The sequence below is a fragment of the Aquarana catesbeiana genome, linkage group LG01 (assembly GCF_042186555.1).
Source record: "Aquarana catesbeiana isolate 2022-GZ linkage group LG01, ASM4218655v1, whole genome shotgun sequence".
In the NCBI taxonomy this organism is placed as follows: Eukaryota; Metazoa; Chordata; class Amphibia; order Anura; family Ranidae; genus Aquarana; species Aquarana catesbeiana.
The window spans coordinates 128,218,809-128,362,987 of record NC_133324.1 but is presented as its reverse complement, the minus strand read 5'-3'; the positions used below and the strand labels follow the sequence as shown (position 1 = coordinate 128,362,987).

The 144,179-nt window shown below is 44.2% G+C and overlaps 1 protein-coding gene across 1 annotated transcript; it reads left to right on the top strand.

Moving 5' to 3' along the window:
• The first annotated feature begins 50,083 nt into the window (after positions 1-50,083).
• TENT2 (terminal nucleotidyltransferase 2) lies at positions 50,084-122,286 on the top strand. Its single transcript, XM_073623737.1, has 14 exons — positions 50,084-50,460; positions 68,405-68,530; positions 76,871-77,123; positions 83,630-83,744; positions 83,821-83,912; positions 87,571-87,637; positions 91,561-91,627; positions 96,748-96,824; positions 99,606-99,734; positions 111,529-111,572; positions 113,392-113,528; positions 116,889-116,980; positions 117,583-117,662; positions 121,717-122,286. The coding sequence occupies exons 1-14, from the start codon at positions 50,351-50,353 to the stop codon at positions 121,795-121,797; spliced, it is 1,470 nt and encodes a 489-aa protein (XP_073479838.1). The 5' UTR covers positions 50,084-50,350; the 3' UTR covers positions 121,798-122,286.
• Positions 122,287-144,179: the final 21,893 nt, after the last annotated feature.

The following is a 144,179-nucleotide window of genomic DNA, read 5'->3' as shown; positions in this document are numbered from 1 at the left end:
CCGAGCCTCTTTCTGACATTTGGTGTTTACAAGTTAAAAACTGTTTTTTTTGCTAGAAAATTAGTTAGAACCCCCAAACATATTTTTTTTCTTATTTATTTTACTTTTTATTTTTACACTGTTCTTTTTAAAAAAAGAAAAAAAGACCACAGATCTCATATTTACACTATAATGCAATAAATAAATAAATAAATACTGTATTTATTGGCGTATAACACGCACTTTTTTCCCCTTAAAATCAGGGGAAAATCGCGGGTGCGTGTTATACGCCGATCCCGCCGATCTCCACTGATTTGGAGCGGAGCAAGCGCGGCCGACATACACAAAGCCGAGTGTATTCGGCTAGTCTCGGCTTCTCTCATAGTCCCACCCAGTCCCGCCCCTATGATGGACATAACACAGGTTCAATGGCAGGACTGGGCGTGACTGTGAGCGGAGCCGAGTATACTCGGCTTTGTGTATGTCGGCGGTGCTCGGTCCGCTCCGCTCATAGTCACGCCCAGTCCCGCCATTGGACCTGTGTTATGTCCATCATAGGGGCGGGACTGGGCGGGACTGCGAGAGGAGCCGAGACTAGCCGAATACACTCGGCTTTGTTTATGTCGTCGGCGCTCGCTCTGCTCCCAATCAGCGGAGATCAGCGCCATATTTAAATTCCTGCAAAGAGACACAGGGCTGCAAAGAGACACAGGACAGCTGCAAAGAGACACGGGACTGCAAAGAGACACAGGGCTGCAAAGAGACACAGGGCTGCAAAGAGACACAAGGCTGCAAAAAGAACACAGGGCTGCAAAGAGACAAGGCTGCAAAGAGACACAGGGCTGCAAAGAGACACAGGGCTGCAAAGAGACACAAGGCTGCAAAGACACTGGGCTGCAGATGGACACTGGACAAGGCTGCATTGATGGGCATTTAAATGTAAGTTTTTTTTCCTTAAACTTCCCTCCTAAAAGTTTTTTTCCTTAAATTTCCCTCCTAAACTTGGGGTGCGTGTTATACGCCGGCGTGTTATACGCCGATAAATACGGTAAATAAATGTTGTCGTATGAAAAAAAAAAGTCCCTTTAAGAGTTATGGGCGAAAGTGACGTTTTGACGTCGCTTCCGCCCTGAAACGATATGGAGATCGGTGGGGACCATCTTCCCCTCACTCATCTCCATACCTAACAGGGAGAAGGATCCAATCGCCTCCACCGCTGTCGGTGGCTCCGGTAAGTGGTAGAGGGCACCGGAGAGCAGCGGGAGGGCCACCAATAAAACTGATCTTGCAGCGATTCCACCACTGAGACCACTTTTATCTGAAACTGGACCACTCATTGAAGAAGATGATACCGGGGTTATGGCAACTAGTTGCTGCCATAACAACGATATCCCTCTTCAAAATGCCAACGTATATCATTGTGAGCCGGTCTGGAAGTGGTTAAGGGGTAAAATCTTCCGGGGCTGAAGTGGTTAAGGTAATTATCCTATCTCCAAAGCCTATAACACCCATAGAACATATGGGATGTTTACCACTGTCTTTAATATGTGCTATTTGTATACTTACATATTCTATTATTCTTTTCAGTGTTTAGTTCTCCGGTTCTCCTATTTTACTTTCCTGAAGAAGCGCGGAACTTGTGAAACATGTTGAGTGTTTGATCTTAAATGTTTATATGGTGAATGGAGACATTTATCATTCTTAGTGGGACTCCAACAGAGGTGGTATGACCACTTATGCCGCGTACACACGATCGCACATTCTGACAACAAAATCCATGTTTTTTTTCCAACGGATGTTGGCTCAAACTTGTCTTGCATACACATGGTCACACAAAGTTGGTCGAAAATTGCGAACGTCAAGAACGCGGTGACGTACAACACGTATGACGGCTCTATAAAAGTGAATTTTCAAATCAAGTGCGCCACCCTTTGGACCCCTTCTGCTAATCTCGTGTTTATCTCGTGTTAGTAGAAGTTTGGTGAGAGATGATTCGCGCTTTTCAGCCTCGTGTTTTTCAGATCGTTACTGCTCTTCAGTTTGTGCTTGTGGGTTCGTATCTGTTTTTCAGTGCGTGTAGTCAGTTTGCATTTATTTGTCAGTGCGTATTATTATAGTACGTATTTGATTTTCAGTGCATTCTTGTCCGCTCGTTTCTGATTTTCCGCTCTCTCTTCTCAGGCCTTTCTATTTTACAGTGCTTTCTGTTAGTTCGTTCTGACCAGCCGACCGTTTTGAAGCCATGTTGCGGTTACATACTCGTCGTAGAGTTCGTGCTGTGCAGGGGCTTGGTGTTGGGGTTCTTGCTTTGACCCAAGCCCAGTCCATGAATAGGGTGGGGAGGAGTTCATGGACGAAGAATTGGTTACTCCAGCGTGACCAATTCTCTCATATGCCTTTGTTGCGGGAGATCCGTGAGAATAATCCTGATGATTTCAGGAATTATCTCCGGATGACGGACCACGTTTTTCACCGTTTGTTGGCTTTGCTGTCCCCTTATATTAGCAAGCAGGACACCTGCATGCGGCAAGCCATCACTCCAGAACAAAGGCTAGTCGCCACGTTGTGGTACTTGACCACGGGGAGAAGTCTGCAGTACATCAAGTTCTCGACTGGCATCTCCCCCCATGCTCTGGGAATCATTATTCCAGAGACCTGTTCTGCCATCATTCAGGTCCTGCAGAAGGACTATATTAAGGTAAGATTTCTCCTTTAACATCACATTATATGTATTTAATGTTTGCTAATGTATTGTATTTATTTCATCATTCCCTAATTACCATGATTGGAATATGCTGTGAATGTCCCCTTTGTCCTTCATGCATATTTGCCTTCACTAACCTCCCCAGCATGGGCCCATACACACCTAGTCTAGTAACTTAATGTATTTTGTCAACTCCATAGTAGTGCTTTACCCTGAACACCCCCTAAAATGTGTACAAATATTATTTGTGTCCTTAAATTCATGCAGAGTGCCAGAGGCTTTTTTGGGGGGTCCCAAAATCATTTTAAACCCTCCCCTCCAACTGCTAAGTCACCGATACCAATACTCTATCTGCTGACTTTGCCAAACCGATACACACTATACCCACCTCTTTTGTGGTCAGATTTCTGTATAAATTCCCCAAAGCATGTAGTGAAAGGGCCTGCCTGAATACTTTCTAATGGTACTGTTTAAAGATTTGTTCTCCTATTATCTTAATAGGTAATTGCAGAATGTAAAAAAGTGCTTCAATTTGTACAGTGTGTATTTATATTTTTGCATTATGACACTTCTTACCTGTCCAGTGGGCTGCCAATAGTGTAAGTAAGGAGGGGCTGGCCAAAGCAACACAAATTATGTATGCATTCAGCTCTCAATGAAGTGGAGAGGGTTACCTGTCCAAAACATCCCCCCCCCCCTAAAATTTTTACAATGGGCCATCAGAGGGGGTGAGGAATCTGATAAGTGGACCTTCTCTTTTTGTCTTTAAATACTCCTTCAAATAAATGTTAATCCTGATTTTGGCCAAGAATGTTTGTGTCTAATCTTATCAGGAAAGAGGCAAGTACCAGTCTCGCCAATATTGCTGCCTTCCTTCACACATGTGCGGTAGAGCGGCACTCCGGCGCATCCCTGGGCACAATACAGCAAAACGGCTAATGCGCGTGCGCAATTTGGCGAAACGGCTAATGTTTGTGTGCAATTCAGCGAAACGGCTAATGCGCGTGCGCGATTCAGCGTAACGGCAATAGCGCGCACAACATGAGCCTCCCACTGGCCTATAAAAGCCACTCTGTGCCATGACCAGATTGCTGGTTTTTTCAGCTCCCCGTGTGTTTCCTGCTTTGTATCCTGATTCTTGATTACCTGTTGTGACCCGGATTGACCTTGATCTGCTCTGATCTCTACCTGCATCTGACCCTCGGCTTGCCTCTCGGACTTCTCCACTTGCTTACTGTGCTTGACCCTCGGCCTGTCTACGGATTTTGCTTCCTTTCTCCAGTGATTGACCCGCAGCCTGCTCCTGGACTTTGCTATTGTCTTCAGTGCTCGACCCCTGGCTTGCTCACAGACTTTGCTTCCAGTCACCTGTGTTTGACCCTCGGCCTGTCTACGAACTTTTGTTATCAATCTTCAGTACTAAGTCATCAGCCTGCCGACAGACCTGCTAACAGTCCTTTGCATTAGACTGTTTTTGCCTATGTAGAGACTCTCACTAGTCAACGGTGTTTGACCCCCGGCCTGTTGTTGGACCAGCTGTTCATCCTCCTTCTTGAGCTTCAGCATCTTCCAGTCCTGCACAGCTGTCTCCCTGCTGGTGACCTTCACGCAAGACCTGCCCAGCCTGCTGGTGACTCGTGCCTCTTTGTGCCCTTCACCCCCTGTACCATCTCCAGGAGTGGAGTGTGCTTAGTCGCAAGAGGTTACCGCTCTCAGCATCTCGGCCTCAGTGAGTACCCTTATCTGACAAATCTGCTTCTGCTTATGTGCAAAATGACTATTTTTTTTTCGTTTGACTCCATAGTTTCCTTCAACGCCACAGAAATGGCAGACTGTGGCTTCCCAGTTTGCCCAGCAGTGGGACTTAACTGCGGAGGGGCAATAGATGGGAAACACGTCCACATCGTCCCACCCTCCAACTTGGGGTCATACTATTATAACTATAAGGGGTTTAATAGTATCGTGATGCTGGTGACATATGAGTTCGTGTATGTGGACGTGGGGAAGAATGGCCGATGTCGGATGGTGGAGTCATCGCCCAGACCGAATTTTACAGACAGCTCCAGAATGGTGGCTTGGGATTGCCACCTGCTGAAGAGAACATGGAAGGACTCCCGTTCGTCTTTGTCACTGATGAAGCATTTGGTCTGGGGGGTGAACACCTGATGCGGCCATTCCCGATGAGGACCCTCACCCCAGAGCAGAGGGTTTTTAACTACCGGCTGGCCAGAGCCAGAAGAGTGGTGGAAAATGCCTATGGAATAATGGCAAGCCGGTTCCGCCTATTCCTCACTGCAATAAACATGGTGGAATATAAAATCAATCATATTGTTATGGCAAGCTGCATATTGCATAACTTTATAAGAAAAAATGCATTGAACTACGTGGCCTCAGTTGGGAGTGAGGCCGGCTTATTACCAGATACAACAACCCTGACAGCTCTTGAAGCTGACTGTCCTGGCTTGCCCCCCCAAAGCGCCTGTGAAGTTCGTGAAAAGTATCTAGAGTACTTTGCGGGTAGGGGGGCCTTTGATATGCCACAAAATGTTTAACAAACATATGAAAAATACATTTTTTATTTAAACGGAACTAATATTTACTTTGATTTACTGCTTGCGTTTCTGTTAGCTGGCTCCTAGGTTATCCAATGGGCTTTTCTTTTTTTCCCTTTTTGTTCAATATTGCAAACGTAATTTATTTGATACATGGGTTGACATCTCTTCTTCTGCTAACTATTATGTTGTGGGTCTGCTACACACACACACCTTGTTTTTGTTGGTAATGTATGTAATGCATTACTGATAAAAAATATTCATCATTTTCAGCACCATGACTGAAATTTGTGGAGTCACGAAAATGGCATGATTGTGGCAAATTATAAAGCACTGTGGGAGTTATTTACTAAAGGAAATTCGAATTTGCACTCCAAGTGCACTGCAATAGTGCACTTGAAACTGCACTGAAAGTGCACTCGTAGTGAAAAGTGGATTTGCCTTTAGTAAATAACTCCCATTGTCACTGTAAACACCAACCAAAAACTGCTTTTAAGCATTGAAATAAGAAGCCACACATTGTTGAGTATTAAACATTTTACTCAAAGCACATTCACATGTGCATTAGAAAAAGGTTTTTGAACAAACCAACATCTTTGGTGTATAACTATCACGTACCTGGTAGAAGAGCCTGAATGGACGAGCAAGGCCTCTCTTACCACTCTGACTTAGGGCCCCTGATAGGGCAAACAGGAGGCACCAAAGTACAGAGTCGCACGAGTGCCAGAAAGTCTTTGGTGGTAGCAGGGTAGCGGGTCCGGTCGTGCTGAAGAGACACAGGAAAGCTTCCGCAGGAGACTAGCAGATGGCAGCAGGTGCAGACGACAACGACAAGCAGCAGGGTCAGGCAGGCAGGGTCATACACGGTAGATCAAATCGGGTACTAGGTGCAGGCAGGATCGTAGTCAGGAACAAGCCGGGTCAAACCAGATCAGCAGTGCGGTAGCCAGGGAGAAAGCAGAAGATTAGTCACAGGACAAGCCGGGGTCGGTACAGGCAGAGTTCAAGGAAAGGTAACAGGCCGGGCCAGGAGTCAGGATGCAGGTTCACAGGTTACTGGACACTCAGAAGCTGAAGACAAGGCAGCACCAGGCCAAGCACCAGCTGGACTTAAATAGGACGTTTGGCGCCAACGTGAACGAGCGCTAGTGCGCGCGATAGATACGTACGGAAGTGTACGGGTGCCGATCGTATCTCAGGAATGCGTGACGGCCACTGTTTGCGCTCTTGTTCGCGCATGCGCACGTCTAAATGTCAAAGCCCGGTTTCTGTGTGCAACAGGAATATGTCTTCCTCTGAGCCTTAGACATCTTCGAGGCTGTCTGCTGATGGGTGTATCCTGACATTGCCCCCCTCCAATGGGCAGCCTCCGGATGCCCAACTGAGCTAGTCTCTCCGGATGGTTTTGACAGAATGCTTGGATAAGTCTGTTGGCATGGATATTGCCCTCTGGTTCCCAGGAATTCTCCTCAGGTCCGTACCCTTTCCATTTGACCAAGTACTGGACCTGATTCTGTCTCTTCCTGCAATCCATGATCGCCTCGACCTCGTATTCCTCTTCCCCATCTATCATTACAGGTGCAGGAGGATTACTACTTCGTTCGGGAAATGGATCTGGACTAGCAAGTTTCAGTAGAGAGATATGGAAGACTGGGTGGATTCTGAAGGAATCCGGGAGTGCCAACTCATAAGCCACGTTATTGATCCTTTTCTTCACCCTGAAGGGTCCCACAAACCTAGGGCCCAGTTTTCTGGATGGGCAGGCTAATTTCAGATTAGTCGTAGCTAACCAGACCGGATCACCAGGTTCCAGAATCAACTCTCCCCGCTTCTTCTTGTCAAAGGATTTTTTATAGTCTTCCTGGGCCTTGGTCATCGTCTTCTGTAATAACTGATTGTTGGTCCTGAAAAAGTTTATTGTGTCCTGAACTGCCGGAACAGGGCATTCTGGGGCGGAGGCAGTCAAGAATGAGGGATGGAACCCATAGTTGGCGAAGAATGGGGCTTGTTTGATGGCAGAATGCTCTGAATTATTATACGCAAACTCCGCCAGAGGTAATAGTGCCAACCAGTCATCCTGTGAGAAGGAAGAGAAACAACGTAAGTATTGCTCTAACGTCTGGTTGGTCCTTTCCGTTTGACCATTGGTCTGGGGATGGTAAGCTGAGGAAAAGGATAGTTCGATTTTCAAGGATTTACACAAGGCTCTCCAAAATCTAGATGTGAATTGTACCCCGCGGTCCGACACGATATTGGCAGGAAGTCCATGAAGTCTCACGATTTCTTTAATAAAGACCTGCGCTGTCTCAGAGGCAGACGGGGTACCCTTCATGGGTAGGAAATGTGCCATCTTCGACAACCGATCTATGACTACAAAGATGGTAGAGTAACCTTCGGAAGGAGGGAGCTCAGTGATAAAATCCATAGAGATCATCTGCCAGGGTCTATCTGGAACTGGTAAGGGTCTCAACAAACCCCAGGATTTTGTTCGGCTATATTTATTTCTGGCGCAGGTAGGGCAGGTTTCAATGTACTTCTTGCAGTCTTCTTTTAAACAAGGCCACCAAAAGGTACGCTGTAAGAGCTCAGTTGTCTTGTGGACTCCAAAGTGTCCTGCAAGGGCATGGTCATGGCAGAGACCCAAGGTGGGGACTCGTAGACCTTCAGGCACAAAGATCTTGTTGTTGTGCCATAACAGGCCATCTTTAGCTTGTAACGTCATCTCAGGAGATGGTGAGACATCAATAGTGGCTTGTCTAATCTGTGACAACAAATCTTCCTGTAATAAAAGGAAATTTCCGGGAGGAAGAATGGTATCCGGAGAAACCGGTTCTTCTGTCGTGCCAAACATTCGGGATAGAGCATCCGACTTAATGTTCTTAGATCCTGGCCTGTAGGTAATATGAAAGGTGAATCTTGTAAAAAAGAGTGCCCACCTGGCCTGCCGGGGTTTTAAGCGCTTTGCGACTCGCAGATACTCTAAGTTTCGATGGTCGGTGTAGATCAGGATCGGATGAGCTGCACCTTCCAGTAGGTATCTCCACTCTTCGAGAGCAGCTTTAATTGCCAGAAGCTCACGGTCTCCTACGTCATAGTTTTTCTCTGCCGGGGACAACTTGCGGGAAAAAAATGCCACAGGATGTAGTAGGGACTTGGCCCCTTGGCGTTGAGACAGAACTGCCCCTACTGCCGTCTCTGATGCGTCTACCTCTAGGACGAACGGCAGAGCAGGATCTGGATGACGTAATATAGGTGCAGCTGTGAAAAGACCTTTCAGAGTTTCAAATGCGGTTTGCGCCTCGGAAGACCACTGGAACCGTTGGGACTGTCTTGTCAGTTGAGTTATGGGAGAAATTATTGCGGAAAACCCCTTGATAAATCTTCTATAGAAGTTCGCAAATCCTACGAACCGTTGCACCCCTTTCTTGTCCGTAGGAGCCGGCCAATCCAGGATTGCCGAGACCTTCTGGGGGTCCATCTTAATGCCACCTGTGGAAAGAACAAGGCCCAGGAACTGGATGCTTGGGCATTCAAATTCGCATTTTTCTATTTTTGCAAATAAGCTGTGCTGTCTGAGTCGAGCCAAAACTTTTCTGACATGTTCTCGATGGGCTTCTAAAGAAGGAGAGAAAATCAAGATATCGTCAAGATATACAATAACAAATAAGTCTAAATAGTCCCGGAAAACATCATTAATGAAGTGCTGGAACGTTGCTGGGGCATTGCATAGCCCAAAGGGCATCACCAAGTATTCGAAATGTCCAAACCTGGTACGAAAGGCCGTCTTCCATTCGTCACCTTCACGAATACGTACCAGGTTATATGCCCCTCGCAAGTCTAACTTTGTGAAGATGACAGCAGAACGGAGTCTCTGAAACAACTCTGGTACTAGAGGCAAGGGGTATCGGTTTTTGATCGTGATTTTATTTAAGTCCCGGTAATCCACGCACGGGCGAAGGGAAAGATCTTTTTTCTCAACAAAGAAAATCCCCGCTCCGGCTGGGGATGTAGAGGGACGGATAAATCCCTTTCTCAGGCTGTCATCAATATAGATTTTTAAGGCGGCAAGTTCAGGTTCAGTCAAGGGAAAGATTCGCCCAAAAGGTATCTCGGCCCCAGGGAGGAGCTCGATGGGGCAGTCGTATGGTCTATGTGGAGGTAGAATCTCAGCTCCCTTCTTACTGAACACATCGGCAAAGTCTTGGTAGGGTGCTGGAATGGAAGAACGGGTTTCATCATCTGAGTCCATGCACAGCAAGGGGGATGGATAACAGAAGGGTCTGGAGAAGCAATGTTGCTGGCAGTAGAGAGAGGGAAACTCGACTTTTCCGACATCCCAATGGATACAGGGATTATGTGCCTGGAGCCATGGCATACCCAGAATGATAGGGAACAGTGGTGAAGCTATGGCATCCAGGCGTAACAGTTCTCTGTGGTCACCAGAAATAGTAGCTAATAACGGAATAGTCTCCTGGGTAACCGGACCGGATTTAATATGTGACCCGTCTGCCAGGTGGATAGATAGTCCATGAGTTTTGGGTTGCAGAGGAATCTTATGTTGAAGAGCAAAAGTCAAGTCAATGAAGCAACTGCAAGCCCCTGAATCTACAATAGCAGGTACTTGGATCACTCTTCCTGAAAGTTGTAGTGAGATCTGTACGGCCAGGTGAGAAGACTTGGTAGGCCGGAAGGACTGGCTGGCAGGGAGAAAGGTCAGACATTTCCGAATCTTGGCAGGACAGGAACTCACATAATGGCCATCCCTTCCACAATACAGACACAAGTGGTTCTGACGACGGTACAGACGTTCCTCTGGAGAGAGGGAGGGATGGAACCTGCTGGGTTGAGATGGACTAGATGGACCAGACTCTTGTGGTAGCAGCCCTAGAGGCTGGAATCGTTCAGTTGATCTCTCTGCACTGCGTTCTCTCAGACGTCTGTCAATTTGAATTGTCAGGTCGATGAGTGCTTCTAAGGATTCAGGTACTCCAACACGAGCTAGTTCATCTTTTAGGGGTTCGGATAGTCCTAGTCGAAATTGGTAACAGAGAGCAGCACTGTTCCATTCGACGTCTGCGCTCCAGCATCTAAAGTCCGTTACATAGTCCTCAGCGGCTCGATGGCCTTGCTGGAGCGCATGCAGAGCAGACTCGGCCGTGGCCGTTCGCAGAGGGTCCTCGTAGATTTGAGCCATGGATGCAAAGAAAGTGGTCAGGCTTGACAGACAGGGATTGCCTTGTTCCATTAAACGGTGAGCCCAGGACTGAGGTTCACCCTGCAGGAGGGAGATAACAAACCCTACTTTGGTGATCTCCTGAGAGAAGGTCTGGGGCTGTAATGAAAAATACAGGATACAGGCATTCTGAAAAGTCCTGAACTTGCCACGGTTGCCAGAAAACTTCTCTGGAATCGGAACCCGGGGTTCCGGTGACTGCATTACTAGAGTAGGTGTTGGAGAGAGTTCATGAATCCGTTCTTCCAGCTGGCTGTAACTTGCTTGCAGGCTCTTGACTGTTTGAGTAAATGCAGTTAGGTGATGACACAGCTGCTCTACGGAGGAGGTTGCTCGTTCAGGCTCAGTCATGGCTGCCTTGTACTATCACGTACCTGGTAGAAGAGCCTGAATGGACGAGCAAGGCCTCTCTTACCACTCTGACTTAGGGCCCCTGATAGGGCAAACAGGAGGCACCAAAGTACAGAGTCGCACGAGTGCCAGAAAGTCTTTGGTGGTAGCAGGGTAGCGGGTCCGGTCGTGCTGAAGAGACACAGGAAAGCTTCCGCAGGAGACTAGCAGATGGCAGCAGGTGCAGACGACAACGACAAGCAGCAGGGTCAGGCAGGCAGGGTCATACACGGTAGATCAAATCGGGTACTAGGTGCAGGCAGGATCGTAGTCAGGAACAAGCCGGGTCAAACCAGATCAGCAGTGCGGTAGCCAGGGAGAAAGCAGAAGATTAGTCACAGGACAAGCCGGGGTCGGTACAGGCAGAGTTCAAGGAAAGGTAACAGGCCGGGCCAGGAGTCAGGATGCAGGTTCACAGGTTACTGGACACTCAGAAGCTGAAGACAAGGCAGCACCAGGCCAAGCACCAGCTGGACTTAAATAGGACGTTTGGCGCCAACGTGAACGAGCGCTAGTGCACGCGATAGATACGTACGGAAGTGTACGGGTGCCGATCGTATCTCAGGAATGCGTGACGGCCACTGTTTGCGCTCTTGTTCGCGCATGCGCACGTCTAAATGTCAAAGCCCGGTTTCTGTGTGCAACAGGAATATGTCTTCCTCTGAGCCTTAGACATCTTCGAGGCTGTCTGCTGATGGGTGTATCCTGACAATAACATTTTTTTTGTCACATTAGAAATAGCCCTTTTTTGGTTAAACAGGCGTGTTTCAAAACATAACATACACAACTCAGGAACTTACAAAGTTCAACTTTGATAAAGTGAAGGCAATATCAGACATTAGTATGTCTAAACTGTGTTGATCTTGCCTTTATCAGACAGGGTGATGTCACCCCTGTGAAAGCCAAATTTTGAAGATGCACACAAATTGGGATTCAAAATGTGGATTTCCCTCCTGATCCCATGCCTAATGTCAACATGTGCTAGCTTCCATCATGGGGGATCAATATACGTGTTTTGGGAGTGCAACCCCTTCCTCTCACCTACTTGAGTTGCGAGGAAGGGGTTGCACCCACAAAACGCGTACCTTGATATCCCGTGATGGCAGATGCACACCGTGTGCAACTTCAAAATTTGGCATTTAAAATAATTTAAAACTTTTTTTTAAAAGCAAAAATACACGATAAAACAGTACAATTTTTGTGTGTTTTATATTCTGTCTAAAACATCTATGATGTTCTTCATTTTTTTGTTGAACATCATTGATGTTTTCCTTTATATTTTCTAAATCACGATTGCACCCCATTATCTCCCTGGAGAGGATCTGGGCACTTTCACTTGTGAAATGAGATTCTTCTTCCGCAACATCCACATCACCTAAAAATAAATTAAAAAAACACACCATGTATTGTAAATATGCAGGCATCCATCTATTACCTGAAGCTGTGGTCTCAGACACTCACCTGTTGTGGTGACTATTTCGCCCACTTCATGAACGTCTCCCTCCTCATCCTCTGCTTGTGGTTTTGGGATTTCCCCTTCTTTAGGAGGTGGGGGGTCCCTGGTGTCCTCACATGTCCCGAGTCTTTTCCCCTATGTGAATAAAAAAAAGGTATACTTAGCACACAGATATTTGATGGCAGAAATAGGAATATGAAACATTGCTTGTAAGTGTCGTCCAGTCATCTGTTTTGGCAGAGTTCCAAGCTGAAGAAATTTTTAGTTCCTTTCTAAAGCTGGAATACTTCCCTTTTTTGTACAAGTTTCACACATGGAGACAACCCTAGTATCCACTGGAGCACCTACGTGGGACACCCTAAAAAGTTTTTTCTGGTGTCCCACACTAGTGCTCCTGCATCCAGATGCGTAAACAGCTGCTGAGTGTCCTCTCCTTACACTGAATCAATTTTCCATTTCATTCTAGTTACAAACCCATCTAGACAACAAACTTCTTTTTATACAAATAGACCTGAACAAATGTAGTTAAGCTGTATCTGCCCAAAACATCTTATAAGTGGGCGAACGAACAATGTTTCCTACGACCGATTACTGTGCTCATGAACCTGAAAGTTGCCATTTTAAACTGTACAACAGTAAAGAAAAGCACATGGAGCAGCATGCAAGTAATAATAATAATAAGAACACACGACAAATACTTACTTTTTCAAAGCAGTTTCCTGATCTTTCTGTACTGATCGTGCTCCCTCAATTTCAGGTCTGACCATCGTTTCCTCAATTGATCCTTGGATCGTCGTACCTCAAAATTCCTGTGCAGTCTTTTCACAACTTTAGCCATGATCCTGGGCTTTCTGACATTTGGGTTTGGGTAAGGTCCATACTTCCCATCATAGCCGGCCCTCTTCAAGATGTCCACCATCTCCACCATCTCTACAAAGGACATATTTAAGGCCTTAAATCTCCTCCGGGTTTCGTCGTTGCTGCTCTCCTCTGCATGCACCTGCTGTGTCTCCGTCATGTTCTCTACACACTGCGCCAAAAGAGAAGGGGCGGGGAATATACTAGAAAGAACATATTAAAGTAAAAAATGGGGTGAATGGCGCTTCCTTAAGGGGGGGATATATGAAGTAAGTTTGAGTTACCAATGTGAATGTGAAACTTATAAAGTGAATAATCTAGATCCACCCCCTACATACATAAACCTGTGTGAATACTGTTATTACTGTTAATGACGTGCAAAACTCCCATTAAACCACACAGTAAATGGTACCATTAGTAAAAATACAATAAAACATCCCATCCGCATATAAACTGGGGTAATATACAGTGCTGACCAAAAACGTGCCAACAATAAATTATATATTGTAGTAAATGTCCAACGCGCTCATACTTACTTCATATATCCCCCCTTAAGGAAGCGCCATTCACCCCATTTTTTACTTTAATATATACTTTAGCCCCTTGTGGGTCTAATAGGGGAGGCTGCATACCTTTTTTCTTTTTCTCCCCTTTCTTCTCTCTTTTTCTTCTTCTTTGTTTTTTTCGCTTTTTCTCTTTTTTTCCTTCAGTCCTAAGCGCGGAGCCTTTGTGTCTTTTGATACTAGAAAGAACGTCAGGGGCTGGCGGAATTTCACGCATGCGCAGTGTATATAAAGCGTAACACGTGTGCGTCGTACGTACAATCTGTGAGCGGAGGACGAAGTAGCGGAAGCAACGATCGTTATAACGAAGGTACAATTTTAAGTTGGTGCATCAGTGATAACAAAGAAATACAGTAAAATAGATCCCCTGCAGTGAGCAATAATAGACCTTACCCCAGCAACAGTAGACCCCCCCAGCAATGATAGACCTCACCCCAGCAAAAATAGAGCCCGCACAACAAAATACCACCCCAGCAACAATAGACCCCCGGCAGCAACAGATGTCCCAGCAGACTGCATCAATAGACCCTCCAGGAGGCTGCAACGAAAGACCTCTCCCTCAACAGTAGATCCCTCCCAGCAACATAAGACCAGCAACAATAGACCTCCACACAAAAATAGATCCCCAGTGACAATAGATCCCCCAGCAGCAAGCATCAATAGACCCTCCAGCACACCCCAGCACTCCTTGCATACATTCATTTTTAGAGGTGCTGGAACTGCGTTCCCCCACGTTCCCACTGAAAAAAAGCCCTGGTCTTTTCTGTTTATTAACATTCAATTTGCAACAGTGAGGAGCTGAAAATTGTGTGTGATTGATGAACAATAAACTAGAACTATGTCCCTTTTTCAGACACAGGAAAGCCTCAGCCAGGAGGAGGCTGTGGAATGTGGCAGGCAGGAGGAGGCTGGGGAATGTGACAGCCTGGAGGTGGCGGGGGTAAGTGGCAGCCAGGAGGTGGCCAGGCCCAGTAAGAGCCTGACAGAATCCCAGGTCCCTCTCCTCCGCCTTTCAACCAAAAGGGCCAGGAAGGGGAGTAACATGGAGGAGGCAGCACTCAGGCTGATTAGGAGGCTAATGAGGCCCTCAAAGCCAACCCCACTCTCCAAGAGGACTTTGCATGCATGACTGCATACAAAATGCAGCAAATGGAGGAGGGCCAAAGCCTCTTGTGAGATGAACTTATGGTGATCACCCAAAATAAGGGGTTGAGGGGCCAACTGACAACAAAAACCCAACTGTGTGAGTTGGGCCATCCTCCTCCTCCACCTCCTGCCACACCTCCAACACCACAGCCACAGCCTGGAAGGAAGTGTGTAAGGAAGACAAAAAATGATGGCCTGGGTTCAGTCTGGTCTGGCAAAAGATGCAGGCTGTTGTATGACCACAGTCTGGGGACATAGATGTCATCTGCTGCTGTTCCTGATCTCTTGGAGTCCTGAACCGGATTGTGCTCACTATTATATGGACTCTTTAAGCCACCAATTTTGGCTGGCAAATAGTTGATGTGTGCCCTGGGGTACAAAGGCTTCGCTAATTTCAGCAGTTTCTCCAGAGTTGCCTTCCTCTTTATTTTGTTATGACCCAGAATAAAGGGCAATTTTATTTTCACAAATACTTGGCTATGTGTTTTACTTCAAAAAGGACAGTTTGTTTATGAGTAGGCAGGTACATTTCCAAAATACAAGGTCAAATTAACAAAGGACACCAACACCAACCTCCTTGAGATTAAAAAATACAAGCTCATAATGGTGTTGTGGTAACTTGACACACAAAATGTTATGGAGATCACTATAAAAAAAATAGGACATTTTGATATTTTGATTTAAAAAAAAAAAAAAAAAAATATATATATATATATATATATATATATATGTATATATATAAATATAAATAAAAATTAGAAACATTATTATGGAGATCTGACAAAAAAATAATATTATTCAGGAGACCATGAGAAATAATAAAGAAACCAGTTTGTCAGAACTGTGTGAATATGAGCAGCAAAACAACTTCATTATTCTAGCATTATAAAGAAGAAGAGAATGCACTGCATTAAACTATTTTAAAAATTGCAGCGTGACGAATTTGCTATCTCCATTACGAACACTAGATTTACCAGACCAAGCGCTTCCGTCTCGTAATTTATTCTGATTCGGAATTTCCGACAACAAGTTCCGATCGTACATTTGCCGTTGGAAAATCCGACCGTGTTTACGGGACATTAGAATGAAATTAATATGCATTACCCAGTGTTTTAAAATGAATGTTGATTGTATGTAAAAATGAACTTTATTGATTTTAAACAATGTTGTTGTAATGTCTTGTAACGGTACAGGGAAAATCCTACTTGCCCCACCCTTTTCTTCTAGACTTCAATAATCTGCAGATGGTGTGACTGTGGGTTGACTTTATGCAGAAAGTCCAGATTATCTCACCTGCAGTGAATGATTCCCCAAAGAGCTCAGGATTTAGGCTGGGTTCACACATGTGCAGCTGCGGGTTCGTGCCTGGGGTCCGGTGCATTCCTGTACACCAGTTTAGGCACAATTCAGGTCTGAATTTTAGCTAAATTCATACCTGAACCAGACCCAAAGACACACCGGACCCTTTTTCAATCCAGACCACGGCCACCCCGGACATGTTTGAACCGGCTCCATTGAGAGGCGGTCACACATGCATGTCATGTGAATTGGATGCGGTGAATGCCGCATCAAATTCGCATACGAGTGAACCCAGCCTGAGCATTTTTCATGTTCAAGTTCAGTTTTGTAGCACTGTGATCCTACTGAGGAGGGGATGGAAACTCTTGTTTAAAGCAATATACCTTGCTTGTTGTAATACACAGCAATGCACAGCTTTGCCATTTTTTTAGCAGCCTTAACTCTAATCACCATTTTTCTGCTGACAAAATCCAAAAAATTAGCACAGAAGGCATGTAAACATGGATAAAAAAATGTGCAGTGGGTTACAGTACCTTGCAGTAGTCTGCAAGACAGGTGCACTGGAAAGGTGCATTAGGGTACAATTCCATCCCACCCACATGCAGTTTTGTGAATGGGCCCTAAATGTACCTTTCAAGTGTCCGTGGGGTGAGAGGGCACCTGCATATTGCAAGATGGAAGGAGGTGGGAGAGAAACTAACCTTTCTGGTTTCATAATAAGATGGATGATGGTCTTCTGATCAATCTATAGGGGTCCATGTACATTTAAAAGACACTTAGGTACATCAGCACATTGGCCAGGGCTTTTTTTCAGGGGGAACTTGGTGGAACTCAGTTCCACCACCTCTGGCTCAGACCCTTTTGGTGCCTACTCACCACAATCACTTGTAAACACAGAAGTCTGATTTCTGTGTTTACAAGTGACAGCTCTGCACTCTGTATGTAATGCAATCCTGGTATTTAATGCTCCTTTAAGACCCTCCTACTGTTTTTGTGAAATTTGACTGAACACACCCACTAATTGATGTGATTTGGAGGGTGTGTGTAGGGGAGGGGTTTTGGGGGGCCATGGTTAAGTTCCAGCACCTATTGTTTGAAAAAAAAAGCCCTGACATTGGCACAAAACAGCAGATCATGTGGCTTTGACTCAATGCATAAAATCTGCAGTCAAGATGATTAGTTGATTAGTTGTTCAATCAGATTTTAGAATGAGGAGGATATGCCATCTAAGGCTTAGTTCACACTAGTGCGGGCTGTGCCTCCCACGTTTGCTCGGGCACAGATTTAAATGAATGGGCTGCTGTGCTGCGTGAAACTCCCAAAAAAAAGGTGCATGCACCATTTTAAAATGTGGCCACAGGGAAACCAACTGGAACGCACTAGTGTGAACCGAGCCTAGGGCCGTGCTTCCCATGTTTTCTCGGGCACAGTAGCCTAGGGGTTTTGGGGGGCCATGGTTAAGTTCCAGCACCTATTTATTTATTTGAATGGGCTGCTGTGCCACATGAAACACACAAAAAAAAGGTGCATGCACCTCTTTAATAACGCGGCCGGTTTTGACTCAATGCTTAAAATCTGCAGTCAAGAGAATCAGTTGTCCAATCAAATTTTAGAATGAGGAGACTCTGCCATCTAAGGCTTGGTTCACACTAGTGCGGGCTGTGTGTACCGCGTTTGCTCGAGGGCGGCAGCCCATTCATTTGAATGGGCTGCTATGCCACATGAAACTCACAAAAATGGTGCATGCACCATTTTAAAATGTGGTCGCAGTTCCCGCGTTTGAGCTACAGGCTGAGATGCGTGTGGGTGCCATTCAGAATTAGTGGCAGCCCCGCACATCTCGCAATTTAGCGGCGGGTGGTTGCAGGTGCTGGAATCCATGTGATTCCCGCACCCACGATGCACGGCCCACACTAGTGTGAACCCAGCCTAAACTTTTTTTACTGTGAAAATATTCTTGGTGGCAGACAAAAGAAACTTATGTTAGCCATACATGGATTGGATTTCATCTATATCTTGCTGAATTGTCTGAATTTTGACCCATGGGTGGCCCTGTCAGCACCACATGGCTCAAGCATGCAAGCACTGTTTGGGTATTTTGACAGTCGCTGGTGCTACTGAAAGACTTCACTGCCGGTTTCCCTTACAAGAATTGGCGGGTGGCAGAACACGAGAGCTGATATAAAAATTGGCTGGGGTGCCGACATTGCGAGATCACGGGATAGGTAAGTGTCCTAATAACTAAAGTCAGCAAGCTACATTATTTGTAGCTGCTAACTAAATTTTTTGGTGGGGGGGGGGCTGGAGCTCCGCTTTAACTCATTCCTGTAAATCGGGGGTCAGCAACCTGTTGTTAGTGATCTACCAGTAGATTGCGGACAGGTGACTGGTAGATCGCGGCCTGGGCTTCCCAGAGCTTCAGAGTGCAATGCAGAGGGACTACTTGTAAAGTTGGGAGTTGTAGTAGGAAGCAAGAGCCGCATAAGCCAATGCCTCCTCTGTAGTGCTGGCGCCTGTCCCATGCGAAGTGAAGAAGGAAAGGATGGCTGCACACCAAAGTGATAGAAAAGTCTCCTTATTGTAAAATCCATAAACATGAATGACACCACAGGGCGGTAAAAGCAGGTACAGGTAGACGCATTTCACACAGCAACGCTGTGTATAGTAATGAATAAGCACAGCGTTGCTATGTGAACCGCGTCTACCTGTACCTGCTTTTACCATCCTGTGGTGTCATTCATGTTTATGGATTTTGCAATAAAGATGATTTTTATCACTTTGGTGTGCAGCCAATCATTCCTTCTTGTATCCATTGCACGGCCGGCGAGCCGAGGCTAGCACCCGTGGGAGGAGTCCATTCCCCAGCTCACCTGTTTTCCCTTACTCACCTAAAGCGGAGTTTTTCTTTCCCTACTCCATGTGGAGTGATACCAACTGCACTCCACCTCTTACCCCGGCTAGAGGTCTCCAGAGTGGTGTCAGCAGCAGGAAAGAGCAGATCTTCAGGTCAGAGTGAAGCAATACACTGGACATAATAGTATAAGACTGCTTTCACACTGATGCGCTGTGGTTTACCCACACCTCGGGTGCAGTACAGTGTACCTGCAGCTTTCCTGCGCGTTTGCTGTGCCATAGACTTCTATTATAACCTGCACGATTGCGACACGGTAGAACGGCAATTAGAGGTTTAAGTCGGGTGTGAGGAGGCGACACTGTGCTCGGTGATCTTTGACTTCTCCCATGTTGTTCAGGCAAATTGCCACCTCTTTAAGGTTGCCTACCTCGTTGTAAACATTGGAAGTTCAGGGAGGCAGCACTGAGAGAGCAGGAGCCAGCAGCATTGAAAACTGTAAACTTCAAGTGCTTGGTGTAAGAATTTTAACAGTTTACTGAGGAATGTTTATTTTGTTGTGCTCAACCCTTCTCATGGGCCAAGGATATGTCTTTAGGCTGAGACCAGCAATTCCTCAATATGTGCCTTTAAACTGAGCCCAGCAAATCTTCAATGTGTAGCTTTAAGCTGAGACCAGCATCTGGCTGCACAAGCTTTCTGAAAGTGCTCTCCTTTTCTATCCACCTTCCTATTTCCCAGGTCCTAACATAGGCCCATTTCTTATTGGATTCTGAAGCTGATGAAGCCTCCCCAGGTAGCAGGCCTGAAAGACAAAAAAGGTTCCTCACAATGGATCTCCTATGCAGGAGCCTGGGTGGCAAAGACTGGGTCCCTGGACTCACATCCTCTTCAGGCAAAGCTGCGGAGGCAAAGGGCCCTTCTGGAAGGGCTTCCTGAATGTTTATCTCCTTCCCCAGCCCACACCACTGGCAATAAACCTCCTAGTGATTAACATTTGTCTTTTCTTGTTCTATTCACTAGAGCAGCCTTTTTCAACCAGGGTGCCCAGGCACTCTGGGGTTCCTTTATGCTTCTTCTGGGGTGCCTTGGCAAAATGCATAAAAATTGTATAAAATCAGTGGGTTGATCAAGCCTGCCTTTTAGTTACACAAAGCCACAAGTTTTCATTGTGCACCCTAACAACCCATAATGTCATTGATTAATACGGGGAACATCGGGCCTTTCTTCGCCCTTTCCCTGCATCTCTCCATCAGCACTGGGCTAAGGGAAGGAGAGAAACTGAGGGAGAAGAGAAATACTGGAATATGGTGGGTAGCACAGTGGCTAAGTGATAACTGCTTCCGCCTAACAGTACTAGGGTGGTCGGTTCGACTCCCAACTACAGCACTATAAGCCTGGAGTTTGCATGTTCTACTTGTGCTTGCATGGGTTTGCTATTAATCAGAGCTTAGGCTGGCTACAACCTCACTGCCTTCCTGGTTTAGACTAGTGTCACTCCAGCCTTGGCAGGGCTACTACACACAGATAACACAGGGCACGTACTGCCTGAGAACACACACAGTACATACAGGAAACACAAATCAGAAAAGGGTAGGATGGCTTTGCAAAGATGGAAGATGGTGCGCTCAAAAATTGTTTAGCAAAAGGCTACAGTAAATGTGAATTCCTCTATAGCAAGATAACAAGTTAAAACAATTTCAATGGTTTCATGAGTGCTGTATGGAAACAAGGAAGCAGCTAACATCAGTATCTTTCAGTAAAATACTTTTATAAAGATTGTCTATTAAAGCAATTCTGTCACTGAAATAAAATTGCTAATAAGGCACCATTCACAACTATGCATAGCAGAGAAGTGGGCAGAAATATGCATTTCTGTGCACGAAAATGTGTAATGCTTGTGTGGTGCTATTATTTCCCCAAACGTGGGTAGCAGTAGTGCATTTTTCACACAACAAAATGGCAGAAAAATGTGCAAAATGTGCTTGGCTTAATGTCAAACTTTGGTGCATGAAACAATCATACAAAACGCTCCCCATGCTGCCCATATGGATCTCCATCACTTTTTCCTGGCAACCTGTTCTCCATGCTGGTTTTAAAGTTCCATCAGGCATTTGACAATGCTTGACTTGGCCATGTGGCAGCCAAACATAGTTCTCCTGGCCCTGGTGGCTAATCACATTCATACCTGTCCCAGAGTTGCTAGGGTGGGCTTGTTCAGACTATAATAGTACCCAGTTAGAGTTATCAAAGTCATGCTCTCTCCCTGGGCTATCTATCACAGCAGAAAAGAAAGGAAAAAAAGTCAGTGCAGTTGAGGGAAAGCATTCTGCTGTGCAGCTTAACATCCCCGCCAAACATTATTTGGCCCTCCAATGAACAAGCTTTGCACACACAAATTTAACTGAAACATTTTACAAAGTATCAAATAACAGTTTCAGAAATGTAACAATTATTGTTGTTGGAAACTAGACTGATTTTCTGAAATCTTCTTACACAAGATACAGGTAGGGGTATTCCCCACCAAGGTGTGTTGGGTAGATGGCAAGGGTGTCTCTCACTGGCACAGTAGTTAGAGGCTCTTCAGTGCTGATATATTCTTCAGAATTTCACTCTTGAATTACCCAGTAGGCCAGATCCATTGCTTCACCCTTTGCTCTCTGGGCTCTATAAAGGTAAGGTGGGGGGTTACAGGCACAGAGAAGGGACAGAGAGCTGTGAAGATTGAACAGAGGCATGGAGAGATATTCTGGAGGTTTGTGGACATTTTTCTCTTGAACTGTGATGCTCAATGCCAAAGGAGCCTTGTCTTTTTGTTTCTTTGGAAAATCAAGTGCAGCTCATCTTGAAGGATCAGGCTTCAACCTTGCGCCATGTCTTGAATGGAAGCTAACTGAGGTGGTCTTGCACCCATCTGGAGATTTCACCTGGGACCCTCCAAAAGCTGATCTAGTCTGTCACTTGATGAAAGCTTTCAACCAGGGCCCTCGCAATTTCTTTGGTGACTTCTGCAAGCTTTTCAACTTCTCAGACTTGGGCATTTTCACTTGAAGTACGCTACATACCCACAATTGTAACAAATCAAAGAAGCTGGTGACTTCTTAGGTAGATTGGCTTGTGGCATCTCTCCAGGTTGTGCCTTGACCCTTGTAGATAGCCGGGTTACCATTTCTATCTCTTAAGACACCTTAAGTGTGGCTATTTCAGAATAGATTACAACTGCTCTCACTTGTCTAACACTGACCAGTAGTTCCTGTTCTTTGCACAACCTGGCAGTAGTGACTAAATCCATGTAGACTGTTTGGCTTGTTGACTTGGTCATTATACTGAGAAAGGGGCAAGAAGGAATCCTGGACAACTGTCTGGCTCATTTGCATATCAGTAGGGGTGGCCTACCTTTTAAAACAACACAAGGTTCTTAAAATCTAACAATTCAATCATCTAAGCTATAAAAATTATCAAAAAATAGCCATAGCAACACAACTCCCCAAAAGTAGCACCACCCCTAAAGGAGCCACTGGTTGTTTCAGGTGCTTCTGTGCTCCAGTGATGACCTCTTCTTACATTGATCTGAATTACACAGACATACCTGGAATTATTTTAGGTTGAGCTTTATTAAAGCAAGTAAACCCCTTTGAGGAGAAAGTGGTGAGTTAGACAAATACAATTAGGGCTGAAACAATGAATTGACATAATCGATTATGAAAATAGTTGTCTACTATTTTCATAATTGATTAGTTGGTCAGCCAATTAGTTGGCATGCATACAGAATGCATTATTTTTTACATATCAGAAAATGCAGTGTAGCACACATACAGCTCAGTGCACAATTCATACATGTTAGTAAGTGTCTAAGAACTTGTGAATGTGAATGTGTGATGCGTAATGTCTTGTGGGACATGTAGTCCTGGACAGGAGAAGGAAGTTATTCTAAAGGCAAACGTTTTTTTTTTTTACCTTGATATAGGAGCTCTTTATACTATACTTTGCAGCTTGCTATGAGGGCACTCTGAAGGCAGGAGGAGCCAGAAGTGCCGGTGGGAGACTCCAGAAGAGGAGAATCAAGGCTGCTCTGTGCAAAACCATTACTCAGAGCAGCTAAGTATACCATGTTTGTTATTTTTTTAAATATCCAATGTTTACAATAACTTTAAGGGCTCTTTGCAGGGAAGATCAGCATTGGAACCCAGAGAAGCTGGAGGCTGATAAACAGGAGGAAATATAAGAAATTCCAATTTAAAGTAAAGGTTTACCAGTATTGTGCATTATATTTAAAATTATTATATTCATGAAAAAAGTCTCAGCCTTTAGTATTACTTTAATATAAAAGATTTATATATAGACATGGAAGTCGACCACAAACTTGACCCCACTATCGATTAGAAAATCGAAAGAACGCTCTGAAAAATATTTTCGAAGGAAACATTTTGTTCATGTATGGCCAGCATAAGTGACAACAGGCGCATGTAGCTTGTAACAAGCTACCTGCTTATGATAATGGAGTCTGTCATGCAAAATATTATTTTACAATCCCGTTTGAGAATCCGCATGTAGTAGGTGCTCTGCGTATCCTGCAGCCTGGCCAAGCTGGCCAAGGTTCTTTTGTGAGGGAGAAAGTGCCTGCCAGCAGCTGCGGTGGAATTTACCCCCTCCCAGTCTCACTGACTCACACAGACACACAGAGCTGCTCAATCTGCATCCTCCCATGTGTCCCTATTGGTAGGATGAGGAGAGCCAATGACAGGAGCAATTACAGGAGCAAATCAGAAGGACTTTAACAAGCAGCAGCTGCAGAAGATATGTAATCCCCATCTAAAACAGCCCCATAGCTTTCTATGGAGACTGAACTACAATAGCCAGCCTGCTCTGGGGGCAAAGGAACTAGAGACACCATCTTGCTGATCTGTGGAGATTTCTCATACTCCATGAGGCAGAGATTAGACTTAGGGGAGAGGTGCTGCCTCCCAGGTCAGTCCACCGCATTGTTTCAGGCATCCACAGCTGGTCGGGGACATCCAGCCTGTGAGAGGGGGATCCCAGGTGCATGTCCAGATGCACCTGCATCAACGGTGTGAGGCATTCTGGTGTGACTGGACCAGTTGGGTCACTAGAAGAGCCTGCCTCTTCCAGGACATTTGTTTGGGCCTTGACTGCAGGATTGGGTGAGAGGGCATTTTGCCCATTTGCAGAAGCAAGGACACTGAACACAGAGTTGAATAGACACTGTATACAGACATTGCTGTTAGTCACCTTTCTGACACTTGTAGTGCCACAGTACATCAGACCATCCAGATACAGAGACACTGTATACAGACACCATTGCCCTTATTCACCTTCCTAAGGAAGATCCTGCATTCTTTGTTTGGTAATCTGTGCCAATTGTATTGATTTGCTCTGCCATTCAGGAGTTTAAGGGCACCAACAAAAGTGGCTAGCTGAAGACACAAGGCCTCCTCCTTCTCTAAGGGACTGAAGTTACTGGTGCTATATGGGAACGCACACGCATGTTCAGGGCTCTGTATATGAAGGGGATGTGCGGGGTTGTTTGCCTTGAGGGTTAATTAATTAAACATTGATCTGGGTACAGTGTTTGTAGTTGGGCCTGTGGTGTCAGGAGACAGAAGAGAGAGGTCTGACATAAAGAAGGTCAGTCTTCTGCTATCCTCCTGCCTGGGCTCATAGAGCCAAGATTGAGTAGAAGTAACCAAGTGTCATATTGTGATTTATTTGCCATTTAAGTGTGCCTTTGCTCTTGGGGACATTCTCAGGTTTGGAATCCCCTGAAAGCAGTCTGAATATTGAGTTATATTGCTCTTAGTGCCGGTTCACACTGATGCGCTGTGAATTTGTTCCGTTTTTTTGTCCTGTGAGGTGCGATTTTACCGCAAATTTACCGCGATTTTAACGCAAATTTCAGGAGCTGGACATAGCTGCGATTGATGTACTAGCCAATGGAATCATAATGTAAAAAAAAAAAAAAAGGTGTTAACTTCCTGTGTACTTCCTGGTTTTTGTGGAGAGTAGTGTGGTGGAATTCGCACATATCTGAACCAACAATGCAATTCCAGAACGATTTACATTGATGTCTATGGAGACTAAATTCACAACACATCACCTTCGTAGAGGAATCGCAACGCATGTATGCGAACGACCATCATTGAAAACAATGACTTTATGGATGACATGCGAATTTAGAATGTTTTTGACGCATCACATTCGTTATGAACTCGCATCAGTGTTCAGGGGCAGAGACTGTTATTGGGGTTGAGAGGCAGAGTACGCAACAAACATACTTAAGCAGCTCCTGCGGGGTAGTGCTACACGCAAAACAGCGTTTTAGGTCTTTTTAAAGTGTTTTTTCTTTACATAAAAATGCTCTATGAGTCTGATGATATGTACCAGATTCAACCTCTAATACATCTCTTCTGCCTGTTATTCTCAGAGTGCATTAGATGTTTTGTTCCCCAACCTTATAGCTAATTATTTATATTTACCACTGCATATAGATATTCAAAAATAAATAGTCTTTTTTTTTTTTTTTTTTTAAACTTTACAAATTAACTAAATTATACAAAAACAGATGGTATAAAGGTGATCCGCCCGCCCCTATAATACCAACACCACTCTCCTGGAAAACTCAAACCTGGATACCTAAAGCATCCACTTAGTATGAGCAAATGTGTGGACAGAAATTAATTCTCTGTTAAATCGACAACCCCCAAAAGCAGTGAAAAAAATAGTGGCGCTAAACGAATAAATTCCTCAACAAAGAAAAAACAACAAATCAAAGTGCAACCAACAAATATCTACAACATTGTGAAATGTAGTGATATCAAAGTAAGTAGCACCTGATGTAAAATAAACAAATGATGGTGAATAACCTTATGGGTATATACTGTAAACAGTGAAATGGTGTTCAGATGAATTGTTGTGACAAGTGATCCAAAAGAAATAATTAAATTCTTTTAAGGTGAACAACCAAAAAGTGTAAATAAATACAAAAAGTCCATAGTAAATCTCCAAAAAATGTGTAGAATAGTCCGTGACGTGATATAATGAAGAAGTTCTGCTTAATGAATCTTCCACCACACCTCCGTGTCCGTGATTCCACTCCCCTTTAAGAAACGCACTCACCAGCTATCTCTGCCTCACACTCTCGTGTTCGGCTTCAAAAGCTTTAACTCACACAAAGCGCACTCACATAATATAAATTCACATCAAGCAGAGAAAATTCCACAGCAAGAACACTCCAAGCAGTATAAACCAGTGTATTGCGGTCGCGGCAGACCCAATGGTGTGCAGTAGTTGATGACAGCCTCACCCACTCCTCGGAGCCAATTCCCCACTTCCTGGTGCAGCGTATCATGTCACAGCGCATCGCGTCACACGTAGTTGATTGCCGTACAGCCACGCCCCGACATGTTTCATCACACAGACTTAATCATGGGATTGGCTGTACGGCTAGGTAATCTATCCATTTATACTCTCCGCTCCCATTATGGGCGGAAGTGGCTCTATTGCGCCTGCGCACTCCCTGTGTCCCTGCTCGCGCAATACACAGACATTACACCCTACTGCAGAGCACATATGGACACAAGAATGGAAACCAATTTAAATAAAATTCAAACAATGGCGCAAAGCTGACTGTTTAGCATATGCTAAATGACATGTAGACTAATCTGTAAAAATGTCATATATAGCACAATGTCAACCTACATTGATTACTGTTCAGTAAGGCAGACTCTAATTAAAAATGAGTATTCCTCACTCACTAGACCAATTGTTGGAACCCTGAATAAAAACCAAACAAGAAAATGACCTAGATCTCATAATAAACATTATGCACATCTATATATGTGTATTAGAAACTAGGAAAATGGGTGCATTAGTAAAGATAGTAAAGATAAGTGCATAAATTTAAATAAAAAGAAATAAACTAAATGTCATCAAGTGACATGTGATAAAGGGGAGGGGGGTATATGGTGCTACGAGAGGCATCTCTAAGTGTCCAGAAGTCGATACCCCATATAGCATCCATCACCCTCCTTTTTCCCCTAATATCAATGCACCCAAACAAGGATACTGAGCATAGTATAGGTGGATGCATTATTCCCACCGGCAAGAACAAGTACAACCTAGTCACACCATCTGAATGTACCCATCCATTAACCCCCGCTAATGATGAAGAGAAAAATAATAAAGGCCTCTAAATGGTCAATGGAGCAAAATCTGCAGCAAATGCATTTCCTGCATGGAAAAAATCCCTATATTGACAATGGAAGCTCGATATAAATCCCCACTGGTGTGTCACATCCAATGATCAACACCAGTGGGGATTTATATCGAGCTTCCATTGTCAATATAGAGAAATAGAAATGATCTTTAAAAAATATTGGTACATTTTATGTAGAGATAGGCATCTAGAGGATGTTTTACCAGAACAACCCAAATCCATCTATAGACGAGCTCCAAATTTTGGAGACAGGGTAGTGAGAAAGATCTTGGATCCACTAAGTCAACCTTCAATAAAAATAGATTTAAAGGGATTTTTTCTGTGCAGGAAATGTATTTGCTGCAGAACGGTAAGAGTAGCCAACAGGGGCATGACTGAGATTACCAACAATGGAAATGAAACTCTTGAAATAAGGGAATTCATTACTTGCAACTCTTCATATGTTGTGTATCTTTTGTGGTGCCCCTGTGGGTTATTCTACGTGGGGCGCACAAAGAGGCTTTTAAAAGTATGAATTTCTGAACATTTAACTAATATAAAAAATGGCTTCAAACATCACAGTGTGTCCCCTCACTTTAAGGAAAAACACAATCAGGACCCTAGTTTGCGGCGGTTTTGTGGGATTGATGTTGTTTACCCAGCTTGGAGAGGGTCGAACCAGGTAAGGGATTTATCCCAACGAGAAACTTGGTGGATCTTTCTTTTAAAATGTCTTTTCCCTAGAGGTTTAAACATAGAAGTAGATCTCAACTGCTTCATCAACAATTTTTGATTTTGCTCCATTGACCATTTAGAGGCCTTTATTATTCTTCTCTTCAGTCATCATTAGCGGGGGTTAATAGATGGGTATATTCAGATGGTGTGACTAGGTTGTACTTGTTCTTGCCGGTGGGAATAATGCATCCCCCTATACTATGCTCAGTATCCTTGTTTGGGTGTATTGATATTAAGCGAAAAAGCGGGGTGATGGATGCTTTATTGGGTATTGACTTCTGGACACTTATGCCCCGTACACACGGTTGGACTTTGTTCGGACATTCCGACAACAAAATCCTAGGATTTTTTCCGACGGATGTTGGCTCAAACTTGTCTTGCATACACACGGTCACACAAAGTTGTCGGAAAATCCGATCGTTCTAAACGCGGTGACGTAAAACACGTACATCGGGACTATAAACGGGGCAGTGGCCAATAGCTTTCATCTCTTTATTTATTCTGAGCATGCGTGGCACTTTGTCCGTCGGATTTGTGTACACACGATCGGAATTTCCGACAACGGATTTTGTTGTCGGAAAATTTTATAGCCTGCTCTCAAACTTTGTGTGTCGGAAAATCCGATGGAAAATGTGTGATGGAGCCTACACACAGTCAGAATTTCCGACAACAAGGTCCTATCACACATTTTCCATCGGAGAATCCGACCGTGTGTACGGGGCATTAGAGATGCCTCTCGTAGCCCCATACACCCCCCTCCCCTTGTTTATCACATGCCACTTGATGACATTTAGTTTATTTCTTTTTATTTAAATTTATGCACTTATCTTTACTAATGCACCCATTTTCCTAGTTTCTAATACACATATATAGATTTGCATAATGTTTATTATGAGATCTAGGTCATTTTCTTTTTTGGGTTTTTATTCAGGGTTCAAACCATTGGTCTAGTGAGTGAGGAGTACTCATTTTTAATTAGAGTCTGCCTTACTGAGCAGTAATCAATGTAGGTTGACATTGTGCTACATATGACATTTTTACAGATTAGTCTACATGTCATTTAGCATATGATAAACAGTCAGCTTTGCGCCATTGTTTGAATTTTATTTAGATTGGTTTCCATTCTTGTGTCCATATGTGCGCTGCAATAGGGTGTAATGTCTGTGTATTACGCGAGCAGGGACACAGGGAGTGCGCAAGCGCAATGGAGCCACTTCCGCCCATAATGAGAGCGGAGAGTATAAAGGGATAGATTGCCTATGTCACGTACCTGGTGATGGAGCCTGATATGCAGAGGACAGCCTCTCTTACAACTCTGACTTGGAGCCCCTGATAGAGCTGACAGGAAGCACCGAGATGCAGAGTCGCACGAGTGCCTGGCGGGATTGCTGAATCTGGAGCTGGATCAGAGCACTCGGCCGGGCTGTAGAGGTGTCTGTAGGAATCCCAGGGCAGTGGTAGACAGGTAGCTGGAACAAGTAGACAACCGGTCCCCACAGGCAGAAGTGCAGGTGCAGCAGCAGGGATGGTGGCACCCTCGAGGCTGAAGAGAAGGCAGGTACAGGCAGGCCGGGTCATACACAAACGGGCACGTCAGGAACAGAGGCTGAAGCGGAATCAGATTACAGGCCGGGTCTTCAGCAGACTGGCAGCGAAGTGGAAGGAGGAGCAGGCAGGTGCAAAGTAGAGGACAAGCCGGGGTCGGATGCAGGCAGGAAACAGGAACGTCAGGAAGCAAGTCGGGTCACAACAGGAACGGAAGTCAGGTAGGTAATTGCAGGATACACAGGGAGCGCTGAAGAGCAGACAGCACTGAGTCTGGAAACTGACTGAGTTTAAGTAGCCTGTTTGGGTGTCAAAAGCTGTCACAGGGTGAGTGTGCACCAATGGCATTCTGACAGGGGCAGGGGTAACAGGTCATCTTCTTTGGCAGCCATCTTGGGTGCTGGCATGCCCTTCCTGACAGGCAGAGGTAACAGGTCGTCTTCTTCGGCAGCCATCTTGGGTGCTGGCATGCCCTTCCTGACACTGCCCCCCCCCAAAAGGCAGCCTCCGGATGCCCAACTTGTCAGGATGGGAGTTCTTAAAAGCTTGAAACAAATTTCGGGCATGGATATTACCTTCAGGTTCCCAGGAGTTGTCCTCTGGCCCATACCCTTTTCATTTTATCAGGAACTGGATCTGATTTTTTCTCTTCCTGCAGTCTAAGATTGTTTCCACCTCAAACTCTTCCTCCCCGTCAATAATTACAGGTTCAGACAGGCCGGAACTTCGTCCTGGGAAGGGGTCAGGAATGGCAGATTTCAACAAGGTTATGTGGAACACAGGGTGGATTCTAAATGACTCAGGCAACTCTAATTCATACGCAACCTCATTGATCCGTCCCTTCACCGGAAATGGTCCTATAAATTTAGGGCCCAGTTTCTTTGAGGGACAGGCCAGTTTCAAATTAGTAGTTGCTAGCCACACTTGCTCACCAGGGTTCAAGATCAATTTTCCCCTTCTTTTCCTGTCAAAAACTTCCTTATTGTATGCCTGTGTCTTGGCCATTGTTTCCTGTAGTGGTTTGTTATTGGCGTTGAAGAAATTTATAGTTTCGGAAACAGCTGATACAGGAGAATCTGGAATTGTATTAGACAAAAAAGAAGGGTGGAAACCGTAGTTTGCAAAAAATGGAGATTGCTTTGTAGCAGAGTATACTGAATTGTTTTAAGAAAACTCGGCCAAGGGAAGCAGAGAAGCCCAATCATCTTGAGAAAATGAGGAGAAACATCTCAGGTACTGTTCGAGGGTTTGATTAGTCCTCTCTGTCTGCCCATTCGTTTGTGGGTGATATGCAGAAGAAAATGAAAGTTCAATCCCGAGTGAATCACATAAGACTCTCCAGAATCTGGATGTAAACTGCACCCCACGGTTGGACACAATATTGGCCAGAATCCCGTGAAGCCTTTTGCCGCGTACACACGATTGGACTTTACGGCATACTTGGTCCGGCGTACTGGATTTCGTCGGACAATTCGATCGTGTGTGGGCTCCAGCGGACTTTGTTTACTCAAAAGTTGGACGGACTTAGATTTGAAACATGTTTTAAATCTATCCGACGGACTCTTCTTTCTAGCGGACAAACCGGTCGTCTGTGTGCTAGTCCGACGAACTCAAACTGACGCATGCTCTGAAGCAATTAGAAGACGGAAACGCTCGGTCTGGTAAAACTAGCCTTCGTATTGAAGCTAGCACATTCCTCTTCTGTGATCTTTTAATACAGCGCTTTTTTTTCCTTTATAATGCGAGAGGAATGAAGTTGTTTTGGTGCTTTTTATTCACACAGGTACTTTCTTCATGATTTATTCTCATGCCATGACTAATATGATATTTTTTAAAAAGCCAGATCTCCATAACTAAAGTATTAAATTAGATTTTGGACTCTTTTTTTTTTTTTTTTTTTAGATTTAAACACTATCTATTTTACAATGTGTGCTAAATTATACAAAATGTTTTTTTTAATTTTATTTTTGTAGTTTCAAGTTACCACAATAACCTTAATATTTTGTGTTGTTTTAATGAACCTTAATGAGGTTGGTGTCCCTTGTTAATTAGACATAGGGGGTTTTATTTTCCAAAGGCAAATTCATTTTTCACTACAAGTGCAAATTGTACTTGGATTTGCACAGAAAGAGCATTTTGAAGTGCCTTCGCTGTGGATCCGAGGGGCACATGCAAGGAACCACAAAAAAAATTTAAACCTTTTTCTTGCACATGATTGTATGATAAAATCAGCAGAGCTTCCCCTCATTTCAGCTCTTCCCCTCAGATTTACAGCGACTGCACTTCCAACAAGTGCACTTGCAGTGCAATTTCTAAAGTGCACTTTTCACTAGTACTTTGCACTTGATTTTCTAAATGATTTAGCCTTTTGGAACAAACACACATAGGGGTTGATTTACCAAAGGGGGAAAAGACTGTGCACTTTGCAAAGTGCAGTTGCCCTCTGCAAGAGCAGTTGCTCCAGAGCTTAGTAAATGAGCAGAAGCTCTGCTGACTTCCATCATCCAATCATCCAATCATGTGGAAGCAAAAATGCTGATTTTTTAATTTTCCTTGCACAGGATTGGGTACTCTTTGCAAAGTCAAGCCTTACCTCGTTTCCTAAGCTCTGGAGCAATTGCACTTGCAGAGGGCAACTGCCCTCTGCAAAGTGCACAGTCTATTTGCTTTTATTAAATCAACCCCATAGTCTTTTTGACCTGTACCTGCCTACTCCCCAACAAAATGTCGTTTTGGAATCAAAACACATAGTCATTAATGTAAGGTATCTAAAAAATCCATTAATTTTGGTTAACAAAAAATTAGGAAGGCAACACTGGAGACACTTTTGGAATCTGTGAAGGCTTCCGTCCCCCAGGACACACATCAAGTTTTAGGACCAGAAAATTGGTATCTTGCGACTAGGGAGCAAAGGGAGCACAGTCAGACCAGACAGAAACCAGGCAATCACTTTCGACTCTTCCGTGGAGCCTTCCCTGCACGCTTCTCTGCAGCCTTCCCTCCACGCTTCGCTGCAGCCTTCCTTGGAGGCTGGGCCTCTGGTGGTGTACTTGGGGCAGGAGGAGGAGGAGTGGCTTCATCTGCTAGATAGGTTGTAGCAGTAAGCTCCCCTCTCAAGCCCTTCTGATAGGCCTGAAAAATCAAACCCTCACAGAGGAGGCGTTGCCCCTTTTCCAGTTCCAGCAATCTGGTGGCCATATATGTCCCATACGCCTCCTCTGCATTGGGTGGTATGCTGAGGATTTGGCTGGCTTCACGAATGAGGGCTAGGGATTCCTCCTCAGTTTGTGTCATTCTTCTGGGCCTTTTGGTGATAATGTGGAGGGGAGGCACCTGACACTCCGTGCAGCTTCTACTGGGCTTAGCCACAGCCTCCTCCTCTCTCCTACTGGGCAAGGCCTCCTCCTCTCTCCCACTGGGCAAGGCCTCCTCCTCTCTCCCACTGGTCAAGGTCTCCTCCTGGCTGAGGTCATCCTGTGTCAAAAAAAGGGACATAGTTGTAATTTTGTGTTACGCAATCACACACAATTTTCAGCTCATGACTTGCAAATATAATTATAAACAAATAGTAAAGGCTATCTATTTGACCCCACCATTATTCCAGCTCATCAACAATATCTGAAGTACATAGGCGTGCGCACAGGGTGAGCCAGGTGTGCCTGGGCACACCCTAATCGCCTTGTGTGGTGCATATTCCCCCCGCTTAGACCACTGATATTTCATCCCCCCAAAAAATGTTACAAAATACATTAATTGATTTAAAAATAAAATAGAACTAATGACACTGTCCACTGCCCTACTGACACCATCAGTACATATACACATGCATTTGTATTTGAGCTTTGGGGTGCACACCCTAATGCAAGAGGCTGCGCGCACCTATGCAGAAGTATATTTTGGGCCACTACTGTCTAGTGATATGTCTACATATTAATATTTGTGATGAAGTCATTTGTTATGAAGCACTTAAAAATTTTAGACGTTAACATCATTAATAATATTTACACAATCACAAATTCCACAAAAAAGGATACCTGGATGATGCTGGGCGCATCCGCTTCATCAAGGCTGAAAAGGCCCAGTTCTTCCTGGGACTCCTCAGCTGGGGTGGAGGTGGATGGAAGGCTGGAGGGAAGAGTGGGGGGAAGGCTGGAGGGAAGGGTGGGGGGAAGGGTGGGGGGAAGGGTCAAAAGTGATTGCCTGGCTTCTGTTTGGTCATCCAGGAATCACATTTTGTGGTAGAACAACAACTTGGGTACATAAACTTGGTCGGCTGCTGCTCCGGATCTGAGCGACTCCTGGATTTTATTGTGTTCCCGCTTATACATGTTTCACAAGATACCAATTTTCTTGTCCACAAACTTGAGGTCTGCCTGGGGGACTTGAGTCTTCACAAATTCTAAAAGTGTGCCCAGTGTTGCCTTCCTTACAGCTCTATAGAAATATAGTGGGTGTTTGACCTCCCACAGGTTTTTGTTTTCCTGATATAAATCGATAAATCTGGACAAAAAATCAGCCTCTTTAAAGGGATTCATTTTTGCTGAAAGACAAGACACAAGATCAAAACTGGAATGTCAGTCAGAACTCCCAGGATTATTTTGTGAAGAATCTAGGGGACACATATACACACACACACACACACACACCCACGTTTAATCTTACCTTCGTTTCTGATGCTCGCTACTTCCACACGGACATACGTAGGCCATCGTTTATATACAGTGCGCATGTGTCATGCTCCGCCTGCGTCGCCCGCCCCTGACGTTCTTTAGTACGATTTGTCCCCGCCCCTTCACTCTTCATTGCGCAGTGGGAGTATATCGAGAAAGATGGCGGAGATATTCAGTGGAAGTAGCGTGGAGGAAAGCCCGGAGCCACAACCATCCACATCCCGGAGGAGATATAAAACCACCAACATGGCTTTTGAAGAGATGGTGGAGATGGTGTCCATATTGAGAAGGGAGGACTACGATGGGAAAAAAGGACCGTACACACGACCAAATATGCGTAAGGACAAAATAATGTCCTCAGTTGTCACCGCTCTAGAAGCTAAATTTGGCACTAAACGTTCGAAAGAACAATTGAGGAAGCGGTGGTCTGACATCAAAAGTAGGGAGCCAGAACAATATTGGCGAATAAAGAAGCTGCTTAAAAAAAGTAAGTACTTGTTGTGTTTTCCTATTGAGATACTTAACTTGCATGCTGATCCATATTTTTTACATTTATACAGCATCGTTCGTAAAGACCGTTCTTTGTAAAATACATATGATACGAAAGAAAAAGACGTTATTTTTTCGCCAAATACGATGGTACAGGGTTGGACATACATTTAGGTCTTGATAATTTTTTGTATTCCCAAAATGTGGTGATGTGGTGTAGATGTGTTTGAAAATATAATGCTTCTTCAAAAATGATTCAGTGTAATGTAACGACAGGACACAGCAGCTGATTCCACATCTGGACTCACGAGCACTAGTGTACTTTGTGACCATAACTAAATTTTTGAGGAGTAATACACATAGGAGATCATTGAGGTGTCTGCATCTGTGAAACTTGCATGAAAATGTGTATTGTTTAGAATTGTTGTTCAGAGGTAATGTTCATCCTGTGTTCTAAATTTTTGAGGACAAAAAAAGGCAATTGTCCACAACTCATAACCAACGTTTCATATTAATTCGAAAAATCTAAAATATCACTGTGTTTTAACTATACCTTTTGCTGAATTATCATAGGGGAGAAAAGACTCAGACAACAGTCCAAAGATCCCAGGACCCCCCCCAAGTCACCAGCCTGAGGCTGAAGATACCCCAAGCCCCAGCCCAAGACCACGCCCACCCGACAAGCTGGAGGAAGGAGAGGTGGAGGAAGTGTGCGAGCTTTCAACCCCATCAAGTGAGTGACTGACACCCCAGCTTAAGGTAATGTATTTAGGCGTGCATATTTTAACCCATTTTTTTCACACACATTTTAAGTGAGCTTCTGGTTGTGGAAGGCCAAGCGGCAGAGCCATTCAGCACAGACAGTGCCCAAAGACTTATTGGCCAGATAATGTTGTGGAATGGCCAAATTGATCAAATGCGTGACCAAATTCACAGCATGAAAATTCGCCTGGACTCCATGCAACAGGAAATGAAAAACATGATTGATGTTTTGGGCAGAATATAATAACGTTTTGCCTAAAAACATCAATCATGTTCTTCATTTCCTTGTCAAGTTTGTTTCTTCTTCCAATTTTGTTGTGGTTTTTTCCTTCAAAAATATTTTTGCTGATGCACACGGTGTGTCATCATGTGCTATCTTCCATCAGGGGATATCAATGTACTTGTTTTGTGTTTGCAACCCCTTCATCCTCAAATTTTTTTTGTGGTGAGAGGAACAAAGGGATTGCACACACAAAACACGTACATTGCTCCCCCATGATGGGAGATGTTGACTTGACCCTTTTTTAATACACAATTTTGAGCATTTGAAAAATTTAGGATTTACAAGGGTGACATCACCAGCACCATTATTATGTTGAACTTTGTAAGTTCTTTTATTTTTTGTATGTTTTTCAAAACACTGTTGTGAATTGTAATTTTTTAAACAAGGTCTATTTTTGTTTAAATATGCCTCTAATGACCTTCAAAAAAAATATTTAAAAAAAAAAACCAAAAAAACAAAAAAAAAACAAAAAAACAAAATAAAAAAAAAAGGTTCCAAAAAATGCACCTTTCAATGTACACACAGTAAAATGTTTTTACTACTACAATGTGTGTGGCTGATTATTTATCAATAAGATGTTTTGCTAATTTTGGTGTGGTTGCAGTGACAAAGGGCCTTATTAACTAAAGGTAAATGCACTTGCCACTACTACAAGTGCACTAGGAGACAGACAAAACTAAATGCAAACAAGAAGAAAAACAAGATATTTGAGCCAAAATTTATTTATTTATTTTTTTTTGGAAAAATTATAGCTCTTGTTGAATAGCAATAGCCCCTCAACCATTAAAATAATTCACATATCGGTCACGCACTTGACGTGCGGTTTGGGGGGCCAAGCCAATACAGCCAATTTCCAGGCCTGTCAGTGGCTGATCAAGTACAAGTCCGGCCTCAGGCCCAACAGAGGTCATATATGTAGCTGAATGTCTTCTTAAGAAATTATGGAGTATGCAGCAAGCTAGTATGACATGATTAATTTTATAGTCCGCCAGATTTATGGCTGAGAGGAACAAACAGAACCGGCTGGCCAGAATCCCAAAGGCATTCTCCACAACTCTTCTTGCTCTGGCCAGCCGGTAATTAAATACCCTCCTCTCAGGGGTGAGTGTCCTTTGGGGGAACGGCCTCATCGCCGAGAGCAAACTCTTCATCAGCGATAAAAACTGAGGGGAGTCCATCCACACTCTAGTCATCAGGTGGCAATCCCAGGCCACCAGTCTGGAGACGCTGGCACAGCTCGGTCTGTGCAAAGACTCCTCCATCAGACATCCGGCCGTTCTTCCCCACGTCCACAAACAGAAAGTCCAAATGTGCTGAGACCACCGCCATCAAAACTACACTATGGAACCCCTTGTAGTTATAGAAATAAGACCCCGAATGGGGTGGTGGCACAATGCGGACATGCTTCCCATCAATCGCCCGACACAGTTGGGAAAGTCCCAATGGTCAGCGAACTGGGACGCCACAGTCTGCCATTCCTGTGTACTGGAAGGAAACTGTGGAGTGAAAAAAAAAAATTAAGATAAGTACTTTTAAACATAACTTGGATATCAGATTACACAAAAACATTATTGAACAAAAACACACCTGACAGTTTCAAACATTTGAGGGGGTGAGGGAGGGGTACTAATTAGGCTAATAAACACACCTGACAGTTTCAAACATTTGAGGGGGTGGGGGAGGGGTTCTAATTAGGTTAACCACTTCCCGCCCGGCCCAAAGTACATGATGGCCGGGCGGTGGTTCAGTTATCCTGACTGGGCGTCATATGGTGTCCAGCAGGATAATATGCCGCTGCGCACCCGCAGGGGCGCGCATCGCGGCGATCGGTGGATCGGTGTGTCAGTCTGACACACCGCTACACCGATCTTGGTAAAGAGCCTCCCGCGGAGGCTCTTTACCATGTGATCATCTGATAGACGCGAGTAGAGGAGAGCCGATCGGCAGCTCTCCTGGCAGGGGGGTCTGTGCTGATTGTTTATCAGCGCAGCCCCCCTCAGATCACCACACTGGACCACCAGGGATCGCCACTAGGACCACCAGGGAAGCGGGCAACATGTGGATGGCCAGGTATGTACCCCATGGCCATCCACATGTGCCCAGTCAATGCCCAATCTGTGCCAATCAGTGCCCACAAATGGGCACTGATTGGCACCATTATATAGCACTGATGCCCAGCAATTCCACCCTTAGGGGCATCAGTGCCATCAGTCAGTGTCATCAGTGCCACCCATCAGTGTCCATCGGTGCCACCTGTCAGTGCCCATCCATGCCCATCAGTGCCCACCTATCAGTGCCCATCTGTGCCAACTATCAGTGCCACCCATAACTACCCATGAATGCCACCTACGAGTGCCCATCAATGCCACCTACGAGTGCCCATCAGTGCCGCCTATGAGTGCCCATCGGTGCCACCTATGAGTGCCCATCAGTGCCACATACCAGTGCCACCTCATCGGTGCCCATCAGTGCCGCCGTATGAGTGCCGGTCTGTGCAGCCATATCAGTGCCCGTCATTGAAGAAGAAAACGTACTTATTTACAAAAATTTTTAACAGAAACAAAGAAAAACGTGTTTTTTTTCAAAATTTTCGGTCTTTTTTTATTTGTTGCGCAAAAAAAAAAAAAAAACGCAGAGGTGATCAAATACCACCAAAAGAAAGCTCTATTTGTGGGAACAAAATGATAAAAAATTTGTTTGGGTACAGTGTAGCAATTCTCATTCATATTGCGACAGCGCTGAAAGCTGAAAATTGGCCTGGGGGGAAGGTGTCTAAGTGCCTGGTATTGAAGTGGTTAATAAACACACATGACAGTTTCTAATATTTGAGGGGGTGGGGAGGGTCAAACAGTACAATGGAGCTGACAATATACATTGTTCAAGGGACTATAGGCTAGAGATATAAATGGACCCAGGATTGCATGTTGGGGAGGTTATTGAAGGAAAATATGCATGTAGGGCAAAAAATGATTAATGTCAAAAAACAGGCATGCATGAAGATAAAGGGGACATTCACAGCATATTCCAAGCATGGTAATTAGGTAACGAGGACATTTAGACTATACATTAGCAAACATTTAATACACATCATGTAATGTTAAACGATAAAACTTACCTTCATATATTCCTTCTGCAGGACCTGAATGATGGCAGAACAAGTCTCTGGGATTATTATCCCCAGAGCCTGGGGGAGATGCCTGTCGAGAACTTCTAGTCCTGAAGACTTCTCCCAGTCGCCAAGTAACGTAAAGTGGCAACTAGCCTCTACTCCGCACTGATGGCTTGCCTCATGCAGGTATCTTGCCTGCTGATATAGGGGGTCAGCATAGCCAGCAGATGCTCAAAAACGGGGTCCGTCATCCGGAGATAATTCCTGAAATCCTCAGGATTATTCTCACGGATCTCACGGAGCAAAGGCATATGCGAGAATTGGTCGCGCTGGCGCAACCAATTCTTCATCCATGAACTCCTCCTCGCCCTGTTCATGGACTGGACTTGGGTCAAAGTATTAACCCCAACACCAAGTCCCCACGCAGCACGAACTCGAGAACGAGTATGTCCATGCGACAAGGCTTCAAAACGGTCGGCTGGTCAAACAAACAAACTTATAACAAACGCACTGAAGAACAGCAAGGCCTATGAAGAATGACCTGAAAATCAGGAACGAGCGGACCAGAAAGGCCTGCTAGGCAGGTTACGAACTGACCAACACGCACTGAAAACCAGATACAAACCTCACAAGCACAAACTGAACCGCAGAAAACTATCGAAATAAGCTGAAGTGTGAAAAGCGCAAATCGTCTCTAACCAAACTTCTACTAACACGAGATAAACACAAGATTAGCAGAAGGAGCCCAAAGGGTGCCATAGTGGGGCTTGAACTTCCTTTTTATAGTCTCGTCGTACATGCTGTACGTCACCGCGTTCAAAACCAGCTGACTTTTGGAGTGATCGTGTGTGTCCAAGTCCGTCCGTTTTTAAGTCCGGCGCACCTAGCCGACAAAGTCCGGCATAAAGTCCGCTCGTGTGTACGTGGCATTACGATCTCCTTGACAAAGGTTTGAGCTGTTTCTCGAGCAGATGGTGTGCCCTTCATGGGCAGGAAGTGTGCCATCTTTGATAGTCTATCGACAACTACAAAAATGGTGTTGTGATCCTCAGATGGCGGAAGTTCTACAATAAAATCTATTGAAATCATCTTCCAAGGTCTACTGGGGACAGGTAAGGGTTTTAGCAGACCCCAGGCTCTGGATCTGCTGGTTTTATTGCGGATGCAAGTGATGCAAGATTCCACATATTTCCTACAATCTTTTTCCACCCCAGGCCACCAAAATGTCCGTTGTACTAATTCAGTTGTCTTGCCAATGCCAAAATGACCTGCCAGCACATGATCATGGCATCGCACCAGGATGGTTATTCGGAGGTCTTACGGCACAAAGACCTTGTCTTCATGCCAAAGTAGCCCATCCTTTGCCAGTAGAGAGACCCCGGCTGGTGAAGGGTTCTTTACTAGAGTTTGTTTAATTTATTTTATTAACTCTCCTTGAAGTAACAGGAAGTTCCCAGGGGACAGAATGGTATCTGGAGATGAGATTTCTTCAGATTTGCTGAACACGCGTGATAATGCATTGGGTTTTGCATCCTTGGGTCCGGGCCTGAACGTTAAGTGAAAAGTGAATCTAGAAAAGAATAGTGCCCACCTGGCTTTTTGGGGTTTCAATCTTTTTGCTGCTTTTAAATACTCGAGGTTCTTATGATCGGTATAGATCAAGATTGGGTGTGCGGCCCCCTCTAGAAGGTACCTCCATTCCTCCAGGGCGGCTTTGATGGCCAAAAGTTCACGGTCCCCGACGTTGTAGTTCCTTTCGGCATTTGACAGCTTGCGGGAGAAAAAAGCAACTGGATGCAGCAGAGCCTTAACTCCCTGCCTCTGAGACAATATTGCTCCGACCGCTGTTTCTGAGGCGTCTACTTCCAAGACGTAGGGCAAGGCTGGGTCAGGGTGTTTCAGGACAGATACAGATGTAAAAAGTCTTTTTAGGATGTCAAAAGCTTTCTGAGCTTCCAGAGAACAAGAGAATATTGTACCTTGTTTGGTTAAACTTGTAATGGGGGATATGATTGAAGAAAAATTTCTGATGAATTTTCGATAAAAATTTCCAAACCCCCCGAAACGTTGGACACCCTTCTTATCACTGGGAGCAGGCCAATCCAGGATGGCTGTAACCTTCTGGGGATCCATCTGGATGCCTTCGGTGGAAATGATTAAACCCAAGAATTGGATGCTTTGGCGTTCAAATACACATTTCTCTGGTTTTGCATAAAGTCCGTGTTGTCGAAGGCGACTCAATACATTCTTGACGTGACTACGGTGGTGATCTAGAGAGGGAGAGAAGATTAGTATGTCATCAAGATAAACAACAACAAATAGATCCAGGAAATCTTGGAAGACATCGTTGATGAAGTGCTGAAAGGTAGCTGGGGCATTGCAAAGTCCAAAGGGCATCACAAGGTATTTGAAATGCCCAAACCGTGTGCGGAACGCAGTCTTCCATTCATCCCCCTCTCGTATGCGAACCAGGTTATTAGCACCCCGAAGATCTAATTTTGTGAAAATGGTGGCCGTACCGAGTCGCTGGAATAATTCAGGCACAAGTGGAAGAGGGTAACGGTTTTTTACAGTGACCTTATTAAGTTCACGGTAGTCCACACAGGGCCGTAATGAGTGGTCCTTTTTTTCTACAAAGATCCCCGCACCGGCAGGAGATGTGGAGGGGCGAATGAACCCCTTTTTAAGGTTGTCATCAATGTAGTCTTTCAAAGCAACAAGTTCAGATTCAGATAGAGGAAAGATCCTGCCAAAAGGAACTTCAACCCCAGGAAGGAGCTCAATTGGACAGTCATAAGCCCTATGAGGAGGAAGCGTTTCTGCCCCTTAGCTGAAAACATCCAGAAAGTCGTGATATGCTACTGGAACGACTTGGCGGGCTTTGGACTCCAAATCGATGCACAGCAGGGGAGATTGATCCTGATGATTCTCTTGCCAACAATGCTGAAGGCAATAGGGGGAAAGAAACTTGATTTCTTCTGTAACCCAGTTAATGTGAGGGTTATGAACTTTTAACCAAGGAATACCCAGAATGATTGGGAACAGAGGGGAAGCGATTGCATCTAGGCGTAGAAGCTCTTGATGGATCTCGGCAATGGTGGTAGATAATGTGATGGTTTCGTGAGTAACCAATCCAGATTTAATGGTGGATCCGTCTGCCACATGTACAGAAAGTCTCTGAGCCTTGGGTAGTAGAGGAATGTGATGTTTGGCAGCAAAAGCTAAATCTATGAAACAGCTGCAAGCTCCAGAGTCAATTATAGCGGGGGTCTGGATAGTTCCTCCTGGGAGCTGTAACAAAATGGGAAGAGAAAGATGAGCAGAGTGATTGGGTAGAGATGGAGGAGAAGCGGATGTAACTGAGAGGCACTTGCAGATTTTGACCGGGCAGGACCTCACATAATGTCCTGATCCTCCACAGTACAGGCAAAGATTTAGCTGGCGTCTGCGCTGGTGTTCTTCTGTAGTCAGAGAAGGGCGGAGGAGATCAAGCTTCATGGGTTCAGATGCATCTGAAGCGGATGCAGCAGGAGCAGTTGAAGCGGGACTGAAAGAACCATACACTCGTGGAAGCATCCATACTGGACGGGACTGGTCGGTGGCTCGTACCGACCTATGTTCCCTTAAGCAATGGTCAATCTGGATTGACAAATTTATTAGTGTGTCCAAGGTGGAGGGGACATCTGTTCGTGCTAGCTCGTCCTTGAGATTATCAGAAAGGCCCATGCGGAACTGGTAACGCAGGGCAGCATCGTTCCAGCTGGTGTCGGAAATCCAGCGCCTGAATTCTGAAACATAGTCCTCCACGGCCCTGTGACCCTGCTGAAGTGTGTGAAGGGCGGCTTCCGCAGTAGCGGCTTGCTGGGGGTCTTCATATAACTGAGCCATGGCTCCAAAAAAGGAGGCTAAGTCCGTCAGAGATGTGGGCTTTTGTTCAAGGAGCCGGTGAGCCCAGGCCTGTGGTTTCCCCTGAAGCAAGGAAATGACAAACCCGACCTTGGTGGCTTCCAGGGAGAAGGTTCGTGGTTGTAGCGAAAAATAGAATTTGCATGCATTGCGGAAGGCTCTGAACTCGTTGCGTTCTCTGTGGAACTTTTCAGGAGTTGGGACTCTGGGTTCAGGTGGTAGCATAACGACTGCGGGAGCTGCTGGCATCCCAGAAGTGGAAGGTGCTTGAGCAGGAGCAGAGGCAGACAAGGTCTGTATTTGGCCTTCCAGCTGGGTATAACCCTGTTGTAAGTTCTTTACAGCTTGTGTTAATCTGGCTAGGTGTTGGCAGAGTTCCTCCATAGGAGAGGGTCCTTGCACAGGCTCAGACATGGCTGTCTACTACTGTCACGTACCTGGTGATGGAGCCTGATATGCAGAGGACGGCCTCTCTTACAACCCTAACTTGGAGCCCCTGATAGAGCTGAAGGAAGCACCGAGATGCAGAGTCGCACGAGTGCCTGGCGGGATCGCTGAACCTGGAGCTGGATCGGAGCACTCGGCCGGGCTGTAGAGGTGTCTGTAGGAATCCCAGAGCAGTGGTAGGCAGGTAGCTGGAGCGAGTAGACACAGGCAGAAGTGCAGGTGCAGCAGAAGGGATGGTGGCACCCTCGAGGCTGAAGAGAAGGCAGGTACAGGCAGGCCGGGTCATACACAAACGGGCACGTCAGGAACAGAGGCTGAAGCGGAATCAGATTACAGGCCGGGTCGTCAGCAGACTGGCAGCGAAGTGGCAGGAGGAGCAGGCAGGTGCGGAGTAGAGGACAAGCCGGGGTCGGATGCAGGCAGGAAACAGGAATGTCAGGAAGCAAGCCCGGGCCGGTCACAACAGGAACGGAAGTCAGGTAGGTAATTGCAGGATACACAGGGAACGCTGTAGAGCAGACAGCACTGAGTCTGGAAACTGACTGAGTTCAAGTAGCCTGTTTGGGTGTCAAAAGCTGTCGCAGGGTGCGTGTGCACCAATGGCATTCTGACAGGGGCAGGGGTAAAGGTCATCTTCTTCGGCAGCCAACTTGGGTGCTGGCATGCCCTTCCTGACAGGCAGAGGTAACAGGTCGTCTTCTTCAGCAGCCATCTTGGGTGCTGGCATGCCCTTCCTGACAGCCTAGCCGTACAGCCAAGCCCATGATTAAGTCTGTGTGACGAAACATGTCGGGGCGTGGCTGTACGCCAATCATCTACGTGTGACGCGATATGCTGTGACGTGGTAGGCTGCACCAGGCAGTGGGGGATCGGCTCCGAGGAGTGGGTGAGGCTCCTTGCTGTGGAATTTTCTCTGCTTGATGTGATTTTATATTATGTGAGTGCAATGGTAGAAGAGTTTTTTTACATTTTATTAAATGTATAGTATGTTATCACACTATTGGAGCATTTCTTTATTTACATGTGGAGAGAATTTTTATATGTGTAAACCCTGGATGCTTACGGTGGGAGATCAGAGGTCATTACTTTTTGTGTGGGTTAGGGCGTCTGAAGCCGAACACGAGAGTATGAGGCAGAGATAGCTGGTGAGTGCGTTTCTTAAAGGGGAGTGGAATCACGGACACGGAGGTGTGGTGGAAGATTCATTAAGCAGAACTTCTTCATTATATCACGTCACGGACTATTCTACACATTTTTTGGAGATTTACTATGGACATTTTAATTAATTTACACTTTTTGATTGTTCACCTTAAAAGAATGTAATTATTTCTTTTGGATCACTTGTCACAACAATTCATCTGAACACCATTTCACTGTTTATATACCCATCAGGTTATTCACCATCATTTGTTTATTTTACATCAGGTGCTACTTACTTTGATATCACTACATTTCACAATGTTGTAGATATTTGTTGGTTGCACTTTGATTTGTTGTTTTTTCTTTGTTCAGGAATTTATTAGTTTAGCACCACAATTTTTTCACTGTTTTTGGGGGTTGTCGATTTAACAGAGAATTAACTAAATTATACATCAAACTTTCTTTGAGGTTTTTATCCAATTAATCGAAACAATAATCAGCCAACAAATCAATTATTAAAATGCAGCCCTAAATACAATGCAACTTCAGAACAATTTAGGATGCCATCTGTAAACTGACAGCCCTGCCTATTCCACTGGCCAGTGGGCTACATAATTGTAATACAGTCCTGTTGGTGTTCTGACCCTTAGATTCTCATTAGAGCACTCACTTTTCCCTTCTGGGAGTATTTGTAATCCCAAGGTCAGGTTAAGCAGCGAGACAAAAATGGCCAGAGGCCATTAAAAGAGAAGTGTGGGATTTGTTTTTGTTGCATCGCTCGGTTTCCACAACTCCCTGAGCAGAGAGCCGGTGACTGTCAGTCACTGGCTGATGCCCCTGTGTGCTCATTGGAGTGCTAGGCTGTGGAGGGGGTGGGTGCGACTGGCTCAGGCTCTCAGTGGCTTGCTGAGAAGCTGAGCCAGGTACTGGTCCAGACATGTGGGTGGATCCCGACCATATGGTTGCAATCTTTCCTGAGCCTGGACCAGCTCTGTGATGTCAGCCGACAGCGGGCTTCTGCACGTTGTCAAAACAGGTCACAGGAGTGCAGAATAAACTACAATCCTGCAATCTTTTAAGGATGATTTTCACAGCCTCTCCCTCTTGGAGGTCCCTAACTCTGTAACCGCAGCAGAACTGGGCAGCAGAACACTGGAAATACTGGAACAACATGCATTAACAGCAGCCATGTGGTCCTGAGCTCCCAGTTACAGATGGCCTCTTTCAGCAGCAGCCTCGGGGTGCCCCACTAGGAATATAGCAAAAGCAGCACACAGCATGTGGTTTTGCAAGTCAGCTTACCTCTCCTGCAGCCAGCAGGAATCTTTCAATAGCTCTCAGGCTTTCACCTGTGGGCTCACAACAGCAAAGTCCTCAGCCTAGCTTCTCCTGCTGGCAACACAGCACAACTGCGTGGCCTACTCACTGCTTTCTGACACACAGCCCAACTCCTGGCAACTGGAACCCAAAACAACTTTTCTGGCTCTCCTGAAACGCCCCACCCCTTCCCTGAAGACACACACAAACAACAACAGCAGCATATCCTGACCCTTGCCTCCCAATTGCTTAAGAACCTCTCCTGGCTCACATGCAGCTCCAGGATCTGCGGGGGGGGGTCCCACTTGACTCCCCCCATGTGGGTCTCTGAGGCTTTCTCCAGGCAACCCCCTATACACATGGGTTCCTTTTGAGCAGTTGGGGCTTAACTTGGATGTGCAGCAGGCAAAAACAGTTCTTCTGGCCCCTAGTGGCCAATTTCTCCTGCCCCAGGATTGCTAAAACTAGGCTGCAACAGCAGAAAATTAGAGTCCTCAAGTCCTGATAACTCCATGGGCTATCACAGCAGGAAAGAGAGGTAAGAAAAGAGTCTGTACAATGTACTGGGTAAGTTATCTGCTGGGCTGCTTAAAGGGACCACAAGCACTATTGAAGTTCTTTTATGAGTCAGTGTTTCCACATTTATGCTCCCAGAAGGCTTCACAAAATGCACTCATGACACATTTTCATTATCTTTATAGCAAGACCCCATAATAAAAGATCAGTGGGGAAAACAAAACATAACAAGAGAAAAGAGATGAACAGCACAAAAAAAAGTATGATGCTGTGAAAGACTAAACTAAACAATAAACTAATAGAATTCACTTTAAAATGTTTTTCTTTCAACTGGCCTGTGTATGCATCAAAACAGACCACTGTCTGCAGGGACCATGATGGAAGCATGTGGCCACAGGGCTGCAGATAGGGCACCAAGGCTTTGGAAATTAGTGGTATTAAACCCAAAACCAAAAATGTATTATATTGTAGCTTACCAATCTTCAGATATGGTGGTTGCATTACTTTTCTTTGGCTTTTTTTCTCTCTGTTTTCACCTGGTGATCTGGTCAGTAGGAACTCCAGCTCACACTTCATAATCAGTTACAGAAAACAGGTTTGTTCCTTTAGTGATAAATGTTTTATACAGGGCTTTTTTTCAGCTGGAACTTGGTGGAATTCAGTTCCACCGCCTTTGGCTCAGGCAGGCCCTCCGCTCCCTGCTCACCACTATTACTAGTAAATACAGAAGTCTGGCTTCTGTGTTTACAAGTGACAGCTTGTCTCCCAATGGCTCCCATAGATCTGATCTCCTGAGCTTGTCTCCCAATGGCTCCCACAGATCTGATCTCCTGAGCGCTCCCTCTAAATGCAGAATAGGGACAAGGGAGATGCAGGTGCCCAGGATGCAGTGTGGATGCTGACACTGGATGGTGTCCCTGCAAGTGAGAGAGGCAGAGCCACCTACAGTGGGTGGGGAGGTACTAGAGCTGACTGGGTGCTTCAGTTTAACCACTTGGCGTCCGCGCTATAGCCAAATGATGACCTGAATTTCCAGGAGGCCGTCATATGACGTCCTCCCCTTTGCATGCTCCCTGCGTGCCCCCTGCAGGGCGCGCGCGCTGTGATCACCGAGTCACTGAGACTCGGGTGATCACAGATCTGAGTAAGTAAACAAAAGTCCTGAGCTTTGGCTGTACTTCTCCTTTAAGTGGTTCGTCTCATCCATGTAAACTGATACATTCTGCTGATGAGTTTGTGCTGTGAAAAACAACAGACTTCCCATCTGGTTCACCTAAAAAGGAAACTAATGCAGAATTGGTAAGCTGCAATACAGTAAATGTTTTCTTTTGAGTTTAATACAGCTTTAACCACTTAAAGACTGCCCCTTAGCAGATATACTGCTACAGGGCGGCCCTCCAGTGCAGAATCACATATATACGTGTAGCACCCTCTACCAGGTAGGTGCTAGCATAGGATTTTTGCAAGGGAAACTGTCAGCACAGTTAAATTTAGGCAGGCCTATGCTTTAAGCTAGGCCTGTCTGTTTTGATCTGGGGGCAGGGAGTGGTTAGAGTAGCAGTGGGTGTGACCACCTGTGTTCTCGTTCCAGGGAGAATGTTCTGGAAGAGGGGCAGGACCTGGAATTGGAGTGGCAGGCAGCTCATGTGGGAGCCCTGACCAATCCCCAACTGGTATTGGCAGGGGGCGGGCCTCCTATATAAGCTGAGGTAACATGCCACTGGGGGGAGTTGTCAGCTGAGAGAAGTGGAGAATGAAATACTAGACAGCAGCAGGAGGGCACCCCCATCTGGGGGGGGGGGGTGTGCCGATTGCAGGAGGAGGCCCGGGGTCAGCTGTGAGGGAACTTCACCTTTACACAGTCATTGGTGAATTCCACATCATTACACGGTCATTGATGAGGAATTCCTGGAGCAGAGAGGCAGGTGAAGCTGTCGGAATGTACGGTCCGGTTAAGTTCTCCATCATGGACTTGGGTCAGAGAAAGGTCTGTGAGTGTACCACAGTGGAGGGCTGGATGTGGAGATGTGCCAGGAAGTCTGTGAGGGAACTTCGCGTTTACACGGTCATTGGTGAAGTCCTTATCATTACACGGTCACTGATAAGGAGTCCTGGATCAGAGGAGAGACTGTGGGGAGCAGTATCAAATCGATGTGGCCTGAGGGCACAGGATTTGCAAGCTGGGCTAGCTGGGGATAGTAGTCCACCGTCCATAACATGCTTTTAAACTACTAGGACTCTGGGGAGAGGTACGGCAGGCCTCTGGCCTAGTTGCAGCGAGCAACCAGAGTCAGCATGAGAAACTATTCAGAGTGGGTTCTTTTGCTTACAGAAGAAGATGTGACAAGAAATGTATATGCTACAGTATACGTTTGTGCAGGAGGAGAGGATTTCTAGGAACATCACCCTTACACGGTCAAGAGTCCTCATCTATACACGGTCATTGATGAGGACGTTCTGGAAGCAATAGTCTGCAGGAGTTAAGCAGAGGAGGAGCAATGGTCTGCAGGGTGATGCAGAAAAAATACTGTAGCTGTTACACATGTGCATCATTCCTTCAGGCTCAAATTATGTGCTAATCTATAAAATCTCTAAATATGATGGCAAAGTGATCTATTCTATGGGCATCCCATATACCACTATCCCAAACCAAGTTGTACCCCTCAATAAACAAAAAACAAAACACAGCAAATGACTTTTCATTGTCTCTGCAAGTGATATATGGGAGTCTGGCAGCGGGGTGATATGGTGGATGTTTGTTACTAGTGGCAACTACACCGCTACATATGTGATTTTGTACTTCTGTCTGGGGGGGGGGGGTGCTGGCGTGCTGCTTTTGCTGTGATTATTTACAGTAGAAGCCAATGTATGCCATTCGGCACCCGCTGATCGTCGGGCAGGGACACAGAACGGAGCTCTGCCTATGTAAACAAAGCAGAGCTTTGTTCTGATGGGGGGGGGTTGTGTCCCATAAAATCCATCACTTCCCTAAGTAAAAGTACCTAACACAGTACACAAAAACACTGGCTAGGCACACAGTTAACCCTTTGATTGCCCGAGATGTCTAACCCCTTCCCAGCCAGTGCCATTAGTAGAGTGACAGTGCATATTATTTAGCACTGACCATTGTATCATTGTATTAGTATCACTGGTTCCCACAAAGTTCAGAAGTGTCAGTTAGTGTCCTAATGTCCACCGCAATATCGCAGTCCTGCACCGATATTACTAGTATTAGAAAAATAAATAAAAATTCCAGTATATATCCCATAGTTTGTAGACACTATAACTTCTGTGCAAACCAATCAATATACGCTTATTGGGATTTTTTTTTTTAACAAAAATATGTAGCAGAATACATATTGGCCTAAATTGATGAAGAAATTAGATTTTTTTATATTTTTTTATTGTATATGTTTTATAGCAGAAAGACAAAAAATACAGTATATATATTTTTTTCAAAATTGTCGGTCATTTTTGTTTATAGTGCAAAGAATAAAAAACCACAGAGGTGATCAAATACCACCAAAAGAAAGCTCTATTTGTGGGGAAAATGACATAAATTTTATTTGGGTACAGCGTCGCACGACCGCGCAATTGACAGAGTAACACAGTGCCGTATCGCAAAAAATGCCCTGCTCATGAAGGGGGGGTTAATCTGTGCCTGCAGTTAGAGGACAGGAGCTGTGCTAGACAAGGTGGAAATATTGCTGCTGGGAAGGAAGTGAAATCCACATGTCAGCTTGTTCAGGATTACTGTCAGCGCCTACTCGGAGTGCAGTGCTCGGTTTTTCCTCCTCTTGTCACCACACATATCCACCCGCCAGGGGGCGCTGTGACCCCCCCCCCACTGGACACACTGTCATCTCACACCCATACAGAAAGGGAAGCTCGGTGATCGTGGGAGGTGTTTCTGTCTCCTGATTGGTCACCCCTGACCATGTGACGCTTGTTGCTTCTCATGTCGTCCTGTTCCTCCCCGGCTTCCCCGTGACACCGTATTGTCGCCGCCCCCTCCCCGTGTCTTCCTCCCAATTGCTGTCCGCCATTTCCTCCGGAGCCTCCGACTTCCTGTCAGACGTCTCTCCCCCCTCGCCTCCTTCTTCCTCGGTTTGACCAGTCAGGCAAGCGGCCGGCTGCGGCCTGGCACCCCCAGGCTAATGAGCGGTCCGAGCCGGGAGGCGGAGGAGGATGTTCCCGCACTCCCCCAGCTTGAGCCGCACTCCTCTGCTCCCCTCTCACCCCCAGCAACAGCACCACAGCGGGGAGACGCTGAGCACCGAGCGCCTGCTGCACCACAAGTGAGTATATGGGGGAGGGGGGTCTGTATAATGGATGAGTAGAGGGACTTCATACGGAGACCTCCTAGGTACATACAGTATATGGGGGAGGGGGGTCTGTATAATGGATGAGTAGAGGGACTTCATACGGAGACCTCCTAGGTACATACAGTATATGGGGGGGGGTCTGTATAATGGATGAGTAGAGGGACTTCATACGGAGACCTCCTAGGTACATACAGTATATGGGAGGGGGGGTCTGTATAATGGATGAGTAGAGGGACTTCATACGGAGACCTCCTAGGTACATACAGTATATGGGGGAGGGGGGTCTGTATAATGGATGAGTAGAGGGACTTCATACGGAGACCTCCTAGGTACATACAGTATATGGGGGAGGGGGGTCTGTATAATGGATGAGTAGAGGGACTTCATACGGAGACCTCCTAGGTACATACAGTATATGGGAGGGGGGGTCTGTATAATGGATGAGTAGAGGGACTTCATACGGAGACCTCCTAGGTACATACAGTATATGGGAGGGGGGGTCTGTATAATGGATGAGTAGAGGGACTTCGTATGGAGACCTCCTAGGTACATACAGTATATGGGGGAGGGGGGTCTGTATAATGGATGAGTAGAGGGACTTCATACGGAGACCTCCTAGGTACATACAGTATACGGGGGAGGGGGGTCTGTATAATGGATGAGTAGAGGGACTTCGTATGGAGACCTCCTAGGTACATACAGTATATGGGAGGGGGGTCTGTATAATGGATGAGTAGAGGGACTTCATATGGAGACCTCCTAGGTACATACAGTATATGGATACAGTATATGGGGCTCTGTATAAGGCCTGATTCACACCTATGCATTTTTAGTGCTTTTTGCAGATTTGCACTACACCACGGTTTCCTATGGAACATGTTCTGTAGTGCAAATATGCAGAAAGCACTAAAAATGCATAGGGATGAATCAGGCTTAACGGATGAGTAGAGGGACTTCGTATGGAGACCTCCTAGGTACATACAGTATATGGGGGGGGGGGGGTCTGTATAATGGATGAGTAGAGGGACTTCGTATGGAGACCTCCTAGGTACATACAGTATATGGGGGGGGGGGGTCTGTATAATGGATGAGTAGAGGGACTTCGTATGGAGACCTCCTAGGTACATACAGTATATGGGGGGGGGGTCTGTATAATGGATGAGTAGAGGGACTTCGTATGGAGACCTCCTAGATACATACAGTATATGGGGGGAGGGGGGGGTCTGTATAATGGATGAGTAGAGGGACTTCGTATGGAGACCTCCTAGGTACATACAGTATATGAGGGGTCTGTATAATGGATGAGTAGGGGGGCCTCATATGGAGACCTCCTAGGTACATACAGTATATGGGGGGGGGGGGGGGTCTGTATAATGGATGAGTAGAGGGACTTCGTATGGAGACCTCCTAGGTACATACAGTATATGGGGGGGGTCTGTATAACGGATGAGTAGAGGGAATTCATATGGAGACCTCCTAGGTTCATACAGTATATGGGGGGGGTCTGTATAATGGATGAGTAGAGGGACTTCATATGGAACCCAGATATCCGAACCTGCAAAAACTATTTTCTGGGAGGTGGCGCTTCGCTTTTTTCCCCAAAATGCTTTTTGGGGGGAGGGGGTTGGGGCAGGGGAGAGTGGTGTCAGTAGTTTTTTTTTTTTTTTTGTTTGTTTTTTTTTTTACACTTTTTAATTTTTTAGAATTTTTTTATTTTTTGGGGGGCTTTGGTGAGATGTCAGGGATCTAAACAGACTCCTGACATCTCCCCTTTGAGACAGACCAAGGGGCTGAGGACACGGATTCCCCAGTCCCTTTCTCAGCACTAAAGATGAATGAACAAGAGACAGAGGCTCCTGTCTATTATGAGCAGAGTAAACACAGTTTACTCTGCTCAGTAATCACAGGTGTGATCCTGCTCACTGAGTCCAATTCCTGACAGTTGCGCCCCCCCCCCCCCCCCCCGGCGTAAGAGGAGGGAAGCCGGCTGTGGGGGATGAGGGGGGGAGAGGAGGACAGGTGGGACACAGGAGAACACGGGGGCCGGAGGAGAACAGGAGGGGGCCGGGGGAGGAGCACACAGAGCAGCTGGGAATGATTGGTGCGGCGGGAGGGACAGCTGTGAACACCGGTCTTCCTGTTTAGCTTTTTAGCGGACAACCGTGGGAGGGAGAGAAGAAGTGTCTGTCAGCTAAAAATCGATACAAAGGAGATCGGTGTTCACAGCTGTTCCCCCGCCGCACCGATCATTCCCGGGAGATCGTGAGGCACTTGCGGGTGTGTGGGAGCTGCCGTAGAAATGCGGGAGATTTTAGATGTCTGGGAACCCTCCTAGGTACATACAGTATATGGGGGGATCTGTATAACGGATAAGTAGAGGGAGTTAGTATGGAACCCTCCTAGGTACATATCAGTGGCAGCTGTTGCTCAAACTTTTTTTGGGGGGAGGGCCCTCCGCCCGCTCGCCGTCTACCTGGCACTTACCCTGTGTCTGTGGGGCATCGGGTGACAGCAACGAGCGGGGTCCTTCGTGGGTCTCCTCTCCTGCCTCATTTCCCGTCTTCTCCTCCATAGGTGTCCAATAGCGGCGCCTTTCGTTTCAGCCAATCGGGTGACGGGTAACAGACCCAAGCACCTGATTGGATGGAGAGGCGGTTCAGTGTTAGGAAAGCCAAGCATGGCGTTCGCAGTTCACCTATTTTGCAGCCTTAGAGCCTTACCACTTCCGCTCGGGCCGTGCGTTCCACGGAGCTTCAGACATCGCTTCTGGTTTCCCTCTGGCACAGGGAGACCGGAAGTAACCTCTTAACTAGAACAACAAAGCACCCACCCGTAGTGATACTACGGGCGGAAGTTGTTCAGCGCAATGGAATGCGCCACAGAGTAGGTAAAAATCCTGCAAATGAAGCGCCTCGTCTGCAATCTCGTGATTGCATTGGTGTGGCGCTTCCCATAGTGCACTTTGTCCAGCGCCCGAACACAGTGCACTTAAAGGAAATTTTTTTTTCAATTTTTTTTTTTTTTTTTTAAAGGGCCCTTTAAAAAAAAAAAAAAAAAAGATATGATCTATAGTATATATTAATATATTTTGTATTTATTTTTTACTTTTGGGGGGGGAAGCGCCCCCTATGGACAGGCCGCCACTGGTACATACAATATATGTGGGGATCTGTATAACGGGTGAATAGAGGGACTTTGTATGGAAACCTCCTAGGTATATGGGAGATCTGTATAACGGATGAGTAGAGGGAGTTAGTATGGAAAAGTGCACTTTTCCTTACATATAATAATTACTAGTCATCTATTATTTACAACAAGGGTGGAAAGTCAGAGGGGCAAGAGAGTCATGGTGAGGGGGCAGAGTAGGGCTAAAACAACTAATCGATTAATCAACAACTAATCGATTATGAAAATAATTTTCAACTATTTTCAAAATCGATTAATTGGCCAGCCGATTAGTTGGCCTGCATACAGAATGCAATATTTGTTTACACATCAGGAAATAAAGTGCAGCATACGTGTCAGTAAGTGCCTGAGAACATGTGAATGTGTGAGGAGCAATGCATCATGGAACATGTAGTCCTGGGCAGGAAGTGAGTGGTTGTAAAGGCAGAAGTTTTTTCCTTGTTATAGGGGCACACTATACTATAATTTGTAGCTTGCTATTGGGGCACTCTGAAGGCAGGGAGGAGCCAGAAGCATCGGTGAGGAACCCCAGACGAGAAGAATCTGGGCTGCTCTGTGCAAAACCATTACACAGAGCAGGTAAGTATAACATGTTTCTTGTTTTAAAAAAAAAAAATACTTTAAAGACTGTGCAGGGAAGATCAGCATCTGAACCCAGAGAAGGTGAATGCTGATAGACTGGAGGTAATAGAAGGCATTACAATTACATTTAAAGTAAACTTTTACATGGAGGCAAGCCACATTACGTGGGAGCAGGGCATATTACATGCAGGCAGGGCACATTGGAACAGGGCACATTACAAGGAGGCAGGGAACATTACATGCGCCCCGGTGTGAAAGGGGTCCAAATAAAAAATGTGATCTCCTAGTCTGATATTTACCAGATTCAACCTCCATTAGTATATACAGTATACACGTAAAAGCCAGTAAATTAGAATATTTTGAAAAACTTGATTTATTTCAGTAATTGCATTCAAAAGGTGTAACTTGTACATTATATTTATTCATTGCACACAGACTGATGCATTCAAATGTTTATTTCATTTAATTTTGATGATTTGAAGTGGCAACAAATGAAAATCCAAAATTCCGTGTGTCACAAAATTAGAATATTGTGTAAGGGTTAAATTTTGAAGACACCTGGTGCCACAAACTAATCAGCTGATTAACTCAAAACACCTGCAAAGGGCTTTAAATGGTCTCTCAGTCCAGTTCTGAAGCCTACACAAACATGGGGAAGACTTCAGATTTGACAGCTGTCCAAAAGGCGACCATCGACACATTGCACAAGGAGGGAAAGACACAAAAGGTTATTGCTGAAGAGGCTGGCTGTTCTCAGAGCTCTGTGTCCAAACACATTAATAGAGAGGCAAAGGGAAGGAAAAACTGTGGTCAGAAAAAGTGTACAAGCGATAGGGATCACCGCGCCCTAGTCAAGATTGTGAAAAAAAACCCATTCAAAAATGTGGGGGAGATTCACAAGGAGTGGACAGCTGCTGGAGTCAGTGCTTCAAGATCCACCACCAAGAGACGCTTGAAAGACATGGGTTTCAACTGCCGCATACCTCGTGTCAAGCCACTGTTGACCAAGAAACAGCGCGAAAACCGTCTCACCTGGGCTAAGGAAAAAAAGAGCTGGACTGCTGCTGAGTGGTCCAAAGTCATGTTTTCTGACGAAAGCAAATTTTGCATTTCCTTTGGAAATCGAGGTCCCAGAGTCTGGAGGAAGACAGGAGAGGCATAGGATCCACGTTGCCTGAAGTCTAGTGTAAAGTTTCCACCATCAGTGATGGTTTGGGGTGCCATGTCATCTGCTGGTGTCGGTCCACTCTGTTTCCTGAGATCCAGGGTCAACGCAGCCATCTACCAGCAAGTTTTAGAGCACTTCATGCTTCCTGCTGCTGACCTGCTCTATGGAGATGGAGATTTCAGGTTCCAACAGGACTTGGCGCCTGCACACAGCGCAAAATCTACCCGTGCCTGGTTTACGGACCATGGTATTTCTGTTCTAAATTGGCCAGCCAACTCCCCTGACCTTCGCCCCATAGAAAATCTGTGGGGTATTGTGAAAAGGAAGATGCAGAATGCCAGACCCAACAACGCAGAAAAGTTGAAGGCCACTATCAGAGCAACCTGGGCTCTCATAACACCTGAGCAGTGCCAGAAACTCATCGACTCCATGCCACGCCGCATTAATGCAGTAATTGAGGCAAAAGGAGCTCCAACCAAGTATTGAGTATTGTACATGATCATATTTTTCATTTTCATACTTTTCAGTTGGCCAACATTTCTAAAAAATCCCTTTTTTGTATTAGCCTTAAGTAATATTCTAATTTTGTGACACACGGAATTTTGGATTTTCATTTGTTGCCACTTCAAATCATCAAAATTAAATGAAATAAACATTTGAATGCATCAGTCTGTGTGCAATGAATAAATATAATGTACAAGTTACACCTTTTGAATGCAATTACTGAAATAAATCAAGTTTTTCAAAATATTCTAATTTACTGGCTTTTACCTGTATCTCTTCTGTCTGTTTATTCTCAGAGTAGATTATATAATTTTCTTCCTAAACATATAGTTGGTTATTTACAGTGGGGCAAAAAAGTATTTAGTCAGCCACCAATTGTGCAAGTTCTCCCACTTAAAAAGATGAGAGAGGCCTGTAATTGTCATCATAGGTATACCTCAACTATGAGAGACAAAATGTGGAAACAAATCCAGACAATCACATTGCCTGATTTTTGAAAGAATTTATTTGCAAATTATGGTGGAAAATAAGTATTTGTTCACCTACAAACAAGCAAATTTCTGGCTCTCACAGACCTGTATCTTCGGCTTCTCTGTCCTCCACTAATTACCTGTATTAATGGCACCTGTTTGAACTTTTTATCAGTATAAAAGATACCTGTCCACAACCTCAAACAGTCACACTCCAAACTCCACTATGGTGAAGACCAAAGAGCTGTCGAAGGACACCAGAAACAAAATTGTAGACCTGCACCAGGCTGGGAAGACTGAATCTGCAATAGGAAAGCAGCTTGGTGTGAAGAAATCAACTGTGGGAGCAATAATTAGAAAATGGAAGACATACAAGACCACTGATAATCTCCCTTGATCTGGGGCTCCACGCAAGATCTCACCCCATGGGGTCAAAATGATCACAAGAACGGTGAGCAAAAATCCTAGAACCACACGGGGGGACCTAGTGAATGACCTGCAGAGAGCTGGGACCAACGTAACCAAGGCTACCATCAGTAACACACTACGCCGCCAAGGACTCAGATCCTGCAGTGCCAGACGTGTCCCCCTGCTTAAGCCAGTACATGTCCGGGCCCGTCTGAGGTTTGCTAGAGAGCATTTGGATGATCCAGAAGAGGACTGGGAGAATGCCATATGGTCAGATAAAACCAAAGTAGAACTGTTTGGTAGAAACACAACTCGTCGTGTTTGGAGGAAAGAGAATACTGAGTTGCAACCAAAGAACACCATACCTACTGTGAAGCATGGGGGTGGCAACATCATGCTTTGGGGCTGTTTCTCTGCAAAGGGAACAGGACGACTGATCCGTGTACATGAAAGAATGAATGGGGCCATGTATCGTGAGATTTTGAGTGCAAACCTCCCATCAGCAAGGGCATTGAAGATGAAACGTGGCTGGGTCTTTCAGCATGACAATGATCCCAAACACACCGCCTGGGCAGCGAAGGAGTGGCTTCGTAAGAAGCATTTCAAGGTCCTGGAGTGGCCTAGCCAGTCTCCAGATCTCAACCCCATAGAAAACCTTTGGAGAGAGTTGAAAGTCTGTGTTCCCAGCGACAGCCCCAAAACATCACTGCTCTAGAGGAGATCTGCATGGAGGAATGGGCCAACATACCAGCAACAGTGTGTGACAACCTTGTGAAAACTTACAGAAAACGTTTGACCTCTGTCATTGCCAACAAAGGATATATAACAAAGTATTGAGATGAACTTTTGATATTGACAAATACTTATTTTCCACCATAATTTGCAAATAAATTCTTTCAAAAATCAGACAATGTGATTGTCTGGATTTGTTTCCACATTTTGTCTCTCATAGTTGAGGTATACCTATGATGACAATTACAGGCCTCTCTCATCTTTTTAAGTGGGAGAACTTGCACAATTGGTGGCTGACTAAATACTTTTTTGCCCCACTGTTTATTTACCACTGCATAGAGATTTCTAAGAATACGTTTTTTTTAAACTTTACATATTAAATTATATACCACGCTTTTTTTTTTTTTTAAGGTTATTATTCGATTAATCGAAACAATAATCGGCCAACTAATCGATTATGAAAATAATCGTTGGTGCAGGCCTAGGGCAGAGATGTGCATTTAACAGAGAGCCATAAAGAGGGGCAGAAAGGTATGGAGAGGGGGAGAGGGAGTTGGAGAGAATGTCATGGAGAGGGTAAAGGAGGGGGAGAGAGAATGTCATGGAGAGGAGGAGAAAGTGGGGGATAGGAAATCAGAGTCACTGAGAGGGAGTTGAGCAGAGAGTGTCATGCAGAAGGGGGAGGGAGATTTAGGGAGAGGGGAAAGTGGGGGGAGAGTCATGGAGAGGTAGCCATGGAGAGGGGGGAGAGAGAAAGTTAGTAAGAGCCATGGAGGGGGTAAAGGGGGAGAGAGAGTGGGAAGGAAGTCATGGTGAGGGGACGGAGATTTGAAGAGTTGACAGCGATCCATGGAGAGGAGTATAGAGAGAGTGAACAAAAAGCCATGGAAAAGGAATGGAGGCACAGAGGAAGGTTGGGTTGTAGAGCTGTGGAACACAGGGGACAAAGCCATGGATAGTGGACGGTGTTTGGGACCAACTCATGGAGCGGGGAATTGAGACTCAAGGCCAAGGCAGGGAGAGGCTGCAGGGACAGGGCTGGAGTATGAGCCAGGGGGGGAAGGACGCAGGGACAGGGCTGGGAAATAAGCTTATGTAGGGCAAAGGGCTGCTGCTGGGATAGGGATGGAGCCAGAGAGATTGCAGGGACAAAGCTGGGACAGAAAACAAGAAGAGGCTAGGTGTGGACAGGGGCTTCGGACAAGTCAGTGCCTCTAATTTCCATTTAATTACAGTCTCGGGGTTAAAAATATGGCCCTCTTTTGTTACATGATTGAACTGCGTCCTGTGCTCCAACTTTGATTTGTTGTTTTTTTTATAGGTAAGGGTTAAGACAGCCATTGGTTAATTTTTTTTTTTTTGCCTGGGTCCCACTGGGGAGATTTTCCTTCTTTTGCTTCCCTAAAGATGCAGCTGGGAATACTAGGAAATATCGACAATGGTCAGTGAAATAAGTGTCCCGATTGCAAATTTTGCAGTCCTGCTGACATCTGTAATGTGTTCGAATTGGTCACCAAGATAATGAAAAGGTGAATGTCCCCAGAAAACATATAAAAAAAAACTCCAAAAAACAAAACATGCCCTGTGCTCCTTATTCAAAAAAAAAAAAAAAAAAAAAAAGTAGTAATAAGCTGTTCCTATTAAAATACTTTAAAGGAGAAGTTTAGGGTGCATTAAAAAACAAACATACATACTCATCTCCATGCTGCAGCATTAGTCCCCTCACTGGCTCTGGAGTGATCACATGACTGCTGATTGCTCAGCTATCGGTCGGCTCTGAGCAGAGAGTGGTGACTATCACTATACCTCTGTTCTGCCCCTACAGAATTTACTGGAGTGCCAGAATTGGAGAAGGGGCGGGTTCAGTTGGCTTAAGCTGTCAGTCAGGGCTCTGGGTGTAACCTGACAAATATGGTCAAAATCCTTCCAGAGCCAAGAGTGCTTTGTGATGGCTTGAGCTCATTCTCAGCTTATTTTGTGTCACAGGAGGGAAAACATAAGTGTGCTCCTATGACCAAAAAATCTTTGGACATACCTCTCTTTTAAAGTCCCCTTCAGACCCTTGTAATGCATTAGTAAAAGCATGTTAATGCGCATTGTTTTAAGGCAGTCCATTCATGTTGAATGAGCTGCTAGTGCAGCCCAGAACACTTAAATCGGGAAGTGCCCCTTTTTTCCTGGCACAGAGCACCACAATGCATACTAGTGCCTTAATGTGCACTGCAATGCAGGTCTGTTTCATCAGCGTGTTGGGGTGTTCAGAAAGAATTTTACCACAATGCTCTAAAATGTGCATACTGTATTGCCATGCATTGCAGTAATACACGGCTATGAAGCCAGTTGATTATTCTCTGTATCATGGATAAGTTCACCTTTTGGGAAAGTTACATGTTCCACCCATTTGTAGGGTGGACCAGGTAACATGCTCCTGCAGCTTCTCCCCAATCCCCCTTCTATTTGTGTCTTCTTGCACTCGCTGTCACAGTTTGAAAAGTATGCAGCAGTGCAGGGCTTTGCCTACACGGCTGCATCATTCGTTCATTCAGAGTTCTGAATGAACTACAAGTACCGATAGCCTTTGTCAAGTTGTAGTTCTCAGTGAACTTCCAAGGCACTGATGAGTGCTCTAGGTAATTCATTGATGCTTCCTGTCATTTAGTAATTGTCTGAGCAGAAAGGTGCACAATCCTAAAAAAAATGAAGAAAATTCACTTTTTTTCCTGCAAAAAGATAAAAAGATGTGCATTTATTTATTTTTTTTTTAGAAATGTGAACTTATCCATTCAGCTTATGTAGGTTGACTTGTGTTTTCTGCATTGTGTGTAACCCTTTCATGGCTAAGCCTATTTTTGAAATTTGGTGTTTACAAGTTAAAATCCGTATTTTTTGCTAGAAAAGTACTTAGAACCCCCAAACATATAAATATATATATATTTATTTATATTTAGCAAAGAATCTAGAGAATAAAATGGTGATTGTTGCAATATTTTATATCACGCGGTATTTGTGCAGCGGTGTTTTAAACGCAAATTTTTGGGAAAAGGGACACTTTCATGAATTAAAAAAAAACAAACAGTAAAGTTACACCAATTTTTTTTCTATAATGTGAAAGATGTTACGTTGAGTAAATACATACCAAACATGTAACGCTTTATAATTGCACGCCCTCGCGGAATGGCGACAAACTACGGTACCTAAGAATTTCCATAGGCGACGTTTACATTTTTTTTATGGTTACCAGGTTAGAGTTACAGAGGAGGTCTAGAGCTAGAATTATTGTTCTCACTCTGCAGCTGCGGGCATCATCCCGGTATAACCCTGGAAAGCCGAGTATGCACATCTGCGTACGCTCGGCAGGAAGGGGTTAAAGATTGCAGGTTTTAATATAGTGAATTTGTGTAGTATGGATGTCCTTTCTTAGATGTGTTTACCTGCTTTTGATTTGGAAACTGCTTGCTGGTTGTATTCAGTTTTGTTTCCCATTTTACAGAAACTAGCAAATGCTCAGCTGTTGATGGGACTTAGTTCTGAAAGCAGATGAGACACCATTTAGGCACCATGTTTGCACAAATGTTTGTTTTCAGTTGGACAGTTCAGAAACAAAGCCCATCTACATAAGCTCACAAAGTGGAATCCTGTGACTAGGGAGCGGGAGGCTGGGCCGATCCACACTGTTTGTGTCCATGGACAAAGGCAGCTTGGCTCGGGATCGAGTCCACAGGTGTGCCCCAATAGGAAGTGGCTTCCTGTGGTGGCACACTGAGAAGAGGTAAAGCCATGAGTGACAGCGGGGGACCTGAAAGGAGGAATTGAGTTTACAATCACTTTAATTTTGCATATAGGGTTACAGGGTGTAACCCACATGTAAGTTAAAGTGTTTTCAAATCAAATATATTACAGAATACCAATTCTTAAAGGGTTTGTTCACTTTTTGGAACATGTTGCATGTTACTCCCATATCTAGGGTGTAATTTGCAACATGTTCCAACATATACCCCCCCCCATGACAGCGGGTGGGGGTTCCCCTCCCCCGCAGCTGCTGTCACATTTTAAAATTGGCATAGCTGTGTGGGGCTTTGCCTGCACAGCTGCATTTTTAATTCACAGTAATCTTTGAATGAACTACAAGTCGCGTCTTCTACTACAGCAATAGTTTTCTATGGACTACAAGTGCGCTGATCAGGTCCCTTGTAGTCCTTTGACGCTTTCTGCAGCTCAGTAACTATTCAAAATAGTTTTTTTTTTTTTTTTTTTTTCCTTCTTTTTTGGTGGTATTTGATCACCACTGGGTTTTTTCATTTTTTGCGATATAAACGACAGAAGACCAAACATTTTGAGGAAAAAAGATTTTTACTTCTACTATAAAACATCCAATAAAAAAAAAATCTAATTTCTTCATAAATTTGGCCAAAATGTATTCTGCTACGTGTTTTTGATATATTGATTGGTTTGCGTTAGGGATGCAGCGAAATTTCAGCTGCCGAAACATATCGGCCGAAAATGGCCCCTCGGAGTCTTCCCTCCCTCCTCCTCCTACTTTTGTCCTACACAGCCTCGCCAGTGCTTGGTAATGAATGTCACGCTCACACGCTGTGTGTCAGAGAACTGAATCGCCGTGCAGCCGATGTAATGACGTCCCGCCTCCTAGACCGCCTCTTGCGATAGACGGCACTCTGATCCAATGCTAGGAATTGTTGTGCCATGTGTCATAGGAGGTGGGACATCGGCTGCACGGCGATTCAGATCCAGCTCTGACACACAGCGTGTGAACGTGACATTAATTACCAAGCCCTGAGGAAGCTGTGTAGGACAGGAGGAGGAGGAGGAATGGGTTAACATCTAGGGTGATCAAGGGGTTAAAGTGGTTGTGTGTGCGTGTATTTATGTATAGATGTATCTATAGCTCTATCTTTTTTTTTTCAGCTGGAACTTGGTGGAACTCAGTTCCATCACCTTTGGCTCAGGCAGGCCCTCTGCTCCCTGCTCACTACTATCACTAGTAACCACAGAAGTCTGGCTTCTGTGTTTTACAAGTGACAGCTTGTCTCCTGAGTGGCTCCCTCCGAGTGCAGGATGGGGACAAGGGAGATGCAGGTGCCCAGGATGGGGACAAGGGAGATGCAGGTGCCCGGGGTGCAGTGCAGATGCCGACACCCCTACTGAATGTTCTCCCTGCAAGTGAGAGGGGCAGAGCCACTTACAGTGGGCGAGAAGGTACTAGAGCTGACTGGGTGCTTCAGTTTAATACAGCAACAAAAGAAAGACACATAAGAGATGATGGAGCTTTTAAGGAGGGGGAGAGAAAATGGGGCAGGGGATGGTTGTATGCGGAGGTCAGACCTAAAGAGGGGTAAAAGGGTAATGTGGATGGGGGTGCAGAGGTAAGCAGCTGGAGAAGAAGTCTGAACTCTGCACTATGTAAGTAGCGCACCCCTGGTATTTACTGCCCCTTTAAGACCCTCCCACTGTTAGTGAAATTTGTCTACATTCACTATTTGATGCCGTTTGGAGGGTGTATGTGGGGGTTTTGAGGGGTCGTGCTTGAGTTCCTGCACCTATTTTCTGAGAAAAGAAAGCCCTGTGTGTGTATACACACACACACACACACACACACACACACACTCATAAGTTTACATACCTTGGCAGAATTTGATTTCTTGGCTATTTTTCAGAGAATATAAACGATAACAAACATTTCTTTCACTCATGGTTAGTGTTTGGCTGAAGCCATTTATTATCAATCAACTGTGTTTACTCTTTTTAAATCATAATGGCAACATAAACTACCCAAATGACCCCGATCAAAAGTTTATATAGCCTGGTGATTTTGGCCTGATAACATGCACACAAGTTGACACAAAGGGGTTTGAATGGCTATTAAAGGTAACCATCCTCACCTGTGATCTGTTTGCTTGTAATTAGTGTGTGTGTATAAAAGGTCAATGAGTTTCTGGATTCTTGACAGACCCTTGCATCTTTCATCCAGTGCTTCACTGACGTTTCTGGATTCTGAGTCATGGGGAAAGCAAAAGAGTTATCAAAGGATCTGTGGGAAAGGTAGTTGAACTGTATAAAACAGGAAAGGGATTTAAAAAGATATCCAAGGAATTGAGAATGCCAATCAGCAGTGTTCAAACTCTAATCAAGAAGTGGAAAATGAGGGGTTCTGTTGAAACCAAACCACGGTCAGGTAGACCAACTAAAATTTCAGCCACAACTGCCAGGAAAATTGTTCGGGATGCAAAGAAAAACCCACAAATAACTTCAGGTGAAATATAGGACTCTCTGAAAACATGTGGTGTGGTTGTTTCAAGATGCACAATAAGGAGGCACTTGAAGAAAGATGGGCTGCATGGTCGAATCGCCAGAAGAAAGCCATTACTACGCAAATGCCACAAAGTATGCAGCTTACAGTATGGCAAAAAGCACAGAGACAAGCCTCAAACCTTCTGACACACAGTCATTAGGATTGATGAGACCAAAATTGAGCTTTTTGGCCACAACCATAAACACTACATTTGGAGAGGAGTCAACAAGGCCTATGATGAAAGGTACACCATTCCTACTGTGAAACACGGAGGTGGATCGCTGATGTTTTGGGGATGTGTGAGCTACAAAGGCACAGGAAATTTGGCCAAAATTGATGGCAAGATGAATGCAGTATGTTATCAAAAAATACTGGAGGAACATTTGCATTCATCAGCCAGGAAGCTGCACATGGGACGTACTTGGACATTCCAACATGACAATGATCCAAAACACAAGGCCAAGTTGAACTGTCATTGGCTACAGCAGAATAAAGTGAAGGTTCTGGAGTGGCCATCTCAGTCTTCTGACCTCAATATCATTGAGCCACTCTGGGGAGATCTCAAACATGCAGTTCATGCAAGACAGCCCAAGAATTTACAGGAACTGGAGGCTTTTTGCCAAGAGGAATGGCAGCTTTACCATCTGAGAAGGTAAAGAGCCTCATCTACAAATACCACAAAAGACTTCAAGCTGTCATTGATGTTAAAGGGGGCAATACATGGTATAAATAACTGGGGTATGTAAACTTTTGATCAGGGTCATTTGGGTAGTTTCTGTTGTCATTATGATTTAAAAAGAGTAAACACAGTTGATTGATAATACATGGCTTCAGCCAAACCCTAACCATGAGTGAAAAATGTTTGTTGTTCATTTATTCATATTCTCTGAAAAATGGCCAAGAAATCAACATCTGCCGGGGTATGTAAACTTATGAGCACAAGTGTGTGTGTGTAAGTGTAAAAAAAAAAAAAAAAAAAAAACCCTGCATCTCCTAGAGATATTTCAGGTTCGAGGGCTCTGGCAATGTGATTGGCCGGAGCCACGATGACGTCACTCCCACACATGTGCGAGGGAGCCGCTGGTCACGGCACAGGCCCTTTAGAAAGGGCACAATTTAGCCGTTTCTTCAGTACACATGCGCCGATGACGTCACTGCAAGTGTATATGGTAAATATCTCCTAAACTGTGCAGGTTTAGCAGGTATTTACAGTATCTACAGGTAAGCCTTATAGGCTTACCTGTAGGTACAAGTGGTGTAATAGGGTTTACAACCACTTTAACTAACTGATCTGAAACTGACAGATCCTTTCCTTCCTACAGAGCTCTGTGTTTACCAACACAGTGCTCTGGGCCATGATTGTACACAGTTGATTAGCAGGTTCCACTCATGAATGTTTGGCTGGGACTTGCTGATAGGCTCCCGCTGTGTACAAATACAGCTGGAGTCGGGCAGGGGGTGGACAAGCGCATGTGCCCTAAACCCAGGAAGTCTGCAGCAATGACGGGTATGTCGCTTTATCTACGGTGGCCAGAAGCCCACTGTTCTGCTGAAATGTGTCAAGGCATTATCGCGACACTTCTGCCCACCGGGAATTGAGGCGAACCACGGCCAGTGGTATACTATATTTTGTAGGCCGATTTCCCCAAATAAATCACCTGGTATACACGCCGGGTCCCAGTATGTTTAAGCGCCAACGCATGTCAGTGTAACTTTTAATTGTTTATATATTGGGAATGTTTTATAGCAAAGTAAAAAATATATTATCTTTAAAGCATTTTCCCGCTTTTCTATGAAAAGTTCTGCTCAAGCCAACAGCTGTCAAAAATAACTAAAAAAAAACCAGACAGTCTGCCAAGTTTCACACCATCCCTCAGCCGCTGAGCTGACTATAAACATTGTAACGTTTTGTTCTTTAGATCAAAGGAATGAACTTTGGTCTGTAAATGAGGGAAGTATACCACTTAAAGTGGTTGTATACCTTTTTTTTTTTTTTTTTTTTTTTTTTTTTTCCTACAGGTAAGCCTATAATAAGGCTTACCTGTAGGTAAAAAAAATATCTCCTAAACCTGTACGGTTTAGGAGATATTCCCCTCGCAATGAGCCGCTGACTGCAGCGGCGCATGCGCACAGGGGATTCTCGGCAGACAGCCCGGCAAACTCCGGAGCTTGCCGGGCAGAAGTCTCCCACGCGCATGCGCGGGAGTGACGACATCGCGGCTCCGGCCACTCACAGCGCCGGATCCGCGATACCCGGAAGACACGCCGAGGGGAAATGTCAGCTCCCTCGGCGTGGACCGTGTGAGATGCCGGCGTCTCGTTCTAAGGTAAGTATCTCATAATGAGCTAGTATGTGGTGCATACTAGCTCATTATGCCTTTTCCCTTGCAGGTGTAGAAAAAAAAAAAACAGCGGGTATACAACCGCTTTAACCTCCCTGGCGGTTTTCCCGAGTGTGGCTCGGGGTTAAAATTCAGTACCATTAGCGGTAACCCCGAGCCACACTCGGGATCGCATTGCAGGATCCTGGGGCGGCGTTACTTACCTTGTCCCCGGGATCCTGCGATGTCCCCCGCAGTGTCCGAGGGCTCCGTCCTCCTCCGAAGCCTCTCCGTGCCAGGCTCCGTTCCCTGCGAGCGGCGCGACGCACGGGGGCGGAGCCTGGCGGCAAATTCAAAAAACTGTCAAAATCATAACCCATACAGTACTGTAATCTTACAGATTACAGTACTGTATGAAATGATTTCACATCCCTTTTGTCCCCAGTGCTCTGGCCCATGCCCTGCATGCAGTTTTACATGATATACACTGTTCTTTCTGCCTGGAAACTGGAGATTGTCCATAGCAACCAAAAAGTGTCCCTTTACGTCAAAAGTGGCTTTAGACCAGCTAGAAAACAGCGATAGTAAATTAGAACACTTGCAGAATTGAGCGATAGTGAATTGTGGGGAAATTTATTTTATTACTATTTTTAAAAAATTTTTTTAATTATTTATTTTTATTTATTATATTATAATTTATGTTGTTGTGTTTCAAACTTTATCATACCCGGGATATCTACTAGACTCTGGTTTGGACAGATTTAAGTGTGTTATTGTTAAGATTTACAGACCTACAATATAAAATGCCAAATTTCCATGCAAAATAATTGTACCGCTTTCAGCACCTAAAATCCGAAATAATCATACCGCCAGGGAGGTTAAAGACTAAACCTTTTTCTGACACTTAGGCCCCTTTCACACGAGGCGGACTCCGTTTCTATGGAGCCCGCCTCGGTCCGCCGGCTCAGTGGGAGATCAGTCCGTTTATCTCCGCTGAGCCGGCGGATGACAGGTCCCTCTCTGCTCACTGAGCGGGGAGGGGCTTGTCAGGCGCCGCTGCCGCCTATGGAGAGATCGGATGAAAACGGACAGCGTGTCCATTTTCATCAGATCTCACCTGATCCGCCAACGACGGACCTGGACATAGAGCCATCTGTCTGCTTTCAGCGGATCGGACGGGGTCGGATGTCAGCAGACATGTCTCAACTGACATCCGACGCTCCATAGGCTAACATGAACGGTCCGATCGTGTGAAAGGGGCTTTATTGGTTTCAAGTTAAAATTGTTATTTTTTGCTAGAAAATTACTTGGAACCCCAAAAGTGTGTGTATGTATATATATATGTGTGTGTGTGTGTATGTGTATATATATTAGCAGAGACCCTAAAGAATAAAATGGTGGTAGATACAATATTTTTTTGTCATGCTGTATTTGCGCAGCGGTCTTTCAAATGCAATTTTTTGGGGGGAAGAAAGTACTTTATTGAATTAAAAACAACTAAACTGTAAAGTAAGCCCAATTTTTTTGTATAATATGAAAGATGATGTTACGCCGTGAGAATGGCGAGATAGTCGTTATCTTTATTCTAAGCAAAAAAATTGTAATTCAAATTTTTCCCAGAATCGTGCAGCTCTAAGCACAAACCATAAAAACGGCAGAGGTGATCAAATACCACCAAAAGAAAGCTCTATTTGTGGGAAAACAAGGGCATTTGTTTTTTGGTACAAAATTGCACGACTGCTCAATTGTCAGTTAAAGTAACGCATTGTATCGCAAAAAATGGCCTGGTCATGAAGGGGGGTAAATCTTCTGGAGCTGAAGTGGTTAAACGTCTTACAGAAATAAAATCTAACCATTTGTAAGCCCCCATGTCCGTGTTAAATGGTTTGTTTTTAACCCTCAAACTGCCACTTTTTACAGGGCTAATTTGTCTGTTGAATAAAAGCAGACTTACTGGCTGCATCACCAGGTGAAAATAAAACGAGGAAATTAAAGAAAACAAATGCAGCCACCACATTAATGATTAGTAAGCTGTAATATATTACATTTTTGTGTTTGTATTTATTCATTGTTTAATAAATTATATTTAAAGAGCTAAGCAACTCCACATTCACAAGCAGTGGATTGAGTAGGCTAGATATTGGTTTTTAGAAGATTTCTCTATTTTTCAACATGGTTTCTGTTTTTTTATTTGGCACGTTTTGTTTCCTAAATATGTATTAACATGCTAATATTTTAGTCTTTCTAGAATGCTGATGAGTGGAAATGCTCTGCCTATGCCTCCCGTGTCCTCACCATCGTGGTCATATGGAAGTCCCAGCCCTTTAGTCAGCCCAAGTTCCTCTTCTTCATTCCAAAACAGGAAGTGAGTCTTTGTGTAATGTCTTTTGACGTGTCTTTGTTAAAATCTCTTGAATCTTTGTGTTGTATTTTGGGAAAACTTGTGCATTAATTTACAACTGCAAAGATAAATGTGAATACGTATTGGTGACGGAAATGTACAAGTATATAATATCTGTTCAGTCTTTAAAAATAAATTTGAAACTCAAAGCCTGTCCTTTTTCAGTGAAGGACCCTTGCTCTTTGTGGAAGCAATGATCCCTTTGCAGAGGTCCCCTGCTGAGTCAGTTCGTGCCCTCCAATTACCATAGAGTTCATTTCAAAGCTATAGGTCTTACTTTAGGAAAATTGTATGGTCTATGGCAGTGATGGCGAACCTTGGCACCCTAGATGTTTTGGAACTACATTTCCTATGATGCTCAACTACACTGCAGAGTGCATAAGCATCATGGGCAATGTAGTTCCAAAACATCTGGGGTGCTGGTCTATGGCCTGCCTATCAGCACAGTCACTGTTATGGGGGAATCCCTCCTGCGGAGCTATTGTGTTCTCCTGGTGGGGGGGGGGGGGAGCCATCTCTGCCAGAAATCACAGTGATTATTGCTAGTGGCTATAGCTGCTGGCAATAATAGCATGTTAGAAATCCGACATTCTGGTTGGACTCAAGTTGGTTGTTGAATCGACTTGGGTACAATCAGCCTGCCCATAGATGGATCAAATCTTGGCCAGTCTCTGCTGAACCAGCAGAGTTTCAAACCATCTATAGCCGGATTTAGTAGGGGGCACATTGGACCTCTTCAGAGGGACCACTGCTTTCACAGTGAGCAGGCTTTTCTCTTCAAGCTGTGGCTACTTTATAAAGCTAACAAGCTTTATAATTTTAATATAAATACTAAAGCGCTGATATGATTAAAAAAACTAATAAAAATTACAAAAGATTACTAAATGACATTGGCTGCAACCTTTCAAAAAGTGATCGGACACTAATAAAGTGATATACTGTGTGATAATGGTGCGCTAATAGTAATTGCACAAAGCCCTCTGACATGCACATAAACAGTTGTGACAAAAATGAAAATAACAGTGATGAATATCACAATATAAACGAATCCTCCATATGTGAAAAAATAAATGATTCAATAACCACCACCACCTTCACCTTCCAAGCTAGGCACAAATTTTCACTGGAATTTCCATATACATGTAACGATCCCTTTCCCTTGAAAAAGTGACCTATGACGCAACGTGTCGGGAGCAGCCAGTGACGTCTCTCCAGTGTTCAATTACAGGGGAGGTGTAGTGAGGAGGAGTAAGCTAACGAGCCTGACTGTTATAATACGCTTGATACATTTGTGCACATGTGAGTGTATTTATTTTCAGTTACACTGAGCACAGTTGTTTAAACAATATTGCGCAATGTTGTTTATTCCTTTTTTTTGAGAGTCAACATCTATGGAGAAGCAAAAGTTTTCTTTACCAAAGATGAGTGCAGAAATAAGTTCTCTTGTCAAGTAATTTCCACTTTGAAATACCACATTCTGGAGTCAATCAGATCGTTACATGTATATGGAAATTCCAGTGACAATTTGTGCCTAGCTTGGAAGGTGAATGGGCACTTCATAGGTGGTGATGATTATTGAATCATTTATTTTTTTACATGTGGAGGATTCATTTATATTGTGATATTCATTGCTGTTATTTTTATTTTTGTTACAACTGTTTATGTGCATTTTATGTGCATATGTCAGAGGGCTTTGTGCAATTACTATTAGGTTGATATTAGCGCACCATTATCACAAAGCTTTATAATTTAGCAAAACTCAGAGTGCTTTTTAGCCATGTAGTGCACCTTAGAGAAAAAACTTGTGCAGAAGTACATCCAGTCCCTGTTACTTTGATGCATTGCTTACAGCATCCATGGCCTATTTTTGAAACCTTTTTTTCTTGTTCAAACTACAGTTTATCACATATGTTCCTTCAGTAGTTGGTAATGCACTATATTCGTTGCATTGTGGTGCTTTGCAAATTATTCTAAATTGCACCCAAATGCACATATACAGTGCACTGTAATGTAGCTCAGTGCACATATGTGAGTAATATGAAAAGCAATTAAGGGCTGATTTTTTTTTTTTTCCTGCTTCGAGACATGCTGACCGCCCGCTTAAAGCGGAAGTAAAGCCCGCTGTAAATTTTTTTTTTTTTTTTTAGGCCCCCCCCCCCCAGATGAGTTATGCCATAATGTACTAGTATGCACAGCATATTGCTGCATTATGGAATAGTTACCTGTCATATGCTGTCATCCAGCCCAGCGCAGGGACCGATCCAGTGGGCCCTTGGTGCTTCCATCTTCGCCTGCTCTTCCTTCTGGGTCCCGTGCCCTTGGCACTTGATAGGCCAGGCCGCAATGTCGCCACTCCCACACATGCGCACGGGAGTCACTTCGCCGCGGCACAGTAAATGTTTGCTGAGCTGCGCATGTGCGGCTCAGTGAACATGACAGCTGAGAGGCAGAAAGATGCCTTTATGGCAGAAGAGACCAATTTGATTCAAAAACAACTTTACTTCCAACTTAAAATGCTTAGTCTACCTAACACAACATGCTTCAGTGTTTGAAAATACGCACTTGTTCTGGTTAGAATGAGACCTCTATACTAGCACTGGATGGCTAGCTGGATCCAGTGTTTGTGTGAATACTAATTGGTGCTTTCATACGTTGTTTTGAGGTTTGCATTCCTCCTTTATCATGCTGTGGTGTTTGGTATTCTTTTCCTTCTGTATTGTGGGTCATATTTTAAAAAGTTGTTAAAATAAATGCTTTGCATACCATAGCCCTTTGCTATAGTCTGCAACTCCGTATGCTAAACTTTAGGATATTTTGAACCCTCAAAGTGTACAAAATTATTATTTTTTTTTGCAGAATGTGTGATACATGCAGTGAAAAGAAAAATTTATATATATATATATATATATATATATATATATATATATATATATATATATATATATATATATATATATATATATATATAGCTTTTATCAGTGCACATCTGTAGTGAAATCAAGATTCTAGCTAGTTGCCGACCGGCAACTTACAGTTTTATTTTTACAGTGCCAGCCGGCAGCATGGAATCACATGTATATGTACGTGATTTTGCGTTTCCGGGTTGGGGGTTTACTCGCGCCCGTCCACCCAGCTGTGCTGTCACTGGCTCCAGCACATGCCAATCACCAGGTCTCGGCCAATGACCCATCTATCTGTGGAGGGAGTGACAGGAGAGAGCTCTGTGTATGTATGTGCTGGCTGCCAGCGCTTTTCGGCTGCTGGTCGGATACCGATCGCGAGACCGGCTTCTGTCGGACAGGCAGCTGCGCAGAATGTCATCCGGTTCCTGCTGAACTGGCTGATTTTCAAATTGTTGGTACTAAGCTTTATTTTTAATGTATTTTATGTGAGGCCCAAGACCATTCCTCTTCTTACAGTGTGGCCCTGGAAAAGGTCAAAAGGTCGGACATTTTTGGATAAAGACTGTTCTAAAAAAAAAAAAGAAAAATGGCATTCATCCCTGTCCACTTTACATTGCTATTTAGGCAGTATTGATAGTTTCCAAATCAGACATTAAAACAATGGGAAAGAAGCTTATATAAACTTCTTGAAGTCAAGGAATGCCCTGAGGAAAATTATGTATCTTGTGGTTTACCCCTTAAGGTACATATTAAGTATATTTTCTACCTTCTTGGTAAACGCCTAGTTACATGGAAAGGGTCTCATCTGTAACCACTGAATGACTTGTGTCCTTGGAGTATGCATGTGCAACAGAGCCATGTCTCCATGGGGCTGTTATGCCTGCTTGTTGATTTAGAATTGCTTTAAAACCAAACCTCTTTCCTTGTACAGAAATTGATTATGTGTTATGGATTTCTCTCAGCTAGTAAAAAAAAAAGTGTTGATTTTGGTGTCACATTAATGATATCAATGCAGTCTACACCAGGGTTTCTCAATCAGGGTTCCCCCAGAGGTTGCTAGGGGTTCCTTGAGCAATTGCTGCATCTCAAATGATTTCCCACTAACACCATTGATCTTTATAGCGATTTTTGTAAGGGTGCAAGTCTTCCCAATGACCACAAGCATAGGGAGCATTCTTCCCACTAATGTATCATGAGTTCTAGTTCTAATTTTTAGCAGGGAGTCCCCCGGCACCTGAAAATTACCTCAATGGTTCCTCCTTTTGTTAAAAAGATTGAGAGGCTGGTTGTCTACACTAAGGTATTTTTATAATACCTTAGTGTAGACCATCTCATAAAATTAGAATATCATCAAAGTTATTTTTTTTTTTTGTAATTCAATTAAAGTGAAACTCATATTTTATAGAGATGTGTTACACACAGAGTGATATAGTTCAAGCATTTAAGTTTGGTTATGGCTTACAGCTAGTAATAACCCAAAATTCAGTATCTCAGAAAATTAGATTACGTAAGACCAACTAAAAAAAATAAATAAAATAATTAAAAAAAAAAAAAAAAAGGATTTTTAATACAGAATTGTTGGGTTACTAAAAAGTCCCTGTCCAGTATAGTATGCACTCAATACTTGGTCAGGGCTCCTTTTGCATGAATTACTGCATCAATGCTGCGTGGCATGGAGGCGATCAGCCTGGGGCACTGCTGAGGTGTTATGGAAGCCCAGGTTTCTTTGATATCGGCCACCAGCTCGTCTGCATTGTTGGGTCTGGTGTCTCATCATCTTCTTGACAATACCCCACAGATTCTTTATGGGGTTTAGGTAAGGGGAGTGTGCTCGCCAATCAAGCACAGTGACGACATGATCATTAAACCAGGTATTGGTACTTTTGGCAGGGTGGGCAGGTGCCAAGTCCTGCTGGAAAATGAAATCAGCATCTCTAAAGCTGGTCAGCAGAGGGAAGCATGAAGTGCTCTAGAATTTCCTGGTAATTCATGCAAAAGGAGCCCTGACCAAGTATTGAATGCATACTATACTGTACTTGGACATACTTTTTAGTAAGCCAACATTTCTGTATTAATCAATTTTTTTTTTTTTTTGTTATTGGTCCTATGTAATATTCTAATTTTCTGAAAGCCATAAGCATCACATTTAAAAGGAAATGCTTGAACTCTATCGCTCTGTGTGTAACGCATCTATATAAAATATGTGAGTTTCACTTTTTGAATTGAGTTACTGAAATAAATACATTTTTAATCTAATTTTATGAGATGCATCTGTATACATGCATAAATTAAAGTGGATGTAAACCCTCACATATACCCAGTGAAGTGAACATCCTCAGATGATACACAGCGATGAAACAAATCTCCCTACATAAGTTTTACATGTATATCTGCTGTATATATCCCTTAGAAAGTGCTCTTTATGTTAGTTTTTCTCTTCCTGGTTAGCACTGGGAGTGGATTATTGGCATACAGCCCATTGGAAGAAAGGCACACACCCCCTCTCCTCATAGGCAAAGTAAGAAAGGAATGTGCAGACGTCTGCTCTTATAGCAGGAATACACGGTTAGAAAATCAACTGATCGCTCAACCGCCGACCAACGAAACGGCGTTCGTTGGTCGAAATCGTCACCAACATTAACCAGTCAAAAAAAATCTTTAAAAGAGCAATATATTTAATACGTAGTGTTGACGTCTCACGTACAAGTGGGGTCGTCTACTAGTTCCGCTCATGCATGATAATGTTCGAGGAGTTTTACGGTTGACCTTCACACCAACGAATAGAATATCGTTACGATACGACACAAATATTTCATTTTTTCAATTGGTCTTTTTCGTTCACAATATCGATATTAAGTATTACTTGCTGGGCATCAACAAGTAGAAAATCGGCTGATCGTTCGCATAATGGAAATTTTCGCCCGACTTTCTTATCGTGTATTCATACCATTAGACAGCAAGCTGACTGCTGATCCATTTATAGCAACCTCCCCTGATACAAACTTCTTTCTCCCGTCTCAGAGAACGTGTGAGAACTTATCAGGCTGATAACAGAGCTACAGAGCAAGAGACAGCTACAGGACATAGTGCTTTGGAGAGAGATAAGAAAACACTGCAGATATATGTACCCAGCTCAAATTTCATGAATCGGGTTTACATCCACTTTAACACAGAAATTAGGCTGCAAAATTAACAAAGAAAAGAAAAATCACATCCTGGCTCTGTAAAGCAAGCAAACTAATTGTTATTAACTTTTAGGCCTCGTTCACATGGGTGTTGTGGGCCGTACATCATGAATGGGCTGATTTTGTTTATGTAGGAGTCTATGGGAACTGAGTGCAGGCAGATCTATGTAACTTTATGGGGATGTAGTAGCTGTACAGATACAGCCGCTCCTACTAATTTGACAGGCATGCAGAAGTGGACAAGCAGCCCTGAATGGTTTGTGATCAGGGCCGCTCAACTTTTTTTCTTCCTTTTTTTTTTTTTTTTTTTTTTTTTCTTTTTTCCGTCCCCTAAACTTCAGCTTTAAAATAAAAAAATTAAATGCTGTTAATACTGTAAGGCATGTGTGTCAAACAAGGCCCGCAGGCCAAATCTGGCCCACCAGGCCATTTTATGTGGCCCTTGCACCTCTTCTGGAGCTGCGGTACTCCCCTTGTCACTAATTGGCAGCAGTGAGGAGAGTCGTCCTCTGGTCCACCTCCAGACCCTGCACTTTCTGCTTCACAGTCCACCCCCCCAGCTTCTTTGATGCAGCAGCAAATAGTAAGGATGGAGGAGGGCACTGTGATGTAAGGGGGGTTGGGGGATTCTTGACATCTATTGGAATGGGGGGGCAGAAGCGGTGCTATGGACAACTATTCTTACAGATACAACCGGCCCTTTGAGGGCAATCATAATGCTGATGTGGCCCACGATGAAATAAGAGGTTGACACCCCTGCTGTAAGGGATTGTGCCAATGACATCAGTTTGAGCTGCTTGAAGTGAGTTGAGCATTCTCATAATTTTGTATGGGATCGCAAAACACATACCCCCCCCCAAAAAAAATAACCGAAGTGCTAAAGAGGCGAAAAGGAGATAAACAAGCAGATCTTGCCCTTTTGGCTGAAGTTCTTCTTTTAACTTTCACCATGTTCCCTCCCCCTGACAATACATTTGTCTGCTTCTCCCCAGAAGGCCAGTGCCATAGTAAAAATGTAGAGCTCAGTCCCTCTGCTGACTCTCTCCTTCTGTGACCTGCAAGAGTAAAATTCATCATGCAGTTTCAGATTGGCCTTGGTGCTGCCTCTTACCTTGTGCCTGGCAGAATGATACCTGGAATGATCACTGGGAGAGCAAAAGATGGAGAAACGCTTTGTCCTGTCTGTATCAGACAAATAACATTATTTTCCCAGGATGCTCCTTTAAAGCAGACCTTCAGACAGTGGAGTTAATTTACTAAAACTGGAGAATGCAAAATCTGGTTTATCTGTCAAAGCTTAATTGAACAAGCTGAGGTTAGAAGCTGATTGGCTACCATGCAAAGCTGCACCAGATTTTGCACTCTCCCATTTTAGGAAATGAACCCCATTGTGCCTTGGCTGGTGCTCAGTCACTGCTATTTAAAAGTAAAAGGTGCATTTTTTAAAATAGTACTGTTTTAAATGTTCCATCTTTATAAACCGTGTGCTTTTGTTTGCAATTTTAAGATGTAAAAACGTGCCAATTTGGGTTCTTTTTTGCCCAGATTATCCTTTTTACTTAGACAGATTCTACATTTTGAATTACTTTTACGGTAAGCTCTTCAGGTTCCATTTTCCTCACGTAACGAGAAATTAATTTATGCACTGCTGAGTATAGTGTGTTTATTTTTTTGGGTTAAAGTATAACGTGTCAACCTGTCATAAGAGAAGCATGCCATTGATGAACACTCCTTATAAAAAAAGCTTACTATCTGGCTTTTATGCCGATCATCCTGTTTAAATACTTTGATTGGCTAGCTTGCGTCAAGTATTTTGACGAAGGGAAAAAAAAAACAAAAACAGTTGGGTTTTCCTATTTCCATACTAGTACGGCTGATTAATGGAGAAAGTATTGACGCCAAAAGGTCAGCGTAACAGCCAGGCAACCAGCATTTTTAGGAAGTGGTCAGCAGTGGCATCCCCCATATTTCTCTGACAAGATATATCCAAATGTTTATCCTGTCATTCTATCTGCTTGTGTTGATGAAAACTGTGTTCTGTGCTAAGCGTCTTTCACTTTCACCAAACCACTGGAGTCCTTTCATATATATCACTTCTTTGTACATTCATTGCTGGTGGTGGTTTTTGCAGTGTGAGAGATGACAACACTATGTTGTGTTTTTTTTTTTTTTTTTTTTTTTTTTTTTTTCTTTTCTTTTTTTTATTTCATCTACAGGAGGAGAAGCGATGAGGGCAATGGGCAGTATGATGTTAAAAGGCAAAGGTTTCAATCCCCTCAACAGCCTTCCTCTATTGTCCACCAAGCAGTGCCTTTAAGAGATGACCTCCGCCACCATTTCCCTGGATCTGTTGGACTGCCGCTTAGGCTGGCACCTCCACCACATGAGTTAAATGGGCAGGTTTCAACACCTGGAGATGCATGGTTGTTTGACCTTATAGATACCACTTTGCCTGTTGCTAAAGACAAGGTATTCATGACGACTACTACTACTATTTCCTAATACAATAAACAATGTGTAAGAATTTTACTTTTTTTGTTCAGGAAAAAGTGACAGATTCTCTTTGTAAGCTCTTGTGCAGCTCTGAAGGTCCGCTGGGCTTGTAATTTGGCAAAGCAGTTACATTTGAAAAGTGGTCCTAGTATGGTAATGGTATAGGAGTCGCTTAAAGTAAAACTAAACAATAAACATTAAAGCGTTTAACTCCCCCAAAAAAAACAGATCCTATTCCCTTAAAGCATGTTATACAGCACAGTGCTTGTGCTTTGTAATTTTGGACCCATGTAATACCTAAAAGACCTGGCTGATCCTGCCTGGCTATGGCAATTCCCCCCCCCCCCCCCCCCCCGGAAGCTGACCACGGTGTATCATGGCTGCTGAGCCCTGACACAGTGGTCAGTTTACGTGCCTCCATTATCCGCAGCCTTGCTCTGTCCTTCTCTGTACTCCTCGCCCCCCTGCTCCCCCTGCCTATCTGCTCCTGTCAGCGCCTGCCCCATCAGCTCCTGCTGCTCTCATAATTAATATAAAATGCTCCCATCCCCTCTAATATACTAAGTGCACCTGTGCCTGTGTTATATAGAAAAAAATATGCTTATCTGGACCTATAATATAAGCAGCTCCCAGCGATCACATAACTCCTCAGCTCTCTCTCCTCTCCGGCTGACGTCAGCGGCAGTGCTCGGCCCTGGCCGTTGGAGCTGTCAGCCGGGCAGAGGAGAGAGCCGAGGAGTCCCCTGATTGCTGGGAGCTGCTGTGATATAGGTACAGATCGGCATATTTTTTATATAGCACAGGGGCACTTATTTTTCTATTACAGAGGCCTTGGGAGCTTTTTATAGACGTTGGTTAACAGCCACTTTAACTATTTTAAAGGAGAAGTATGGGAATGCAAAAATAGGTAGTACATGCTACCCTCATACCTGCATTGCATTTCTTTCCTTGGCCCTTTTAGTTTTTGCAGAATAGTCTTTTGAAGTGTCCAGAATTAGCCTCTAACAGTTCTTTGTCAGTTCAAAAGTTTCAAAGGGGGTGGAAACAGGTCATCAGAACTAGTTTCCCCAGGTCATCAGAACTAGTGTCCCCATTGGAAGATTTCCACTCAATTACTTTTCTGGGGGCAGCCCAAAATTTGGCATTTTCTTTTACTTTCACTTTCAATTATAAATAGGGTGGGTCTCCTTTAACAGGGCACTGACTGTCATTCTAATCCCTCTCCACTCCAATCCAAAATGTTTTGCCTTTAGTTGTACTTTAAGTTCCGCTTTAAAAGGAACCCTCTCACAATAGAAATATTAAAGGTGCTGTTGCTGACGTCATTTTGAAGATGCGAGTTCCAAGGCTTTAATCCTATCTTGCCTACTTGCTTTTGAGATTAAGTATGTTCTAATAATGCAGCTCATTGCTGCATGCTTAAGTAGTGTATTAAGGTTTCAGACTGCTATTAAAAGACACAAAGTAGTACAGCTCTATATTCATTAATAAATTGTAAGACTGGATTTACACCACCTCACTTGCATTTAGCATGTGTTGGTGAGCTTAATGCGCTTGAGTCTGCATCAAATTTGTTTTTTGTTTTTTTTTAACACCTTGCCTTGGCGTTTTGCATTTATTTAGAGTTTTGTTTTTTTTTTTTTTGTTCACAGCAGACAACAAAATGCATTATTTTTCTTTCCTTAACATGCACTGATGCATTGTACTGCACCAGAGTACGTTTGTATTTAAATAAAGCATTTTCCATTTTTACATAACGAACCCAAATGAAACATGTTGGTTTGAATTGAGCCTATTGAAAACAATGGATTTTTTTTCTTCTTATTGCATTTAAGCTACATTAAAGTGGAACTCAGAACTCCAGCCCCCCCCCCCCCCCCCACCCAAAAAAAATAAAAGTCAACCGCTACAAATACTGTAACTGCTGACTTTTACTATTGGGGCACTTACGTGTTCAGGGATCCCACGGTGTCTTCACCCAAGCAGATTCTTGAATCGGCTCTCTGATGCTAGCGCTGCCATCTTGGGTAAGGGAAACCGGCAGTGAAGCATTGCGGCTTCATAGCTGGTTTCCTACTGCACATGCATGAATCGCGCTGCACTTTCTCAATGGTCGGCTGCGGCAAAAGCCAAACGTCCAGCAGTTGAAACTAGGTACCCCCCCCCAAGGTCCCAAGTGTGGCACTGGAGGAGGGGGGAGGAGGCAGACAAGCAGAGCTTCCCTATTTGGGTGGAGCTCTGCTTTAAGCAATGCAGCCCAACGCACATGTTATGAAATAGGCTCTTAATGCTTTTTTCTTCAGGCTTTTTATTTGCAGCTTAAAAGTGCAACATGTTTTTTATTAAAAGCAACAAATGTAAGTAGTTGAATTTAGAATAATCTGCTGTTCACAATCCTTTGTACAGCACCATTCAGGCTGGGCTGCATGCAACTGTTCTGACAAGGACCATGCTGATGGGAGCAGCAGAGAAATGATTCCATCAGTCTGCTGCTGTTCTCATTGTCCCTTTAGTAGAGGCAGGGAGTTGGCACTACCATATTCTTTAACTGTATGATAGAAGGTGACGTCATCTATCTGGCCGTGCTGTGTGTAAGGGGAGTAAATTTTGGGACTGGCTAGACAAACTTACTCTGTGTGTGTGTGTGTGTGTGTGTGTGTGTGTGTGTGTATGTGTGTGTATATATATATATATATATATATATATATATATATATATATATATATATATATATATATATATATATATATATATTAGAGGTCGACCGATATGGGTTTTTCTCTGGCCGATGCCGATATTTACAAATCGCGGTGGCCGATGGCCGATATGTGATGCCGATTTTTTTTGGGCCGATATATTAGGCCGATTTTTTTTTTTTTTTTTTACCTTCATCTCATAAAATCTAACAGTTAGACCCCTTTCACAATGGGGCGTTTTTCAGGCGCTTTTGGGCTAAAAATAGCACCTGTAAAGTGCCTGTCAAACGGCTCCCCTGCAGTCTCAGTGTGAAAGCCCGAGTGCTTTCACACTGAGGCGATGTGCTGGCAGGATATTAAAAAAAGTTCTGCAAGCAGCATCTTTGGAGCGGTGTATACCACCACTCCTGCCCATTGAAATGAATGCGCACCGCTGTCGAATCGCCTGCAAAGCGTTTCGGCAGCAGCGCTTCAGGGGTGCATTTAACCCCTTCCTCGGCCGCTAGCAGGGTTATAAGCGACCTGCTAGCAGCCGAATAGCGCCGCTAAAATGACGGTAAAGAGCCGCTAAAACTAGCAGTCTTTTACCGTCAATGCATGCCCGCTCCAGTGTGAAAGCAACCTTCAGTGATACGGAAATTTTTTTACATTTAAACATTTATTTAACAAAACAAACCTCCAATCAGTTCACTTGTATGTAGAATTTAGATTAAAAAAATATAAAAAAAACCTCTCTTAAATATTAAATACACAAAAACAGGTAATCAAAACTTCTGGATGAAACAAAATGGGCTAACTTTACTGCTTAGTTTTTTTTTAAAATTTATTAGTGTATTTTTTTTTTTTAAATTACATTTGAAAGACTGCTGCGCAAATACCGTGTGACATAAAATATTGCAACAACCGCTATTTTATTCCCTAGGGTCTCTGCTAAAAAAAATATATATAATGTTTGGGGGTTCCAAGTGATTTTCTAGCAGAAAATACAGGATTTTTACTTGTAAGCAACAAATGTCAGAAAAGATTTAGTCTTTAAATGGTTAAACTGAGAACTTCTACACACAGAATTTAGTTCATTCAGAAGTGTAAACATTGTATCCTTCAGGTTCTTTTCATCAGATTTGGCAGGCTGCCCAGAGAGGGGGAGAAGTCGCTTCACACAGGCAACTTACACTGACTTCTATTACAGAAGTCTTTTGCAAGTCGCGCTGAAGCTATATCGGCTTTTTTATCAGCACAATCGGCCGATGCCGATTAAGTAAAAAACACTAAATATCGGCCGATATATCGGCCGGCCGATATATCGGTCGACCTCTAATATATATATTCACAGGTGATACTCGAAAAATTTGAATATCGTGCAAAAGTTCATGTATTTCACTAATGCAACTTAAAAGGTGAAATAATATGAGATAGACTCATTAAATTCAAAGCAAGATAGTTCAAGCCGTGATTTGTCATAATTTTAAAGATTATGGCTTACAGCTCATGAAAACATCAAATCCACTATCCCAGAAAATTAGAATATTGTGAAAAGATGCAGTATTCTAGGCTCAAAATGTCCCGCTCTAATCAGCTAATTAAGCCATAACACCTGCAAAGGGTTCCCGAACCTTTAACGGTCTCTCAGTCTGGTTCAATAGGATCCCAATCATGGGAAAGACTGCTGACCTGACAGTTGTGCAGAAAACCATCATTGACACCCTCCATAAGGAGGGAAAGCCTCAAAATGTAATTGCAAAAGAAGTTGAATGTTCCCAAAGTGCTGTATCAAACCACATTAATAGAAACTTATGTGGAAGGGTATGACCACAGCCTGGAGAGGATTGTCAGGAAAAGGCCATTCAAAAGTGTTGGGGACTTTCACAAGGAGTGGACTGAGGCTGGAGTCAGTGCATCAAGAGCCACCACACACAGACGGATCCTGGACATGGGCTTCAAATGTCGTATTCCTCTTGTCAAGCCACTCCTGAACAACAAACGACGTCAGCGTCTTACCTGGGCTAAAGAAAAACAGACCTGGTCTGTTGCTCAGTGGTCCAAAGTCCTTTTCTAAAGAGAGCAAATTTTGCATCTCATTTGGAAACCAAGGACCCACTGTATGGAGGAAGAATGGAGAGGCACACACTGTAAGATGCTTGAAGTCCAGTGTGAAGTTTCCATAGTCTGTGTTTGATTTGGGGAGCCATGTCATCTGCTGGTGTTGGTCCACTGTGCTTCATTAAGTCCAGGATCAACGCAGCCATCTACCAGGAGATTTTGGAACAGACAAGCTCTATGGGGATGCTGACTTCATTTTCCAGCAAGACTTGGCACCTGCCCACACTGCCAAAAGCACCAAAACCTGGTTCAGTGACCATGGGATTACTGTGCTTGATTGGCCAGCAAATTTGCCTCACCTGACCAACATAGAGAATCTATGGTGCATTGCCAAGAGAAAGATGAGAGACATGAGACCGAACAATGCAGAGGAGCTGAAGGCCGCTAATTGAAGCATCCTGGTCTTCCATAACACCTCAGCAGTGCCACAGGCTGATGGCTTTCATGCCACGCCGCATTGAGGCAGTAATTGCTGCAAAAGGGGCCCAAACCAAGTACTGAGTACATATGCATGCTTATACTTTTCAGAGGTCCGATATTGTTCTATGTTTAATCCTTGTTTTATTGATTGCATGTAATCAAATTTTCTGAGATTGTGGATTTGGGGTTTTCATGAGCTGTAAGCCCTAATCGTCACAATTATGACAAATCACGGCTTGAACTATCTTGCTTTGCATGTAATGAGTCTATCTCGTATAGTTTCATCTTTTTAAGTTGCATTAGTGAAATAAATGAACTTTTGCATGATATTCTATTTTTTCGAGTATCTCACCTGGTATGTGTGTGTGTGTGTGTGTGTATATATATATGTGTGTGTATGTATATATGTATATGTGTATATGTGTATGTGTATATATATATATATATATATATATATATATATATATATATATATATGTATATATATATATATATGTATATGTGTGTGTATATATATGCCCCTTCCTTCAAGAGGACTACCGTATAAGCCGAGTTTTTCAGCACTTTTTTTTTTTTTTTTTTTGTTGTTTTTTTTTTTTTTTGTAGTGCTAGTTCCACTGGGTTTGCACACCAAAATTCCTAGCACCGAGATACGGGGCCCAAAGTCGGTCAACTGTGTCCATCTGCCGCAATGTCATTTCGGGACCCTTTGGGTCTAGAAACCCCAAATTTTGGCTGCAGCTTGGGGGCATCTAGAAACCCTTAACTACAGAGTTTGAAATTTGGGGGACCTATGGCTGCAAATGGGTACAGTGAGGCTGCAAATGGGCATTGTTGACCCTCTTTTCCACTTACAGTAGCTGTGCATTTCTCACCCTAGGCTTATACTCGAGTCAATAAGTTTTCCCAGTTTTTTGTGGTAAAAATAGGTGCCTCGGCTTATATTCGGGTCGGCTTATACTCGAGTATATACGGTAGTTAGCAGTGTTGCCTCCTGTATTTCTGTCCTAACAGGTTCTCTTTAATGGGCTTCCTGTAATGAGCTGGTTATCGGTGGTACCCTATGTAACACCCTCCTGAGTTCACAGTGTGGAGAAGGCAGTGCCTCTTTCATTTACAAATGTGCAAACTTTAGCGATTTACAGCTTTACTTGCTTGTAATTATTTAGTGGTGTTAATCCACATCCCATTGTAAAATGCAACATTTAAAATGTATCTTGTTCTGTGACCTGAAATATGTTTTTGACTTCTGTTACTCCGCTGCAGCTGAGCCAGCAGATTTTGGACTTGTTTCAAGCCTGTCAGCAGCAAGTTACTGACTTGAAAAAGAAAGATGTCTGTCGAGCAGAACTCCAGAGAGAAATTCAGCAAATCTTTCCCCGTAGGTACTTGGACAGCTGGTTTGAACTATTTGTTGCCTGTTCTTTTGTTTCACCATTATCCTTTACTCTTTCTAGAGAGCAGGCTATACTTGGTTGGCTCTTCGCTCAATGGGTTTGGCACAAGGAGCAGCGATGCAGATTTGTGCTTGGTTATCAAAGAGGAGCCAGTAAGTACTTGTGCTCAGCTTTCATTGTATAGAATGTGGAATTACCAGTTACAGTTTTCTTTTAGCTGAGTTAAAGGGACACTGTTCCTCAGTGTAATTTTTTTTTTTTTTTTTAATAATAAAGTGGACCTTAGAATGGTCCTCCTTTTTACCCTCTCCTCTTTTTAGATGCAGGTTGGTTAGAGTCAGAGAAGTGCAGGTACCTATAGTGCATCCTGCTATAGCCAGGTAGCACCCACAATATAGAGATTTATAGATTGCACAATCCAGATGCTGCATGTAAAGATATTTATTCAAGGCTTAACAGAGCAACATAATTCTTAATATTCTGCTGCGAATAGCGCTTACTCATAGTCACCAGCAGTTAGTCATTGCACCTGCAAGTTGTACGTTTGCTGAAGATTCTAGCTCCCACATCAAGGCCAGGGGGAATGAATGTCTTTTACATCCACTTACTTTAAAAGATAAGTATGGGTTTTATTATTTTTTTTTTAACCCATCATACTTGCCTAGATGGCTGCAGCATTGGTCGCGATGCTGCATCTGTCCCCCAGCATCTCTGCACTGAGAACCAAGCCATCTAACACCGCCGATGGCTCGGTTCTCTCAGCAGCCCGAGCGGAGAGCTGCTGCCTGTCAATCAGCAGCTCTCCTCTCAGCAGCTCGCTAAAAGGCTAAGATAGGCATGATTGTCGTGATGACGCGGTGCCTGGACTGATTTATGTGACGTCAACAGAGAGCGGACTTCAGACCACTCTCTGCTTAAAACGGGTCATAGGAGTGCAAAACGAATTGCACTCCTGTGACCCATAGGAGAAGCCCAGCCAAACGAGCTCAGGCTGGACTTCTCCTTTTTTAAAGAAAAGAAATTATGGTAATTATTGCCCCTTTTTAATAGTCTGTTTTTTAAGAGTTCTTTTTTTTTTTTTTTTCTGCATGCTTTAAACTTGATTTATAAGCTTTAGTTTATTTTTTGTAAACCTTACTTCTAACTGCAAAGACTTCCTGAAGTGAAGTTTATGAGGTAAACTTGTGGGCTCTGTTTTTACCCCAAGTTCAAAAAGCAGGCAAACCTGGGAGCCCATCATGCATACTGCACCTCTGTAAATGGATTTCAACACCTATATATTCTCTATGTATATGTGTGAGAAAAACCACTGTTGGGGGAAGTGTTGTATTTTTGTTTCACTTGGTAGTTTTGCAATATAGACTATTTTCTGTACAAAGTTTACAACTGAAATGTAGAACTGAAAAGAAAGCAAGTTTGTTTTCTTTCTCCTTATTGCACAATGCTAGGCTGCTAAGTTGTTTCCTGTAATATCTGGATAAATTGTATGTTTAAAATGGTGATAGAGGATCAGAATCTCAAAATGGCTAGATCAGCCTGAGGTGTGCTAAGTGAGTGGAATGCTTCTGCCCTCTGCACGCCATTCTGCAGCTGGCACTATATATCTGTGTGGATTTCTCTACTAACATGCCAGTTGCAGAGTGGTCTAGGGCAGCCTTTTTCAACCAGGGTGCCCAGGCACCCTCAGGTGCCTTGAGGTTTCTTCAGGGGTGCCTTGGCAAAATGCCTAAAAATTGTATACAAGCCAGCGTGTGGATGAAGGCTGCCTTCTAGTTACACAAAGCCACAGGTTTTATTGTGCATCATTATAACCTTGTAGCCACCAGTGCCGTAACAACCAATGGCATCATCAGTTGATATAGCGGATGTCAGTCGCCTGCACACCATCCTTGTATCCCCCTCTTCTGCCCCTCTCCATCAGCGTTTGGGGTCACTTTAGCTGAGTGATGGAGAAAAGAGAAACATTGAAATATACTAGTCAGTACCAATTTGCAAACGTGTATTTGCTTTGGAGGAATGAATCCCTTCTTACGTTGGGCGTTCTACATGTGTGGACGTTGCTGCATTATGTACAACTATTAGAATAGCTTTTACATTTTAGAATGGGGTGCCTCGAGATTGTCCATCATTTTTAAAGGGTGCCTTGACTGAAAAAAGGTTGAGAAACACTGGTCTAGAGCAGTGGTCGCCAACCTTTTGGACTTCAGGGACCACCTAACAGTTTTGAATCCTGCGGACCACTAACATGTAGTTGACATGCCTTTATATTTACACACAATGATAGTCACCAGTTCTCTGCTCAGGGACCTGTGAGAACCGAGCAATCGGTGGTGTTCGATCGCTCGGTTCTCAGTGTTAGAGGCGCCAGGGGACTGATGCTGCATCCACTTAGGTAAGTATGATTCTAAAAAAAAAAAAAAAAACCCATACATCTCTTATAAGTATGCAGCCAGCAGGTGGACATACCTGCTTTGCCTATGAAAGTTTATTTTATATGAAAGAGGTTTAGTGGGAGAATCCAAAGATGGGTGTGGATCCAACAAAAACTCCAGGGCGTGTTGATCTAACCATCAGAGTCCTCGGGGCATGCAAGTTATTCTAGCCAAGGGATGACTAATTGTACTAAGCACTGCATATACCTGAAATACCACTTTAGGTAGACTAACCCAAAAGAATTAGAACACCTCACACGATTAGAAAATTAAAAATCGAATGGCAGGTAGTTGGTTACTAAAGAATCATACATGTATAGGAAAACAAGCAGTTATCTAGTGTAAATTGACATTTTGTCATTTTTATTCCCTACAGAGAAATGAGAGAGCTGGCATCCTCATTCTAAGAAGGAAGCCTTTTCTATGGCATTCTAGTTGGATGCCTGGAGAACCCTAAAGTGACCCAGACACCAATATCAAATTGAAAAAATAAATAAAGCTGTTGCCTGAAAATAAAAAGATAAATACTTACTTCTCCTGCTGTTTGCAGTGGTTATGCTCTTTTCATCAGGTAACCACGTTTTCAGTTTGATATTGGATACAGGGTTCCTTTAGAAGAAATATTTGCTGAAATATGGCCTGCCATTACTGATCCCTTCTTCTAAAAATGCTAGTTGGATATCATACTGACCCAGTAGTTTTGGTCATGGAGTCGTAGAATCCAGGGTACCTGATCATATGACCTTTCAGTCATATGATCAGCTCTCCTCCAATCACAGAGCTCTGACTTTTGTGTTAAGCAGAAGGAACTCCGCAGGGATCCACAAGGTTTACGCTGCGGCCTGCATTTTAGGATTGTGATTTAAAAAAAAAAAAAAAAAGTGGGCCATGGCTATGCTTAACGTTGCAAAATATAATGGATGAATATAAAAAAAAAAAAAAAAATGCATTCCACATGTTGTGTTATTTAGTCAGATTAAATTCTGTTTTTTAAGCACTCTCAGTAGCAGATTTAATCACTTACTGGTTATAAAGACTCTTTATTTTTAATTCTTGCCAGAGCTCCAGTTGAAGACTGGTGACCGCTGCTCCAGGTTTCCTGATTCAGGGTGGTGCCTTACTATTGCAGTGTCCTCTGGAGCCAACTTTGCATGCTGGAAGTTCAGGGAAGCAGCACTGAGATCAGGAGCCAGCAGTATTGAAATGCTGGAGTAAGAATTTTATTAAGTTGTGGTTGCAAATAACAACTTTAGTTATTAAGAAAATAATAGGCAGGTAAATGTGAAAAGAAAGCACAAAATATTCATATGTACCTGCCAAAAATGTTATACGCAACACCACTTTTCCCCATTGGACATGAAACTTTTGTTTTCGGCAGATGAATCAGAAAACGGAAGCAAGACACATACTCAGCTTACTCCAAAAACATTTCTACACCCGACTTTGTAAGTATCTACAGTTTTTTTTGTTTTGTTTTGTTTTTTCCATGCAAAATTTACCTTCATGCACATATACACTTACCGGCCACTTTATTTGGTACATTTGTACAATTGCTTGGTAAAACAAATTGCTAATCAGCCAATCACATGGCAGCATCTCAATGCATTTAGATGTGAAGACGACTTGCTGAAGTTCAAACCGAGCATCAGAATGGGGAAGAAAGGGGATTTAAGTCACTTTGAACATGACATGGTTGTTGGTACCAGACGGGCTGGTCTGAGTATTTCAAAAACTACTGATCTACTGGGATTTTCACGCACAACTTTTATAGTTGTGCGTATAGGTTTATAGTGAATGGTCCAAAAAAAGAGAAAATATCCAGTGAGTGGCAGTTGTGTGGGTGAAAATGTCTTGTTGGTGTCAGAGGAGAATAGGCAGAGGTTTGAGGTGATAGAAAGGCAACAGTAACTTGAATAACCACTCGTTACAACCAAGGTATGCAGAGAATACCATCTCTGAACGCACAACACATGGAACCTTGAAGCAGATGGGATACAGTAGCAGCAGACCACACCGAGTGCCACTCCTGTTCGCTAAGAACAGGAAACTGAGGCTACAATTCGCACAGGCTCACCAAAATTGGAGGATAAAAGATTGGAAAAACGTTGCCTGGTGTGATTAGCCTCGATTTCAGAGGTAATCTTTTTTTCCCTTTCCATTTCCTTTGCCATGTGTTTACTATGTGACCACGAAAATAAAGCTTTTGGACCCTTTCGCGGAATCCTTGGCGTGCTGATAACATTTCTTCACTTCATTCAGATAGTAGAATTTGGCATAAACAACATGGATCTATCCTGCTTTGCATCAATGCTTCAGGGTAGTGGTGTAATGGTGTGGGGGATATTTTCTTGGCAGACTTTGGGCCCCTTAGTACCAACTGAGCATCGTTTTAAACGCCACGGCCTACCTATTGTTTCTGGCCATGTCCATCCCCTTATGACTACAGTGTACCCATCTTCTGATGGTGACTTCCAGCAGGATAATGCATCATGTCACAAAGCCCAAATCATCTCACCACTGGTTTCTTGAACATGACAATGAGTTCACTGTATTCCAATGGCCTCCACAGTCACCAGATCTCAACCCAATAGAGCACCTTTGGGATGTGGTGGAACAGGAGATTTGCATCATGGATGTGCAGCCGACAAATCTACAGCAACGGTGTGATGCTATCATGTCAATTTGGGCCAAAATCTCTGAGGAACACCTTGTTGAATCTATGCCATGAATAATTTAAGACCGTTCTGAAGGCAAAATGGGTCCAACCAGGTACTAGCAAGGTGTACCTAATAATAAAGTGGCTGGTGAGTGTGTGTATGTGCTAAAAATTGTGTTCACATAAATTGATGGTGTGAATTTATGAATAAGGTGTACACATTGTGTATAGGTGCCTATATTGTGAATATTTAGATATATCAAAATAACAAACTGTGTAAAAAAAAAAAAGAGAGAAAAAAAAACTGTCCTAAATACAATGGCAAAAACTCTTGCACAATTGCAATAATGTGCATATCACAAGGAGACCCCTCACCATTCACTTTTGGGCGTAATCTTACCTTGGGGTTTGACCTTCACTACAAAGGTCTACCGGGCTTATCCCTTTAAATCCAGGCCTAAGCTGTGTGTTCATAGATGAATCCAGTCAACCAGGAATTAGGTAACCCAGCACAAGAAACACAAGGAACTGTATAGTGCTCTGTGTATTGGATTTATTATAAGCGAGGATAAAATGTAATGCACTCGCATACTATAGGTAGTATGTCAAATCCCTGATAGAAATTCCTGTAAAGCACTGACAATTGCCCGATCTCCTCCAACCCACACCTGTACTCTGCTCACTCCAGGATTGCTAGTCCCCTCTCACCGTTTTTTTGTCAATGCTGACGTCATCAGGGGCTCAGAGTGAAGCAATTGCAGCCAGTGTATCTATCTTGCTCCGGCTGTACCAGCAGACTATTTAGCTGTGAAGCTTTAAAACCTTATACACAGGCATAACGAAATACTAATCGTAAAGATCGGCAGCCCCAGTATATAACTATGGAAACACATAAGTGACAATTAGGAGAAAAAAACAATAATACATAAATAGCTTATATATAATTTCCCTCCCCCCTTTCAAAGTTCGTTCCATATAGCTTCTCCTGCACATGTTAAAAATCTAAAATGCATAAAGTTTATAGATATATTAAAATTGCATTAAATCCTAAAATGATGTAAAAAATATATAAACAAACAATATATTAATGAAACCATCTCATAAATCACTAATATAGCAATTAAGGTCTATATTAACATTTAACTATTTGGGACCAATGTATTAGCTTCATGTATCCATTAGGCCTTCCTTTGTGAAAGGGCTCTTTTAAAAAGGTTCTCTTCTCCAATGCTTAAAGGATAAGTTCACCTTTCATAACATGTTATACCAATATTGAGGGTGTAACATGTTACGATTAGACAGGCCCACGCACGTTCCCAATTTTTTTTTTTTTTTTTTTTTACCATTTTAAGGTACTTTATTGGTATCATAATAGGTAATATACGGAGTGACTTAAAACAAAGCAGAATACTTTGATAATAGGTAAAGTAAGCAAGTAGGAGTAGCATTACAGGTAGTGTGTGTATATAGATATAAATATAGATATATATATATATATATATATATATATATATATATATATATATATATATATATATATATATATATATATATCTATATCTCTATATCTCTATCTGTGTATATGTATATAATATGTGTATTCAGACCCCCTTAAATTTTTCACTCTTTGTTATTTTGCAGCCATTTGCTAAAATCATTTAAGTTCATTTTTTTTCCTCAATGTACACACAGCACCCCATATTGACAGAAAAACACAGAATTGTTGACATTTTTGTAGATTTAATAAAAAAGAAAAACTGAAATATCACATGGTCCTAAGTATTCAGACCCTTTGCTCAGTATTTAGTAGAAGCACCCTTTTGATCTAATATATCCATGAGTCTTTTTGGGAAACATGCAACAAGTTCTTCACACCTGGATTTGGGGATCCTCTGCCATTCCTCCTTGCAGATCCTCTCCAGTTCTGTCAGGTTGGATGGTAAACGTTGGTGGACAGACATTTTTAGTAATACAATCAAAAAAACAAAAAAATTCCAGGGGAGTCCAGACAGGTGTGATGGCAATAAACTGGGTAAGTCGCACCTCCCTAATATGACAGCTAGCGGGGATCTTCTCCACATCTGCTGATGGCTGGTGCAATTCTTTACAGGCTCCAAAAAAAAACTGAAAAAAAATTAGCATTCGTTATTTTTGTTCTAAAAAGTGAACTTTATCCTTTTTTTAAAGTGGTTGCAAAGGCTCAAGGTTTTGTGCCTTCATGCATTCCATGCATAAAGTAAGACTCCTCCCTCCCCCCCGCCCCCATCTCAATCCAGCGATGTACTCAGGAGTAGCTGCTCTCCCAGGTCAAATACCACCAAAAGAAAGCTCTATTTGTTGGGAAAAAAAGGACGTCAGTTTTGTTTGGGTACAACGTCGCACAACCGTTCAATTGTCGGTTAAAGCGACACGGTGCTGTATCGCAAAAAATGGCTTGGTCATTGAGCAGCCAATTCTTCGGGGGCTGAAGTGGTTATTGACACTTTAAATGTCTTTTGTACACCCCAAAATGTCAAACCCCCTCCAATATTGCCAATGTTTTTTACGTTCTAAGTACAGAGATGTAAAGGACTGGTATTGTATTTTTAGTCTGCTTTTTTTTGTACCGTTTTAGAATAATATGAACATGTATTGAAATAATTTTAATTTGCCTTCTTTAAATTGTCTACTTTGATAATGACCTGCATGTTTTTATTCATTTAATTTTTTTAGCTTATATTGAAAGACCTCAACTTATCAGAGCAAAAGTGCCAATTGTAAAGTTCAGGGACAAAGTCAGGTAATGCTCGGTTTATGGCTTTGTGAATGCTAGTCTGCTGAAATGCAGCTTTTGTATTTTCCTTTTCAAACTAGAGGATTTAAAAGTCTCATACTGCTAGTAATTATGATGCTTGTTAAGTATATTGTTATAGTGGAACAGTCACTATTGGGCTAATGCAACTTGAGTATTTGGTCTTAAATTATCACTGTCTGCATCATTGGCGGCTGGTGCTCAAAATTTTTGGGGGGGCGCAAACAAACTGAAAGATTCTGAAAAAAAAATCAATTGAAGCCTCATTGTGCCCATCAAACGCAGAGTGCTGTGAACTTTAAAATTAGTATTTGGCATGGGGGGGGGGCAGGGATCTAATCACACGCTGACCTGCTGCAGTGGTGCTGGCCGTGTGTCTGTGCCTCTGCATGCTGGAGAGGGGGGCTCCACCAGGCTGAGTACGGACACACAGGGAATGGGGAGAAGCCTCGCTGTGTGCAGAGCCTTGCAGCTGCTAAGGAAAAGTCAGATCTGTATGGCGGTTACACAGGACTCACTCCTGCTCACCGGACTGTGACAGAAATAGCAGAGCCGCGATGAGCAGGAGGTTGCCACAGACATGCTGTCCTGAGCCTGGTGATAGCTGGCGAGAGGGGAGGAAGAGGCGGGAGGGAAATCCCGAGGACATGTGATTGGTTAAGGATGCGGCGGCCCTGTTCCTTAACAACCAATAATTGCCAGCATTTCACAGAGCTGCTGACATCACTTCCCGTTTACCACTGGCACAGAAAAACCGGAAGTGACGTCTTAACTCTGAGATGACAAAGCACCTGGCCGGGCTGAAGTTGTGCTTGTGGCAGCACAAGAACTACGCCACAAGGCAATTCAAATCTCTGCAAATGAACCGTGTCGTCTGCAATCTCGTGATTGCATAGACGTGGCGCTTCCTATTGTGCACTGTGTCCGGCACCGGAACATAATGCACGTAAAGGACCATTTTTTTTTTTTTTTTTTAAATCTTCTTTTAAAGGGCCTTCATTTTTTATTTTTTTGTTTGTTTTGTGACTGCTGGGTGGGCGGCTCCCGTGCACCCCCTATGGACGGGCGTCCACTGGTCTGCATACTGCCTGATCTCACATGCTGTCTACCAACATCCTGACTGTGTCTAAAGACTGACAGTTGGTAACCAGCAGCTTTCAGGCTGAAAAGACCGGCTAAGGAAGATTAGCGGAATTAAATGCAGTATACTGACCACCTCTCTAATGGTCTGAAGTCTGCAAGGGGTCCATTGTCAGCAGCGGCATCTTCCCTGCAGCTCCTGGGTGCCAGTCTTGGCATGACGTAACACCTGTGCAGGAGTCAGTCATCTCAACACACAGGGACTGTGCCAGTAATTTAAACTGAACCAGGCATGCGCAACTCAGTTTTTTTTTTTATGCCACAGAAGACTGCAAACAGGCAGGTATGTGTATTTTATTGCAGTAGACATTGCTTGTCTCTTCTGCAGTAAATAACCTGCTCGTAAGCTTGTTTTTTTGTTGTTTTTTTTTTCTTCTAAAGGTCATCGGTTCTGCTTTAACCACTTGCCGCATATAACTTACATATAAGGCTGCTCTGCTGCGCAGGATCATGTACCTAGTACCTGTTCCTGCACTTCCGGGTCTGGGGCGCGCGTGTATAATCACAGCGGGAGCAGCTGATCTGCGGGTATGTGGGACCCGATGTCCAACAGCACCCGTTGATGCTTCAGTAAACAAGGCAGATTGTAGTACAGAAGGCATAGATCCTGTGTTCCTGCAAAGGAAGAACACTGATCCATGCCTGCCACTAGTAAAAGCACCTCCCCCACTGCACTGAAACACAGCCTCCGATGTTAAACCCTTCCCAGCCAGTGTCATTAGTACAGTAACAGTGCACATTTTTTAGCACTGATCACTGTATTAGTGTCACTGGTCCCCAAAAAGTGTCAAAAGTGTAAGTTAGTGTCTATGTCCACTGCAATATTGCAGTCCCGCTATAAGTCGCTGATCACAGCCATTCCTAGTTAGATAAAAACAAAAACGCAGAGGTGATCAAATGCCACCAAAAGAAAGCTTTCTTTGTGGGTTAAAAAGGACATCCATTTTATTTGGATAGAGCGTTGCACTACCTGCGCAATTGTCAGTTAAGGTAACGCAGTGCAATATCACAAAAAATGGCCTGGTCATGTAGGGTGTAAATCTTCTGAAGGTCAAGTGGTTAAAGCTAAATAAAGGATAAAATTTAAAAACTCATAAATAAGCAAGCAGAATATTGAATACTAAAGGCTCATTTAAATGGGCGCTGAGACCCCTCCCTCATGCTGAGCCGCTTTTTGCTGCATCTGCATCCACCTCGGAGCTGTGCGCAAGTAGTCCATAGAAGTGGGTGCAGACGCCGTGGCTGCATGTACCCCGTACCAGTTATGGGCTCTCTTTAAACAATTTCCTGACTGCTGCATTTATTTGCTATATATTGGGTGTAATTCTTCAAGCTAGAGGCTAGGTTCACACCTATGCGTTTTCAGTTTTGCATAAACGCACTATAGTCCATTTTAACATGATCTCCTATGGATCACATTCACATGTGTGCGGTTTCAACCGGTGCCTTTTTTGGAAACTATCAGGGACTATTTTTCCCGCAGTAGGTTGCACTTTTCGTTCCATAGACCTCAATAGAAGCACATCAAAAACGCAGTGCTTGTGTTTTTGTTGCGTTTCTGCTTCATTTTTTCTGGTCTCTCTGGCATGACAATAGACGCCTCCCAAAAATGCAAAAAAATAAAAACAGTGGCAAAAAAAAAGCAAAATGCACCAGTAAAAGCTTTAAAATTTTTGAACTCTCCTAAAAATAAGTGACGTTTTGAAAATAAAGGCCTTTTATGCTTGTGTATTACCTCTGTGGATTTAGCCTTATGAGTATTCTAAAAATGTACTGGCAAATTGTCAAACAGTGTATTAAAGAGCCTGATTTTGTTCAAGGCTTGCAATCACAGCAAACCTATATTAACTTCAGTCACCTATGTTTCAAGTGAGTGCTTGAAGGGAAAATGCTAAATTTCAGACAACCTGTAAAACCTTATTCTTCTGCGTTAATGGAGAAATCGTGTTGCTGAGCTAAATAATCAACTCCCCTTTTGACTGACCCTTTTTTCACTTTTGCTTGGATATGAATCCCTTCTCCAAAATCGTGATCCTTATTAGGAAGACGTCTGAAACAAGGTCCGTTTTGGCCACTTTCCACAAAGGATGATTTTTTTTTTTCCCTCTCAGAATGAGAGTGAATTTATTTTTGTTTTCAGGCTTGCTGATAAAAGCAGTTAGATCCACCAGTCTCATTAGGCATTTTGTTCAGAAAAAAAAAGTCAAAGAATTGTCTTTTCAGTGTACCTATCTTGCGCAATTGCCTGCCTTTTCTGCCAAATTCCACCTTTCCTGACCACAATTGTAGACCAGCCCTTACATATGTTGCTTAAAATAAAGCAGATGTAATGAAAAGGTGCAGAGTAGTGTGTTGAGCTGGGCTGCGTCTTTTGTAATCCTTATTATAGACCAGTGGTTCTTAACCTGGGGGTCAGGACACCCTCGGGGGTCGAATGACTATTTGTCAGTGGTCATCGAATCCTGGGCTGTTCCTGAAGCCCGCACCACTCTCCCAGCTTTTTTGCGCAGCCCAGCAGGGCTGTCCCTGGAGCTTGCAGCCGCCCCTTCAGTTCACGGCATGGGTGGGGGGCGGAGACTAGAGGTCATCTGACTGGTGAGGAATGTGAAGTAGGAGGGGCTGGAGGAGACCCTATCTCCTGAGTTTGACATAGGTGTCATTGCTACGAGACACCACAAATACGAAGACACAGTGAGTAACACTACCTGTGATTATAGTTGCCATTAAAAGGCCCCACTACAGTTCTCAGAACAGCAGATGACCTTGATCAAGAGCACCTAAGTTGGCTGATCAGAGCTCCCCCCAGCACTACCACTGATCCCACCCCCCACCAGCACTGCCACTTATTCCATTCCCTCCACCCTCCAAGGAGTAAGAGAAGGAATAAAAATAGAAAATACATGGAAGGGAGAGGAAAAGAGGGGGAGAAACAAAGAAAAAGGGAGAGAGGGATGGGGGGGGGGGGGGGAACAGGAAATTAAGAAAGAGAGAGATAAAAGAGAAAGAAAGGAGAGCAAAGAGAGTGGTATATCCTAAAATGTACCAGAAGGGGTTTTTAATACTGTACGAGTGGAAGGGACTCGGGGAGCACTAAATGTCAGTGGGTTAGGGGCGCAAATTGCTTGTCTTGCTTTGGGTGCTGACAACCCACGCTACGAAAATAATTTTACTGTTAGGGGTCCCCACAACTTGGGAAATTTTATCAAGGGGTCACGGCACTAGAAGGTTTAGAACCACTGTTATAGACAGACCTGATGGTTGGATGCCTTTAAAGCAGTGGTCATCAACCCTGTCCTCAGGGCCCACTAACAGGCCAGGTTTGCAAGATAACCGAAATACATCACAGGTGATATCATTTGCTGCTCAATGATAGCAGTATTCTAGTCTGCATCTCCCCAAGGTAATACATAAACCTGGTCTGTTAGTGGGCCCTGAGGACAGGGTTGATGACCACTGCTTTAAAGAGGAGCTCCAGTCAGACACTGCAGCTACTGACTTTTAGATACGAGGACACTTACCTGTCCAGGGAACCAGAGATGTCCTCAATCGGCTTTGGGTGCAGGCACCGGCATCTTAAGGGACACGAGTTGAATAGTCCCGTAGTCTTCTGGGACCCTATGATGAGTCCCAGAAAGCTGCGTGGGGAGGAAAACAAACCCCCCCCCCCCCCCAAAGAAAACCAAAGTGCCAAATGTAGCAGGTGGGGGGGGGTGCAAACCAGTGGAACTTCCCTTTTGCACAAAGTTGCGCTACTAAATACTTTGACCACTTAGGGCAGATTAGCAATGTATGTGCTCGCTCAAGCCACCGAACGAGACTGTTTCTCTCCACACACCCCTTCCAAAACGGTGGTATCATTTGTTCATTGTCTTCATGTAAACATGAATCTTTGGTAATAAATCAGTGTAATGGCATAAAATGGGTTCTTGTAGAACCATCTTTTACCTTTTTGGTTTTTCTTTTGCTAGTGGTGTGGAGTTTGACTTGAATGTAAACAATGTTGTGGGAATCAGAAACACATTCCTTCTCCGAACCTATGCACAGAGTAAGTAAATTTTTCTCTTCATAAAAGTGAGATCAATGACTGGGCATTATTCCTCCCACTGACACCAGGGGGCGGGACACCATTCCTCCCACTGACACCGGGGGGGGGGGGGGGGCGGGACACCATTCCTCCCACTGACACCGGGGGGGCGGGGCACCATTCCGCCCACTGACACCGGGGGGGCGGGGCACCATTCCGCCCACTGACACCGGGGGGGCGGGGCACCATTCCGCCCACTGACACCGGGGGGGCGGGGCACCATTCCGCCCACTGACACCGGGGGGGCGGGGCACCATTCCGCCCACTGACACCGGGGGGCGGGGCACCATTCCGCCCACTGACACCGGGGGGGCGGGGCACCATTCCGCCCACTGACACCGGGGGGGGCGGGGCACCATTCCGCCCACTGACACCGGGGGGGCGGGGCACCATTCCGCCCACTGACACCGGGGGGGCGGGGCACCATTCCGCCCACTGACACCGGGGGGGCGGGGCACCATTCCGCCCACTGACACCGGGAGGGGCGGGGCACCATTCCTGCCACTGACACCGGGAGGGGCGGGGCACCATTCCTGCCACTGACACCGGGGGGGGCGGGGCACCAGTCCTGCCACTGACACCGGGGGGGGCGGGGCACCAGTCCTGCCACTGACACCGGGGGGGGCGGGGCACCAGTCCTGCCACTGACACCAGGGGGGGCGGGGCACCATTCCTGCCACTGACACCGGGGGGGGCGGGGCACCAGTCCTGCCACTGACACCGGGGGGGGGCGGGGCACCAGTCCTGCCACTGACACCGGGGGGGGGCGGGGCACCAGTCCTGCCACTGACACCGGGGGGGGCGGGGCACCAATTCTGCCACTGACACCGGGGGGGGGCGGGGCACCATTCCTGCCACTGACACCGGGGGGGGCGGGGCACCATTCCTGCCACTGACACCGGGGGGGCGGGGCACCATTCCTGCCACTGACACCGGGGGGGGCGGGGCACCATTCCTGCCACTGACACCGGGGGGGGCGGGGCACCATTCCTGCCACTGACACCGGGGGGGGGCGGGGCACCATTCCTGCCACTGACACCGGGGGGGGCGGGGCACCATTCCTGCCACTGACACCGGGGGGGCGGGGCACCATTCCTGCCACTGACACCGGGGGGGCGGGGCACCAGTCCTGCCACTGACACCGGGGGGGGCGGGGCACCAGTCCTGCCACTGACACCGGGGGGGGCGGGGCACCAGTCCTGCCACTGACACCGGGGGGGGCGGGGCACCAGTCCTGCCACTGACACCGGGGGGGCGGGGCACCAGTCCTGCCACTGACACCGGGGGGGCGGGGCACCATTCCTGCCACTGACACCGGGGGGGGCGGGGCACCATTCCTGCCACTGACACCGGGGGGGGCGGGGCACCATTCCTGCCACTGACACCGGGGGGGGCGGGGCACCATTCCTGCCACTGACACCGGGGGGGGCGGGGCACCATTCCTGCCACTGACACCGGGGGGGGCGGGGCACCATTCCTGCCACTGACACCGGGGGGGGCGGGGCACCATTCCTGCCACTGACACCGGGGGGGGCGGGGCACCATTCCTGCCACTGACACCGGGGGGGGCGGGGCACCATTCCTGCCACTGACACCGGGGGGGGCGGGGCACCATTCCTGCCACTGACACCGGGGGGGGCGGGGCACCATTCCTGCCACTGACACCGGAGGGGGCGGGGCACCATTCCTGCCACTGACACCGGGGGGGGCGGGGCACCATTCCTGCCACTGACACCGGGGGGGGCGGGGCACCATTCCTGCCACTGACACCGGGGGGGCGGGGCACCATTCCTGCCACTGACACCGGGGGGGCGGGGCACCATTCCTGCCACTGACACCGGGGGGGCGGGGCACCATTCCTGCCACTGACACCGGGGGGGCGGGGCACCATTCCTGCCACTGACACCGGGGGGGCGGGGCACCATTCCTGCCACTGACACCGGGGGGGCGGGGCACCATTCCTGCCACTGACACCGGGGGGGCGGGGCACCATTCCTGCCACTGACACCGGGGGGGCGGGGCACCATTCCTGCCACTGACACCGGGGGGGCGGGGCACCATTCCTGCCACTGACACCGGGGGGGCGGGGCACCATTCCTGCCACTGACACCGGGGGGGCGGGGCACCATTCCTGCCACTGACACCGGGGGGGCGGGGCACCATTCCTGCCACTGACACCGGGGGGGCGGGGCACCATTCCTGCCACTGACACCGGGGGGGCGGGGCACCATTCCTGCCACTGACACCGGGGGGGCGGGGCACCATTCCTGCCACTGACACCGGGGGGGCGGGGCACCATTCCTGCCACTGACACCGGGGGGGCGGGGCACCATTCCTGCCACTGACACCGGGGGGGCGGGGCACCATTCCTGCCACTGACACCGGGGGGGCGGGGCACCATTCCTGCCACTGACACCGGGGGGGCGGGGCACCATTCCTGCCACTGACACCGGGGGGGCGGGGCACCATTCCTGCCACTGACACCGGGGGGGCGGGGCACCATTCCTGCCACTGACACCGGGGGGGCGGGGCACCATTCCTGCCACTGACACGGGGGGGGGGCGGGGCGCACCAAAAAGAATTTAGTCAACACTGCCTTCTGTTCCATTGTAAAGCAGCTGCACATGCACAGACAGGTGACTGTACTATAACAGAGTCTTCTCAATATATCCTATGAAATGTATTGATAACGGTGGTAGCAGTTAGTGAAGTTAATCAGACTCTCTCCCTCTGATTTTACAGTAGAGAGCCGTGTTCGTCCTTTAGTTCTGGTTGTTAAGAGGTGGGCAAGTCACCATGGCATAAATGATGCCAGCCGTGGAACCCTGAGCAGCTATAGTCTTGTTTTAATGGTTTTGCACTATTTACAAAGTAAGTAACTCATCTCATTTCTTGGTGTTTTTCGTAGATAAATGTGCACAGCAGGTGCGCTTACTCTGTGCACAGCTTTGTCTGGGAAGTGAAGAGTGTGTTGGCTGGATCTTGTGTGGGCTGAGTCTGATCCTTTTCTCCCTGTGGGCCTGACTGTTACTCACAGCTGTTAACTGACTCTGCAGCAGAACAGTCATCATTAGTGAAGAAAGGCGCTGTTTGCATGATTAGCCATACACAGGAGGCGAAAGGGCTTTGTGGAAAGATGAACAGGGAGTGGGCTAAAATGAGGGGGAAGACATCTCTGCAGAGTCCTAAGCTACCTCTTCATATTGAAATCCTGGATTGCGCTTGTTCAGTGTCTATCAAATTTTCAATATCATTTAAAAGAGGATATAATCATGCAATCTGTATAATTGTGTTCTATATTATTACAATAAACAGTTTATCTTTGTAATCTAGGTCAGGATAATGTGTAGGGTATTGTGCCATTTGCAGTGGCAAGAACCATTTGTGACTATCCTTAACATGGTAGCCCCGTTGAGCACTTCCAAAAAGGGTCTGATAGGTGATATCTACGCTACTCCTATACTGGTTGTGTCCTTCAAGGTATATTTACGATGCGGAGAGGAATGGAGGCAAGGCATGGGTAACACAGATGAGCACAGCTGCATTTGAAGCTGTACTTGCTGTATCTACTCTCTATTGTCAAAAGTATTGGGACACCTGCCTTTACACACACATGAAATATAATGGCATCCCAAGCGTAGGGTTTAATATTAAGTTGGCCAAACCTTTGCAGCTGTAACCGCTTCAACTCCTCTGGGAAGGCTGTCCACAAGGTTAAGGAGTGTCTATGGGAATGTTTGACCATTCTTCCAGAAGCGCATTTGTGAGGTCAGGCACTGATGTTGGATGAGAAGTCATCGCAGTCTCCGCTCTAATTCATTCCAAAGGTGTTCTATCGGGTTGAGGTCAGGACTCTGTGAAGGCCAGTCAAGTTCCTCCACCCCAAACTCGCTCATCCATGTCTTTGTGGACCTTGCTTTGCACACTGGTCCAAATCATTTGGTGAAGAGGGGATTATGGTGTGGGGTTGGGCTTGGTCCCTTAGTTCTAGTGAAGGGAACTCTTAAGGCATCAGCATACCAAGACCTTTTGGACAATTTCATGCTTCCAACTTTGTTGGAACAGTTTGGGAATGGCTCCCTCCTATTCCAATATGACTGCACACCAGTGCACAAAGCAAGCTCCATAAAGACATGGATGAGTGAGTTTGGGTGGAGGAACTTGATTGGCCTGACCTCAACCTGATAGAACACCTTTGGGATGAATTACAGCGGAGACTGCGAGCCTTGCCTTCTTGTCCAACATCAGTGTTTGACCTCACAAATGTGCTTCTGGAAGAATGGTCAAACATTCCCATAGACACACTCCTAAACCTTGTGGACAGCTTTCCCAGAAGAGTTGAAGCTGCAAAGGGAGGTCCAACGCAATATTGAACCCTATATATATCTCTATCTCATCATCTGTGTGTGTTAAAAAAAATTATGTATAGACGTCCCAATACTTTTGACAATATAGTGTATTTCCCCTTCCTAAATATTGACGTGCCTATTCATACTACGTAGGGTATATTATAACCCCCTGAAAATGAAATCCCTGGGGTAAAATGGAAGTTCCATGTTGCTCTAGGTGCTTCAACACAGACGGCGCTCTAATCCACATGCTCTGGCGCCGCCCCCTAATTATTTACAGTAGATACTGGTTCAATATCTTTCAAACAGCTCAATATTTGTGTTCTATCCCATTTCCTCCTGATCCTAAAAAAGAGCACTTGAGCATCATTCCTGGGGATAAATTCCCCCCATCCTCCACACTTTTGCTGATAAATTTTTATTTTTTTTTTGCTGGTAAGCTTATAGCACTGAGATTGCTGTCTCCTTGTCCTCCTGCCTATGTACAATGGGAGATACTGTTGATGCCATATTGGAAAAAGAAAAATTAACCTATCAACATGGAGGCTGTCCAAAACCTTTTTTAAAATATTATCTGCTTGGTTATCCTCCTTGGTGGACTCTTCCCCTGTTTCCCTTCCATAATCAGTCAGTCGACCTGCTTTATCCTCTTTTACACCTATTCTTGATGGGACTGGATGTTGGTCCTTGCTGAATGTACATCTCTGTATTTTTATTTGCCTTCTGGGGGTTCACCCGTGTTTGATATACGATGCTTACGGATCTACTGTGTATACTGTAATGTACACCATTATCCCAGCTTCTATATATTGGGCTACTTGGGTGAATTGAGATGCTTCAAGAGGAAGTAAACTTCCCTCTTTGAATTTTACCTATAGGTAAGCCTATAATAAGGCTTACTTATAGAAAGTGTAAATATCTCCTGAACATGCACCATTTAGGAGATATTTACAGCCAGTGACATCATTAGCGCATGCGCTCTGAAGGAACGGCCACCCGTGCTGTTCCTTCTGAGCCCTGTGCCGTGACTGGCGGCTTCCACACGCATTTGTGGGTGTGACATTGAATTGATTGCATTGCCCTCAGGTGGCAATCAAACGCCTATTAGTGTGCCACGTCCTATGTAAATTATAAATGGTAATTATGGGAATAATGGACTTTGTAGGCACGTATATAAAAAAAAAATACAAATTTTAATAATTCGCATGAAGTGCATACATATACAGCACAAAATATTTATATTTAAAGCAATATGGGACACCGTGTTTAACTCCCAGAGGCAACACTACGAAGATACTCCCTGTGTGGCAATATGGAACAAAGGTCCACACAATGATGTGGCGTCCTCATAGGTTAAAAAGAATTGCTTGCTCTACATGTTTCTTGACCTGCTGTCGCTTCTTCAGGAGCTTCAGTAATTCTATTTAGAGAAATATACCCAAATTAAAAAATAGTACAAAATTAATCATACTAATACAATTGTGTATGTATGTATGTGAACTCACCAAAAAGTATGGTGCTTGAAAAAATTGTCACAATGTTTGAAAATGGAGAGCAATACTAGTAGTGAGATAAGGGTTGCTGCACACCCCAATTGAAATATAAATTGGAAAGGTTTCCCCGTGGGGTTTTGTATTGCAGTGAGAAATTCAAAAACTGAAAAAATATAAATTTATTTAGAGAAAGTTGTTGCATAAAAAAGGCTTTACTTTTGTAATAAAACCATGAGCTCTGTGAATGAGGCTATTGCAAGTACATCATAATACAGCCGTTAAATATACATGGGTATATATAATCATACTGGAAAACCCAGATGCGTTTCGACCATTAACTGTAGAGGTCTTCTTCTGGGGGGAAAAGAGTAAAAAGACTGGAGAGAAATGCAGTGTGAAAATAGAATCATTTATAAGTCAAACAACAATTTATATTGATACTGACACATGAATTATAGTTATACGATTATATTTACCAATACAGAACCCCCCAGGGAAACCTTTCCAATTTATAGTCACAATGTTTATCTGTACCAGAGAAGGGACTGCTAACAAAACCCCCTCCAAATGGATATGACCACCAAATACACCAAAGCCAAACGGTAGCCGCAACGGGGACACAATCAGTCGGAATGTGGGGATGTACTTGTAAAACTGAATATAAAGAGTAATAGTGCCAAGTGTCACGGAACGCCCCACACTCCGCTTGAGTGCTTCCGTCATATACCGCTTCCTAAGTTCTGGAACACGAGTCCAATGGATCTGGCTATAGGAACCCCAAGAACTAGACAACACCAGTCTTGGAGTACATCAGAACTACTTTTATTTTGAGATCTCACAGACCTTTATACAGCAGGGATGACTCAAAGCTAACCTAATTAACATGACCTAATTTACTACAAAATGTACCCAGACCAGATGACAGTCTTGTGGGCACCGAGCTTCACACATTAATACAATTAACAATACAAACAACAATCTCCCCCCTCCTCAGCCTAGACCATTCGTCTATTAGCCAGTGCTGGTGGCTAATGTGATCAGCTCTCTCAATTAACATAAACACATGTTGATAACACCAGCATCTCCTCACAGGATGTGTCCCAACAGAATGAATCAGTCTTATCAGCAGGGGGCTGCTGGAGGAACCTCCCCTCCCTCTTCAGGGACACAAATCTACAGTAAGGAGTCCCCATACAATATATACATGACTGAGTCCGATTAATACAGTTCAGACTGGATTTCTCATTCACCTCAATTGCTAGGGCCCATAATCGGTGGGCAACAGGCTTGCATACAGTCCTCTCCAACAGCCTCTGCTCCGGCCAGGTCCGTGACATTTCTCCCCTTTCGGCAGGAGACTAACACAGGAGGAGACCCCAGACGGGTTGACTCCGAAGTTAGTCCATAGTTCCAGTCCTCTACTGCCTGTACCCACACAGTACCCCAAACAAATTATTCCAAACAGTGTATTACTCACCCAGCCATCCTCTGCCTCTCTCAGAGAACATATCTGCCGCTGGGGAGAGGCCCAGACTGGCCCTTCTCCCTGGAATCCTTTCTGCCGCTGGAGAGAAGACAGGGGGACTGGGCTCACTCCATCCTGCTGTTGGGGATCTGGGCCGACTGCCCACCATCCCTGGGGTATACAGGTGGGGACTGAAGCCCCATCAACCAACACCAGATCAAGCTGCAGTTGTGAGGTGACGATTGCATTCTCTCCTTGGATCCTGATCTGCAGCTCGCGATAGACTGCCACCTCCTCACCTTGGGCCTCCACAATTGCTGCAGGTGTGGGGCAGAGGTCTTGGACCCTCTGTCCAGTTGCCAGCACTTCTGCTGGGGGTTTGCCAGGTGGTTCCTCCTCTACAGAAACGTCTATTAAATCCCCAGTCTCTGGAATTGGTAAAAGTGTGGGACAGAGGTCTTGGACCCTCTGTTCAGTTACCAGATCTTCAGCTGGAGAAGTTTGTTTTAACTCCATAGATGCTGCTGGCAGAAAATCACATGTCCCTGTCAGTGTTGTGGGAGAAAGGCCGACTACCTCTTCTTTCAGGAAGGCCGAAGCCACTGTTGGTGCTGGGCAGAACACAGTGAACTTTGGCAATGATAGCAGCTCTTCTGCTGGAGGCTCATCAGGTTGTTCTTCCTCAGCAGAAAAGTCTATCAAATCCCATGTCTCTGCAACTGATGTCTGGGGATATAGGTTCACCATCTCCAGTCCATGGAACCCAGAAGATGCTATCATTTCTGGGCAGAGGTTAGCAGAGCTCTGCCCTGTTGTCAGCACTTCAGGTTTGGGGACGGCAATCTCCAGATTTTCCACTGCCGATTCTCTGGCATGCTGCTGAACTTGTTCTAGCAGTTTCCTGTATGCCCTTTCCAGATGCTGTTCCTTCCTTAGCAAATGGTCCAGATCAGGTTTGAGCTCTGAGACCCCTGCAAGACCGAGCATAGACTCTCTATAGTCTCTCATGTCCTCAAGGTCAGGTTCCCCCTCATCGCCAAACATAAAAAGATCTGTAAGGTTCTCCCACAGCAATCCAGGGCCGCCAAAGTCATATCCCTCCGGAGAGCATTCTGTTGTCTCCCCTAAATATCCCTCCTCTGCGTGCCATTGCAGAGCCCGATAACGATTGTCCAGCTCTATCTCCTGCTGGACCAACCTGTCCAACTCAGTCACCCATTGCTCCTGGGGCTGCTCTCCCAGGAATGCCATCCGCAATGCCCGTTGGTCACTGGCCCGTTGCTCTTGGGTTGGAAAGCACTTGCCCTGTTTTATACCAGCGAGACGGAGGGCTGCAATCCAGAGCTCCACCCGAATCAGCTGCCTGAGCTCCAGGTATTCATCCTCAGACACAGTCCTGGTGTACGTTGAAAGGATGATCCGCAGCAGCCCCGGGAATTCTGATGCCAGGTCCATATCTCCGCTGGGGTGACTGAAGTCTGCTATGCTGATCTTGGATCCAGTTGGAGGTTTGGATGTCCCAGACTTCAGACTTCAGGAAGCTTTCCCGCTGCTTGCCACCAATGTCACGGAACGCCCCACACTCCGCTTGAGTGCTTCCGTCATATACCGCTTCCTAAGTTCTGGAACACGAGTCCAATGGATCTGGCTATAGGAACCCCAAGAACTAGACAACACCAGTCTTGGAGTACATCAGAACTACTTTTATTTTGAGATCTCACAGACCTTTATACAGCAGGGATGACTCAAAGCTAACCTAATTAACATGACCTAATTTACTACAAAATGTACCCAGACCAGATGACAGTCTTGTGGGCACCGAGCTTCACACATTAATACAATTAACAATACAAACAACAATCTCCCCCCTCCTCAGCCTAGACCATTCGTCTATTAGCCAGTGCTGGTGGCTAATGTGATCAGCTCTCTCAATTAACATAAACACATGTTGATAACACCAGCATCTCCTCACAGGATGTGTCCCAACAGAATGAATCAGTCTTATCAGCAGGGGGCTGCTGGAGGAACCCCCCCTCCCTCTTCAGGGACACAAATCTACAGTAAGGAGTCCCCATACAATATATACATGACTGAGTCCGATTAATACAGTTCAGACTGGATTTCTCATTCACCTCAATTGCTAGGGCCCATAATCGGTGGGCAACAGGCTTGCATACAGTCCTCTCCAACAGCCTCTGCTCCGGCCAGGTCCGTGACACCAAGTATTTATTATAGATATAAATATAGACTGTTTTAATAACAACTACTTCAACGCTGACTAAAACATAATGAGAATAATTAAGTCCCATACTCGCATGCTAGCATAAGATCCAGTCTACCTTCACTACTGTGTGTTGTCACATTAAGCCAGGTGCTTTTCATTCTAAAAAGACATACCATAGAGTTGGTCCTCCCAGGCTTATTAACTAATGGCAGTGACAAACTAGGCATAGAGATAATTGCAGGCAGGGGAAATTTAGCCTTCTCCAAATACTTTAATTAGCTGATCCACAATGAAAACTGAGTCATATGTGTACGTTCCCAGATAATATGCAGTTATTCAGTAGGAATTCACAAAACTAAACAATAGCCACCTGGGAAGCAAAGTAAACATGCCATAAAGAAACTGGAACAGTATGGACACATACTACTGCCAAAACAGTCACAGTAAAAGGCGCTAGACACAATACCTGGGTGCACAGGGTTCGGGTTACACAGTGGGGCGGACACACGCTCCTTCAGGACACCTGGGGGATGTCGTCCTACCCATTCTATAAATACATCCCAAATGAGCTCCACCAGACTACGTCTGATGTCACCCAGCCCGGCCAGTGGTTTACCAATGGGCGCATGCACACTAAAGAGCCGGACGTTCCGGTCCAAGTACTTGCCGTCTACGGCAACTACGGTGAGTCGAGGGGACAGAGGAAGAGAGTGTCCCCAGGTTGCCACAGGCGGATACATGATCCCACTCATCCCAGGCATAAAGCACAGGCGGGTGGGCCGCAGCTTGGGTGGCCGCACATCCCAAAAGTGCACCCTCAGCGGCATTCCCCGGCTGATGCCCCCGGTAGTCAATGGGGAGAATGGCAGTCAGTACTCCAGGACAAAAAAAGGCGACAAATACACAGTAATATTCTGCAAAATATAATGCCAGGGCACATGTTCCCGGCAAATACAATTGTTTAGTTTAGCAGACCAATATAATTGGACATTTGCTATATTCGTACATTTAGATCAATAGAAATATTGACTTCAAAAAGACTTGACACTTTGGTAGGTATAGCACTAAATGTGCAGAAACATTTCCACAATTATCTACAAATTGTCCAGGCCATCAAAATAGGCATACCTGATCATTATAATTAGGTGTGAGGCCAAAACATATGGCCCACATCCTATGATATGCTAGTAAGTCAGGAACAAGGGGAGCCACCCAAAGACCCTCACAGAAATGGGCGATATGATAGCATCATTGATACCCGGCAGTCTAGTCACTTCACAATGCTCGATCCAGACTTTTTCCTTCTGGAGAATGCGTTTATCCCAGTCACCGCCACGTGGGTTCCTAGGTTTCGCCTCTAACACAATAAAGGAGACCAAAGTGGCATTAAACTTGTGATATAGACCCAAGTGGCCGCTGACTGGTGTAAGCATTTTTGCAGATTGAGAGTAATAAAAATGGTCATATATGCGTTGCTTTAGTTGGAGGATTGTCTTGCCTACATAAAATGCTCCTCATTTGCACACCATCAAATATATAACTCCCTGGGTATTGCAGGTTACATGAAAACGAGCATAAAAAATTTCCCCATTGGGTACGCGGAATCTAGTGCCCGTCTGCACCCAAGGGTAATACGTACATTGTCCACAAGTGAACAGCCCTCGGTTGGTCAGTGTAATGTTACTGTTCGGTGTTTTGGCTAGATGTAATTTTATTGCCTTTTGAGGGGCTTTTGCGGAAACACTATCTCAGGAATACTGCGGGTGTGGTGTCATTGAGGCTCCCGCCAGTAACAGAACCAGAGTCCGCGAACCCGGAAGCAAGACGGGTGAAGATGGAAGGTGTCTCAAGCGATGGCATAGCTGGAAGGCTTCGAAGCTTCGTTTTCAGATAAGTTATATATAATGTGCTAGTATGCGATGCATACTAGCACAATATGCCTTTGCCATGCAAGTAGGAAAAAAAAAAAAAAAAGTCCAGCAGTTTACAACCGCTTTAAGGACACTGCTGATCTGTACAAGAAGTGGTATATGTCTTGCTGCTATTTTGTATGTTTTGTTTGTTTTTTTTTGTTTTTTTATGTTGAATCTTCTTTTTATTTTGTAAACCATGCTAAAAAACGTAATGAATACTACCCGATTAAAAGAAAAAAGAACCATTTGTGGCCTGAGCAAACATTAAAGCAGCAGTAGTAAAGGGTGGTGGGGATAGGAAATATTTGCATAATGTGAAACACTTTATATCTGAGTATGTGCTCCTCCAGCGTTCTGACATCTCAGCTCCCCACATTCACTGTCCCCACCAGTTTTATCTTGCTCTTACATGTCTGATGTCGTTTTTGTCTGCCCATTGGGCAGGCACTTGTTGATGTAACTCCCGCGCATGCGCGCTTGAGTACCTTTATTTTAGTACCTGGATCCCCTGTACTGCGTGTAAGGAATTTACCTAAAGACCTTGCCTACTAGAACATTTTTATTTTTTGTTTTGTTTACTTCTGCTTTTAAAGTGCAATAAAAGGCAGATTATTTTTTTGTTTTATTATTTTCTCTTTTTTTTTTTTTTTTTTAAATAACACGTTATACTTCCCTGCTCTGTGCAGTGGTTTTTCAGAGCAGCCCCGATCCTCCTCTTCTCGTGTCCCCCCACCGACGCTTCTCACCCCTCCCTCCGGCCAAGGGGGCACCTGAGCTCGCTCCCGAACAGCGGCTCTGTGTGTCCAGTCACACACCCAGTACAACCCCACCCATGCTTTCATTTGCTCATTGGCCCACACTTTCATTGGCCAATAGCTCCCACTGTTGTCTCAGCCAATGAGGAGGAAGAGACTCAGGGGAGCCGCTGCCCTCATGTACATCGCTGGACTGAGATGGAGCCCAGGTAAGTATTGGGGCAGCTGAGGGGGGAGCTACCTTCATGCATAGAATCCCCCACATTTGGGGGATTAATCATTATTACGTTTAAACTCATATGTAGTAACCACTAGGGATCACCCATGGCGGCAATGATTGCTACAGAAAAGATCACCCTTGTGCACCCAGCCTGTAACTGGCAGTCCATACAAACCTGTTATTTTAGTTATAGATGAAGCCTGATAAAATAAGTCGCTCTGTCGCCCCCTGGTTTCCAGAAGGAAATGTCGCAAATCTTTCTCAGATAGCCCTTGGCTGTCACTCTGGCCACTTTATCTTCAGTGTCCTTTAAGTCCGTGTCCTAAGTATACAGATCATGAATCTTGACTTTTCTTTGACTTCACTTGCAGCATGCTTCATCTGTGTTAGTGGCTCCATGTATTGATGTCCGTGATGGCTAGTGCTTTCAGGCAGAGGTTAGCAATTGCAGCCCTTGTATTTCTCCTGGTTTACTTTATATCTTAAGGGCTTTGTTATTTTTATTTCCTCCTTTTTCCCCTGTAAAGTAAAAGCACAATGGGCTAGTATGCATCGTATCCTAGCCCATTATGTGCCAATTACCTGCAATCAAAGCACGCGCTGTACCCGCTGGTGGCCGCATCCGTCTTCACCTGTCGTCCTTCCGGGGCTGCGGGCTCTGGCTCTGTGACTGGCCAGACTCGTGTGACATCGAGCTGTCAGTCATGGCACTTGCTAGTAAAGAAACTCCTCAGAAGGCCGTTTCTTCACAGCGCATGTTTAGGAGATCTTTACAGTACTTATAGGTAAGCCTTATTATAGGCTTACCTATAGGTATAACTGCCGCATTAGGGGTATACAACCACTTTAACTTGTCCCTGCCATAGTTCTGGCTCTGTCCCGACACAGCTTGGGACTTTTGGATGTTTGGATTTCCATACTATAATATTGAATAAATAAAAAATCAAATTGTTAATGTCTGCTGCTGGTGTGTATATTTGGAATCTTAAGAACAGACATCTCACCACCAGAGTCCTTGAGAGACAATACCCACTAAACGCAGGGATCTCAAATTGGTGGCCCTCCAGCTGTTGCAAAACTAAAAGTCCCATCATGCCTCTGCCTGTGAGAGTCATGCTTGTAACTGTCAGCCTTTCAGTGCCTCATTGGACTTGTAGATTCACAACGGCTGGAGGCCCACCAGTTTGAGACCCCTGCACTAAAGCAAACATTGCCAAAAAAGTAGAAACATTTTGACTTTTAACCACTACAACTCTTTGGATGTACATGGTACATCCGAGAGCGAATGGTTAATCACAGCCTCATGGCCGCAGTAGCAGCCATATACTTGTGCTGGTTTCATTCAGCTGGCTTGTGGCTGTAAAGTACAAGTGATGACTTTTACAGTGCGGTCAGTGCAGTTCCTCCCTCCACCAGCCCCCTTCCCCTGTGATTACCAGGCTTTCCTGTTCTGCCTAGGAGCACATCAAAGAGCTTCAGGATGACAAGCTGGAGGAGACTGAAGAACAATGTTCCTCTGTAGTGAATGAAGCCAGAAGTGACCATGAATTTAGTCTTTTCCAGTTTCGGAGCTGTCATTCTTGGGCTTGTAGTCAGGGAAGCAGCTAACAAACAGTGATCTAGGTTAATTCTGTGTTTATTATCAGTTCGTTCATTCTTCCTGTTGTCATGTATCGGCTTGCTCGTACGAGGTACTAGCTAGCCAATACACTGACAGATCTGCAGGAGACTTGCATGGCACCAGTGATCTGCTGATTACTGGTGCAATGCTTGAACTTCTTTAAATCTGTCTCCCCAGTCTTCCTATTGTCAGAATGCAAACATGCAGCAGTGAGGATGGGGGAATTTGTGTTTTTTTTTTTTTTTATTCAACCTACTGATTGAACAAAAAAACTGACCTATGTATGGCCAGCTTTAGCTCTCTCAAGAGAGGCCCTCCCAACCCTCTTGTATTGTATTGAATTGTATTGTAACCGTATGGTCTCCCTTTATTTTTGTAAAACATTATGCAAACTGACACCATAAGTCCTGCATAATATTGACTAATAGAGATACCTATGTACAAGCCATGTGCCATATGATGGTGCATGACCAGATGAAAGTGGACTTATTTTGTATCCCTGAATGCACATTTTCAAGATGGAAAAAAAAATATTCTTGTATATCTGTAAACTTGAGTAAAATATTTTTTACATATCCAGCCTTCTTTTTTTTTTTTTTTTTTTTTTTTTTTTTTTTTTTTTTAGCTCTACCTGAACCAGTTCTTCCATCTCTACAGAAAGATTACCCAGTAAGTACAGCATAGAAAACCTCAAACTAGCACTGTGACTTATTACCTCCACAACAAAATGATAGATTATACACAATAAAATTAATGCACACAAAAAATAAAGTTCATAGCCCAAGTTCATATAAATTGTGCAAAAAGATGTGTCAAAAAACTTCCACCAAACGTTTTCACAAATCGCCGCTTGTGCAGACTTCCCTCTCTCTTCAGGAAGAAATGCACTGGAGAAAAATGCCACCCATTCTCATGACTGCTACAAAGCACTTAACCCCTTCGCACCGACTGCCTCTCAGCCCTTTAAGAGTTTTAAAAGCCCAAAGGCAGGCATTTGGGCCATGCGACTGCTGTGATTGGCAGTCACATGATCAGAAAGCTCCAAATCGCAAGTATGCATCGGGAGCTTGCAGATCCCCATCGGCTACCATGCAGGGAGTGTGCTCTCAGCACGGTAAGAAGTTTTAACAGGGCCGTATATATGCGACTGTTCGGCATTAGGGCCCACCTGCTGAGCGGTTGCATATATATATGTATAGCCAGCACTAAGAGGTTAATGTAAATAAACCAAAGATTCCTAGATGTGTAATAACCCACTGGGTCGCTCCTCCTCCACCTGGCTCATATATCACAACATAGTATAAGGAAGAGACAGAAAACCACTTCCCATAGTGTAAAATCATCCACATGCATTTTTATTGGTTAAAAATTCACTCACAAGCATAAAAACAAATTGTGCTCATCACAATTTCAAGTGGTGTCAGGTAGTACTATATAGTGGTCTCACGGCCACCAGAAGCTTGGGCACCTCTGCCACGGCACTTCAGGTGTTGGCTCTGACTTCCCTTCCGGTTGCCACATAGCCATGCCCAACATGTTTAATCCTTCTGACTTCATCACAGGGGAAACCTGAAGTGACGTGGTGGAGGTGCCTCAAAAGTGTGGATGGGGGAATTGGCTTTTTTTTTTTTTCCATTCAACGCACTGGTTGAATGGGGGGGAAAAAAAAAAGTAAAATGTATGGCCTGCCTAAGACATGCCCACAATATGGAGCTAATTTATAGACCATGTCTGCACTGAGATTTCTGTGCTTGACACAAATTTATAATTGCAATCGTTTAGCACAGAGCAGCCCTGATCCTCTTCTTCTGGGGTGCCCCGCCGGCGCTGTTGGCATCTCCCCTTCATTGGGTGCCACCACGGAAAGCCACTTTCTACGGGGGCATCTGTGTGCAGGCTCACTCCTGAGTCCTGCTGCGTTCATTGACACAGACAGTGGGACTCCGGCCCCGCCGCCTGCTACTGTGTCATTGGATTTGGCTGATGGCAGCGGGAGCCAGTGGCTCCTGCTGCTTTTAATCTGTACATTAAGGAGAGAGGCAGCGGCTGAAGCCGCCGCACTCATGCACATCGCTGGATTGGATCAGTCCCGGGTAAGAAAAGGCGGGAGCTGCAGCACAGGTTTTTCACCTTAATGCATAGAATGCATTAAGGTGAAAAACCTTGAGTCTTTACAACCACTTTAACCCTGGGACATAACTTGAATAACTGTTATTAGTACAAAAGTACTTCAGTATGAATACTGTGTAACACACCAATAAATCATAAATTAAAAATAATTGACACATTTCACTAAACGTTTTGTAGTTTTAAAGGCACATGACAAAGTATAACACCCAAATAAGTGTACTGTAATAAATGACTCGCTATACCTAGGAACCAGTTTTCTGTTGTGCCATTGTAAATAGAAATATTCTGGGATATCCTAGTGATGCCAAGAACCACAAAAGTTGAGTTTTCCTTTGATTAATTTTTTTTTTCTTTTCAGGAATGTTTTAACCCTTCAATGCAGCTGCACCTTGTACACCTTGCTCCTCGCCATATTCCAAAGTACCAGTCCAAAAACAGCACCTCCCTGGGGGACCTGTTTGTAGGTTTCCTAAAATATTTTGCTACGGAATTTGAGTAAGTTACATATGATTACAGAGCACCATTCTTCTCTCATTTGTGTTATTTTTACATACCTCTACCTTCTTAGCAATTTTGCACACCGCGTATGTGCGTCACTACTTTGACATTAAATACCGGGGTTATGGAAGCAACTAGCTGCCATAACCCCAGTATATTTTTACACACTAGGCGATCCCCTTTCACATAAAAGTGGACCCAGGGGCAGATTCGCCACGGGATCACTTTTCTGGGCAGCGGGAGAGTTTGCCCCCACCTCCCCTGCCGCTTCCCGGTCGTTTCTGCTGCTTACCGGAGAGATCAGCAGCGGCGGAAACTATCCGATCCTATGGAGTGATGGGTGGGAAGTCGAGTGAGGGCAAGATGGCCACCACTCGACTCTATGCCCCTGGAGGACCGGAGCCATGTCAAATGTCACTTCTGCCCCCTGACCTTAAAGGGCCCATTTTCACTGTGGAAACTTAAAATTACATTTTTTTTTTTAAATATTTCCTTTATTTTTTTTATTGCTTATAAGTGTAATTGTGAGATCTGAGGTTTTTGACCCCAGATCTCACATTAAAGAGGCCCTGTCCTGCTTATTTCTATTACAAGAGATGTTTACATTTCCTTGTAATAGGAATAAAAGTGATCAAAAGTAAAAAAAATATATAGGGACAGTGTAAAAATAAAAAGTTAAAATAAGATTTTTTATTTTTGAAGCTCTCCATCTCTCCATGTTTGCGCACGGAAGCGAATGCATACGCAAGTCACGCCCACATATGTAAACGGTATTCAAACCACACATGTGAGGTATTGCCACGTATTGTTAGAGCGAGAGCAATAACTCTAGCACTAGATATCCTCTGTTACTCTAAACGGGTAACCTGTATAAAAAAAATTTAAGGCATTGCCTATGGAGATTTTTATGTACCGTAGTTTGTCGCCATTCCACGAACGTGCGCAATTTTAAAGTATCAATTTTACTTGGCGTAACATCATCTTTCACATTATACAAAAACATTGGACTCACTTTACGGTTTTCTTATTTTTTTAATGAAAAAAGTGTGGGTTTTTTTCCAAAAAAATTGCGTTTGTAAGACCACTGCGCAAATATGATGTGACAAAGTATTGCAACGATCCCCATTTTATTCTCTAGGGTCTCTGCTAAGAAAATACTGATTTGAACTAACTTGTAAACAACATGTCAGAAATAGGCTTGGTTAAAATGGTAAACTTTGTAAATAGATTCTTTCTTGTTCATCAGCAGGAGTGGACGCTGACGAAGAGAAACTGTAGGCCACCCAGGATAAACCCCTCTGCTACCAGCATGCCTCAGTTTTTTTCCTAGTGTTTATTTTTTTGGTAGTGTGTGTGTGTGTGTGTTTGTTTTGTTTTGATTTTTTTTGTTTTTTTATATCAATCAAGACTTTTCGATTGCAGCTATCCAGCACACTTATCCTCAGCCTGGTTTTCATGTATTGTGTCTGCATTCCACTGGGCAGGAGATTATGGGGATAGCCTGGAAGTGACTTTCAGGCTCTGCATTCTGCATGGGGCACTCTACAGGCTTCAATATTTGCATAGGTCACTGGGTTTATTCCTTATTCCTTTCAGTTTTTCCCACGGCATATAGTAACTTTTTGAGACTGATGTCACGTGCTGGGTGGAGTGTCACTTGCAATCTCCATGGTTTTTTCCTGCCATACAGCATTGAGAAAGCATCTTTGCGTTGTTCCTGCTTGTAAAGAGCCAGGTATAATTTTGATCTGCAGTCTGTTTTGCTGCCATTTCAACCTTGTTCGCTGTGTACGTTCCGTGTGTAGACAGTTGCCAGGCAGATTTCGCTGAGCGCATCTGGACATGTAGATGTTCCAAGACCTGTGTTGCAGGTGAGGGACACTAGATTTGGGTCTCCTAGGTTTAAAAAAACATGCTGGACAGATTTGTCTCCAGGTACAGGGATCCTCTAGTGAAAGCAATGGTTACTCTGGTATCTCCATTGGATCAGTACACCCTGATCTTTGTGACTTTCCTCCCCTGAAATTTCTTCCTTCTATGTGGATAGAGTGCAATCTGGTGATCCTGATTGCTCCATGCTGGCCAAAGCAAATATGATACTGGCCCGGTACGGCTTCTGACAGATGCTCAGCAGGCTCTTCTGTCCCAAGGCCCAATTTGCAATCCTGCTTTATAGTTGCTGGCTTTAATGGCATGGTTCTTGAAGCCTGAGGCATCTCCAAATCTGTCATTTCCAAGGTGCTAAAAGCTTGGATGTCTACTTCAAGCAAGGTCTATCATCAGCTATGGAAGGCTTACTTCACTTTGTGTTATTCTCGGGTTTCCATCCTAGGAGTTTGTGAGAAGAAATTTTTTTTTTTCCCTTGCAGGTGGTTCTACATTAGCATTTGGCTCTCGGCACTATCAAGGGTGAAGTTCTTGCCCTTTTTTTCTGTTTCAGAAACTATTATTTAGATATTTCTTCTTTTTTTTTTTTTTTTTTTTTTTTTCCCAAGCACTATATAGCATAGGTAGAAGGAGTGGAGGGAAGCAGTGGTTTTAACCATATTTTATATATAACCTTTACTTTTCTTTACCTGTAATAGTTTGGATATCTTTAAAAGTCCATATTGCCTTTCCTTTAAAGGTCTTCATGTTTTAAATGTGGTTCCCCTACTACATACATCAGCCAAATGCTTATGATAATTATATAGTTCCATGAAACACGCCAGACAGGTTCATCGTCTAATCTTATGTTTGTTCCACATAAAACGTTCATGAGTTTATCAGACCTACTTGGCTTACTGCTTTATGTATATTACAACTTCAAAGTACAGTTTTTTGGACAACTAGTTCAAGACCAGACAATTGGAGATGGTAATCCATTCACCTTGGTATAGTAGTTTTGTTCAATGATATAACATAAATGTGCAGTTTCATGTGTCTACAGCTTCTTTTTTTTTTTTTTTTTTTTTTTTTCTTTTTGGATTCTGATTAAACGCTGAGGCCTACTCTGTTCCAAAGTCACTGGCCCGCTAGTACCCAGAGTAAACAATGTATTTTAGGCCAGGATGAGCACACCTTAGGTACAGCTTACATTTATTGCGTTACATCAGAAAATTGTCGCCCATTCTACAAAAATAAGGAAATGAATAGATGCCTGTCAAAATTCTGGTAAATCCCCTCCCCAGACTGACAGATCTCAGGGAGGAGTAATAAGTGTGCAAATTTATTGATACAGATTCTTGGTGTATTGTCTGGTTGCAGTTTTATCCCTCACATTTCTAGTATACATTCAGTGTTTGTAACATGTGCTTTATGTAATCATTTAGAGGGATTTACTTATGTACATGTGTATTATTTTTTTTCTCTCGTTAGCTGCACAGACAAGATCGTTTCTGTGCGAACAGGAGAAGCTATGCAGAGAACAGATGGCATTGAATGGAGACACAAGTACATCTGTGTGGAAGGTGAAGCAAAGAAACATGCAATTGCCAACTGTGGTTTTACTAAATTGTTGTGTATTTAGAGAACAAGCATAGCACAGGTAGAGAGCACATATTTACTTTTTTTTTCTTTTTATTATCAGTTCAGACCCTTAGGTTACTATAGGGATCACCTAGATGCGCACTGCTTGCTGTCTATCCATTTCTGAAAAGTAACTTGCCCTGTCAGGCAGCATAGGCAGTTTGGAGTTTTGACTTTCCTCTACTGCAATCTGGTAGTACAGTACAAATTAAAATGTATTAGATTTTCAGGCAGCGGTAGGAGAAAAACCTGTGTTAAGCTTACATTATGCTGTCAAAGAATATAATTGGCTTCACTCATTTGATCTAGGTACAGGTGTACTTTGTTTGCTGTAAGTAGAATGGTCACGTTTGTTGTTTCATGGACCTTTTCTCATCTGCTTTGTACAGAAAAAATATAGCGCTCAGTGATTTTGATTTCCTTAGCTTCTAGACTGCAAACAAATGCCCATGTCCACTTCGCCTAACCCAACGAATGCTTCCTATTGCATACATGATGGTACATGTTAAACAGAATACCATATAGAACGTGTTTTCTATTCCAGAGCCCTTTGACAGAACAAACACTGCTAGAGCAGTACATGAAAAACTGAAGTTTGACATGATTCAAGATGAATTCAAGAAGGTAAGAATAGCCATATATAGCTATATTTTTACAGAAGCTGCCATATATTTTCAGGCAGCTATGGATATAGGATTATTTTAGCATCCTTGCCAAACTGCTGCAAATTTTGGAAGATGGGCCACACAGAAAATGTATTTTCAGTCAGCATGAACACATTAGTAGACTTTTAGTGAGCAACAGTAAGGCACAAACACATTGTACATTCATACTAAGCATGAAGTAGCATATACATTAAGCAGATATAGCTGCTGAGGGGTGTGTTTGTATGTGTGTTATAAAATGCCATGTTTTTGAGGGACCGTACACCTTGAGGACCGTAAACCCTTTGTGTGGACACTGGATCCTGCATTAGGTGTTTACCTTGGCATGAAGTGCAACGTGTATAGTTAGCTGAAGGGTGCTATCAATATCCAGGCCCATGGTCCATCTCCTATAGCTCCCAGACTGCGAAGACTCCTTCAGGGTATGCCCACTGTGAACAGGAGACCTGGACCATTAATGGGCACAGGGATATAGATAAGGTAAGACAGGGTTTCCCTGGGACTGGTTCCTGGCTATTAGACAACCTGCAGTGCTTGGCACACAAAGCAAATGCATAGGAATGGGGAGTTGGTCCTTTATGGTGTTCCTTGTAATTGTGTGTCATGTTTTTGGCACAACAAATATCTACCTAATTTTCAAATCTGATGAATATTTTCATTCAGAATTAGTAGCAACATGCCTCCCAGCTGATGCACTTCTATAATTATATATAATGCTGAAAATGCACACATTTGCTCTACTTCCTGCTGCCTTCTGATACAGATACACAGTTAGCGCCTGGGTTATCATGGCGCATGTATTGCCACTATGTCAGAATCCTTTGGACCTAGACCCTTCAGTTTCCAGGGGCCAAAACCACTAGACTTCTCTCTCTCCCCTGACTCTGTTAATAAATCAGAGATGAAGCCTCCAAACTTGTTTTGAGGATGAAATGAAGAAAAGTGACAGGCACTGAAGCCGGAGAGAATGTTTCAACCCTTGCATCGTTGAGCTATGGCTTTTCTAGAAATACTCTTCGCTGCTGACACACTGTTTGACTCAGTGCAGAATAGTCTTTGCCGAGCAGCACCTGATTCTCCACAGTCAATACAAGCCTCTATGGGCACTAAGAGGTTGGCAAAATAAAAGACCTTTCCCATACATGCACGAATTAAATGTATACTATATAAGGATTGGCCTTATCCTGAAAGAATGTTTAAACCTCCCAAGCTTTTTGCTGAAATGGATTTCATGAAAAAGGAATTTAAAGGGGTTGTAAAGGCAGAAGGTTTTTGTTTTTTTTTTTTTTTGTTTTTTTTTTTTTATCCTAATGCATTCTATTGTGTGCAGCAGCCCCCCTAATACTTACCTGAGCCTCATCTCTGTCCAGCGATGTCCACGATTGTCTCGGCTGTCTAAGACTCTCCCTCCCAATTGGGAGGAGACACTGGAGAGGCACCACTGGCTCCCGCTGCAGTCATTCAGCCAATCGGGAGAGAGGGGGCAGGGCTGGGCCACGCACCCCTGTCTGAATGGACACAGGGAGCTGTGACTCAGCTTGGGTGCCCCCATCGCAAGCTACTTGCTGTGGGGGCACTCAACAGGAGGGAGGGGCCAGAAGCACAGAAGAGGGACCCGAGAAGAAGATGATCTGGGCTGCTCTGTGCAAAACCACTGCACAGGGCAGGTAAGTATAACACGTTTGTTATTTTTATAGAAAAAAAAAACAAGACTTTACAATCACTTTAAGAATAACTGAGTAGATCCTGCTATTTCAGTCTTCAATGAGTGCCCTGCATGTCCTATTAACAATGTTCCTCCTTTTAATAACTGTTTTTTTTTTATATCTCTCTAAAAGGCCTCCTTTGCACTTGCAGGTCCAACTCTGCAGCCAGCAATTAGTCATGTCTATTTGCCAGACTCTTGCTAATTGAAAAAGACAAATGGATAGAGACCATAAACCTATCTTTGATGACCTTGTTCTCTTAGAACAGTTGCAGCTGATGCCCTTTGCCTTATTTTTTTTATGTTGATGCTTTAGAGAATGTAATTCACCAAGTCTCTATGTCTTTTATCCCTGTGCATATGCACATGATCTTGTGATTAAAAGCTTGATCTGTTGAACCTGCTTGTAAGATGCGCCTTATACATGTCTTTTGAGATAAATGCCTATTTGGGCAATCCCTTGATAAATTCATCAAAGAAGTCACTGGGGGAAAGGTGCTCTTACCCCACTAGTAAAAGAGCCTAAAGATGGCCATACATGGATAGAAATTTGTCCAGTTCAGCAGGGACTGGCTGAATTTCAGTCCATGAATGGGCAGGCTGGTTGTACACAAGACGATCTATCGATTTGCCTTATGTACAACCAGCGTGTTAGAATTTTTTTTCTCAATCGGTGCTGCAGGCTATAGTCGGAGGTGTACTGATCAGTGTATTAGGATGGGGGGGAAGTCTCCTCCCTGTTCGAATACAATAGTGCACTGGGAGGGATTCCCCCATTCACATCAAATGTATGGATGGGAGAACCAAGTCATTTTCTCATTTATGGCCAGCCCTAGTCTTCTACAGGTATTACCTTTACTTGGGGAAAGGGATGCCTTCATTCTCTACAGGCTTTAACCTCAACACAAAGGCTTAGTACTTATCACAAACCTTGGACCCCTAAGTCCACGGAGTCTGCCCTGAAGCGCTCCTCACAATGAAAGGATGCCTCCTTTCCTGGTAGTGAGAGAATAGATCTGGCTATAGTAACTGAAGTTCCATCATCCCTGATATAGATACACAATTATAACCCTCTAGGAGTGGCACTATATCGACACTAAATGAAGGTCAAAGGTAGTTAAAAAAAATATATATAATTTTATTGGTACAAATGATTAGAAACCTTATAGAGCATACAAAAAGATCATATAGATAAACACGTGATATAGAATTTTATATGACAAAAAAGATGACAACGCGTTTCGAGGATTCCTCTTTAGAGGTGTCAAATGATTGTGCAGATAATTTATCTGGAAAGTAAGTATGAACATAAGTGCTCATGGCTACACATATATAAAAAGAGATGGGTACCAAAAATAGTACTATACTGACCAGGTCACCTTCTCCTCATAGTGGGGGAAGTCTTTTGACATTTGCACCAGTCTGAATCTGAGACATTGCAGACTTCTGGGTTCAATATGTAATTTTAAAGTGTTTAATATAATTCTGTTCTGCCCCAACAATGGGGCATCATTTACTCCCACTGGCCACATTCCGACCCCCTAAAGTCTGAAGGAAAGTAACCTGGCCCTTTTTGTTTAGAAAGTTTGGAGACCCCCCTGTTGTGCAGTGGGTAAAGAAAAGAATTGCCTCTTTAAAATAATCCCATTTTGTTGCTTTACAGCCTGAAATGAAGACGGTTTGTTTTATTCAGCTGTGTTTACTCAGTGCAGCTTATAACATCCAAGAGATAACACCAACATGTCAAAAAAAATGTAAAAAAAATCAAAAACAGAATCATTGAGTTGGAAAAAGGATCACCCCCCCATATGTCAGTATTTTGTTGGACCACCTTTTTGCTTAAATTCCAGTCTTGAGTCTGTTGGGATATGTCTCTACTAACTTTGTACATCTAGACTTTGCAATATTTGCCCACTCTTCTTTGAAGAACTGCTCAAGTTCAGTTAAATTTGATGGTGACCATTTGTGGACTGCAGTCTTCAAGTCATTCCAAAGATTTTCAATGGTGGTTAAGTCTGGGCTCTGACTAGGCCATGCAAGGACATTCACCTTTTTCTCCTTCAACCACTGGTCATTTTTGTGGTGTGCTTTGGGTCATTGTCTTGTTGGAAGGTAAACCTTCTTCCCATTGACAACTTTCTGGCTGGGGCAGCAGATTTTGATGCAATCCGTTAGTAGCTAATTAGTCATGAAAGTGTCTAGGAAGCATTACAAATCCTTTGGCAGATAAAGCAGTTCATTTATGTACATTACAACTGTGTAAATTCCAGTGTGCATGTTTCCTGATCATCATTTATTTCTTTTTCAGGCATGGGTCATATTACGGGACAACAGAGACCTAAACAGTGTGCTCCCTATGGGAAGAATTACTTGCATGCCAAAAAGATAGCTTCTCCCTTTTTGAATATATAAAAACACCTTACACCTCAAGAGTTTATGGACTACTTTTTTAACCCAGAAGTTAAATATATGAGAAAAAACTTTTAGTAAAAAAAAAAAAAAAAAATTGTTTTTGTGTACATAATTTTTCTTTTTATTGTGTTTTTTTTTTTTCTTTATGTATGTTGGTCGTGACTCATTGTGAGAATGGAACCAATGCCTTTGTTCTATGAAATCTGTTCTAGAATTGCACTACACTTTGATAAAATGTACGTCTTAGTCTGTATGAATATACGGCCACTCTAGCAATGTACTGCTGTTTTGTTTATAGAGATTAAAATAAGAGCCTGAATCTGTTTACTTCAGTTGATGTGTTTTGAGTTCCTGTTATAAAAAATCTTTTGCGCTGGAAGCAATCTCCTTTTGTTTAATTCGGCTCAAAATGCAGAAAAAGAGAGGGCTATGTTAAATAGAAAATAAAGTAAACCTGGCTCCTGAAGTGTACAGACTATAATTGTGTAGCTGAAGAACTGGCATCAAAAGCTGCTTGCATGTATATTTTCAATTCACCACCTGGAGAACCTTCCCAATCCCAGGGGAGCTGTCCTGTTTAGGCCTTAAAGTGGAACTTTACCCTCTTTTTCAGCCAAGGAAGCTGACATTTTAGCCTCTATCTGCAGTTGCCATGGGCCTGCATATGTGATCAGTTATCAAACCAACCATTTAATGGCTTGACTGTTGTGTTGCAAGCAAAAGCAACCATGGCAGTTATCATTCATGACTTGCCTTGAATGTAACTGGTTTGGTAATCAGTGAAGATTGATGGGTATAGTTCCGCTTTAATCACTGCTTCTGTGGCTCTAAGTGGTTTTAGGTTTAAAAAAAAAAAATCGTAAATGAATGCACCCCCAGCTGTTTTCCAGTTGATAAATTACACGTTACATAATATTGCAGCTAAATACTTCAGGAAAGGTTTTTATGGCCCTTTTCACTAGGATTACATTTTGTAAGTTGCCTTTTTTACTGTAAAGTTCCACAACGTTTTATTAAAATTATCTAGGTGTGGCCCTCAGTAGATAAATGCAGCCCCCCCCCCCCCATGAGGTCTTAGCATTTCTCGATTTTGGTCCACTATGTCACATGTCTGTGTTATTCAACAGTCAATTACCTGAGCCTTGGCAACCAACATGTGCACTGGGGTTTGTCAAAGTGTTTGGGGCAGAAGCCAAGACCTTTGTGCGCAATAATCCTGTTATTAAAGAGGCAGTCCAAGTACATTAAAAAATTCAGGGAGAGTTGGAAAGGTAGTTGCGCACTTCATATGACAGGTAAACTTTAAAACCCACCAGGGTAGACATAGTTGGGTTGTATGTTAGTCTTGATCTAATGAAGCAATAGTTCTCTTAAAACTACCGATCAAGACTAATCAATAGCCATTGCTGTGGCCCCCAGGCAAATAAAAGTTGACCACCTAAGGATGGCTTTCACTACCCCAGACATTATTTCTAGCCTCACTTGTCCTTCAGGCCTGGTTCACACCTACGCAGATTGCAGTTTGTAAATTCCAGGTGAATTTTGCATTTTCCAATACACCTTTATGATCCATTGAAGTCTGTGGAACCAAAAATCAGAACAAAAGTCCCCAGTCGTCCTCAGATGTGAGCATGACTCATAGGAAACCATGTTAAATGGGCTTTATTGTGTTTCTGCAAAACTAAAACGTGCAAAGGTGTGAACCAGGCCTCAGTGTCAATGGTGCCTTTAAAGTATGTTTTCTAAATGGCAAGTTCCTATATGTTCATAATGCCACATTAGTGATTTAAGCGGAGTGCAGTGTAAAACATTCAAAACCATGTTTAATGAGCTTACCTAGAGAAAATACATGTGTGATTAACAGACTTCTCAATAAATACCTGACAGCCCTTTAGTGGTGCTTTTATATACTTATACATGCAAGTGGTTATTTCATAACCTTTGAATCTCAAAGTATGACTACCTCTGCTTTGTATGGGTGACAAGTACAGTTTGTAAGTCAACCCTTTTCCTGAGACCTTTGGTGCATTGTTGCAGTTCAAACACATTCCTTCTCTCATGCTGTAAATTGCAATGTTCTCCCAATAGGAATTTGAGTGGTGAGTGGTAAATGTTCTTTATATATAAATTTCAGCCGTTGCTGAATTAGGACTCTGCTGCACACAAAGTTCTAAAGGCATTCATACCAGTCTCACAATTCATCACAAGTTTGCAGTACTGTGTAGTTCTCATTTGTAGGTGTTCACTGCAACCCTGCACACAAAAAAAAAAAAAAAAAAATGCCTGATGACCCCTTTCATTGTTACATAGAGGGTACACCCTTTCTCCTAAAATCCATTTGTAAACAGCTGAACCTTAGCCCCACATGGATGTAATACAGCAAACTTTTCTGTATGGAAACATGCTTTGTTTTTTCCACTGCAAAAGGAACTGTGGGTTAACTGGAACATGTAGCCTGAAATTTAAGTGCGGCCATAGAGCAGAGGGAAGAGGTTTCTTGCTGTTCATACACAGAAGTTTTAAGGGATGTCCAGCTGAGGTATCGAGGTAGGGTACCAAGTAGCTCAGTTTGTACTCTATAGTGGTCATCTTCCCTCTCAGAAAATAATAGGTGACATACATGACAGTGTGATGCACACATCATAGTACAACTGCTACTGCCCATCTCTGTGTAATATATATTTAATTTTGTTTCTGTTCACATGAGTAATGTATGTTCTTTTTGATGTTTTTTTTTTTTTTTTTTTTTTTGTATAATATATTAAATAAAGGGAAAATAAGGAACATGTGAAATTGTGTAGTTTTAAGCTTGGTATCTCTGTGCTCATGAAGTAAAATAATTTTAATTATGTCCAAATTATTGTTTAGAACAGTCTACATTTGCTGCATTGACCAGCAGCTGAGGTAATCACAAACTGATTTTCCATCCTGTGTATGCAGGCACCTGATAATGCTTTTTATGGGGGGAACCCTCTACACTTGCCTGACTTCTGGGCTAAGACCTGCCTGTATACTTGCTCTTTACCTCCTTCAGCCCCAGAAGGATTTACCCCCTTAATGACCAGGCCATTTTTTGCAATACGGCACTGCGTTACTTTAACCGGTTTCCGACCGGCGCACGCCGATGTACGTCGGCAGAATGGCACGGCTGGGCAAATGGGCGTACCTGTACGTCCATTTGAGTTGCCCGCCATGCCATTGCGTGCGCGCCGCCGGCCGGGAGCTCCGTGAGTCGGGTCGCGGGTCCTGTGGACTCTATCGCCATGGGGATACCCGCGATCGACTCACGGAGCGGATGAACGGGGAGATGCCGTTGTAAACAGCATCTCCCTGTTCTGCCTAGTGACAAGTGTCACTCAATCTCTGCTCCCTGTCATCGGAGCAGAGATCAGTGACGTCACACATACAGCCCATCCCCCTACAGTTAGTAATCACTCCCTAGGACACACTTAACCCCTCCCGCCCCCTAGTGGTTAACCCCTTCACTGCCAGTGCCATTTACACAGTAATCAGTGCATTTTTAATTGCACTGATCGCTGTATAAATGACAATGGCCCCAAAAATGTGTAAAAAAAATGTCCGCCATAACGTCGCAGTCACAATAAAAATCGCTGATCGCCGCCATTACTAGTAAAAAAAAACATTATTAATAAAAATGCCATAAAACTATCCCCTATTTAGTAAACACAATAACGTTTGCGCAAACCAATTATTAAACGCTTATTGCGATATTTTTGGTTAAAAAAAAATGTAGAAGAATACGATCGGCCTAAACTGAGGGAAAAAAATGTTTTTTTTATATATTTTTGGGGGATATTTATTATAGCAAAATGAAAAAAATAATGCGTTTTTTTCAAAATTGTTGCTCTTATTTTGTTTATAGTGCAAAAAATAAAAATCGCAGAGGTGATCAAATACCACCAAAAGAAAGCTCTATTTGTGGGAAAAAAGACGTCAATTTTGTTTGGGAGCCACGTCGCATGACCGCGCAATTGTCAGTTAAAACGACGCAGTGCCGAATCGCAAAAAACGCTCTGGTCAGGAAGGGGGTAAAATCTTCCGGGGCTGAAGTGGTTAACTGACAGTGGAGCGGTCGTGCAACGTTGTACCCAAACAAAATTGATGTCCTTTTTGCCCACGCATAGAGCTTTCTTTTGGTGGTATTTGATCAACTCCGCGGGTTTTTTTTTTTATTAATTTTTGTGCTACAAACAAAAAATAAACAAATTTGAGAATTTTTTTTTTTTTTTTTTTTTTACTTTCTGCTATAAAACATATCCAATAAAATTTCTTCATCAATTTAGGCCAATTTGCATTCTGCTACATATTTTTGGTAGAGAAAAATCCCAATTAGCGTATATTGATTGGTTTACGCAAAGGTTATCACGTCTACAAACTGGGCTAGATGTGGGGACTTTTTTTTTTTAAATAGGTGTTCAAATCTCTTTTTCATAAACACAAACAAGAAAACATCACACAAAATAGAAGGCATCATTCGAAGAGACAGTCAGTAAATATCCCCCCTATTATGAATGCTGTTGCTGTTAAACTAATAACACCTCACTAACCAATCCATGACTGCTTCTCTCTGCCAATCCCTTCACTGGCTTACCCTACCCCACCGTATAAAATTCAAAATGCTAACTACAACATACAAGGCCATCCACAACATCGCCCCAGCTACATCACTGACGTCATCTGCAGATATCACCCAAATCGCCCCCTCTGTTCCTATCCCACACCCACCTAACAACTGTCCCCAAGCCACCCCCATCAAATCATTCCCCCCATCTATTACCTTTTGTACCACCACCCTCTCCCTTTAGAATGTCAGCTCTATGAGCAGGGCCCTCCTGTCCCTTCTGTATTGTACTATACATGTGCTGTCCCTCCTCTACATTGTAAAAGCGCTGCGTAAACTGTTGGCGCTATATAAATCGTGTATAATAAAATGATCACCAGTGTACAGATTTATACCATAAAAGGGTCAAACCAAGGATATCCCTTCCAGAACCCACTCATTCCCAAGGAGAATAATGGAGACGGGTGAGGGATGGAGGAGGAACATCAGTGGTACCTCACAGAAATCATGTGGGGGCGAGAACCCCGCAGAAGGAAAAGATCAAACACTCACACTCTCATTCATACAACATACAGTGGGGCAAAAGAGTATTTAGTCAGCCACCAATTGTGCAAGATCTCCCACTTCAAAAGATGAGAGAGGCCTGTAGTTGTCATCATAGGTATACCTCAACTTTGAGAGACAAAATGTGGAAACAAATCCAGACAATCACATTGTCTGATTTTTGAAAGAATTTATTTGCAAATTATGGTGGAAAATAAGTATTTGGTCACCTACAAACAAGCAAGATTTTTGGCTCTCACAGACCTGTATCTTCTTCTTTAAAGTGTAAGTAAACCCCCCCCCCCCCCCCCCCCCCTATCGTTTTCAGCCAAGGACGGTGCCATCTTTGCCTCTGTTTAATCTACAACTGCCATGATGCTACACATGTGATCAGTTATGACACCAGCCATTGGATGGTTTGACAGTTTGGTTGAGAGCACAACCAATGGGAGTGTTAGATTTCTGGCATGTGCTGGAAATGAAATGGTTTTATGGATGGATTTACTTCCGCTTTAAGAGGCTCCACTGTCCTCCACTCATTACCTGTATTAATGGCACCTGTTTGAACTTATCAGTATAAAAGACACCTGTCCACAACCTCAAACAGTCACACTCCAAACTCCACTATGGTGAAGACCAAAGAGCTGTCGATTAAACAGAGGCAAAGATGGCACCTTCCTTGGCTGAAAACGATAGGGGGGTTTATTTTCCACCATAATTTGCAAATAAATTCTTTCAAAAATCAGACAATCAGTCTGGATTTGTTTCCACATTTTGTCTCTCATAGTTGAGGTATACCTATGATGACAATTACAGGCCTCTCTCATCTTTTTAAGTGGGAGAACTTGCACAATTGGTGGCTGACTAAATACTTTTTTGACCCACTGTACATACCAGCGCCATAGTCCCCTGATTGGCCAACAAAATGCGACTGAAATCCTAAAGTAGCTAATCCCAACTGTGATTACAACCAAATATTAGAAACATATAGACCCCTCAGGTAATTTGTGAGGATAGAACTTCTCCCAGAAAGGAATTAGAGCCATCCAACCATGGTTGCCATATTTTAATAAATTTCTTAGAGCACGCCCTACCCTTATAAATAGTAACATACGTAACAAAATACAAGTCCTTGGAATAAAGTCATTTAGAATACCTAACAGTGCAACTCCTGAGCTTTGAGGTATTGCAAGATTAATTGTATGTTCAAAAAAATTAAATCATCCCTGCTAAAAAATCCTTAGACCCGGACAATTCCAACACATGTGAAGCAGATCTGCCCCAGCGAGTGGAGAGGCTTCCAGTCCTCCCGTCTCTAATACTCTTGACATCGGCACATGAGACAAGGGAAATGTTTCCATTGGGAATACAAACAACAAATGAAATAAACTTATAGAGGTTCAAAAGTTTCTCCACTTTTTGCAGACTTTGAGCTATCGTGTGTAAACTTCTTTGTTACTTTTGTTTTTAAACTTTAGCACTTTCATCAAAAAGTCCTGTTTTACTTAAGCTGGCCAATAAGTTTTAGCTTGACTTGCACTTAACACACAATTGCTGTATGGGGCACGCTTTAATCAGTTCCAGCAAAACTGATACTGACGCTGCAGACATTACTTTTAATAGACTCCTGCCAGCTGTATTGGTGTGTAGGCTTACTTCCTGGTAACATATGAATGCTAGTCATCCATGATTCATTGGGTTCCTGTAAGCAGTGCTCTCATTCAATTTGCTTCAGGTTTATTGTGTTCATGGAATGTAGTCATTGTATGTGTACAGTATCTCACAAAAGTGCTTACACCCCTCACATTTTTGTAAATATTTTATTATATCTTTTCATGTGACAACACTTTGCTACAGCTGCTCTTCTATGCAGCAGCTTCAGTCAGAGTCATTACTATAGTTACAAACAAGGAGAGATTTCAGGGCTTTTGCTCAAACCTGTTTACTGTTCCTAAGGCAAATGGAAACAGCCCATTTTGGATCTAAAAACATTCAACTTATGCCTCCATGTTCAAAAGTTCTACATAGAACTGCACACGTTTGTCATTGCCTCTCTTCTACCTGGACTTTCTGGCCTCCGTGGACATTTGGGGAGCTAATGTGCACATCCTCATCTTTCCTCCATTAACACTATGTGCATTTTGCTGACACACACTAATACCAATTTGCTGCTTTCTCCCTGTTCATGGCACCCTGGGTCTTCACCAGGATAGCCCTCATAGTCCTCCCAAGCCCTGTGAGCCAATGGTCAGAGGACAGTGCAGATATTCAGATGTTCTACCTTCAGAAGTTGTTCCTGGATTCAACAATGGAGTAGGTGGGTCTGATATTAGATATGGCCCTGAACAGGATCTTCCTGCACCAGAACAAATTTCTGTCTCTCCGCTCTCATGCCCAGACCCTTTGGTCAAAGGGGCAGCTCTTGATTCATGCCTATGTGAGTGCCTGAAAGTAGTTTCCTTTGAGGCTATTCATACTCTCAGTTTCTCTCCAGACCTATACAACTTCACATTCTGGCAGTTTTAAGATAAATAGATGTGGTCCTTAGACCACCCCCAAGTGTCTGATTTGCAAGACTAGACTCTCGAAATTGGACATCCCTTTGCTCCTAAAGGCTGGGCATTCTTCACATCGCAAAATTTATCATTGCACCTGGAGGGCTCCTTGCACTGGTGAGGATTCTGTTATGGTAAGTACCCCAGAGAGCCCATTCTGTCATTCTTCCGGTCTTCTCTGGGCCAGCATCTGGCCTTGAGTACCATCAAGGGGCAAATCTACACCTGGGCCATTCTGTTTCAGTGACCATTGACCTTTTTCCTTAGTTAAAGCCTTTGTGCAGGTTGTTGTGCATTGTTCCCCTGTGACTCTGTGGGACCTTGACCTTGTTCATTCAGCCCTTCAGAGGCCAAAAAATCCTTCTCCTATTCTAATTAGCATCCCCTCCCATGACATCAATTCCACCACTATGACAAATGTAAACTCTTACCAGAGAGAGTGGAATTTCAAACAGACTGAGGACACTCTGCTCTTTAAATAGCTCAGAGCATAGCGCACTGATATCATTACATCCATTGTGGAAGGATGTGGCAGTGAGGAATTGATTATTTGTGCCTGCATTATCTTAATTTTGTTAGCTTCACTCTTGTTTTAATAAAAGTTGCTTGGTTTACCTGCACTATATTTGGAGCGCTCTTCTCTTTACATGTATGTGACAACATATGCTATGTGAGGCGTTGTGGTGGATGTATGGCCAACAGAAACTTGTTGTTACCAATGCAAAGTTCGTTTATTTAAACCGCCGAGTGACCTCAGTTTGTGGTCCTTATCCCAATTACAATGCCACTCATTACTGCAGTGTGTATTGCTGGTGGGCAAAGGGGACAATGACAACCAGGTTGGCATTTTATTAAAGCTGAACTCTGGGCAGATATAAAAACACCAATTCTGTTATGTATTCATTAAAAAAATAATGAACTGTAATAGCCCCTTGTAATTTCCATAGCAGATCTCAGAATGAGCGGGGATAGGCAGCACTAGGAGTCAGGCTATGCTGCATGCACATGTGCTGAGAAGGAATATGCTGCTAGGTGGAGAGAACAGGGTGAGCAAAATACCAAGTATTATGCAGGTCCCCTTGCACCATCTCTGGGTTTCAGCTCAGTCTCATAGTGATGCCCTACGTAAACTTAAAGTGGTTGTAAAGGCTAGACGTTTTTTACCCTAATGCATTGTATGCTCCCCTCACCAAATACTTACTTGCGTACTCTCTCGATCCAGCGCTGTGCCTGTCTGTAGTCGGTCTCTCTTCTCTCTCTCTTCATTCACAGGGCAGAGACAGCAGCGAGAGCCTTCAGCTCCTGCTGCTGCCCATAAAAAACTTTGAAGAGGGAGCAGGGGTGAGCCATGAGTCGTGATGCATGTGTCTATGGACACACACAGCCCAGCTTGGGAGTGAGCCTGCAGGTGGACCACCATAGCAAGCGGCTTCTTATGGTGCACACCAAGAAGAGGAGAAGCTGAGGACACTGGCAGGGAACCTCAGAAGAGGAGGTTTAGGGGCCACTCTGTGCAATTGCACAGAGCAGGTACAGTGTGGGGAAAAAAGTATTTGATCCCCTGCTGATTTTGTACGTTTGCACGCTGACAAAGATTGATCAGTCTATAATTTCAGTGGTAGGTTTATTTTAACAGTGAGAGACAGAATAACAACAACAAAAATCCAGAAAAAACGCATTTCAAAAAAGTTGTAAATTGATTTGCATTTTTAAGAGTGAGATAAGTATTTGACCCCTTCGAAAAACATGACTTAGTACTTGGTGCCAAAACCCTTGTTGGCAATCACAGAGATCAGGCTTTTCTTGTAGTTGGCCACCAGGTTTGCACACATCTCAGGAGGGATGCACTCCTCTTTGCAGATCCTCTCCTAGTCATTAACGTTTTGAGGCTGACGTTTGGTAACTCAAACCTTCAGCTCACTCCACATATTTTCTATGGGATTAAGGTCTGGAGACTGGCTTGGCCACTCCAGGACTTTAATGTGCTTCTTCTTGCGCCACTCCTTTGTTGCCTTGGCCATGTGTTTTGGGTCATTGTCATGCTGGAATACTCATCCACGACCCATTTTCAATGCCCTGGCTGAGGGAAGGAGGTTCTCACCCAACATTTGACGATACACAGCCCCATCGTCCCTTTGATGCGGTGAAATTGTCCTGTCCCCTTATCTGAAAAACACCCCCAAAGCATAATGTTTCCACCTCCATGTTTGATGATGGGGATGGTGTTCTTGGGGTCATAGGCAGCATTCCTCCTCCTCCAAACACGGCAAGTTGGGTTGATGCCAAAGAGATTGATTTTGGTCTCATCTGACCACAACATTTTCACGCAGTTCTCCTCTGAATCATTCAGATGTTCATTAGCAAACTTCAGATGGGCCTGTACATGTGCTTCCTTGAGCAGGGGGACCTTGTGGGCGCTGCAGGATTTCAGTCCTTCACGGCGTAGTGTGTTACCAATTGTTTTCTTGGTGACTATGGTCCCAGCTGCCTTGAGATCATTGACAAGATTCTCCTGTGTAGTTCTGGGCTGATTCCTCAACATTCTCATGATCATTGAAACTCCACGAGGTGAGATCTTGCATGGACCCCCAGACCAAGGGAGATTGACAGTTATTTTGTGTTTCTTCCATTTGCGAATAATCGCACCAACTGTTATCACCCTCTCACCAAGCTGCTTGGCATTGGTCTTGTAGCCCATTCCAGCCTTGTGTAGGTCTATATTCTTGTTCCTGATATCATTGGATGGCTCTTTGGTCTTGGCCATGGTGGAGAGATTGGACTCTGATTGATTGCTTCTGTGGACATGTGTCTTTTATACAGGTAACAATCTGAGATAAGGAGCACTCCCTTTAAGAGAGTGCTCCTAATCTCAGCTCATTACCTGTATAGAAGACACCTGGGAGCCAGAAATCTTGCTGATTGATAGGGGATCAAATACTTATTTCACTCATTAAAATGCAAACAATTTATAATACTTTTTTAAAATGTGTTTTTCTTTATATTTTTGTTGTTATTCTGTCTCTCACTGTTGAAATAAACCTACCGTTTACATTATAGACTGATCATTTCTTTGTCAGTTGGCAAACGTACAAAATCAACAGGAGATCAAATACTTTTTTCCCCTCGCTGTAAGTATAAACCAGTTTGTTTTTTTAATTAAAAAAGCCAAGCCTTTACAGTCCCTGTGAGACATATATTCTGCAACTCTGTCCTATAAAAGAATATACATAACTATGCTACAGGGCTGTAATTGCTCCCATAGACCAGCCTTTTTCAACCAGGGTGTCTTCAGGTTTCTTCAGGGTGTCAGGGGTTCACTCCAAGTGTAGCGCTTTAAGGACACCACCTCTCGCTTTTATCCGTTTCAGGGCTGGCTTTGCCCAATTTTATTTAAAAGAATGTTCAAAACAAACACAGAAGATTCTCTCGCAGGGGTATTCAGTATTTCATTCCTGCTACCAAAGTAAATGATTTTCAGCCCTCCTGGCTTGTAAACGCAGCTCTCCAACTCAGGCCTTACACTTCAGGGCCTTGGTCTGTCTCCCACAGAACGCACAGTACCTCCGTGTGTACAGCAAGTAGCCTCGTGCTACAATGGCTCCCACCTCTCTCTTCTATGTGAAGCCCTACTGACTCCCATGCCCAGACCTCCTGTCTGCAGGGTGGAGTTGTCTCCAACTGGAAGCCTAGAGCCTTGGGTCTGGTGATTGCTTAAAGCCCAGAACACAGCTGACTCATTAGTGAACTGGCTGTTTATTAGACCTGGATCCTGGCAAGATACCGCCCTGCTACATATCCTCCCCCCGTTTCGACCCTGAAGGGGCGTAACACACCAACCCATTCTCTTCCACTTGGCACCTCTGTGCCAGCTCTTACCCACAAGGGCCAAACCCAGTCTTATCAGGCGACCTTTCCTGTGTCCCCCTGCTACACTGACTTGGGTACCACAAAGACACCCCCGTGACTTTTTACGGGTGTGCTTCCAAAAGGGCCATGTGCCCATTTTCCTTGGGGCCACCCTTTTAAATACTTTAGCAATAGATGTGGGTTCTTTTATTTGGGAATCAAACCCTTTTAATGACACCTTATTAAGCTTTGGGTTATTTCCCTCCTGAACCTGTAGGGGGCCTCCATCTACCTCTGCTGTGTCTGTCATATCATTACACATCTCACCACATTTATCAGGGTTATCAGCAACCATTTCAACTTGACCCTCTGGTCTACCAATATTTGCGTTGTCACCCAAGGGAACATCAGCATTTACCAGTGCCTTGCATTTTTCTTCAATGTCAGAAATATCCACACATATTTCAGGACTGATCTCCCAGTGTCCTGCCAGGCAGTGTCTGGAGGGGAATCGCATAAAGCTGTGTGGTTGTTTCCCATGGCAACCTCATTAACCACCGACTCCACTGGCATAAGATCCTCTTCCAGCAACTGTCCTGATACCTGATCATCATTATATACACCTGTGCCCTCTTCCATTAACACATTTGGCATTACCTTATTAATTACTACATCATCATATCCTTGGTGTGTTGTGGGCACAACCTCTGCTATGTGCTCACGTGGCCCTTCAGTCTGGTGCGGGATGCCATCTGCAACAGCAGCAAGCGAGCCCTGGTCCAAAAACTGCTCCGCAGTCCATCCATTTAGCGCAGCAGAAATTGTGTCCGCTCTAACGTTACAAACCGAGATCTTTTTTATTAAAGTCAACAGGCTTGTTGTCCATCTGTCCCAGTCTACTTTATCTGTGCTCCCAGCAGAGGTACTACGCAGTACCGCTTTAACTGCCCCAGGAGACACAGGACAGAGTGGCTCAGTAGCATCTGAAAGACTTTTCTTGTCAGTACTATACTTTTCAACAACATTATCAGAAATACATTGCTTATTAGCTTTATATGACCCTGCTGTTTCAGCAGGTCGCATTAACCCCTTATTTAACACATCATTTTTAATCTCCTCATTAAGCAACACATTATCAGTTTTAAATATAACACTTGCCTCCCCACTGAACAGGGCACTGCAGCAAGGCAATTCCTTTTAAGCACAACCAGTGGATCTCCCATTTGGGTTCACTTCCACTCCTGTGTGTGCAGTCACATAGTCAGTCTGTTGCTCCCTCCAGGCACTCAGATCAGGCTTCCAAGCTGCAGAAACTGACCTTCGGCTGGTCACATCCCTTTGCATTGACAGCCGGCAGTTGGAAACAACATGCCCCCACTCACTGCACCGCAGACAGCACACTTGGCTCCATGCCTTGTCAGGGCTTCTTACACTGCATCTGCTTTTAGGTCTCTGCACCTAACTGGTCTCCTTGCACCAGCATTGCTAGGGGCAACAGCAGCCCTCCTAGGCATCACAGACTCTCGGGTATCCCAGTCCTCTTTGTGGAAATAGTGAGCCACCTCTTCATAGGAGCCCCACCATCCAGATGACTTTTCTCGGGCATCCCAGCTCTCTTTGTGGGAATAGTGAGCCACCTCTTCATAGGAGCCCCACCATCCAGATTACTTTTCTCGGGCATCCCAGCCCTCTTTGTGGGAACAGTGAGCAACCTCCTCATAGCAGCCCCACCATCCAGACGACACTTCGTCTCTGGTTGCCATGGGAGACAGCACTCTCCCAGCTGAACTTTTCCAGTACTCTCCACTCAGTTGTAACAGTTCCTCTTGAGCCCACCAGCCATGACTCTCAACAGGATCACTCCTTGCTTCTTTTAGGAGCTTTGACCGCCCCATATTCACAGCCACTCCAGACCAACTTTGCACAGTCCAGCAAAATAAAAATTAGAGCACTGTCTCTTTAAAGCACGTTGATTTTCTTTTTCAGGTTCACACAGATTGTGCAGTCTCAAGCACTAACACCCACAGTTCATATAAACAGATGAACTTACTTGATTGCAGGGATCTCGGATTGTGCCTCAAAGCACTTCTCCACCAACTGTCAGGGGTTCACTCCAAGTGTAGCGCTTTAAGGACACCACCACTCGCTTTTATCCGTTTCAAGGCTGGTTTTGCCCATTTTTATTTAAAAGAAAGTTAAAAACAAACACAGAAGATTCCCTTGCAGGGGTATTCAGTATTTCAGTCCTGCTAAAAGATTTTCAGCCCTCCTGGCTTGTAAACGCAGCTCTCCAGCTCAGGCCTTACACTTTAGGGCCTTGGTCTGCCTCCCACAGACTGGACGCTCAGCACCTCCGTGCATACAGCAAGTAGCCTCGTGCTCCACTGGCTCCCACCTCTCTCTCCTATAGAGTTGCCACCTCATCCCTTTAAACCCAAACACATATTGATTACACGGGTTGTGTGGCTGATTAAGGTGGTAATTAAACTCACTTGGTTCCTTATCTGTATTAAATTAGCCTCAGAACCTGTGTAATTCATATGTGTTCGGGTTTAAAGGGATGAGGCGGCAACCCTACTCACCTAGGTGAAGCCCTACTGACTGCCATGCCCAGACCTCCTGTCTGCAGGGTGGAGTCGTCTCCAACTGGGAGCCTAGAGCCTTGGTCTGGTGATTACTTAAAGCCCAGAAAACAGCTGACTCATTAATGAACTGGCTGTTTATTAGACCTGGATCCTAGCGAGGTACCGCCTTGCTACAAGGGGTACCTAAAAATTGCACAAAAAATGTATACAAGGCATTGGGTGGATCATGCCTGCCTTTTGTTTACACAAAGCCACAGGTTTTTATTGTGCATCAATACAACCTATCAGCTGCCAGCACCTTAAGAACCAGTGACATTGGTTGATAAGGAGGGCGTTGGGTGCCAGCATTGGGGTCACATTCACTAAGTGAGGGAAAGAAACTTTGCAATACCAGTGTGCAAAGCTGTATTTGCTTTGGAAGAATAAAAAATGTTGGGTGTCTTTGCGCATTATGCAAAACTATTAGTTTAGATTTTGTGCATTTTAGAATGGGGTGCCATAAGATTGTTCATACAGTGGAACCTCGGTTTGCGAGTAACACGGTTAACGAGCGTTTCGCAAAACGAGCACTGTATTTCTAGAAGTCCTAACTCGGTTTGCGAGTGTTGTCTCGCAAAACGAGCAGGATTCAGGCCAAAAGTGGTGTGCAGTACCGCTTTTGGCCTGAGGTGGGGGGCGCCGAACAGCGCCGAACGTCAGTGTTTGGAAATGCACGGAAAGACCCGAGGACAGTTCGGCTGACCTCGGCAAATCTCGGAAAGGATCGTGAACTAAATCTTTCCGAGGTTTGCCGAGGTCAGCCAAAGTGTGCTCGGGCCTTTTCGGCCGTTTCCGAGGCTCTCTGGCACCCCCAGCCTCTGGCCGCATGCGGTATTGCATCATATTGAAGTCAATGTGGAACAAATTATTTTAATTTCCATTGACTTCAATGGGAAAACTTGCTTTGATATGCGAGTACTTTGGATTACAAGCATACTCCTGGAACAAATTAAGCTCGTAATCCGAGGTTCCACTGTAATTTTAAAGGGTGCCTTGACTGATAACAGGTTGAAAAACAGTGCCCTAGAGTCCAGAGGTGTTAAACTGACGGCCTTCCAGCTGTTACAGAAGTACAAGTCCTATCATGTCTCTGGGAATCAAGCTTGTAATGGTCAGACTTGCAATGCCCCATGGGACTTGTAGCTCTGCAACTGTTGGAGGGCCACCAGTTTGAAACCCATGCCCTAGACCAGGGGTCTCCAAAATATGGCACTCCAGTTGTTCAGGAACTACAATTCACCATCATTAATAGTCATGTCTGTGAATGTCAGAGTTTTATAATTCCTCATGGGACGTGCAGTTCTGCAACAGCTGGAGGCCCATAGTTTGGAGATGCCTGCGACCATCCCTTGCTAAGATAATCTCCAAAAAAAGATGTAACATCTATTCTGCCTCTCCAATCTAAGCACTGAACTGATCCAGTTGTGCCAAGACAGTTGGAATTTACAGTCTCAGTAGGATTAGCAGACAGTGGGGGTTATTTACGAAAAACAAATCCACTTTGCACTGCAAGTGCAAACTACAATTGAAAAGTGCACTTGAAATTGCACTTGGAAGTGCAGTCGCTGTAAATCTGAGGGGTAGATCTGAAATGAGGGGAAGCTCTGCTGATTTTATCATCCAATCATGTGCAAGCTAAAATGCTGTTTTTTATTTTCCCTGCATGTCCCCCTCAGATTTACAGCGACTGCACTTCCAAGTGCACTCTCAGTGCAATTTCAAGTGCACTTTGCACTTGTAGTTTGCACTTGCAGTGCAAAGTGGATTTGCCTTTCGTAAATAACCCCCAGTGTCTCAATCCAAATGACATCTTGCAGATCATATAAAGTTTTAATCCAAAACTTGTGCATAGGTGAATATCGGATCAAAACAATTATAGTATGTCTAGCATTAGCAATTACATGTGGTCAGAACAAAAACTAAAGACAGATAATAGAGTGGGACTAGTTATGCAGAGCATTTCCTATCTACAGAGTAAGAAAGGGACAAATGCATGTGTAATATGATGTCATCAATCACTAAAATCTCATATATTCTATAACATGTTAATGTAATTTCAAAGTTAATTTGAATCTTTTTAAATCTACAGTGTTCATGAAGATAATGTCCTTGTTCATTCAGTACTGGTTAGGCACAGAACTCTTTCCCTGTCGAATTGTTCTCTTGTGTTGTCACGTGAGCTTCCAGAAGAGGCTATAAGCAGCTCTGCCTTTCTGACTGCTTAGACATGTTTCTTCATGATCAAAATCAGAAATTCAGGTTCCGAGCAGCAGACATGGGGGTAAGTCACACATGTGCAAGTCACAAGCAAGTCTCAAGTCTTAACCTTCAAGTCATAAGCAAGTCCCAAGTTACTGTGGCAAAAAGCAAGCAAGTCAAGTCGAGTCCTTGCTAGAAGTCAAGCAAGTCAAGTCAAATCATTTATTTTGGTCAAGTCACAAATTAAGTCAAAATACCGACCTACCCCATTTCCATCCTTTAAATGAGTTAAAAGTCAGTTTTCAGGAAAGGTTTTGTTTTATTTTCAACATTAACAAAACTGCTTAGTGCTTTTTTCTTGGCATATTAAAGAAACACTTTGAATGCCCAAATAGCAGACAAGGAGCAGAACACTCAGCAATTAAATGGCCAACAAGCCTGAAAATAAGGTGTTGCTTAGTACACTAGTACTTACAGAACTATTTTTAATGTATTATATATATACGGTCCTAACCTAACCTTGTTTAAAACAGTGACACGTTTATCATTCCAGATTAGAATTTTACATTAGTGACTCATAGTGACACTTTTTGGGCACCAGTGACACCAATACAGTGACCAGTGCTAAAGTTTGCATTGATTTCAGCATGCATGGAGCACTGCAGTACATGAACTTTCACTGGATGTGGACTGTTTAATGAGTTTGTAGTACGCATGGAGCACTTAATTGCAATATGATTTTTATGTAATATTCACGTTGAGCACTTTGTACTTTGCACAAGTAATAGTTAATTAGTGAAGGACTCAGGGAGGAACTGGTCTGGGACTGGGGGTCAGTGCAGTGGCCGTCGCAGCGCAGGAGAAAAAAGCACAGAGCCGAGGAGGAGGAGAAAACAAGGAAAGAAGGTTTGTACCTACCTAGGTTTCATAGTTTTAGCATGTGCAATATTGATGATTGATTGCATCTGCAATCATATCTGTATCCTGCAATCATCAGTACAGGCCACTGGCCAGGGTCCTACTAGCTGCTACATCACTAGTGCAGATTTGCAGAAGCTGCAGGTCTGTTTGATGCAGTGCCAAGCAAGCTAATGCTTCCCTGCAAAGTTTGCAGGGAAGTTTTCATTTGCTTGGCACTGCATCAAACAAACCTGCAGCTTCTGCAAATCTGTTTCCTCCTCCTCGGCTCTGTGCTTTTTCTTCTGCGCTGCGACGACCACTGCACTGACCCCCATTCTCAGACCAGTTCCTCCCTGAGTCGTGTGACTGTCCCTGCTCCAGTGCCCCCTCAGTAGAAGAATAATAGTCTGCCATGACTTACTCTATGGCTGCTGGACTGGACTCCACTCAGATTCGGTCAGTCGGCTAGGCTTGGCTGGCTCCTTGGGCAACTTCCAGTTCCTTCTTCCTCCCCCACCGTGAGGCCCGCGACTCACGCTGCTGGCTCTCCACACTTGCACAGAAGCCCAGCCCCTCCCTCAGAGATCACTCCGCAGCAGGAGGGGGGCGGCGCCGCGGCCTGGCCGGACGGAATACAGAGACCTGTACAGCCTAGGAGGAGAAACTGCAGTGCAGTCATCATCAAATAAAAAAATGTCTGCGGCGGCCGCGAACACTGCAAGCACCGCTCGCGGACACCTATCCGATCCCCGCCCACAATGTTAGCAAGCTGTATTTGTGCGGGCAGAAGCCGGGACTCGGGGGAGCTTTCTTTTGTGGGGGGGCGGCTTTTGCCTAGGCCAAGACACAGCACTGGTGGTGCCAAGTCATTGCAAGTCATTGCAAGTCAAATAGCCCAAGTCAAAGTCAAGTCGCAAGTCATTAGTGGCAAGTCAAAGTCAAGTCGAGTCATTTATTTAATTTTGTCAAGCAAGTCGCAAGTCCTCAAACAAGTGACTCGAGTCCGACTCGAGTCAAGTCATGTGACTCGAGTCCCCCACCTCTGCCGAGCAGTGATTTTCAGCCAATGCTGGAGAGTGTGCATGTAGAAGTTCCTGCAAAGAGGTTGGATGATACCAACAGCACTGAGATACAAAAAAATAACGAAAAAGGTATAAACAGCATTTACTATAAGAAAAACATGACAATTGTTTGATAGTAAATTAAACGTCATCCAGTTAGGATGTAAATCTGCTATAAACCCATTTATGAAAACGATATAACTCAGATATAGTGGCCCTTGTGCATGATGTAAACACTTGTGTGCTACTGCGATTTGTAGAGGGAAAACATTTACTGCCTTGCACATAGAGTGATGTGTTATTTATCTAAATAATATACAACACGACAGCCTACTGTAAAAAATTACATGATTCCAAACAGATTCACAGACCTTTGACTGGCTTTGAACAATTATGCACACTCTCAGAAACCCCCCGTCACACCCTTTCATTGATCTACAAACTGATTATAGAACACACCCATGATACCTTACCCAACTACACCAAAGCATGGTCAGAGGAACTCGGGAGGGAAATAACCGATGCTGAATGGGGCAAAGCTTTTATCTTCACCCACAAATCAGCCATTTCGTGCTACACCAAAGAAAAGAATTACAAGGTTTTATCCAGATGGTATCGAGTGCCAACGAATCTCAGGATCATGTTTCCATCAACCACCGACATCTGCTGGAGATGTAACTCTGCGAAGGGTACGTATAGCCACATCTGGTGGGAATGCGATGTGATAGGTCCGTTCTGGACCCAAATCTTCCAAATCTATACAGAAATTTACGACAAACCACTCACTCCCTCTCCTTTCAACGCTCTCCTATCAATACTACCTGGTAAAATCAAGTCACAAAAACACAACCTCTTAAAATTTTTTCTCAGCAGTGGCAGACAATTAATTGCTAGACACTGGAAATCCACTACTCCCCCATCTCTTTTAGAGTGGGTAAGTGAAATAAATAACACCATGCTTATGGAGGAGATGCAAGCCAGAGCCATAGACAAATATGCAAAATTATCCTTTATCTGGAGCATATGGAGGCATTACTCCACTTCAGATAAGCGAAAAAACAGACTCACAGCTATGAAGACACCTAGCCAAGTTACAAATTCTACTAGTTCCACACAAACAACCTAACAATAAAGACCCCGACTCGGGTTGAGGCTCGCTGTCCCCCTCCCTCCCCCCCTTCCCCCCTCTCCCCCCTACCTGTCATTCCAACACTTTTCTTTACTCTTATACTACTCTTTTGGGCTATCTATAGTCATGATTTTATTTTTTACCTATAGTATTCTGCTCTTTAAAATCAATCCCCTCACAACCTCCAACAGATTGGTTGAATGCCAACGTTTATATGCTGATGGTATTCAGACTACTTGTCTATACACTCCAAGTTCCTAGACACCTGGGCTTAGCATGATCCCGTAGGGGCGTCCAGATCTCGGGAATTTTATTTAACACGACTAACAGCAAAAGTTCCGAAAACTGTTGAGATAATACACTATGTTTATATTGAAGACAAAACGCATAACATTGTATTGATCTGCCCATGTATGTTTCTTTATTAATAAATCAGATTGCCCGATGTCGACCATCTGATCTTGTTCATGTTTTCATCTTCCGTTTGGAAAATTATTTTATATACAATAAAAACTTATTGAACCTAAATAATATACAACACTTAGGGCCCTTTCACACAGACGTGTCCGTGTACGGGCTCCGCTTTGCTCAGCAGGGGATCGCTTCGTCGATCCCGGCTGAGCAGGCAGATGACAGGTCGGTCTCTGCACACTGTCCAAGGACCGACCTGTCAGAGCTCCGCTCTCCTCTATGGGGGATCTGATGAAGACGGACCGTAGAGTCCGTTTTCATCCGATCCGATTCACCAGATGGATGAAAAAATAGGGTTTCCATTCGTCACACTTTAGCGGATCGGAGCAGGTCGGATGTCAGCGGACATGTCACCGCTGACATCCGTTGCTCCATAGACCTGTATGGAGCGTCCGTTCAGGTTTGCCTAAAAAACTGACAGGCGGACCTGAACGGTCTACCCGTGTGAAAGGGGCCTTAGTCTGAAGCACTGTAGCTCATTTTAGCGATAATACATCTATGTCATATGATGAGTCAATTAGCCAGGATATTGTAGGAGGTGATCAGATTTGTTTGTCGTCAAGGAAACATAATTGTATTATACCAAACACATACATATTAGGTGTTCCAACTGACACTGCTTTTTCTTTTGCACTTTCATTCTATAAACAATTTGTTATTGAAACTTAAACTGTTTGTTAACCCAAAAAAAGAAAAAAATGGATCCTGTTTCCGTGTTATAGAGCACGGTGCTTGTGCTGTGTCATTTGGCCCCCTGTATCACCTGTAATATCAGGCTGATCCTGCCTGGCTGTACCCTCCCCCCTGTAAACTGACCACGATTATCAGGGCTGCTGAGCACCGTGACACCGTGGTCAGAGTACATGCCTCTGTCAGCCGCAGCCCTCCTGTCCTCCTATGTGCTCCTCTGTCCTCCTCCCCTTCCCTTTCTGCCTGTCAGTTCCCCGATCCCCCCCGCACTAAAAATAACAGCGTTTTCCTTCTATAGTTACCGCTAATATATAGAAGAAAGCCCCCTAGTGCATTTCATTTCTAAAAATATGCGGTATAATAGCTTACTTCAGAGCACCATTCGGCGCTCACGTGACTCACCGCCAGTCTCTTCTTCTCCTCTCCTCATTTCGGCTGACGTCAGTGGGGGTTTTCCAGCACCTCACCCGGTCGCATCGGGAAAGGAGACTAGCGGGCAGTCAGCTGAGCTCTGAACAGCGCTCTGAAGTAAGCTATTATACCACATACAGTGCCTTACAAAAGTATTCACCCCCCTTGGCATTTTTCGTGTTTTGTTGCCTCACAACCTGTAATTAACATGGATTGTTTGAGGATTTGCATCATTTAATTTACAGAACATGACCACAACTTTGAAGATTTTTTTATTTTTTTTTTATTGTGAAGCAAACACCAAATAGGACAAAATAACAGAAAAAGTCAATGTGCATAACTATTTACCCCCCCTAAAGTCAATACTTTGTAGAGCCACCTTTTGCAACTATCACAGCTCCAAGTCGCTTTGGATACGTTTCTATGAGCTTGCCACATCTTACCACTGGGACCACCTCTCCAGGCACGTGCTGCAAAGACGCTGCAACTTGGCGACCATAACAAAAGCTTTAAGAAACCACAAAATTGCACATCAATGGAAGTATCCCGCAACCCTTTCCATCACCCACAATGGGTCCGCCAAAACCATCACAACGATGGAGGAAGGTATCGCAGTCCTGCGCCAATGGGGCATACTTCCAGACCAAGCTCTACAACCCAACTCTACTCCGCAGCCGCAGTTTCTCCAAAATGAATAGCAAGTGGTGTCACACAAACGTGCCAACAAGAAACATGCCGGTGGCCGCTCCTAACGGAATCACACAATTACCCATATATCAATCCGGTCACAGGAGTATACATTCTATTCTCCTACAACCCCATTAACTAGTTCAGCAGCTATGCCTGCACACGGATCCATTGTAAGATCCCTTTTTATGAATCCACAGTTAACTTTCTATGCTTTTTGTCTTTTTTGTTCTTTTTGTTACATGCTTGTTGCACACAGCAATTTTCAACGCAGGGTAATGTCGCCCAACAATGACGACAAGTCTCAAGAAACCTTCGGCCAACCAAAAGAAGATAGCACTACAAAAACCCAGGGACACAGTGAGTACTACAACCGTGCTTACAAACATCACATCTCCCATCACCACAAATGACCATCACCTGTATATCCATAAATGGCAAGGGCCTGAGTCACACGGCCAAAAGATTCTCATTATGGAAAGAGGCCTGTAGACAAAGAGCGGATGTTCTCTGCGTACCGGAGACCGATTTCCAGCAACAGAAAGCCCCGCAATGTACGCACAGAGAGTATCCACACGTGTTTATGGCATGTATGCCCGACAGCAAAAAAGGAAGAGTGATGCTGGCACTGAGGAACTCTTTATCCTTCCAAATCAAATAC

Coding starts and splice junctions, on each gene's coding strand:
- TENT2 (XM_073623737.1), top strand. CDS start 50,351: ATGTTCCCGCACTCCCCCAGCTTGAGCCGCACTCCTCTGCTCCCCTCT. Junction 68,531..76,870: donor TCTTCATTCCAAAACAGGAA/GTGAGTCTTTGT, acceptor TTTCATCTACAG/GAGGAGAAGCGATGAGGGCA. Junction 83,913..87,570: donor TGGTTATCAAAGAGGAGCCA/GTAAGTACTTGT, acceptor TGTTTTCGGCAG/ATGAATCAGAAAACGGAAGC.